General features: G+C 45.3%; 3 protein-coding genes and 1 pseudogene across 11 annotated transcripts; 3 read left to right on the plus strand and 1 right to left on the minus strand.

Annotated features, from left to right (window-relative positions):
- The first annotated feature begins 16718 nt into the window (after positions 1 to 16718).
- Positions 16719 to 31662, plus strand: LOC101013221 (annotated as a pseudogene).
- Positions 31663 to 39518: 7856 nt separating this feature from the next.
- On the plus strand, positions 39519 to 42680 carry HSD17B10 (hydroxysteroid 17-beta dehydrogenase 10). The gene is made up of 6 exons (XM_003917754.4): positions 39519 to 39616; positions 40048 to 40212; positions 41530 to 41694; positions 41825 to 41953; positions 42035 to 42143; positions 42347 to 42680. Exons 1-6 carry the CDS (start codon positions 39590 to 39592, stop codon positions 42535 to 42537), a joined length of 786 nt encoding a protein of 261 aa, XP_003917803.1. The 5' UTR covers positions 39519 to 39589; the 3' UTR covers positions 42538 to 42680.
- A 147-nt stretch (positions 42681 to 42827) lies between these two features.
- Positions 42828 to 53659, minus strand: RIBC1 (RIB43A domain with coiled-coils 1). Of its 6 annotated transcripts, XM_021932421.2 has the most exons (10): positions 53545 to 53616; positions 53198 to 53327; positions 52800 to 52888; positions 52551 to 52641; positions 47574 to 47690; positions 45871 to 45952; positions 45324 to 45668; positions 43971 to 44089; positions 43149 to 43543; positions 42828 to 43032 (listed from the first exon to the last, which is right to left on the minus strand). In XM_021932421.2, exons 5-10 carry the CDS (start codon positions 47688 to 47690, stop codon positions 42951 to 42953), a joined length of 1140 nt encoding a protein of 379 aa, XP_021788113.1. In that variant the 5' UTR covers positions 52551 to 52641; positions 52800 to 52888; positions 53198 to 53327; positions 53545 to 53616; the 3' UTR covers positions 42828 to 42950. The 6 variants fall into 6 exon arrangements, with proteins under 6 accessions (XP_021788113.1, XP_009195911.1, XP_031516706.1 ...); XM_009197647.4 differs by lacking the exon at positions 53198 to 53327; XM_031660846.1 differs by lacking the exon at positions 53545 to 53616 and having other exon boundaries at positions 52551 to 52637; positions 53198 to 53334.
- SMC1A (structural maintenance of chromosomes 1A) lies at positions 53479 to 115973 on the plus strand. Of its 4 annotated transcripts, XM_031660844.1 has the most exons (25): positions 53479 to 53710; positions 61218 to 61406; positions 61517 to 61629; positions 62928 to 63131; positions 63225 to 63463; positions 64113 to 64371; positions 64465 to 64605; positions 67137 to 67219; positions 67373 to 67580; positions 70656 to 70841; positions 70940 to 71119; positions 71221 to 71367; positions 71463 to 71600; positions 72720 to 72836; positions 72941 to 73047; positions 76844 to 76985; positions 79956 to 80101; positions 80193 to 80346; positions 81664 to 81774; positions 93582 to 93738; positions 94177 to 94331; positions 94454 to 94605; positions 95753 to 95822; positions 96113 to 96223; positions 96652 to 98882. In XM_031660844.1, the coding sequence occupies exons 1-25, from the start codon at positions 53602 to 53604 to the stop codon at positions 96733 to 96735; spliced, it is 3702 nt and encodes a 1233-aa protein (XP_031516704.1). In that variant the 5' UTR covers positions 53479 to 53601; the 3' UTR covers positions 96736 to 98882. The 4 variants fall into 4 exon arrangements, 2 of the variants coding, with proteins under 2 accessions (XP_031516704.1, XP_031516705.1); XR_004180760.1 differs by lacking the exons at positions 95753 to 95822; positions 96113 to 96223; positions 96652 to 98882 and adding exons at positions 110527 to 111115; positions 115785 to 115973; XR_004180761.1 differs by lacking the exons at positions 95753 to 95822; positions 96113 to 96223; positions 96652 to 98882 and adding exons at positions 110527 to 111110; positions 115785 to 115973.
- Positions 115974 to 139372: the final 23399 nt, after the last annotated feature.

A 139372-nucleotide genomic window follows, 5' to 3' on the forward strand; every position in this document is an offset into this window, starting at 1 on the left:
ATCGCTACTTCGTTCCAGTTGCACATATTACTCAGCTGCAGGTAGAGCCAAGTCTCTACTAAAAAATACAAAAACTAGCGAGAGGCGAGGTGGTAGGCAGCCTGTAGTCCCAGCCTACTCAGGGAGGCTAGGGGCAGGAGAATAGGCGTGAACCGGGGAAGTGAGGCTTGCACGGTAGGCTGAGATCTGGCCACTGCACTCCAGCCTGGGAAATAGGCGAGACTCTGTCTCAAAAAAAAAATATTTTGCAAGGGTATCTATCACTCTGTCACCCAGGCTGGAGTGCAGTGGCATGATCAGGCTCACAAGGTTGAATTATCAATTGATCCTTCCCTCAGCCTCCTACAGAATTATCTAGAAGTTTACAGGAGTGCACCACCACTCCTGGCAAAAAATATATTTAAAAAAGAAAAAATCCCACAATTTTGCACAAAGGCCATTTACAACCTTCAAGCAAAATGCTTTGGGGACATCTGCCCTGCTTAAACTGCCTATTCAACCTGGACTGGCATCACCCTTATTTACTGATCTTTTGTGGTAGGATAATCATTTGAAAACGAGATTATATAACTCTCCTCGTTTTCCTTCAAAATAGCATGTGCTTTACCTCATAATTATGCCACATAGTTTACTATGGCATACATGTCCCAATGCAATGCCCATCCCTGAATGAATATTTCCTCTTCTTTCTTCCCCCCTCTTTTCTTTCTTTCTTTTTTTTTTTTTTTTTTTTTTTTTGGGAGGAGTCTGCTTAAGCCCAGGCTACAGGTGCAGTGGCCGGATCTCAGCTCACTGCAAATCCGCCTCCCGGGACTGCATGCATTCCTCCTGCCTCAGCCTCCCTGGCTGGGACTGCAGGCCGCCACCTCGCCAGGCTGTTAATGATTTTGAAGGTGGGGTTTTCTGTAGGATAGTCTCGATCCTCCTGACCATTGATCCATCCATCCCCTCCATCACTAAATTCCGCCAGCCTCCCCCTTTCCTTCCTTCCTTCCTTCTTTCTTTCTTTCTTTCTTTCTTTCTTTCTTTCTTTCTTTCCTTCCTTCCTTCTTTCTTTTCCTCTTTCCTCTTTCTTTCTTTCTTCCTTCCTTCCTTCCTTCCACTCTTTCTTTCTTTCTTTCTTTCTTTCTTTCTTTCTTTCCTTCCCTTCCTTCCTTCCCTTCCTTCCCTTCCTTCCTTCCTTCCTTCCTTCCTTCCTTCCTTCCTTTTCCCTCTTTCTGCCTTTCTGTCTTTTCTTTCTTTCTTTCTTTTTGGGACAGGGGTCTCACTTTCTATCACACCAGGCTGCAGGTCTGTGGCGTGATCTCAGCTCACTGCAACCCCTCTACCTCCCCTGTAGAGTTCAAATTCCTCCTGCCTCAGCCCCCTCCCGGCAGCTGGGACTACTGGCCCACCACCATGCCTGGCTAATTTTTGTATTTTTAGTAGAGACGGGGTTTCACCACACTTGGCCAGGCTGGTCACCGAACTCCTGACCTTGTGATCCGCCTGCTTGGCCTCCAAGTGCTGGGATTACAGAGCGCCAGACCACCATGACCAGCCAAATATGCTTTTTCTTCAGAAGCCTCTACCACTTCATTTAGAGTTAACCCTGAGAGCCAGAACCCCAAATGATTTATGAATGTCCGCACCTAAGACTTCCCAGATCCCCAAAGGGAATTAAAGAGATCCTCATACCTGAGACATAGTCCCTCAAATAAGCCTTACACTTTCCCCTGTAGATTAAATGTTTGTTCTGTAAGGAGGGTGACAATTAGGTGAGTCTAGGCAGTGTAGTTGCTGTTCCTCCTCCAGCCAGCAGCTCACAGGGCAAGAAGAAATCTTCCTCCAGATTCTCTCTGTTCATCCAGTGAGAGTCTGGTGAGGTTTCTGGAGTAAAAACCTACAAAAGTTAGCCAAGCATGCTGTCTCACACCTGTAATTCCAGCACTTTGGGAGGCCGAGGCAGGTGGATTGCTTGACCCCAGGAGTTCAAGACCGTGGGAGCAACTTGTGAGACATTGTCTCTATTATAAATAAATAAATAAATAAATAATAAATAAATAAATAAAATAAAATAGAAATATAATTTTGGGCTGGGTGCAATTGGCTCATGCCTGTAATCCCAGCACTTTGGGAGGCCAAAGGCGGGAGGATCACCTGAGGTCAGGTTCAAGACCAGCCTGGCCAGCACAGTGAGAATCCCGTCTCTCTCTGATACAAAAATTAGCTGGTATTGGTGGCAAGTTCCTGTAATTACCAGCTCACTCAGGAGGCTGAGGCAGGAGATAGCTTGAACCCAGGAGGCAGAGGTTGCAATGAAGCAGAGACTGTATTACACTCCAAGCTGGGCAACAGAGATACTCTGTCTCAATAATAATCATAATAATAATAATAATAAATAGGGGGTGAAGCCAAGATGGCGAATAGGAACAGCTCAGTCTTCAGCTCCCAGTGCTCAATGTTCCCACAGAGACAAGTGATTTCTGCATTTTCCAGCACAGTGCTGGGTTCATCTCACTGGGATTGCGGACAATGCAGTTGCTGGTCAGCTGCTGCAGCCCACGACCAGGCCCAGGCTTAGGGTGAGGCATCACCTCACCTGGGAAGCACAAGGGGGAAGGAATCCCTTTTTCCTAGCGAGGGGAACTGAGACACACAGCACCTGGAAAATGTCGGGTAACTCCCACTTGGCCATGCTTCCTGCCAAGGTCTTAGCCCAGGCACACCAGGGAGGTTATATCCCACACCTGGCCAGGAGGGTTCCACACCCGAGGCCTCCCTCATTTACTTCTTACAGCGGTCTGCGTGATCTAACCTGCAAGGCAGCAGGGAGGGAGGCCAAGGCACAGGAGGCGCCCACCATTGCTGAGGCTTAAGTGATGCTCAAAGCCACTGGGAAGCTGGAACTGGGGTGGAGCTCACAGCAGCTCAAGGGAGGCACCACTTGCTCTCTATGGAGCTCACCTCTACGGGACAGGCCACAGCTAAACAACAACAACAAAGCAGCAGCAGAAACCTCTGCAGATGCAAATGACTCTGACAGCTTTAGAAAGAGCAGTGGATCTCATACGGAGGTTAGGATCAGGAAACCCAGGACAGGCTACTGCTCCAAGTGGAGTCCCTGACCCCTGGTAGCCCTAACTGGGAGACATCCCACTGAGAGCAGACCATTCCCTCTGCGGTGGGGTACACCTGAGAGGAAGCTTCCGAAAGCAAGGAATCAGACGGAATTTTTCGTATTTCAGAAATATTCTATCTTCTGCAGCCTCTGCTGCTGATACCAGAGCAAGCAAGGTCCTGGAGTGGACCTCAAGCAATCCTCAACAGACCTGGCTAGAGGTCCTGGCTGTTCAGAAGGGAAAGCTATCAAACAGGAAGGGGGCACACCACCTAAAACCCATCAGTACATCCTGTCACCCAAGACCAGAGGCAGATAAAGGCTACAAGATGGGGAAAAGCCAGGGCAGAAAGCTGGAAATTCAAAAAATACAAGAGCATCTCACAGCAAAGGAGCACGGCTGCTCGCCAACCATGTGGATCAAAGCTGGGCGGAGGAATGACTGTGAGATGAGAGAAGAGGCTTTCGATACATCAAATTTCTCAAACTAAGGGAGGAATTCGTACCTTCTGAAAGAGCAGCTTCAAAATCTTGAAAAAACAGTGGAAGATTGATAGCTAAGTGGAATAATTAAAATGCAGAGAAGGCCATAAAAGGGCAATGAGATGAAAACCATGACATAAGGAAATCACGGCAGCAAATGCACAAGCCAGTAACAGGCTGATCAACTGGAAGAAAGAGAGTATCAAAGCGTTAGAGAGGTCAAATAGATAGAAATGGAAAGAAATCTAAAAGAAAAGAAAAGAAATAGACAAAACTAAAGAAGTATGGGATTATCTGATGGTCCAGGGTGCCACAGAAGTGAGGAAAATGGAACCAAGGATTCCAGAGAGAAACACTCTTGGGACCCTCATCCAGGAGAACCCAACCCTAAGCAGGGCGAGGCCAACATTCAAGTCAGGAAATGAAAACCACAGAGACTCCTCTGAGAAGAGCAACTGCAAGACACACTGTGCCTAGATTACCCAAAGTTAGAAATGAAGAAAAATCTTAAGGGCAGCCAGAGAGGAAGGTCAGGATTACCCACAAAGGAAGCCCATCAGGCCCAACAGCAGATCTCTGCGGCAGAAGCATGCAAGCCAAGAGAGTAGGGGCCATTATTCAAAGCATTCTTAAAGAAAAGAATTTTAAACCAGAATTTCATATCCAGCAAACTAAGTTTCATAGAGTGAGGAAAATAAAATCCTTTACAGATAAGCAAATGCTTAGAGATTTGAAAATTACCCTGGGCCTGCCTTACAAAGACCCTAGGAAGGAAGCACTAAACATGGAAAGGAACAGCAAGAGTACCAGCCATTACAAAAACATGCCAAATGTAAGAGATACATCCAGGCTAGGAAGAAACTGCATCAACTAGCAGGCAAAATAGCCAAGGTAACCTGTGGCAGGATCAAGTTCACACATAACAATATTAGCAAATGTAAATGGACTAAATGCTCAATTAAAGGCCTGTGAATTTGGCAAATGGATAAAGAGTCAAGACCCATCAGTTTGCTGCTGTATTCAGAACCCATCTCACATTGAGACATACAGGCTCAAAGGAAATAAAGGGATGGAGGAGAGATCTACCAAGCAAAATGGGGGAATTAAAAGCAAGGGTTGCAATGCTAGTCTCTGATAAAACAGACTTTAAACATGTCAGAAGCTCAAAAGGAGACAAAGAAGGCCATTACATATTAGTGAGGAGATCAATTCAACAGGAAGGAGCTAACTATCTAAATATATACCCAGCCAGGGCACCCACATTCCTTAAAAGCAAGTCCTTAGAGACTTATAAAGGAACGGAGCTCCCATACAATGGCTAATATTTTGGGGCATCCCGCTTCCTATCAGCGATGGGCAGATCAGAAGGACAGAAGTTAGCAAGGATATAGGAATTCATCGAGCTCTGCACCAAGCCAGACCTAATGAACATCTACAGAACTCTCCACTTCCCAAATCAGGAATATACATACTTCCTCAGCTACCACCTCCCTTGTTCAAAATTGGCCACATAATTGGGAAGTAAGCACTCCTCAACAAATGTACAGGCAGAAATTATAATAAAACTGTCTCTAGACCACAGTGCAATCAAACTAGAACTCCAGGACCAAGATCAAAGAGCAGCTCAACTACATGACAGATAGCATATAGACTGACTGCAGGTACATAATGAAATGAGAGGCAGAAATAAAGATATTTCTTTAAACTAATGAACAAAGATACAACATACAGAATCTCTAGGACACATTTACAAAAGCAGTGTGTAAGAAATTTATGGCATAAATGCCACAAGAAGCTGGAAAGATGAAATTGACACTCAACATCACGAATTGAAAGAACTAGAAGGAAATAGAAACCAAAGAGAGCACATTCAAAAGCTGGCAGAGCCGGAAATAACTAAGATCAGAGCAGAACTGAAGGAGATAGAGACTAAAAAAAGAAAGCCTCCCACAAAATCAATGAATCCAGGAGTTGGTTTTTGAAGATCAACAAAATTGGCAGACCCTTCCCTTAGAGACTAATAAGAAGAAAGAGAGAAAGAGAATCAAATAGGCATAATAAAAAATGATAAAGAGGATATATCACCACGACCCCCACTGAAATTACAAACTACCATCAGAGAATACTACTCTGAAGCACCCTCTATTACAAGTAAAACTAGAAAACCTAGAAGAGAATAGGATAATTTCCTCAGACCTTACCTCTTCCAAGACTAAACCAGGAAGAAGTTGAATCCTAGAATAGACCAATAAGGCTCTGAAATTGGGGCAATAAATTAACAATACCTCCAACAAAAAGTCCAGGACCAGATGGATTCAGCACAAGATTCTACTAGAGAATTACAAAAGGAGGAGCTAGTACCATTCAGCTGAAACTATTCCAATCAATGAAAAGAGGGAATCCTCTAACTCATTTATAGGGCCAACATCATCCTGATGCAAAAGTGAGACCACAACAAAAAGAGATTTGGAGCCAATATCCCTGATGAACATCGGCCGCAAAAATCCTCAATAAAATACTATAGGCAGATCCTACAGCATATCAAAACATACTTCCATGATCAAGTGAAGCTCATCCCTGGGATGCAAGGCTGGTTCCAGCTTATTCACAAAATCCGTAGCATAATCCAAGCATATAAACCAGAAATAGAAGAGTCAAGAACCGTGATTATCTCAATAGATGCAGAAAAGGCTTTTTGACAAAATTCAGCAGCCCTTCATACAAAGGCAGCTCAATAAATTCCGGTATTGATGGGGCGATATCTCAAAATAATAGAGCTATTTGACTAGGCCAATACCAATATCATAAGATAGGCAAAACTGGAAAAATTCCCATACAGAAACTGGCACAGGGCAGGGATGCCCCTCTCTCACCCTCCCTATTCAACATGGCCATTGGAGGTTCTGGCTAGGGCAATCCCAGGTAGAGAAATTAGGGTATTCAGTTAGGAAAGAAAGAAGTCAATTGGCCTGTTTTGAGATGGCATGATTGTATATTTAGAAATCCCATTATCTCAACCCAAAAATCTCCTTAAGTGATAAAGAAACTTGTAAAGTCTCAGGATACAAAATTAATGTACCAAAAATTCACAAAGCATTCTTATATATAGTATAGACAGACAGAGAGCCAAATCCTTGAATGAACTTCATTCACAATTGCTTCAAGAGAATAAAATGCCACAGGGTCAACACAGGGATGTAAGGACCTCTTCAAAGGAACTAGAGCCTGCTCAGTGAAATAAAGAGACCCACAAAACAAATGGGAGAACATGCCATGCTCCTTGGATGGGAAGGAATCAATGCTTACTCTAAGTAGTGGCCCATACTGCCAAGGTTATTTATAGATTCAAACTGCCATCCCACTCTGACTCACAATGAGTTTCTTCACAGGAATTGGAAAGAAACTGCTTTAAAGTTCATATGGAACAAAAGAGGCCAGCATCACCAAGACAATCCTAAGTCAAAGAACAAAGTGGAGGCATCCATGCACTGTTAGAGCTGCCTACAAAGGCTGCAGTAGCAAAACAGCATGGTACTGAGTGCAAGAGCAGAGACCAGTGGAACAGAACAGAGTCCTCAAGAATAATACCCACCGTCTACTGGCCATCTGATCTTTGTGGAAACCTCAAAAGAAGAAACCAAGAAATGGAAAGGAGTTCCTATTTAATAATAAATGGTGCTGGGAAATTGGCTAGCCATAGAGGTAAAGCTGAAACTGGATCCTTTCCTTACTCATATGCAAAATTAATTTCAAGATGGATTAGAGACTTAAAATGTTAGACCTAATGCATAAAACCTAGAGAGAAAGAGCCTGCATTGATTACCATTCAGGACATGGGCATGCGTGACACATCCTAAAACACAAAAAGCAAGCGGCAGCAAAAGCCAAATTAATAAATGGGATCCTAATTAAACTGAGAACTACTGCACAGCAAAGAAACGCTACCATCAGAGTGAACAGGCAACCTACAGAATGGAGAAAATTTTACAATCCTCACATCAACAAAGGGCTAACATCCAGAACCATACAAAAGAACTCAAGCGATTTACAAGGAAAAACAAACAACCCCATCAAAAGTGGGCAAAGGATATGAACAGACATTTCTCAAAGAAGACATTCATAATAACGAACACATGAAAAAAGTATGCATCATCACTGTGTCATGGAAATACCGTCAAAACCACAATGGAATACCATCACGCAGTTAGAATAGCAGTCCATTAAAAGTGAAACAACAGGTGCTGGAAGGATGTGGAAAATAGGAACCTTACACTGTGGTAGGATTGTAAAACTGGACAACCATTATGGAAAACAGTATGCGATTCCTCCGGATCTACAGAACTAGATGTACCATATAGCCCAGCCATCCATTACCAGGTATATACCCAAAGGATTATAAATCAATGCTGCTACTCAAAGACACATGCACATGTGGCTTTGTTGGCACTAACTCCTAATAACAAAGAGACTTGAGAGATCAACCCAAATGTCCATCAGTAGACTGGATTAAGAAAATGTAAGCACATATACACCATGGAATACATGCAGCCATAAAAAAGGATAGGTTGTATGCCTTTGTAGGACATGGATGCAGCTGGAAACCATCATTCTCAACAAACTATATTGGGAGCAGAAAACCAAACACCGCGTATTTCGCCGCTCCTTGGGGTAGAACTGAACAATGGAATCACTTGGACTGCAGGGAAGGAGACATCATACATGAGGGGCCCTATCCTTGAGGAGGGAGGGAGGATTGCATGGGAGTTATACCTGATAGAAGTTGATGGAGTGCTGTGAGTTGATGATTGCAGCATAACTATGGCACAAGTATACATAATATAACAAACTACCACGTTCTTTGCTTCCCCTAAGATCTTAAAATTATAGTAATAATAAAAAAGAAAATAATAAATAATAATAGTAATAATAATTTTAGTATACTGCAAAGGGGTGGGAACTCCCTGGCAGCCAGTCCTAGAAAAGCTTCCTGCACTCTTTTCTGTAGCCTCTTTCGGCCTCCAGGGAATTCATTAACATTTCGGGTTAGAGCTTCCTATAATCCCTTATAGCATCTGGTGGCTGGCCTGGGGTAAACAAATGCCTGGTCCTGTAATCTCTGCCGGAATTACTGTGTCTCTGCAGATTTCCAGGATGGTCACTGTTCTAGATCTCAGTTCTCTGATGAGTTTATTCAGTTGTTTCATTTTGCTTTCTGCCCAAGAGTTTTTTTTCTTGTAGGGTTAGGAGTTCTTTCAGTTCTTTTTATCTCCATGTCTTAAAACTAGAAGCCTTTTTGCTTTCTTTTTGATCTTAAATCTTTTCTCCTTTTCCTCTCAAATGACTATCTATTTGTTTTATTTATTCTTATATTTATCGTTTGTTTGTTTTAGAGGTCAATCTGTTGCCCTAGGCTGGAATCACAGTGGCACAATCCAGCAGTTCACTCCTGACCCCTCAAACTCCTGGGCTCAGTGAGATCCATGGCCTCTAAGATAGTTAGGTTCTGGGCACTTGCTTTTTACCAGCTTCCTTCAGGACTGGTCATGTTATGAAATGGCTTTTTTGTTTTTGTTCCTAATTCTTTCTCAAATTCTATTCCCATTTCACAGTTTTTCTCTTTCTGGTTATACTTTATTCTTTTCTTATCTTTTTATAGTTTCTGTAATCTCTGGGCTCATTTGTAGTAATGGATAAATTTTCTTCTATTTTGCAGGGCATCCTGGCGTTCTCCATTGTCTTTCTTAGGTGATTCACTAATATTTTCTTTTTCTTACAATAACTTTTCCCAGTTTCACTTCATCTTTTTTATACTTGGTCAGATTTTCTGAGTATCTTTGAGAGGAAACCTCTTCTAAATTCTCATGGTTATGGCTCCCTCTTCTGTTTCATAGCGAAGGGGGCTCAAGATGATGGGCTCCTTTCCAGGAGACAATGGGTTCTGTTTTTCTCCTCTTTTTCATTTTATTTTATTTTATTTTATTTATTTTATTTATTTTATTACTTTAAGTTCTGGGTGCATGTGCATATGATGGGTTTATTACATATATATACTTGTGCCATGTTGCTGTGCTGCCGTGGCTAAGTCGCTTGTCAGAAGCTCATCATTTTACATCAGATTATAACTCGATGCAATCCCTCCCCTCCCCCCTCCACATGATAGGCCCCATGTGTAGTGTTTTCCTTGGGTCCAGAGTGATCTCATTATTTCCAGTTCCCACCTATAATTGTTAGAACTTATCACGGTGTTTCAGTTTTCACCATTTGGAAGTAGTTGCTTTTAGGGATAGTGGTTTTCCAGCTGCATCAATATCCCTACAAAGGACACAAATCATCCTTTTTTATGGCTGCATGGTGTATATGTGCCACATTTTCTAATCTGATCTGTCACTACGATGGACGTTTGAGTTGGGATTCCAAAGATGCTTTGCTGTGCAGCCAGACCAGGTATAATGGCTGTCACGTGTGCATGTGTCTTTATAACGGCATGATTTTATAATCCTTTGGAGTTATAACCAATCAATGGGATGGCTGGGTCATATGGTGCATCGGATTCTAGATCCTTGAGGAATTACTTCATACTGACTTTTCCATAATAGTTGAACTGATTTACCACAATCCCTGGCAATTGTAAAAAGTGTTTTCTCAGAAGCTGCTCCACATCCTCTCCAGCACCTGTTGTTTCTGACTTTTAATGATGTCATTCTAACTGGTGTGAATGGTATATATTTGTGGTTTAGAGTTTGCGTTTCTCTGATGGCCAGTGATGATGGGCATTTTCCATCATATCTATTGGCTGTATGAATATCTTCTGCAGTCATCTGTATCCTTTTGCCCACTTTTGATGGGATTTGTTTGTTTTTCTTATGAGTTGTTTGAGTTCTTTGCTTGGGTTCTGGATCTTCAGCCCTTTGTCAGATGAGTAGATTTAAAATTTTCTCCCATTCTTAGCAGGTTGCCTGTTCATCTGATGGTGGATTTCTTTGCGCTTATGCAGAAGCTCTTTAGTTGTTAGATCCCATTTTGTCAATTTGCAGCTTTACTTATACGTTACTTTTGGTGTTTTTAGACATGAAGTCTTTGCCCATACCTATGTCCTGAATGGTACTACCTAGGTTTTCACTGGGGTTTTTTATGAGTATTGAGTCTAACATTTTAAGTCTCTAATCCATCTTGAATTGAATTTATAGAATGGAAAGGGATCAGTTTCAGCTTTCTACCTGGCTAGCCAATTTTCCCATACCATTTATTAAATGGGAGATCACTTACATTCTTGCTTTTCTGAGGTTTGTCAAGATCAGATGGCTATAGGCGATAATAGTATTATTTCTAAGGGACTCTGTTCTGTTCCATTTGGTCTATATCTGTTTTGTTTCCAGTACCATGCTGTTTTTAGTTGCTGCAGCCTTGTAGTATAGTTGAAGTCAATTGGCATTCCTCAGCTTTGTTCTTTTGACTTAGGATTGTCTCTTGGTGATCTGGGCTCTTTTTGTTCCATATGAACTTTAAAGCAGTTTTAAATTCTGTGAAGAAACTCTCATTAGTGGCTTGATAGGGGACATTGAATCTATAAATAACCTTGGGCAGTATGGCCATTTTCACGATGAAGCTGGTTCCTTCCTATCCATGGTATGGTATCTATTTCTTTACATTGTTTGTATCCTCTTTTGTTTCCACTGAGCAGTGGTTTCTGGTTCTCCTTGAGGGAGGTCCTTTACATCCCTTATGGGGTTTGGTTCTAGTATTTTTATTCTCTTTGGAAACAATTGCTGAATGGGAAGTTCATTCTATACAGATTTTAGCTCTCTGTCTATCTGTTACTGGTATGTGCACTGTGCCATAAAGGTACTTGTGATTTTGCACATTAATTTTGTATCCTGAGACTTTGCTGGAAGTTTCTTATCAAACAAGGAGATTCAGGGGCTGGGTATTGATTTTACTGCAAATATACAATCATGTCATCTACCAGAGCAGGACAATTTGACTTCTTCTTTTAACAGATACCATGAATTTCTTTCTCTCTTGCCTGCGTTACTAAGCCAGAACTTGATATATGTTGAATAGGTGGTGAGAGGCATCCTATCTTTGTGTCTGCCAGTTTTTCAAAGAGATTTTTCCCAGTTTTACCCATTCAGTGATGTGGCTGTGGTTTATCATAAATAGGCTCTTATTATTTTGGAATCGTTCCATCAATGCAGATTTATTGGCGTTTTTAGCATGAGGCTGTTAAGTTTGTGAAAGCACTGCAAATCATTAAGGATAATCCATGGTTCTTGACTTTGTTTGTTTATGTACCTGGATTATGTTTAAATTGGTTGTAGATATTGAACCAAGCCTTGCATCCCAAGGGATGGAAGCCCTTGATCATGGTGGATAAAGCTTGCAGTGTATTATAGGATTAGGACACTTTGGTATTTTGTTAGGGATTTTTCGTCCGTGTTCATGAGATATTTGGTCTAAGATTCTCTCTTTTATTAATATCTCACTTTGGAGGCTTTGGTATCAGGATGATGTTGGCCTCATATTAAAATGAGTTAGGGAGGATTCCCTCTTTTTTCTATTAAGTTATGGAATGAACAAGGAAGGGATAGGTATAGCTCCTCCTTGTGCCTCTAGTGGGAATTCAGCTGAATCCATCTGGTCCTGGACTTTTTTTTTTTTAGTTTGGTAGGCTGTGAGTGTGCCTCAATTCCAGGGCCTACTATTGTGATCCTATTTGAGGTTCAGCTTTCTTCCTGGTTTGATCTTGGAAGAGTGTAAGTGTCAGGAAATTTATCCATTTCTTCTAGGTTTTTCTAGTTTATTTGCATAGAGTGTTTATAGTATTCTCTGATGGTAGTTTGTATTTCTGTAGAGATTAGGTGGTGACTCCTTTTATCATTTTTTATTGCGTCTGTTGATTCTTCTCTCTTTCTTCTTTATTAGTCTTGCTAAGTGTGATTTTGTTGATCTTTTCAAAACCAACTCCTGGATTCATTGATTTTTGGGGCTTTTTGTATCTCTATCCTCCTTCAGTTCTACTCTGATCTTAGTTATTTCTTTTGCCTTCTGCTGGCTTTTAAGATGCTTGTTTGCTCTTGCTTCTCTAGGTTCTCTTTTTTAATTGTGATGCTTCTAGAGTGTCAATTTTTGATCTTTCCAGCTTTCTCTCTTATGGGCATTTGAGTTATAAATTTCTCCCTCACCTGCTTTAAATGTATTACAGGATTCTGGTATGTTGTATCTTTGTTCTCATTGGTTCAAAGACATCTTTATTTCATGCCTTCATTTCATTGTAATGCCAGTAGTCATTCAGGAATGGAGTTGTTCAGTTTCCATGTAGTTGGTAGTTTGATTGGAACAGCAGTCCTGAGTTCTAGTTTGATTGCTGTGGTCAGAGACAGTTTTGTTACAATTTCTGTTCTTATGCATTTGCTGAGGAGTGCTTCTGCTTCCCAGGTATGTGGGTCAATTTTGGAATAAGTGTGAATTAATTGCTTTTAGAAGTATATATATTCTGATTTAGGATTGGAAGTTCTATAGATGTCCTATTAGGTCTGCTTGCTGCAGAGGATGGGATTTCGTTCCTGCATCATCGCTTGTGCTTTCTGTCTCATTGATCTGTCTATGTGACGTGGATTAGTAGAAATTATTATTCCTTGTGTAGGATCTAAGTCTTTGTAAGTCCTCCTAAGGACTTGCTTTACTTATGAATGTAGGTGCTCCTGTGTTGGGTGCATATATATTTAGGATAGTTAAGCTCTTCCCATGGTGAATTGATCCTTTTATTCTTATGCTGTGGCCTTCTTTGTCTCTTTGATCTTTTGATGGTTTTAAAGTCTATTTATCAGGGGCCAGTATTGCAACCCCTTGCTTTTTTTTTTGTTCTCCATTTTGCTTGGTAGATCTTCCTCATCCCTTTATTTTGGGTCTCTTATGTCCTGTGCATGAGGATAGTCTCCTGAATACCCATGACTTTAATTAGGTCTTGACTCTTTGTATCCAGTTTGCCAGTCTGTCTTTTAATTAGACATTTAGTCCATTTTACATTTAAGGTTAATATTGACTGTGAACCCAGTCCTGCATTGCAGTATTGCACGGATTTATTTTCCCTTTCGTTAGTTGATGCAGTTTCTTCCCTAGCCTCAGTGGTCTTTACATTTTTGGCATGTTTTTTATTGGCTGGTACCCACATTGTTCCTTTCCATGTTTGAGTGCTTCCTTCAGGTCTCTTGTAAGGCAGGCCTGGTGAGTGATCAAATCTCTAAGCATTTGCTTATCTGTAAAGGATTTATTTTCTATCACTTGGGAGCTTAGTTTAGAAACGGATATAGGGGTCTGGGTTTAAAAGATTCTTTCTTTAAAGAGCTCTTCTACAAGCACTTGGGAGTTTCTGCTTTAAGGGAGATCTGCTTCTGTTAGTCTGATGGGCTTCCCTGTGTGGGTAGCCGACCTTTCTCTCTGGCTGCCCTTAAGATTTTTTCCTTCGTTTCAGCTTTGGGTGAATCTGGCAGTTATGTGTCTTTGCCCAGTTGCTCTTCTCAGGAGTCTCTTTGTGGCGTTCTCTGTATTTCCTGGATTTGAATGTTAGTACCACTGCCCTACTAGGTTGGGGAAGTTCTCCTGGATGATATCCTGGAAGAGTGTTTTTCCAACTTGGTTCCATTCCCCTCATTTCAGGCACCCCAATCAGACGTAGATTTGGTCTTTACATGAAATCCCATGCTTCTTGAAGGCTTTGTTCGTTTGTTTTCTTCTTTTTCTTTTGGTTTCTAAACTTGTTCATTTGGTCTCAATCACTGAGTATCTTTCTTCCAGTTGGTCGAAGGTGGTTCACTGTAAACTTGTGCATTTGTCACGTATTTCTCATGTCATGGTTTCATCCTACTTCGTTTTCGATTTATTACCTTCTCTGCAATGAATTACTCTAGCCATCAATTCTTCCACTTTTTTCAAGTTTTTAGTTTTCTTTATTGCTGGGTCGTAATTCCTCCTTTAATCTAAGGGAAGTTTGATGGACAAGCCTTTTCTCATCTACGTCAAGTCATTCTCGTCAAACTTTGGTCAATTGCTTGATGAGCTGCAGCTCCTGCGGGGGAGGATGCAGCTCTTATTTTGGATTTCTGAAGCACTTTCTGCCCTGCTTTTCCCCATCTTTGTGGTTTTTATCTGCCTCTGGTCTTTGATGATGATGATGGCTGATACACAGTGGGGTTTGGGTCATAGAGTGTCCTTCCTGTTTGATAGTTTTCCTTCTAACAGTCAGGACCCTCAATATGGTCTGTTAAGGATTGCTTGAGGTCACTGGAACCCACCTGTTGCCCTGGGTGTCAGCAGGGGCTGCAGAAGAGATAGAATATTTCCTGAACAATGAGTGTACCCTGTCTGATTCTTGCTTTGGAGGCTTCCTCCTCAGGGGTGCTCCAGCCTGTGAGTGTGGGGTGTCAGACTGCCCCTAGTGGGGGGTGTCTCCCATTTAGGCTACTCAGGGTTCAGGGACCCACTTGAGCAGGCAGTCTGTCCCTTCTCAGATCTCAACCTCCGTGTTGGGAGATCCACTGCTCTCTTCAAAGCTGTCAGACAGAGTCGTTTGCATCTGCAGAGGTTTCTGCTGCTTCTGTTGTTGTTTACTGTGCCCTGTCCCGAGAGGTGGCGTCTACAGAGACAGGCAGGCCTCCTTGAGCTGCTCTGAGCTCCACCCAGTTCGAGCTTCCCAGAGGCTTTGTTTACCTACTTAAGCCTCAGCAATGGCGGGCGCCTCTCCCCCAGCCTCGCTGCTGCCTTGCTGCGAGATCACAGACTGCTGTGCTAGTAATGAGGGAGGCTTCGTGGGCGTGGGACTCTCCCGGCCAGGTGTGGGATATAATCTCCTGGTGTGCCCGTTAGCTTAAAGCGCAGTATTGGGGTGGGAGTTACCCAATTTTCCAGGTGTTGTGTGTCTCAGTTCCCCTCGCTAGGAAAAGGGATTCCCTTCCCCCTTGCGCTTCCCAGGTGAGGCGATGCCTCGCCCTGCTTCAGCTCTTGCTGGTCGGGCTGCAGCAGCTGACCAGCACTGATTGACCAGCACTCCCTAGTGAGATGAACCCAGTACCTCAGTTGAAAATGCAGAAATCACTGGTCTTCTGTGTCGCTCGCGCTGGGATTTGGAGACTGGAGCTGTTCCTATTCGGCCTTCTTGCTCCGCCCCCCCTCTCACTTTTATATGAACTTTGTTTTTCCTTTATTTATATGTTCCCCCTACTCACGTTGGATTCTATTTCCAGTTTTTCCAGTGTGCCTATTTTGGCAGTTCATGGGACCCAGACGTTCCAGCCCTTTCAGAAGTATTCTTTATGTTTGTTTATGTTTTAAAAGTTCTATTAATAAGTTACAAAAGTCTATATCTGACACACACGCATATACAGAGAGAGTGAAAGAATGACAACACTCGAAGATTACATAATAAATGACTAATAACGACTAACAGTGGGGTGGACACTGGATAGATGGACTGTGATGGTAGGAAGTGTTCCACTGCCCTGTTTGTTTATTTGTTTGTTTGTTTTTGAGATGGAGTCTCGCTCTGTTGCCCAGGCTGGAGTGCAGTGGTGCAATCTTGGCTCACTGCAACCTCCGCCTCCGTTCAAGTGATTCTCCTGCCTCGGCCTCCCAAGTAGCAGAGATTACAGACGCCCACCACCACCCCTGGCTAATTTTTGCATTTTTAGTACAGACAAGGTTTCACCAAGTTGGGCAGGCTGGTCTCAAACTCCTGACTTCAGGTGATCCGCCCACCTTGGCCTCCCAAAGTGCTGGGATTACAGGTGTGAGCCACTGTGCCTGGCCCACTGCACTCCTTTTCACCTTTGCTTCTGAAGCACATGCATATCACATATTCAAAAATTAAGTAATTCTTTAAAAATGTGCCCACATACTGGGTATATACCCAAAGGAAAAGAAATCATTCTACCAAAAAGACACATTGCAGCACTAGTCACGATAGCAAACACATGGAATCAGCCTAGATGCCCAACAACAGCAGATTGGATAAAGAAAATGTGTCAGATATACACCATGAAATACTACACAGTCATAAAAAAGAACACAATCATGTCCTTTGCAGCAACATAGATGCAGCTGGAGGCCATTATCCTAAGCAGATTAATACAGGAACAAAAAAAAAAAAAAAAAAAAAAAACAACTACATGTTCTCACTTATAAGTGGAAGGTAAACACTGGATACACATGAACGTAAAGATGGGAAAAATAGGAGAAGCACGCTTACTTTGCACACCGAGCTCTGCGCTGTGGCCTCTGCTGTCTGTGTGAGGCTAGATGAACCTGGAAAGAAAATCCAGAAGGAGCGTCCAGAAAGGGAGGAAAGCCAGAGGAAAAGATGCTAGAACCATAGGAGAATGGCATGATTGACCTTCTAGATTATGAGCATGTAGAAGATGAAAGTTTTCCTCCTTTCCTACCTCCAGTCTCTCCAGAGAGACAAGATGGTGAAGGAGCTGAACCTGATAAAGAATCAGGAAGTGGAGCACTTGTTCCTGTGCCTTCAAAGAGAGCAGTTAAAATAAATATATCTAAGCTGGATGCTCACAGATTAATTTCAGAGAGAGGGCTTCCAGCCTTAAGGCATGTATTTGATAGGGCAAAATTCAAAGGTAAAAGTCATGAGGCTGAAGACTTAAATATGCTAATCAGACACATGGAACACTGGGCACATAGGCAATTCCCTAAACTGCAGTTTGAGGATTTTATCGACAGAGTTGAATACCTGAGAAATAAAAAGGAAATTCAGACCTGTTTAAAATGAATTTGACTTGATCTCCCTATTTTACATGAATATGTTGTTAGCAATAATGATGAAGTTGGGGAAAATAATGGACATTGTGTAACTGCTGCTGTATTAGATCCCTTTCTGACAAACTCATCTGAAAGTGAGATGTTTGCTTCTGAGTCAAGTAGAAGCCTAACAGAAGAGCAACAACAAAGGATTGAGAGAAATAAACAACCGACCTCGGAAAGAAGGCAGGCAAAGCTGCTGAGTAATAGTCCCTAGGAAATGATAATGTTAATGAATACACCCAGGGTACAGACAATTGAACAGGTTAATACTGATGAAGATCAAAAGGAGGAGTCAAATGGATTAAACAAAGACATTCTAGACAATCTATGTAATGATGCTCCTGCCAATACTTTAAATGAAGAGAAGGATTTAAAATGAGAGGAAACACAGCTGGACCAGTCTTTTAAAAATGTGCAACAGTGGCCAGGCGTGGTGGCTCAAGCCTTTAATCCCAGCACTGTGGGAGGCTGAGGTGGACAGATCACCTGAGGTCGGGAGTTCCAGACCAGCCTGACCAACATGGAGAAACCTCGTCTCTACTAAAAATACAAAATTAGCTGGGCATGATGGCACATGCCTATAATCCCAGACACTCGGGAGGCTGAAGCAGGAGAATAGCTTGAACCTGGGAGGCAGAGGTTGCTGTGAGCCAAGATCGCACCATTGCACTCCAGCCCAGGGCAACAAGAGAGTGAACTCCATCTCAAAGTGGCTGGGCTGAGGACTCACTCTTCTGTAATCCCAGCACTTGGGAGGCCGAGGCATGGATCACTTAGGTCAAGAGATTGAGGCCATCCTGGCCAATATGGTGAAACCCCGCCTCTACTAAAAAATGGTTGTAATTAGCTACGGATGGCACGCTACTGTAGTCCCAGCTACCGGGAGGCTGAGGCAGGAGAATGGCTTGAACCCAGGAGGCAGAGGTTGCAGTGAGCTGAGATCACACCACTGCACTCCAGCCGGGCTACAGAGACTCCATCTCAAAAAAAAAAAAAAAAGTGCAACAGTAACTTGATGCTTCATCCAGAAATGTTACTGAAGCTAGATGGGTTTCCATTAAGAGAAAATGTATCTGTTAACTCCCCATTCTGCAAGCTTGGTGTTACTATGTATTTTTTCTCCTTTGAGTGAAAATCCTTAGGTACTAAAACTTTTACAGATTAATATTTAAAATCTGGTAATCTGGTATTTATTTATAATTATGCCTGTCACTTTTGTTGTCTATTCTCTTTAGTGTTTGTTTTTATATAGATATGACTTCATAAATGATTATTAGGTAATAAGCAGTTTCTGCTGCTGGTCTGCCATTGAATGCCTTGTTTTCACTAAATTGGGAGATTTTGTTGTTTTTTACTGCTCCTTACAGAGCAGGACTAACCCATGGACAGTGTGCCCAGAGTAGGCTGGGTGAATCTTTTTTGTAGTTTTGTTTTTGTTTTTGTTTTTGTTTTTTGTATGAGATGGAGTCTTGCTCTGTCGCCCAGGCTGGAGTGCAGTGGCGCGATCTCAGCTCACTGCAACCTCTGCCTCCCGGGTTCAAGTGATTCTCCTGCCTCAGCCTCCCGAGTAGCTGGGATTACAGGCATGTGCCACCACGTCCGACTAATTTTTGTAAACCTGGGTGAAGTTTTAAGGTACACATATATACTGAATATTAATGTCCATTTTTTAAAAGAAGTAAAAATAAAAATTATCTTGAAAACTAAAACAAACAAAAAAAGATGGGAAAAATAGACACTGGGAACCATTAGATGGGAGAGGGAGAGAGAAGGGCGTGGGCTGAAAAACCACTTGTTGGGTACTATGCTTACTGCCTGGGCGATATGATGATTGGGACCCCAAGCCTCAGTGTCATGCAATTTACCCATGTAACAAATCTGCGCATATATCCTTTGATCTATAATAAAAGTTGGAAAAAAATCCACACTTAAATATCAGGATTTTTTTTTTTTTTTTTTGAGACAGAGTCTCACTGTGTCTCACTGCACACCTAGGCTGGAGTGCAGTGGTGTGATCTCAGCTCACTGCAACCTTCACCTCTTGGGCTCAAGCAATCCTCCCACCTCATCCTCCTGAGTAGCTGGGACTACAGGCGCACGCCACCACGCCTGGCTAATACTTTTTGTAGAATGGGGTTTCGACTTGTTGCCAAGGCTGGTCTCAAACTCCTGAGCTCAAGCAATCCACCTGCCTTGGTCTCCCAAAGTGCTGGGATTACAAGCATGAGCCACCACACCTGACCCTAAAATATCAGGATCTAATTGGGAAAAAAGAAACAAATACTACATGTTCTCACTTATAAGTGGGAGCTAAACATTGGATACACACAGACATAAAGATGGGAACAATAGACACTGGGGTCTCCAAAAGGAGAGAGTGAGGGAAGGGGGCAAAGGTTGAAAAACTACCTATTGTGGCTAGGTGCGGTGGCTCACGCCTGAAATCCCAGAACTTTGGGATGCCAAAGCGGGTGGATCACCTGAGGTCAGGAGTTCGAGACCAGCCTGGGCAACAGGCGAAACCCCGTCTCTACTGAAAATACAAAAATGAACCAGGGGTGGTGGCACATGCCTGTAGTCCCAGCTACTTGGGAGGCTAAGGCAGGAGAATCCCTTGAACCCAGGAGGTGGAGGTAACAGAGCTGAGATCACGCCACTGCACTCCAGCCTGGGCAACAGAGCAAGGCCCTGTCAAAATAAAAAAAAAATAATAATAAAAGAAAGAAAAGAAAAAGGAAAAAAGAAAAACTACCTATTGGGTGCTATATTCATTATTCAGGTAACAGGTACAATAGAAGCCCAAACCTCAGCATCATGCAATATACATATGTAACAAACCTGTACATATACCCTCTGAATCTAAAAATTTTTTAAGTGCCAACATACTGTCATATGCTGCAGGTAGGAATGCAAAACAGTACATCTACAGAGGACAATTTGGCAACACCTATTTAAATTACAAATGCACATCTACCTACCCCTTAACCCAGCAATTTCATTTCTGGGAATATGCAAAATGGCACATAAACAAGATTATTCATTACAGCATTTTGATAGCCAGAAACTGAAACGAATCCAAGATGAAATCAAGTAGGGTACATGCACACAAAGAAATGCTAATAAGCTGTTAAAAAAATGGGGAAGCTCTCTATGTACTGATTTGTAATGATTTTCAGGATACATTGTTCATAAAAGCAAGGGACAGAAGGTGTAAAGAGTATGCTACCTTTTTAGCACATGCCTGTAATCTGAGGCAGAAGAATTGCTTGAACTCAGTGGGCAGAGGTTGCAGTGAGCCAAATCATGCCACTCCACTCCAGCCTGGGTGACAGAGTGAGACTCCATCTCAAAAAAAAAAAAAAGGAAGAAGAAGAGTATGCTACCTTTTGTGTAAGAAAGGGGGAAATGTGTATGGGTACTTGCTTTCAGATGCATAAAGAAAAATTCTGGATGAATACACATTGAACTAACAAAGGTGATTACAGAAGAAAAGCCAACATCTTGGCCTGGAATACAAGCCCTTCTAGGATATGCCTTGAAAGTCAGACTGCCACTTCGGCATATGACATTGCACAAATTATGTTTCCACAGCTCCAACACAAGGATGATGATAGTACCCATCCTCATAGAGTTGTGAGGATTAAATGGATTAATCTACACTAAGTGAATAGTACACAGTTAACATTCAATACGCCAGGCGAGGTGGCTCATGCCTATAATCCTAGCACTTTGGGAGGCTGAGGCAGGAGGATCATTTGAGCTCAGGAGTTCCAGACCAGCCTAGGCAACATAGTAAGACTCTATCTCTACAAAAAACTTTTTAAAAATTAGCTGGGCATGGTGGCACATGCCTATGGTCCCAGCTACTCAGGAGGCTGAGGTGGGAGGCTCACTTAAGCCCAGCAGGTCAAGGTTGCAGTGAGCTGTGATTGCACCAGTGCACTCTAGCCTGGGCAACAGAGACCAGATCTGAAGAAAAAAAAAATCAATAAACATTAGCTAATTTATAGTCACTGGTATCTGGCTCTAGTCAACCTTTCCATCCATGTCCTCAACAGCTCCCCTACAGCTGTGGCTCTCAAGCCCAGCTGCAGATTATGATTACCTGGGGGACTTTTAAAATATACTGATACCAGGATTCCACTACCAGACCATATAAATTAGAATCATCTTGGAGGATGGGAGGGGAGTAGAGGCCAGGGATTGATATTTAATCCTTTTTTCTTTTTAAAATGTATTTATTTATTTATTGAGACAGGGTCTCACCGTATTGCCCAGGCTGGTCTTGAACTCCTGAGCTCAGGCAATCCTCCTGCCTCGGCCTCCACAAAGTGCTGGGATTACAGGCATAAGCCACCGTGCCAGGCTTTTTTTTTTTTTCCTTAATTTAAAGTAAGTGTATTAAGAAAGTAAAGAAATTAAAAAAAGATATTTTGCCTAGGCACAGTGGCTCATGCTTGTAATCCCAGCACTCTGGGAGGTCGAGGAAGGTGGATCATTTGAGACCAGGAGTTCAAGACCAGCCTGGCCAATATGGCAAAACCTCATCTCTACTAAAAATACAAAAATTAGCCAGGTGTGGTGGCACATGCCTGTAGTCCCAGTTACTCGGGAGGCTGAGGCAGGAGAATCAATTCAACCCGGTAGGTGGAGGTTGCAGTGAGCTGAGATCACACCACTACACTTCAGCCCGGGTGACAAAGCCAGACTCTGTCTCAAAAAAAAAAAAAAAAGATTTTTTAAAAAAGTGCCCCAGATAGGCTGGGTGTGGTGGCTCACGCCTGTAATCCCAGCACTTTGGGAGGCCGAGGCGGGTGGATCAGGAGGTCAGGAGATGGAGACCGTCTTGGCTAACACGGTGAAACCTTGTCTCCACTAAAAAATACAAAAAAATTAGCCGGGCGTGGTGGTCCCAGCTACTCAGGAGGCTAAAGCAGGAGAATGGCGTGAACCCGGGAGGCTGAGCTTGCAGTGAGCCGAGATGGTGCCACTGCACTCCAGCCTGGGCGACAGAGCAAGACTCAGTCTCAAAAAAAAAAAGTGCCCCAGATGACTGTGATCACTCCTACCAGAGGATCAATTCCTTCACTGTGTCTGACACATGTGAAACTTATCCTGCCTCCACATCTTTGCTCACACTTTTCTTTCTGCTCCTGCCCCTTCTTGGGAAGCCTTCTTCTCCATCCCACATCCCTGCCTGTTGAAATTCTACTCATCCTCCAAGACTCAGCTTAGATGCCTCCTCTCCATAAGGCTCTCCCTGCTCTCCCTATATTCCTCGCTTTGATGATGCCTGGCTGCCTACAGAGTCGAGCCAGGACTTCTGGGTATGGCACACAAGGCCCCCCTCTTTCCAGCCTCATCACCAGCTTCTCCCCTGCCACATATGTGTTCCATGTGCTTCTACCACCCTAAACCTTTGCACATGTTCTTCCTAACTCCCAGCCTCAACCATGCCCTTAACCAACTCCTACTCAACCTTTGAGACTTGGTTCATTCATGCAGCCCTCCTGTGAAGCCTACCCGGAGCCCCTCTGCCAGTCTTTCCAAGGTAGAGTTAGGTGTTCTCTGCTTTCTGTTCCTTGGACTTATCTCTAGCATTTAGCCCATTGAGTTAATTGTCTGTACATATGTCCAGGTTGCCTGTTTGTCTGAGCTTCTTGAGGGCAAGGATTATGATTTTCTCATCTCTGTCTTCCTTCCCTATAGCACAGGCACAGCATAAGGAAGTACTTAGAGTGTTTGCTGAATTCCGTTACTCTGTAGGGGTTTACTGGTATTCATTGTGAAAATTGTTGGTCTCCCCTTCAAGTCAAAGCCCCAATGACTGAACACAATAGTGTAAGACTAGTATGAACAACACTAAGGAAAACGGATTATCACCTCCTTCATTTTAGCCCATTTCTTTTGATAGAATCTAGGCCTAAGATCTCAATACCTTATTTACATCGTATTATCAAGCCAGCCTTCAAGGTGTAAGATCTTATTAATGTTAACAAGCCAGCTTTTGAGTTCCGCCCCCTCAGCCAATTTACTGCCTGACAAATTGCTTTGCTTAGTCAATGACTTGCAACCCCACCTATATATTCAAACCAGCTGGGGAGCTTTTAAACATCCTCCTATTCAGTCCTCCCTCTAGGCCAATTATATTAGAATTTCTGGGGGTGGATGCCAGGCATCACGAGTTGGCAAAGCTCCCCAGGTGATCCCAATGAGTGGCCAAGGTTGAGCATGAGAATCACTGATAGATTTAAAGCTATACAGCTCCTTCAGCTGGTTCTGCCCCCTTTTCTTCCTTCCCTTGTCTACCCTTGCTTTCTACCCTCTTCTCCGTGCTCCTTTCCTCTCCCTCCCACTTGCCTGCCTTCTGGTTACTCACACTTCTTGTCTTAATGATGCAACTCATGGTATTATCCAGATGGCACCCAAGCAGAGGAAGCCACAGTGAGTGAGGAGTCAGAAGCCTGGGGCTCTGCCCCTTTGTGGTCTTCACTTCACTCTCTGGGTCTCAGATTCTTCTTAAGTCCTGAGGGGGTCATGACATTTGTTGTGAGGATCATAGAAAACAATGGACCCTGAAGTCCTTGAATGCTGGAGAGCACCATGTCAATTAAGAGATATATAGAGCTGTGTGTACAAATATAGACAACGTTGAATGATAAAAAGCAACCTGCAGGAGGGGCCCCACAGTGTCAATACGGGTCTAAGGTTTTAAGACACACAAAACAAACCATATCATGTTCTTCAAATTACTGGAAAACATTTATGAATACATTCATATGAAATTGAAGGACAAAACGTGCATGGGAATGAAAAACTCCAAATTCAGGACAAGGGAAACTGAGGGCTCACAGGGGATGCACCTTGGGGACCTGGGGAAGGGAACTGAGGGAGAGTCAACTGGATCTTTCATGCTTTATTTTTAAAAAATTAAATCTAGGCCAGGCGTGGTGGTTCACACCTATAATCCCAGCACTTTGGGAGGCCGAGGTGAGTACATCACCTGAGGTCAGGAGTTTGAGACTAACCTGGCCAACATGGTGAAACCCCGTCTCTACTAAAATTACAAAAATTAGCCAGGCGTGGTGGCAGGAACCTGTAATCCCAGCTACTTGGGAGGCTGAGGCAGGAGAATTGCTTGAACCCAGGAGGTGGAGGTTGCAGGGAGCCGAGATCATGCCATTGCACTCCCGCCTGGGCAACAAGAGTAAAACTCCGTGTCAAAAACAAAAAAAAAATTAAATCCAAAGTAAACGTGGCAAAACGTGAAGATCTGAGATAACTGGGAGTGTTTTATTTTCTATCATTCCCTTCTGCACACTTGAAAAGAAGATAAAATAGATACAAAATAAATATAATAATATAAACTTTTTTTTTTTGAGATGGGGTCTTGCTCTGTCACCCAGGCTGGAGTGCGGTGGCACGATCTCAGCTCACTGCAACCTCTGCCTCCCGGGTTCAATTGATTCTCCTGCCTCAGTCTCCCAAGTAGGTGAGATTACAGGCACGCACCATCATGCCTGGCTAATTTTTGTATTTTTCGTAGAGACGATGTTTTGCCATGTTGTCCAGGCTGGTCTCAAACTTCTGAGCTCAAGCAATCCGCCTACCTCAGCCTCCCAAAGTGCTGAGATTACGGGTGTGAGCCACCATGCCTGGCCTATAATATAAACATTTTTAAAGCAAAATAAATAAAAGGATTCTTATCATCTTGCCCTAGCTTAGTTCTGCTGTCCATCCTGGTATAGTGGCAGGAAAAGATAAATCTTGGAATTGACAGCTGCTCCAAATCCTTTTTGTAAGATAGAGATGCATAAATTGATAACTCAATGAATTTTTTCAAAAACTTGTCTGTTTCCTCTACCTGATTTTGAAGACATCACTGAGGACATTTTTGCATGTGCTGCACATATCAGTGCTTAATAAATGCTCTGTTGAAGAAATAAAAGGAGGCCAGGCATGGCGGCTCACGCTTGTAATCCTAGCACTTTGAGAGTCTGAGGTGGGCGGATCACTTGAGCTCAGGAGTTCGAGACCAGCCTGGCCAACATGGTGAAACCCCATCTCTACTAAAAATACAAAATCTAGCTGGGCATGGTGTGCATGCCTGTAATCCCAGCTATTTGGGAGGCTGAGGCATGAGAATCGCTTGGACCCAGGAGGCAGAGGTTTGCAGTGAGCCGAGATCACACCATTGCACTCCAGCCTGGGTGACAGAGCAAGACTGTCTCAAAAAAAAAGAAAAAGAAAAAGAAAAGAAAAAGGAATGTGAGAGAGACTGAGGAAGGACTTGAGTGGGGAGAGAGAAGGGAATGCAGGAGGAAGAGGGGAAATAGGGGTTCAATTATCTGGATGAAGTCACTCTCAAATATCAATGAGTACCTGAACATATCATTCTTTCCCTTGTACAGCTGTCACTGCAGTTTCTCCATGGAGGTGCTGAACATGCCCACTGAACAGCCACTATGGGCCATTGTAATAAGGTAAAATAAACTCATTTTTCATGGCTTTCTTTTCTTAAGACAGCTGCCTCAGCTTTTTCAATAACCTCATAACTGGTCTGCTACCCTGGCAACTGCTAGCTCAGCGCCTGGCCCACAAGCCACAGCTAACCCATAGAACACCTTCATGCTATTTATTATTATTATTGGGGTTTTTTTTGAGACAGAGTCTCACTCTGTCACCCAGGCTGAAGTGCAGTGGCAAGATCTTGGCTCACTGCAATTTCTGCCTCCCGAGTTCGAGCAATTCTCCTGCCTCAGCCCCCAGAGTAGCTGGGATTATAGGCGCACATACCACACCCGTCTAATTTTTGTATTTTTAGTAGAGGCAGGGTTTCACCATGTTGGCCAGGCTGGTCTTGAACCCTTGACCTCAGATGATCCTCCCTCCTTGGCCTCCCAAAGTGCTGGGATTACAGGCGTGAGCCACCGTGTCCAGCCCCTTTCATGCTATTTAGACAGAAATGCCTGTCTTAGTCTATTTGGGCTTCTATAACAACAACAGAAAAAAAACATAAGCTGGGTAGTTTATAAACAACCGAAATTCATTTCTCACAGCTCTGGAGGCTGTAAAGTCCAAGATCAAGGCACTGGCAGATTCAGTATCTGGTGAGGACCCACTTCCTAGTTCATAGATGAGACCTTCTTTCTGTGTCCTCTCCTGGTGGAAGGGGCAATTGAGCTCCTTTGGGCCTGTTTTATAAGAGCACTAATCCCACTCATGAAGGTGGAGCCCAGCTCCCAAGGGGTCCCATCTCCCAATAGCATCACCTTGGGGGTTAGGATTTCAACTTATGAATTTGGTGGGGAGGGGGCACAAACATTTAGACCACAGCAGTGCCCCTCTGGGCAGATGCAGCCCCTCTGGCTCACAGTTGGCCTAGCTTGTGGTTATTGGGAAAAGGCACCTTTTTCTGCTGACTGACATAGCCCTGTACCGGGATGCACTGTACAACTTGGTGAACATAGTACAGGTGCAATTTTAGGTCCCTGTCCTCATCCCTTCAGCACAAGCTGCCCTTATACAGTGCAAATTTGCACGAGTTTATGGGGTGGGCCTGCTGGCACATAGTCCTTGTGATCTGGCCTCTGAGTATCTCTAAGATCTCAGACTTCAATTGTCTCACCATCCCCTGCCTTCGTCTCACCCTGTTCACTGCTTTCATTGAGTGCTACCCGTGCTCCAGGAAAACGGGCCTTCCCTCCTGCCCTGGCAAACGACAGGCCTACTCCTGCCTCAGGGCTTTTCACTTGTTCTTCCCAGGCCTTTGTATTTCTGGATTCTCAGTTCACCAAAATAATCAATTCCTTCTCCCAACCTCCCTTGTCTTCAAATATCACTACCTGAAAGTCATTTACATGTTTATTGTTGGTTCCACACTCCCCCTCAAACTGCGCAAACTCTATGCAGGAACACTGCATTCAAACCCCTGCACCAAGACACTCGACTAAACTTTGTCATAGCTTCTAGTAGCCTAAGGCTACCGCTTGGGGGCAGCCCAACTCCCTTTTGAGTTCCAGTCTGAAAAAGCTCAGGGCTGTCAAAAGAGTGTTATTTGTCCTAGCCAACACCTGACAAGGATGGGTCCTGACCACCTTCTTCCTTAGCTCTAAGAAAAGTTTACCATTATGAGGCCGGGGCGGCTCACGCCTGTAATCCCAGCACTTTGGGAGGCCGAGGGGGGCGGATCACGAGGTCAGGAGATGAAGACCATCCTGGCTAATACAGTGAAATCCTGTCTCTACTAAAAATACAAAAAAAATTAGCTGGGCGTGTGGCGGGCACCTGTAATCCCAGCTACTCGGGAGGCTGAGGCAGGAGAATGGAGTGAGCCTGGAGGCGGAGTTTGCAGTGAGCCAAGATCGCGCCACGGCACTCCAGCCTGGGCGACAGAGCGAGATCTCAAAAAACAAAAATAAGAAATAAAACTCCTAGTCATGGACCGGGTGCAATGGCTCACACCTGTAATCCCAGCATTTTGGGAGGCCGAAGTGGGCAGATCACCTGAGGTCAGGAGTTCAAGACCAGCCTGGCCAACATGGTGAAACCCCATCTCTACTAAAAATACAAAAATGAGCCATGTGTGGTTGCGCATGCCTGTAATCCCAGCTACCTGGGAGGCTGATGCAGGAGAATCGCTTGAACCTGGGAGGATGCAGTGAGCCGATATCGTGTCACTGCACTGCAGCCTGGGCAACAGAGTGAGACTCCATCTCAAAAAACAAAACAAAACAAAACAAAACTCCTAGTCACCTCTGTGCAAATAAGAATGAAACTCAGCTCTTTCCTCTATTGTCAGTAGTTACTGAATAAAATCGGTTTTTACCACTAACTAATGTTGGCTGTGTTTCTTTACCTTCACTCTCCTTCCAAGAGTTGCAGAAAGGGACCACATCTGTTTTGTTCACTGCTGAGTCCTCAGTGCCTCCAAGAACACTCAGCATAATAAACATCTGAATTATCAAATAAATGTTTGTTAAAATGCATGTAGTGGGCCAGGCGCAGTGGCTCACGCCTCTAACCCCAGTACTTTGGGAGGCCGAGGCGGGTGGATCACCTGAGGTCAGGAGTTCAAGACCAGCTTGGCCAACATGGTGAAACCTCGTCTCTACTAAAAATAAAAAAAAAAAGTTAGCTGGGCGTGGTGACCCACGCCTGTAATCCCAGCTACTCGGGAGGCTGAGGCAGTAGAATTGCTGGAACCCGGGAGACAGAGGTTGCAGTGAGCTGAGATGGCGCCACTGCACTCCAATCTGGGCGACAGAGCGCAACTCCGTCTCAGAAAAAAAAAAAAAAAATGCATGTAGTGAAAGGCCCCAAGGCTGGAAGAGACCTTGGATCTTAGTCTCACCTTTTGTCTTGGTTAACTAATGTGTTGCCTGAGTCAGGCTGCTTCATCAACTTGGTCCAACTACTACTTGTGTGACCTAGGGCAAGATTAAAAAAAAAAAAAAAAAATTGTAGCCGGATGCAGTGGCTCACTCCTGTAATCCCAGCACTTTGGGAGGCCTAGGTGGGTGGATTGCTTGAGCCTAGGAGTTCAAGACTAGTCTGGAATACATGGTGAGACCCCTTCTTTACCAAAAAGAAAAAAAATTAGCCAGGCTTGGTGGCACACACCTGTGGTCCCAGCTCCTCTGGAAGCTGAGGCAGGAGGATCACTTGAACCTAGGAGGTCAAGGCTGCAAGTGAGGCAAAATTGTGCTACAGTACTCCAGCCTGGGCAACAGATCAAGACCCTGTCTCAAAAAAACCCAAAACATTTTTTGGGGTAGAGATGGGGTCTCGCTATGTCACCCAGACTGGTCTTGAACTCCTGGTTTCAAGCGATCCTCCCACCTTGGCCTCCCTAAGTGTTGGGATTACAGGCATGTGCCACCTTGCCCGGCTGGGCAAGATATTTGACAAAGACTGTCTCCTTTGACCAAAACCTTAGTCAGGCTCCTTCATGTACTCTGCTTGACTAGGCCTGACCTGTCCCTGTAAGGGTCCTTACAAGGACTCTCTCTATCCTTATTGAATCTAGTTTGAGCAAGATTGCTAGGTCAATTTAGGGGAAATTTCCCACCCTTGGTGTCTGACTACCCTGGATTCTTATCATCCTGGCCTGCCTTCAACAATAATCCTATCAAGTCAGTTTAGCCAGAAACCCCTTGTCCTAGATGTTTCCTCTTAGTAATTTCCCATCCACTGACCCTACCCTGCTCCTTGGTTAGAAATTTCCACTTGTCATTGTTGGACTTACAGTTGAGTCCAATCTTTCTCCCACTGCAAGACCCCATTGCAGTGGTCTGCATACCTGTCACCATGGCCTTGAATAAAGCCTGGCTCTACCATCTTTAACAAGTGTCATGAATAACATATTTCTTTAAAAATATGTAACCTTTCTTTGCCTCAGATTCCTCCCTCACAGGGTCATTTGGAAGACTGAAATAGTGTGAGAGCAGGTGCTTAGGAAATGAGTTTCAATCTTGACCTCTACTGGGTCTCTCTTATCTATACTCTTCCTCAGAGCAGTTTCACTTGTGTTCAAAACAGTGCAGACTCTGGAGCCAGACTGCCTGAGTTTGAAGTCCTGCTTTGCTTCTGACTAGTTGTGAGACCTCGGGAAGTGGCTTAACTTTTCAGTACTCACTTTCTTCATCTGTAAAACGAGGAAGATGGTAAAGCCTACCTCATAGGGTTGTTGTGAGGATTAAGAGTAAATATGGCCGGGCGCGGCAGCTCAGCCCTCTAATCCCAGCACTTTCGGAGGCCAAGGTGGGAGGATCAGAAGGTCAGGAGATCGACTGGCCAACATGGTGAAACCCCGTCTCTACTAAAAATATAAAAACTAGCCGGGTGTAGTGGCACATGCCTGTAATCCCAGCTACTCGGGAGGCTGAGGCAGGAGAATCGCTTGAACCCGGGAGGCGGAGGTTGCAGTGAGCTGAGATCCTGCCACTACACTCCAGCCTGGCAACAGAGTGGGACTCCGTCTCAAAAAACAAAACAAAACAAAAAAGAGTTAATATGGGCCGGGTGCAGTGCCTCATGCCTGTAATCCCAGCACTTTGGGAGGCCGAGGCAGGTGAATCACCTGAGGTCAGGAGTTTGAGACCAGCCTGGCCAACATGATAAAACCCTGCCTCTACTAAAAATACAAAAATTGACTGGGCACAGTGGCTCACACCTGTAATCCCAGCACTTTGGGAGGCCGAGAGGGGTGGATCACCTGAGGTCAGGAGTCCGAGACCAGCTTGGTCAACATGGCGAAACCCCATCTCTACTAAAAAAAATACAAAAAAAAAAAAAAAAATTAGCCAGGTTTGGTGGCACGCACCTGCAACTCCAGCTACTTGGGAAGCTGAGGCAGGAGAATTGCTTGAACCCAGGAAGCAGAGGTTGCAGTGAACTGAGATCATGCCACTGCGCTCCAGCCTGGGTGACAGAGTGAGACTCTGTCTCAAAAAAATAAAATAAAATAAAAGAATAAATAAATAAATAAGTAAATAAGAGTTAATATGCTCACAACAGATCCTGAGACATGGTATGTGAGTTAAACAGTACCACTGGGTATGAATGTTTCTCATTCATAAGAACCATTAGGTTTTAAGGTCCTTGAAGCCTCTTCAACTTCACATCTGCAGAAGGAGCAGCCAGAGGCTCCCTTTCCTTTCCTTACATGGGTCTGGGGTCAAGGTCATTAACTCAATCTCCCACTGTCTTAACTTCCTGAATGGTGATCTGGAGTTATTCTTCTGGGTGCTTGCCAAGGCCCATCTGCGGGTCTTCCTCAGTCTCAGTGGTAGATGAGGAAGCAGTGGTTTCCCCAGGCCAGAGACATCTCCACAGCAGGTCCCTCAACCCCACCCTGCCCAATGGGCCCTCCTTTTCGACTCAGAGGCCCCCAGAATGTGGGGTGGGCCTTTGGAGCTGACTGAAGGACTCCAAGGGGATGGGGTAGGGCGTGGTTACCGTCCAAATTTAGCCTTTAGTCAGGGAAGGGGGTGGTGGGGGAGTGCATGGTTTGGGGACGACTGGACCTCAGACTGGGTCCCTTGTAAGGATGTGAGGGCAGGCTCAAGAGGGGTTTCCTCCCAGCCAAACACATTCACTCCCCTCCGTCTTCTGGTTTTTAGTCCCCGCCAGGGGACCACACAGGTGAGTCCAGGCGAAAGGAGCAACCACAACTGCCAGGACACCTCTACTCCGCGCCAAACGAAACCGCCCCAGGGGCGCCGCACGTTACCGCCCTCTGTGACCTGTCGCTGTCACACACCGAGTGAGTGTGAGAAGACGAGACCTCGGGAGAAGGAGGGCGACAGCGGGCACCAACATACACAAGTCCTTCATCCATAGCTCCTAACAGCCACCCGCTATGGGCCGGGCCTCCGGCCTCCCAACTGCCAGCTCCACTGGAGACACTCCAGTCGCACTGGGAGCGCCGTGTGAGCAAGACACGCATGCGCGGGCAGTACCTCCACTGGCGAGCCGTCTGACCCCGCTGGGGACCTGGCAGGGGTGGGGAGCGCATGCGCAGATGCCGCGCACCGCTCCCAAAACACTGGGTATGGGTGGCAGCTAGACTCTGGACCTGTGGATCTCGGTGCCCGCTGTCGCCCTCCTTCTTCTCCCGGGTCTCATCTTCTTAGGCTCACTCGGTCAGGTCTATAGTATAGCCTGGTACTGGAGTCTTAGTGTTAAGTCCTTCCGTTTAATCAGCAGTCCCTCTAATATAGAAAATGAATGAGTGAATAGCAAACATGGTAAATCTAAGGTGACTTTGCTTAAAGTGGGTGAGGCCAGTACATCGCCACCCTACCCTTGGTTCCGGAGCAGGCGTCTTCTCTTCCTCACCTGGAAGTGGCGGAAAAAAAAGAACTTGTCTTCTGCCCGTGCCCGATCAGGGGCTCCCCACTGCACCCCACACCCACGCCTTTGGGACAGTCTCACATGGCGAAAGTGGCCTAGGGTGGAGGGCACGGCACTAAGCACGACCGTGACTACTGACTGACCGCTTTTTATAGCCCAGGCACCTTGGAGACATGATTCGTTTCGGATAAGTCAAGTATTCATATTCCCACTTCACAGTGGAGGAAATTGAGGCTGACCCCAAAGCTGCCCCTTTAGTGGGTGCGCGATCAAGACTTATCACATAAACTGCCTTTAAGGGATGGCACCACCACCCCGCGGGTCCCCTACTTCTGGTTGTTGCCCAGGGGTTTCACTGGCAGCTGCAGCCCCGCCCGGCTGACTCATCTTCCCCAATGCCATTTAATTCTGTTCCAAGTCTTTCCTAACTCGACCTTGGCAGGCGCGGAGCGGAAGGGATTATTGTCCTCCCGATTTGGGGCTCGGGAGTTGGAAAACTAGTCTAACTCCTGGGCTGGAGACCTAGGAAGCCCAAGAGGGCCAAGCCCTGGGTGTCTGCCTCTGACGACAAGCAGGGTGGAGGCCCTCGGTTAGCAGGATGGATGGTGAGGAGTCTGGGAAGGAGAAGAATGGCTCAGCGCGGCTTGCCTGAGCCTCCCTCCTCCCAGTACCCAGCCCCTGCTGGCGGCGGCTGTCACTCCTCGCTGTGGTGCCAGCTGGCTCCCGCTTCCTCGCCTTCATTCCTACCTGCTTGCTCTCCTGCCTTCCTTCGGGCTTTTCACATCCTCTTCTTTTCCTCTCTTGCTCCCCTCCTGTTTGCCTTTCTCGACTTTCATATCGCCAGAAGATGGTCGTCTCCCTCCCGTTTCTCCCCACTCCGAATAAAAAACAGAAAACCCAACTGGTCCTATACTGGCTTCCCTAAGTCTACAGACGACTCCTGGCTTTCTAGCTCACCTGCCTGGGGGGATGTGTAAACCATGAGGTGATTTTTCCAAGACTGTGAAGGGAAGGTGGATACAAGCGGAACTGACACTGTATACTGATCACAACACTTACTGATTCCACCGGAAGATACAGGTTTATTGCTGTGTCACACATATGCATTCATTCACTCAGCAAACACTGCCATCTGTTCTATGCCAGCCTCTCTGTGTTGCATAGCAAGGATACAAAGATCAGAATAGATCCCCAGTCTCTCAGGTGGGTAAGTGTTGGTTCAGAGCTGTGGGACCCTCAGAAGGGGCATCTCACCATCCTGGGGGTTATCTGTGGGGTAGGATTGCCACATTTAGCAAATAAAAATACAGGGTGCCCACAAGTCTGAATTTCAGATAAATAACAAATAGTTTTACAATATAAGCATGTCCCAAAGATTGCATGGGATTACTTACACGAAAAAATTATTCGGCCGGGTGCAGTGGCTCATACCTGTAATCCCAGTACTTTGGGAGGCCGAGGTGGGTGGATCATCTGAGGTCAACAGTTCGAGACCAGCCTGACCAACATGATGAAACTCTGTTTCTACTAAAAATACAAAAATTAGCCGAGTGTGGTGGTGGGCACCTGTAGTCCCAGCTACTAGGAAGGCTGAGGCAGGAGAATTGCTTGAATCCAGGAGGAGAAGGTTGCAGTGAGCTGAGATCATGCCACTGCACTCCAGCCTGAGTGACAGAGCGGGATTCTGTCTCAAAAAAAAAAAAAAAAAAATTCATCGTTTATCTGAAATTCAAATTTAATTACTGAGCATCCTATACCTCATCTGGCAACACTACTGTGGGGGTATCAAGTAGTGTGTTGTTACTGGAAAGTATCATGTTATAGAGGCCAAAGTTAGCCAGCAGCCATTGGATTATGGAAAGCCTTAAAAGTGAGGAGGTGGGGGCCGGGCGTGGTGGCTCACGCCTGTAATTTCAGCACTTTGGGAGGCCGAGGTGGGCAGATCACTTGAGGTCAGGAGTTCGAAACCAGCCTGGCCAACATGGTGAAACCCTGTCTCTACTAAATTTACAAAAATTAGCCGGGTGTGGTCGTGGGCCCCTGTAGTCCCAGCTACTCCAGAGCCTGAGGTATGAGAATCGCTTGAACCCTGGAGGTGGAGGCTGCAGTGAGTGGAGATTTTGCCACTGCACTCCAGCCTGGACGACAGGGGAAGACTCCCCCCCCGCAAAAAAAAAAAAAAAAAAGTGAAGAGGGGGCACTAAAGGAGTTTGAAAGCAAGCGATAACAATAAAAATTGGGTTTTAGGAAGAGGCTTCTGCTGGTTTCTTGGATGATCCTTTTAAGAGCAACAACAGTGGAGTCTGACCAGTTGCAATTGTACAGGCAAGAGATTTTGGATGGTGATAATAGGAAAGTAGGAGGGAGGAGGTGCCAGATTCAAAAAGTATGTAGGAGTTAAATCAGCAGGACTTGGCAGTTGCTTAGATGGGGTGAAGAGGGTGTGAGTCCCAGGATCTGGCTTGGGTATCTAGGAAGTTAGTACGGCAACCAATTGAGATACAGCAGTTTTAGGGGGCAATGATTGAGTTTAATTTAGGACATCTGGTGTAGAAGGCCAGCAAATTATTTGCTATATGATTCTGAAGTTCAGTGGAGAAGATGAGCTCAAAGTAGAGACTGGGAAGTCCTCAGCAGAGAGGGAGTATTGAAACCAGGAGATGGATAAGCTCCCCAGAGAGGGGGCAGAAGAAAAAGAACCCAGGAAGGAGACAAAAGACTTTGACACTAAGAGAGATCAGATTTTCATTATTATGGTTGTTGCATATCTCTCAAAATAACACCACTATTTCAAAAATCATGGTCATCACTAGACCTGTTGATAGAGCTTGCTATTTAATGTGTCAATAAAGAAGCACATATATTAACTACATTACAAATGCGTTTCTTATTATTTTGAAAATTGTACCCCAATATAATTGGTTTCTTTTGTAATCCTACTTATAAGACTCATGCATCAGGGGAGTATGAGAAACCAGGAGAGTCAGGCTTCCTGGAAGCCAAGTGGGAGTTTCTAGGAAGAGCGAGTGATGAATATGTCAAATGCAGCTAGAAAGGTCTGATTACACAAGGCCTGAAAAGTGGCAGTTGATTTAGGCAACAGTAAAGTCATCATAACCTGAGGCTGTCATCCTTCAGGCTCATTCAGACATCAGCCCCATTTATTCAAGTAGCAAACACTCAGCCAACATGCGTCCTCAGCATCCTCTCAAACGCTCGCCACAGTAATTTTCATGTCCCCTGCAGTCCTTCAGCGTTTAAACCAATCATTCAGATTGTGCCCCTGTTCACTCAGAAATGACAGGCTCTGTATAATCATCACTTGGGGTTCTTTTTTCCCCCTCACATAAATGACGATGTAATTGAGATTCTTTATATTTGTCAATGTCACCTCAGAGCCAGCTGGAACCAGTGCAGCTCTGTCTTTGCAGAGGTAACAGCAGGTGTCCACAAGAGTTAAATGGGTTATCTTGTGGTTTTTATCTCCCAGGAGTGAAGACCACCCAGGAGTAAAGACCACCTTTGTTTTTCTCTGTTCCCTGGAAGGGCTAATTTGACACAATGCTGCGTGTTGCTTGTTCTGGTGTCCTTGTTGGGCCCCTTTGCGCACCTCTGGCCCTCAGGTTCGCATGAGATATGCATCCAAACTGTTGAGTATGTGCATGTAAAGGTTGACATCACTTTATTCCCTATTTGTGTGTGTGTGTGTGTGTGTGTGTGTGTGGAGACAGGGTCTTGCTATGTTGCCCAGGCTGGTCTCAAACTCCTGGGCTCAAGACATCCTCCTGCTTCAGCCTCCCAAAATGTTAGGATTACAGGTGTAAACCACTGCACTCAGCCCCTATTCCCTATTTTCTAATGGTTTTGAGACAGAGGTGCATGCAATCAAGAGAGAGGATGCTCAATGGCAGAAATCCCCAAGAAAGTGGGAGGGGCTGGGACACAAAACCCAGTGGAAGGGTGAGCCCTAAACAGGACTTCTCTGAGACCCGAGGAAAGGATGGTGTGGGTGGGAGACAATTTTGGAGGTGGCAAGAGAGAAGTATTCACTAATGGCTTCCATTTGCTCTAAAAACAGTTATTTTAATTGTGCAGCCCTCAGAACCAAAAGAAGTTCAGAGAGCTCTCTCTAAATACAGTTCTTAACCCACAATCCAAAGACCCCTGAGGAGTCAGTGAATAGAATTCAAAGAGCCCATGGACTTGGATAGAGGGGAAATTGCATCATTATTTTCACTATTGCTAACAGAAATATAGCATATCTTTCTAGGGGATGTGGGTAACAAACTGCAGTAATACTAGCATCTGTGACTTTGACACTAAGAGAGATCAGATTTTCATTATTATGGTTGTTGCATATCTCTCAAAATAACATCACTATTTCAAAAATCATGGTCGTCACTAGACCTGTTGATAGAGCTTGCTATTTAATGTGTTAATAAAGAAGCACGTATATTAACTACATTACAGATGTGTTTCTCATTATTTTGAAAATTGTACCCCAATATGATTGGTTTCTTTTGTAATCCTACTTATAAGACTCATGCATTATTCTGGGAAGGGATTCCTCAGACTTCGCCAAACTGCCACAGGTGTCCATAGCATAGAAAAGGATGAGAAACACTGCTCTGAAGAGTAACCATAGCTAACATTTATATAGCTCTTGCTAAAGACCAAGCACTGTTCCAATACCTTTTTAAATATATAGTTGTTAACTCATTTATTCCTAACAACTCTACGAATAGTCATTTGATTATACTCAGTTTACAGAAGAGGAAACTGAGGCACATCTGTTAAGTAACTTATCCAGGGTCGTTCGGCTAGTAAATAATAGAGCTGAGGCTGGGTGCGATGGCTCATGCCTGTAATCCCAGCACTTTGGGAGGCCGAGGCAGGGCGGATCACCTGAGGTCAGGAGATCGAGACCAGACTGGCCAACATGGTAAAATACCGTCTCTATTAAAAATACAAAAATTAGCCGGGGGTGGTGGTCCATGCCTGTAATCTCAGCTACTCTGGAGGCTGAGGCAGGAGAATCGCTTGAACCTGGGAGGTGGAGGTTGCAGTGAGCCAAGATGCGCCACTGTACTCCAGCCTGGGCAGCAGAGTGAGACTACATCTCAAATAAATAAATAAATAAATAAATAAATAAATAAATAAAAGTGGTAGAGGGGAAGAGATCCAAGACAACTTGAGAACATGGTCAGAGAGAGAAAAGATGGTGTGTAGATGCTGGGGAGGGCAGGAGGTTATTCCAGGGAATGACAAGTGCAATAATGTGGCCTGGACGTGTGGTTAGAGAGGAGGTGAAGGCTTCCGGAGTTGGGCAGGTGAAAGAATCATGAAACTGGGCCTGGAAATTCTTCCAAGGTTAATTCATTAATTCATTTATTTAACACATTTGTTTTAAGTGTCTTCTACACGCCAAGCAGTGTTCTTGGCATTGGGTGAACCAGCTGAACAAGCCCCTGGTGCCATGGGGCTTACCTTCCAGCAGGGGGAGAACTACACAAACAAGGCCAGGTTAGAGGAGCGTGCAGGCTCACAAGCCTGTAGGCACAATCCTGCAATGCCAAAAGTTCTGAAAGCATAAGGTTGTTTTTTCATACTTTGGAGCCCAAACTCAATAGGTGACAAAACCTGACCTGCAGTAGTGTGAGGCTATTTATAGTCTTTATTCACACTTGGTGTGAATTTTCATATCTTTCACTTCAGAAATAGTAATGTTTCATTACCATGCTCCAGGCCTTTCTCAATAAATATATAATATAGACTATATAAAGAGTTATGTTTGACTAGTTTTTTTAAAGAGTTATGTAATATCAGTTACATGTCTTCCTTTCTCAAACTGAAAAAAACTCTGAATTCCACAGCACATCTGGCCCTAAGGCTGGAAAATGGGTTATGGATATGCAAGTGCTATGAAGAGAATTCAAATATGCAATGGGATAGTGTCTAGGTGGCTACAGTTTGAATATTTAGGGAGGACCCCTCTGGGAAGGTGATATTTAAGCTTAGTTCTGAATGAAAAAAAAAATAAAGGCAGTCATACAAAGATCAGGGGAGAGCATTCCAAGCAGAGGGAGCAGCTAATGCAAAGATGAACACAAAGGAGGCCACTGTGGCTACAGCATATTAGGCTGGATGAAGAGTGCTATAAATTGATGGAAGTACTTCATGTAGATAGGAAAATTGTGAGTCCGGTGTGCTAAACCCTTTGGTAAATACTGCATAGTGATTATGAGTGTGGTGGCTGTCAACAACTAGAAGGCCTGGAGGGGAATCTTCCTGGGTGAGAAAGCAGGTGGGGGGAGATATTTCAGATAGAGAAAACATAAAGCAGTTATGAGGCTGAAATGGTAGGCTAAGATTTATGGCCTCAAGACCTTGGTTTGAGGAAAAGTATAGAAGGAAGACAGATTAGATATCTGGGGCTCAAGACTCTAATGACATAGCTTCTGGTAGCTGGCTGAAAGATGTTCTAGGATGACCAAGACCTGGGTCTTAAATAATAGTTTCCGGTTGAAGTCCAATCTGCAGTGTGTGATCTGGGCTTTTGGACTTAAAATAAATTAGACAAAGATAGAGGACAGTAGCAACGCCTGAACTGATGAAAGATGTTTCTGCCTCTTTAGGTTTGTGCTTCTCAGCAGCTGTCCTAGAATGTCTGTCTCCAAGCGTCTCTCTTAGCGGCTCTCCACATTCATCTCTCTGTGATCCTATCTGGCATCTCTCTTCCTATCTATCTCGGCCTCAACATATTTCTCTTTACATGGCTCTCTCTCTGTAACTCAGATTCCTCATCTTTGGATCTCCTTGTCTGAATGTCCCAGAATCTGGTTCCGTCCATTCGTCTGTGTCTGTACTGTAATTCTCTTTCTCCAACTGGACTGTGCCCTCCTGGAAGGCATGAATCTTTTATTATTCCTCTGGGTATCTCAGGTGCCCCGCACACAGTCTAGCATATAGAAGTCTCAAATACATTCATACTCGAAGGCAGGCTTTTTCAGAGGAGAAAGGCACCCGTTCTCAATATCCACCCCTCTTCCCCCACGCGGAGCGGGCCACTTGCCAAAAGGTCACCTAGAGAGTAGGGCGAGGGGTGTTGTGGTATTGTACTGCTGCTATTGGTCTCTTTCCCCAGCTGAAATAACTCTCTGGGGATACCTTAGCAGGAGGAATTCGCCCTCTGACCAAGGTACTAAGGTACCAGGCCACGCCCCCACGTCTCACGCGGCAGCGGCAGACGCTCCGCTCCATCGCAACCGCCCCTTCCGCCGCTTCGCCTCGGCCAATCAGCGAGCGCCTGCGCCCCCATCCGGTGGAGTGGCCGGCGACAAGATGGCAGCAGCGTGTCGGAGCGTGAAGGTAGGTTCTTTGCCTCTGTTGCTTGCCCTCCTTTACGGGCCGGGTCAGCGCGGCCGTGAAACTAGGAGAAAGAGATCGGTTTCGGGGGAAAGGGTCATGCTTATGTAGGCCTGGTATTGTGGCCGTTGGGCTCAGGAGGTGAAAGTAAACACTCCGCGGCTCATCCTGTCTGTCTGTCTATCTATCTATCTATCTATCTATCTATCTATCTATCTATTTAGGGTCACGGGACGGGCTGTCTGGGGATGAGATTCCCCCTGCCCCCGAGGTCCCAACGGTGAGGAGAAGCGGCACACCTGGTTTACCCGCAGGGGTGACCACTACCGCTCCCCTCCCCCCTTCTCCTCAGAAGGCTGGAGAACAGGCAGGTGACAGCGTGGGGATGGTCTGGTCAATGTAACAGCTGACCCTGACCGTGTCGCTTTTGACAGGGCCTGGTGGCGGTAATAACCGGAGGAGCCTCGGGCCTGGGCCTGGTCACGGCGGAGCGACTGGTGGGGCAGGGAGCCTCCGCTGTGCTTCTGGACCTGCCCAACTCGGGTGGGGAGGCCCAGGCCAAGAAGTTAGGAAACAACTGCGTTTTCGCCCCAGCCGACGTAAGTGGGGTCACCTCTCCTCTCCCAGGGTGTGCATGAGGTCACCAATACCGGCCTGGGAACCTGTGGGGGTCCCTCCCATAAGGGTCTCCTCTGTGGGGCCGGTGGACCCATCTCCTTGTCTCTTTTGGCCTGAGCCTTCAAGCACTGTGAGACCACCTGTGATAAGGATTCTCTAAAGCTGGGATTCACAACAATGGGGATGGGGATTGGACATAACAATCTCCTGGAGGAGTTATGTATGATTTGAAAATGCATATTGTGCCTTGTAATTTTATATTTACAAAGTCAAAAAACTTGTTTTCATGAAACAAACTACAGAAAGTAAAACTTGATGAATCATCTTAGCAGGTAAGGATACAAAAAAGCTAGTTTATCTTCCTATCAATAATTCTCACAACAGGGTTATTTTTTATTTTTATTTTTGAGATGGAGTCTCGCTGTGTCGCCCAGGCTAGAATGCAGTGGCACAATCTCAGCTCTTTGCAACCTCCACCTTCTGAGTTCAAGCGATTTTCCTGCCTCAACCTCCCAAGTAGCTGGGATTACAGGCACCCGCCACCACGCCCAGCTAAGTTTTTTTTGTATTTTTAGAAGAGATGGGGTTTCACCATGTTGGCCAGGCTGGTCTTGAACTGCTGATCTCAGGTGATCTGCCTGCCTTGGCATCCCAAAGTACTGGGATTACAGGTGTGAGCCACTGCACACGGCCTCACAACAGGGTTGTATTAGTGCTCTGATCCACAGCAATTAAGAATCTTCAGGAGCATGTGAATTTATCAAGAGGGTATTGATTTGAAAAATGTTTTGCAACATTGCTCTACATTACCTAACATTTTCACCTTTGACCTACTCTCTCAATTTTTTTTTTTTTTTTTTTTTTTGAGACAGAGTCTCACTGTTGCCCAGGCTGGAGTGCAATGGCACGATCTCGGCTCACTGCAACCTCTGCCTCCTGGGTTCAAGCAATTCTTCTGCCTCAGCCTTCCAAGTAGCTGGGATTACAGGCATGTGTCACTATGCCGGCTAATTTTGTATTTTTAGTAGAGATGGGGTTTCACCACATTGGCCAGGCTGGTCTCAAACTCCTGATCTCAAGTGATCCACCCGCCTTGGCCTCCCAGTGCTGAGATTACAGGCATGAGCCACTGCACCCAGCCTATCTCTCAAGTTTTACAACCTTTTCTCTTGGCCTATCCCTTCTCACAAATCTCTTCTCACCCAAGTACTGGGCATGCCCTGCCCTGCCCTCCCTCAAGTTTAGTGGTGAGAGTGTGTGCTGGGAGATGAATACCTTCTCCACTTCTCCCTTTGAAGGTGACCTCTGAGAAGGATGTGCAAACAGCTCTGGCTCTAGCAAAAGAAAAGTTTGGCCGTGTGGATGTAGCTGTCAACTGTGCAGGCATCGCGGTGGCTATCAAGACATACAACTTAAAGAAGAACCAGGCCCATACCTTGGAAGACTTCCAGCGAGTTCTTAATGTAAGGCCTTGGAAGTTCTCCAGGGATAGTGGGAGTAAGAGGTGTCTGGCTGTGGAGGACCCCAAAGTTTTTAGGGGACAAAGGCTTCTTCTGCCTCAGGTCCTATACTATGTCTCTACCTGTCCTACAGGTGAATCTCATGGGCACCTTCAATGTGATCCGCCTGGTGGCTGGTGAGATGGGCCAGAATGAACCAGACCAGGGAGGCCAACGTGGGGTCATCATCAACACCGCCAGTGTGGCTGCCTTCGAGGGTCAGGTGTGTGGGCAGGGGCAAGACTTATGCCTCCTAAGTGACTTGTTGGGGCCCTCCCACCTATGACCTCTACTCTTTCTCCAGGTTGGACAAGCTGCGTACTCTGCTTCCAAGGGGGGAATAGTGGGCATGACACTGCCCATTGCTCGGGATCTGGCTCCCATAGGCATCCGGGTGATGACCATTGCTCCAGGTAGACATATCCCCTCTCTCCGTCACACCTGGGATTGGGTGGGATCCATGGACAGTTGAGAGGAGAAGGTATTCACCACCTAAGCAACAGCAGCCTTTTATCTTTGGGCCCCAGGGAAGCACCAAGAAGTAGGGCTAAAGTGAGGAAGAACGAGGTAAATATGAAAGCAAGGGTGAGTCTCTGAATTTGGCTATGTTGTTTAGGTCTGTTTGGGACCCCACTGCTGACCAGCCTCCCAGAGAAAGTGCGCAACTTCTTGGCCAGCCAAGTGCCCTTCCCTAGCCGACTGGGTGACCCTGCTGAGTATGCTCACCTGGTACAGGCCATCATCGAGAACCCATTCCTCAATGGAGAGGTCATCCGGCTGGATGGGGCCATTCGTATGCAACCTTGAAGGGAGAAGGCAGAGAAAACACACGCTCCTCTGCCCTTCCTTCCCCTGGGGTACTACTCTCCAGCTTGGGAGGAAGCCCAGTAGCCATTTTGTAACTGCCTACCAGTTGTCCTCTGTGCCTAATAAAGTCTCTTTTTCTTACAGAGTGTAGGCAGTGTTGTGTGCTAAGGGGCCTGGCATGGGGAAGAAATGTGAAGGCTGTGACAGGGTTGGATGCTCAGAGCTCCAGGGTGGGGTGGGAAAGGCAATACCTTCACAATACTTTTTGTGTCCTGTTACAACACGTGGACTTGATTTTGAGTGAAGAACTTTATTACCTAGGTTAGAAGGTGGGAGTATGCAGCATTTTTCTCTTTGACTCCTAACCGCCTGTGAGCTTGATGGAGGAGAAGGAAGAGATAAACATCTTGAACTTAGCGGCTGCTGGTGTTAAACTGCCGGTGATACTGGGCTGTAGGTTGATTGGTATAGATTACTGAATTCAGGTAATCCTGCCTGTGAAAGAAGTCCAGAGATCTCAGCTGACATGCTTTCCCTCTCTCCCTGGTTCCTCACCATCCCTCTTCTCCCTCCCTTGGCATTTATCTCCACCACCACCACCTAGAACTCACTGGGCTTTTTGCTCATTAGCCAGCTGCTGGTTGAAGGAGCCTAGACCCCTTTGAAATACAGCACACAATTCCCTCTCCTGCTCTTCTAGCTCCAGCAATGCCTGGGCTGAACTCATGGTCTGGCGTTTCCATTCAGTATCCAGTGTTTTCTCAGCCTGACGGTGAGCTTCCTTCTTAGAGCGTTGTACTTCCTGCTCTTTCCTGATGGCAGCTCGCTGCTCTGGAGTCATGCCCTTCCAACAATAGGGCAGGACCCGGTGGGGAGCCGTACGGTGTTGGGCGACCTGGGGGTTTTCAGTCAGTAGGTCACTTGTGCTCTGGTGCCGGATCTCCGCAAGGTTGGCCTTCTGTTCACGCTGACGCTCACAGCGCTGACGCCCAGCCTGCACAGCTGCCTGGTGGAGCCCCCAAATGCAAACATTTGGGTGCCCAACCTCAGGGAACTCTGTCACAGGGGAGGGGGGAACATGGCCCTACTCCTCCATCTCAAGGAAAGAAAGAACACATACTACATGGCCTTTCAATGCCCCTAACGTATGTGTTGGGGATAATGGGCAGGGAACTTCTCTGCCTTCAGGAAACCTTTAGACTGAGAAGCGGAGGATGAGAGGGCAATGTTCTGTTCTCAAGTCATCCTGCTTCTGGAGGTGGGGAGAGGTGACTTGTACCCTAAGAGGGGCCTTTGGTGAAAGGGGAGTACTCAGATGAGAGGGCTGATGCTGATTCAAGAGGGGATGTAAGAGGAAGAATGTGGCTAAGGTTCCCCAGGACTTTGTTCAGCAGTTGGGGAGAGCCCAGGGTACTGGATGGCTCAGGCCATACCTGCGCTTTGTTGGCGTTGGCCATGGCACACATCATGGCCGCACGACAGGACTCCTCCAGCCTGGCCAGATGGGTGGCCTGCGCGTCCATGGCGAGGCGCAGCTGGTTACTGAGCGCATCTACACAGAGAAATATGGCTGGGGTACTGTACTGGCTTGCTCCATTCCTGTTTCACTCATCCAGCCATTTGTTCAGCAAGTTTTGTGTTTGTGTGTGTACGAATGTTTAGGAGGGGGGTAGTGTCTGAGTTGTAGGGATGTGGAAGGAACTACTTCCACATCCCTTGGCTAGGAACAGCCAAGGTGCAGCAACAAGGATTTCTCCAGTACATAACTAAAAGATGCCTCCAATGGACCTGGGTCCCAATGTCAGCTCTGTTGCTTCTGAGCTGTGTGATTTTGGGTAAATCATTTCATATCTCTGAATCTCAGTCTAAGGGCCATGTGTTGGGTTCTAATGATACCATTGAATTAAATCCTATCCTCAGATAACTCCCTGATCAAACTAGATAGACCACAATCTGGCAAGAGCAATGGCAGGGATGTACACAGGGTATTAAGAGGATTTTGGGTGGTGGAAAAGAGGAAGGTTTCCAGGAAGAGGTGATCCTTGAAATACATTTTGTATACAGGCTAAAAGAGCAAAGGGCATTCCAGGCTGAGGGCATGGCATAAGCAAAGGTACTGACAATTTGTTTCTGCTGCAGCCACACTGAGCTCCTTGCTGTTCCTAAGACCTGTCAGACACTGTATGGGAGATGGGTAGACATGAAAGAGATGGTTCATCTTCAGTAGTCTGACATTTTAGGGAGAAGACAGATATTAAACAAATACTTTAACAATTAGCTACAACTAAAATAAGTAGTCCAACAGAACAGAGTGCTGTAACAGGGTTGATGTGAAGGGTGAACAGTGCAAGCAGATTAAGACATGGTCCTTGCCCTTGAAGGGCTTCTTCTAATGGAAGAAAAGGATGTGGCCACAGATAATATCATAATAGTAGCTACTCTAGGTGTTATAGATTATTATTCTCATTTTAAAGATGAAGAAACTGAAGCACAGAAGGGAAAATTCATTTGCCCAAACCAGCTAGTAAGCGGCAGAGCCATTAGATCTGTCTGCACTGTGCTGCCTCCAGGTAATAGAGTGCCAAACTAATCAAGAACAATGCTACACTGTCAGTTACTGAAGGAAGTCAGGGAGGTTGGGGTCTGCACAACCTAACATTTCAGCACCAACCCTATGGATAATTGGACCTCCCCACACAGTTCTGGTCCCCTGGGTGCTGTACTCAGCTTAGGACAGATCCCCACTAGGCCTCAGGTCTCGGAGTCTGGAGGGTCGGGCTGCTTACCTGCACAATTCTCATCAACCTTGGCTTGCTGTTGCTCCTGCTGCTGCCTTTCCAAGTTGTACCTGAACTGCCCCTGCTGCATTCTCAGCCGTGTGGCCCTGTCTAGGTCTTCCCCAGAGAAGTACTGCAGGCTGGCTGGACCAGGATAGGTATTACTGTAACTAAGATAGGTTGGAAGCCCCTTCCAGACTTGGTCTGGATCCCAAAGACTAAATTCACGCCCGTTCTTGAGCTGCTGCTTCTGCTCCCGAAACTCCTGGACTTTCTTGGCCAGCCGACGTGTTCGATCTGCCTCTTCCTTCTCTAACATCTGGACTACCACATCATACTGCACCTGGCTGGTACCTGGGGGTGGTGAGCAAGGATATGGAGAAGATACCCCAGGAGGGACAGAGTCCACTTAGCATGGCCTCTACTCTCAAGGTCCATCCGGTTTGTCCCACCACCCCAGGGCCTCAGGCCACACTCAGAGGCAGAACTACCCTACCTCAGCCCAGTCGAGCTCTTTCTTTACACCCTCGTCTGGCCCCTGGCTTTGGGCTTTTACCATAAGCTGCCTCCTTGCTTCTTTCTGCTGCTTCCCGACGCTTTCGGTCTCCCACCTGGTTGTTCAGGGCCTGGACATCCACCTGATCCCAAAGAAAGGAGCACAGAGTAGGGGCCCAGCAGGGGGCCTTCAATGTCCTACCACAAACTTCTTAGAACTTACCTGTTTCAGAATCCTCCTGTAGCTCCCCAGTACCTACTGGATAAAGTTCTAGCTCCTGAGCATGGTTTGCAAGCCTCTCCATGGTCTAGCCTCTGCTTCCTTCTCTGGCCTCATCTCTTAGTACCCTCTTCCCCTGTCCCACCTTACCCTTCTGAGCTGTGCTTACAGTTCCCTGAATATCTTAGGCTGTTTTGAACCAATAGCCTTTGCTCAAGCTGCTCCCTCCACTTGAAACATTTTCCTCCCCTCTTTACACAAATCCCAATTTGTCCTTCGAGACCAGCTCACCCTTCACCTTCCTGACCCCTCAGGCAGGTTCTACTCCCATAGAATCTAGAACCCACTGTCAACATTATATTGAAGTTCGCCTCTCTGTATTCTCTCCTCCACCAGACTGCGAGCCCTTTCAGGGCCTTAGCCATTTCTGTATCCCCACTGCCCAACACAGTGCTAGGCACAGAACAGGCCCCGAGGAAATGCTTGTCAGCTTGTCAGCTGGATCTCAATCAGACCGCTAATACTGTAGCCAACTTCTTAAGGCAGGCACTATGAACTGGTTTTCAAAGCTGCCACTGTGTGTTAATACCCACCTGACTTCCTTCAGCCTCATTTTACAGAAAAGGAGCCTGGGGCTCAGAGAAGATAGGTGATTTATCCAAAGCTACACACACAACAGTCAGCAGACCTGGCCTTAAATAGTTACGGGGTCTTTTCCAGAATACTATGCTGCATCCCCCCTCTATCCACTCACCTAACAATCTTTTGTTTCTTAAACTATCAATATTTTCTCTTTATTTTGATTATAATTCATTTATCACATTTCAAAATCATACAAAAAGGAATACAGTTTAGTGAGGAGTAAGTGTCCCTTCCATCTCTGTCTCTCAGCCTGGTTAACAGTTTCTTAACATAGCCTTGCAGAGGTAGTTTAGGTATATGCAGTAATTTTGAGACAGGGTCTCACTCTGCTGCTCAGGCTGGAGTGCAACGTTGTGATCTCGGCTCACTGCAACCTCCTCCTCCTGGATTCAAGTGATTCTTGTGCCTCAGCCTCCCAAGTAGCTGGGATTACAGGCATGCACCACCACGCCCAGCTAATTTTTGTATTTTCAGTAGATACAGGGTTTCACCATGTTGGCCAGGCTGGTCTCAAACTCCTGACCTCATGTGATCTGCTCGCCTCAGCCTCCCAAAGTGCTGGGATTACAGGTGTGAGCCACTGCACCCGGACTCCAAATATTCTTTAGGCCTCTTTTAGCTCCATGTTGCCTGTCCCAAGAACCAGGTCACATGGCCCAGAGCTGACTGGAGAAGGGTCAGCCGTCTCCCCTAGTCTCTTCCCCTGCACTGACCCATCCTTCTTCCCAAGCTCTTTCCAGGCCTGTAGGGGTGGGTGCCTTCTCTCCCTTTCCTTCCTTTCCCACCCTAGGGGCCTGCTTGAATCAGGGGAAGGGCTATCATGGGCACTGCCACACATTCCTCTCCAGGTGTAAGAGTGAGGTGGCCCTGATCCCGAGCAACAGTCCCTACTACCCACTCACCCCTATGACTCGGTTCCGCACATTGAAGAATCGGTTTTGTCGCTCTTTTTCTCGATTTCTTCTGGCCTCGATGGCTGCTGCTTCCTTGGTATCTGTTGACTGCTTTATGTTATACATCTGGAGCAAAAGGGAGGTGGAATGGCCCATCAGTGCCAACCACCATCTTTGACTACACGCCACCCCCATTCCTTTCTCCCTATAATATTTCAGCAGTTATTGATTCCTACTGATTTTACTTCCTGATATATTTCATATCTGTGCCCCCCATCTCTGCTGTCACCAGCTTAATTCAGGCCTCACAATCTGGTGTCAGGAAATATCTCAGGAGCCTCACTGGGCTCTCTTGCTCCAACGTTACCCTCTCTGCACTGGATTTCTCTACACTGGCTACCAGAGTGATCTTTGGGAAGCAAATCTGACCATGGCACTCCTCAGCATAACGCTTTTGAAAGCACCTTTAAAGCAAATGGCTCCCCAGTGCTTATAAGGCCCAACCCCTTTGCCAGATTTATAAGGTTCTTCATGATCTGACCCCTGCTCACCTTTCTAAGCCTCAAACACAACTACAACACTCCTTTTTCATTATACTGTACTCAGTTTTCCTTATTTCAGTTAAGAGGCACCACCATTCACCAAGTTGCTCAGGCCAAATCTAGGAGAGATCCTTTAATCCTTCATTTCCCTCACTTCCTCTTCTTTCAAAATAACCCTGGTCCAAGCCACCATCGCCACCTTCCTGAATAACCACAACTGTCTCCATGTTGGTATTCCAGCTTCCTCTACTGACTCCTATAGCCCAATCACAGAAACCAGAAGCAGCTTTCTTTTCTGAAATATATGTCCCCCTCTTTTTTTTTTTATTTATTACTTTTATTACTTATTTTCTGGTTAAATGAACGGCTAGAAAGCTTAAATTTGCCTGTGTTCTTTCATATTTTGGGAAGCTCACTTTTGGCATGTAACCCAGCCAAAGCTGCAGTCAAAAAAACTTTAGCAAACATGAATCTGATCATGTCTCTCACCTGCTTAAATCCTCCACTAGCTTCCCACTGTACTTAGAATCAGATCCAAACTCCTTACGGTGGGCTTTCAAGATCTAGTTCCTGCACACCTCTCCAATTTGTCTCAAACCACCGTCTCCCTTGCTTACAGTGCTCCAGGCACACTGATCAAGTCCTCCAACACAGTAACTGTTCCCACCCCAGGGCCTTTGTATGTGCTGTTCCTTTGTTTGGAGCATGATTCTTTAATTCCTCCTATAGCTATTTGGATCTTTTTGGGGTGTGTGTGTGTGTGTGTGTGTGTGTGTTCCATTTTGTAACTGAAGTAGTTGATACATACAGGAGAACATATATAACCCATATATGTAAGTTAGGATGCATGATAACATAGAAATCCATGAACTAACTCCTCAGCTAAGAAACAGAACATTATTGATACCACTGAAGTGTCCTGAGTCTCTTCCCCCTCATCCTTACTCCAAGAGCATTCCACATACTATCCAAAATGTGTTTCCATTCCCTCTCTCTCTCACTGTGTTGCCCAGGCTGGTCTTGAACTCCTGGGCTCAAGTGTTCCTCCTGCTTCAGCATCCTAAAGGGCTGAGATTACAGGTGTGAGCCACCTGTAATGCCCGGCCTGACAAGAACATTTTTGATGGAGTTCTGGGGATGAAACTCTGATTGAGGTGGGCTCAAGAGAGACTAGGACTGCAGGACAAACAACTCAGCTAATTTTTTTTTTCCAAGAGAAAAAGACAGAAGGACCTATAAATTTTAAGATTTATATATACAGGGTGGAAGTTTCTCTAGTATATACCTAGGAGTGGAAGTGCTGGATCATAGGGTATATGCATATTTAACTTTACAAGATACTGCTAAAGTTGTTTTTCAAGGAGATTGTAATTTACACTTTCACAATAGTGTATAAAAATTCTAGTCATTACACATTGTCACCAACACTTGGTATACCAGACTTTTACATTTTTGCCAATTTGTGGGTACAAAATTATAATTACTTGTTTTAATTGGAATTTTCCTTAATAAAGTTCTTTTCATGTGTTTTTTTTTTTTTTTTTTTTTGACCATTTTTATTTACTTCTCTTTGGAGTGCCCATTCATATCTGTTCATTTAAAAAAAAATCAGGTTGTCCTTTTTTTTTTTTTGAGAGTGTCTCACTCTGTTGCCCAGGCTGGAATGCAGTGGCATGATCTTAGCTCGCTGCAATCTCCGCCTCCTGGGCTCAAGTGATCCTCCCACCTCACCCTCCCGAGTAGCTGGGACTACAGGTGTGACTAATTTTTGTATTTTTTGTAGAGACAGGGTTTCTCTATATTACCCAGGCTGGTCTTGAACTCCTGGGCTCAAACAATCCTCCCATCTCAGCCTCCCCAGTTGTTGAGATTACAGGTGTGACCACCATGCCCAGCCAGGTTTTCCTTTTAAAATTAATTGTAGGAGTTCCTTTAATATTCTACACATTAATAATTTCTTTGTTTAAAAGTGGGAAATATCTTCTCCAAATTTGTGACTTGTTTTTTCAATTGATTTTTTTTTTTTTTTTTTGAGACAGAGTCTTGCTCTGTTGTCCAGGTCGCAGTGGTGCAATTTCGGCTCACTGCAGCCTCTGCCTCTTGGGTTCAAGGGATTCTCCTGCCTCAGCCTCCTGAGTAGCTGGGACTACAGGCGCACACCACCACACCCAGCTAATTTTTGTATTTTTAGTAGAGATGGAGTTTCACCATGTTGGTCAGGCTGGTTTCGAACTCCTGACCTCAAGTGATCTGCCTGCCTCAGCCTCCCAAAGTGTGGGATTATAGGTGTGAGCCACCGCCCTGGCTTTCACTTGATTTTTAAGGTAATAATTGATACATACAAAGCAATGTGGTTAATATACATGTAGGTTCTGAAGCACATTAACAAAATGAACACCTGTGGATTCTACACAAATCTTGGAAAATAGAACATTATCAATATTTTAGAAGCTTTCTGTATGCACTTACCACATCTTTTCACTTTCTTTATGGTGAATTCGAATGTAGTCATACTTACCCATCTTTCCTTTGAGCTTAGTAGTATTAAGAAATCCCTCCATATCCGGAGGTCATAAAGATATTCTCCTATATTTCTAAAGTTTTGCCTTTCTCATTTAATTTTTTTTTTTTTTTTTTGAGATGGAGTCTCACTCTGTCGCCCAGGCTGGAGTGCAGTGGCGCAATTTCAGCTCACTGCAACCTCCGCCTCCCAGGTTCAAGTGATTCTCCTGCCTCAGCCTCCCAAGTAGCTGGGACTACAGGCACCCACCACCACGCCCGGCTAATTTTTGTACTTTTAGTAGAGACAGGGTTTCACCATGTTGGCCAGGCTGGTCTCAAACTCCTGACCCGCCCGCCTTGGCCTCCCAAAGTGCTGGGATTATAGGCATGAGCCACCACGCCCAGCCTTATTTAATTTTTTATTTTTTAGGCAGAGTCTCGCTCTGTCACCCAGGCTGGAGTGCAATGGTGTGATCTCCGCTCACTGCAAGCTCCACCTCCCAGGTTCACACCATTCTCCTGCCTCAGCCTCCCGAGTAGCTGGGACTACAGGCGCCCGCCACTACGCCCAGCTAATTTTTTGTATTTTTAGTAGAGACGGGGTTTCACCATGTTAGCCAGGATAATCTCGGTCTCCTGATATAGTGATCCACCCGCCTCGGCCTCCCAAAGTGCTGGGATTACAGGCGTGAGCCACCGTGCCAGGTCCCATTTAATTTTAATATAGATGGGGTCTCACTATATTGCCCAAGCTATTCTTGAACTCAAGAAATTCTCCTGCCTCGACCTCCCAAAGTGCTGGTATTACAGGCATGAGCCACTGTGCCCGGCCTCATTTAGGTTTTTAATCCACTTGGAATAGCATTTTGTGTATGGTGTGAGATAAGAATCCAATTTAATTTTCCCAAGTGCCATCTCATCTTTTTTAATTTAAAAATGTATTTTATTTTTGGCCGGGCACGGTGGCTCACGCCTCAGCACTTTGGGAGGCCAAGGCAGGTGGATCATGAGGTCAGGAGTTCAAGACCAGCCTGGCCAACATGGTGAAACCCTGTCTATACTAAAAATACAAAAAAATTAGCCGGCGTGGTGGCAGGCGCCTGTAATCTTAGCTACCTGGGAGGTTGAGGCAGAGAATAAAATGTTATTTTGGTTTTAGATGGGGTCTCTCTCTGTTGCCCAGGATGGAGTGTAGTGGTGCAATCATGGCTCACTGCAGCCTCGAACTCCTGGGCTCAAAGGATCTTCCTGCCCCAGCCTCCTGAGTAGCTGGACTACAGGTGTGTGCCACCATGCCTGGCTAATTTTTAAAATTTTTTTGTAGAGATGGGGTTTTGCTATGTTACCCAGGGCTCACCATCTCATCTTTTAAAAGGGAACAGTATTTCCCCATGGATTACATGAGATTGCTTTCCTTTAGCCATTTTATCCCCTCAGCCTGATTGTTTCTCCCAACTGAACTTCATTTATGGCTCCCCTACTAGATTCCATCTACCAAGCTTCCTCCCTTTATTTATTTTTGAGACAGGGTATTGCTCTGTCACCTAGGCTGGAGTGAAGTGGTGCAGACACCACTCACTACAGCCTCAGCCTTCCAGGCTCAAGTGATCCTCCTGCTTCGGCCTCCTGGGTAACCACAGGTGAGAGCTGCCACACCCAGCTAATTTTTAAATTTTTAGTAGAGATAGGGTCTCACTATGTTGCCCAGGCTGGTCTTGAACTGCTGGTCTCAAGTGATCCTCCTGCCTTGGCCTGCCTCCCTCACGATGGGATTACAGGTGTCAGCCACCATACCCAGCCACTTCCTCACTTTCCTGGACTTGTCCTAAGTCTTTAGGACTCTTTCTAGCCTTCGGACATAATTTAATAAATAGTTAAAGGAATAATTATGGCAACCACCAGATCCTTTCCGTGTTTAAGTCTGAGAATGGCATCAACTTACCTACTGTTTCCACCTGCCACCACAGTATAAGGTCACTGAAGGGGAAGATTCAGCAGACATTTTAAGCTTCTTGGATTGCTAAGGCCCCTGCCTTATTAATGATAGAGAGCAGAGAGGGAAGAGAGGTAAGGTGGCATCGTGGTATAGAGCTGTGGCAATGGGATGGGGGAGAGGCACGGAGGGAGAGGTAGGTGGAGGTGGAGAGCACCGGCTTAGGGACCCTGACTCCTGGGGGTTCACACAAAATACCTTTCTTAGTAAGGAATCCCGATTTTGAAGCTCTTATGTTGGCTCTGCATGCAACTTTGTTCTTGGGTTACGGCGGCAGTTTCTGAACTCTGCTTGGTAGAACAGGAGGGAGGTAGCGGATAGGGGTAGTATCTCAGGCCGTAGCCTTCCCCAGCCTGTATCCCTGTTGCCTGGGAATAGCCCCAGCCCCATTCACACCCCATCCGCCTTGGCATCCCGTCCCGCCTCCAATCCCACCCCACCATTAGCAAAGTCTGAGCTCACCTAACACTGAATCCTCCCGTTGGCCCCTCCTTCTCGTCCAGCCCTCCGCTCCCCCCGGGTCCTTCCAATTCCCGCCCCTGTCCTTGTCCTAGCCGTGAAGGCTGGCCAGGCTAAACCCACAGCCGAGCTCCCACCTTCCTCTTGCCCTGAGGGGCATAATCCTGCTGTGACTTCTGTCTCAGCAAGCGTGAGCTCAGGTCTCCCCCGCCTCCTTGAACCTCAAGGGCTGCTCTGACTCCGCCCAGCACCAACTCCTCCGAGGACCTGGTCCACAGGAGCAAGTGTTTGTTGTTGCCATGCAACAAGAAAGGGGGGCGGAGGCACCACGCCAGTCGTCAGCTCGCTCCTCGTATACGCAACATCAATCCCCGCCCCTGGTCCCACTCCTGCCGGAAGCCGAAAATCCCGTTAGGCCTGGAGGTATTCTCGCGACATTTGCCGGCCGCCCGGCTTGCACTGCGGTGTTTCCCGCGCGGGTTACCTCGGTTCCCGGGCGTACGGCGCGGCCTGTCCTACCGCCGCCGGCGCCGCGGCCGTCATGGGGTTCCTGAAACTGATTGAGATCGAGAACTTTAAGTCGTACAAGGGTCGACAGATTATCGGACCATTTCAGAGGTTCACCGCCATCATTGGACCCAATGGCTCTGGTGAGATAAACCTGGCTGCGGCCCTGCGCACGTCCCGGCCTGGACCCCTTATCCGGTTCCGGAGTAGTACAACCCAGCCCATGTAACCTGAAACGTCGCGGACCCTTACGGGTTCCTTGCCCCTCCAGAGGGGGTTCTGCTCGAACCCACTCTCCCCACGCGGCTGCTCTAACTGGAACCCCTTCCAGGTGTCACTTGCCTCTTCCTGCGCGGCCCCCGCCCCGGCCGAGTGGTACGGGCCGAGCTGCCAGTTACCCCGCCTACTTCCCCCTCCCGCCAAAGTAGGCGCGTCTGGAGCCAGCTTCCCGCCAGCTGCCAGTCCCCCGCCTCGCGGCTCCCCGCCGCGCCGCCCGGAGCCGGCTTCCCAGACTTATTTGACCCCCTCCGGAAAATGTGGGGACGCTGGTAGCTCTCCCGTAGCCTTCGGTCCCAAACGGTGCACTTCTGTTTCAGCCCAGCGTCTCCTCTCGCCTCGCATTGGTACACTCCAACTCTTTCCTTTCTACTCTTCTCCGGAGGCGGCAGTTTTGTATTTCAGACCCAGCCCTCCAGACTTTAGAGTGCTTGAGGTCTCGATCCCCACCCCCAACCGCTATGTCAGAGGTAGTTGCCTCGAACTCGCCCCTTTCCTACCACCGAAACCGTCAAAAGCCGAAATTGATTTACCAAATTTGTTGAATGCTTTTTGTTTATCAGGAGTTATTCCATTGCAAGTTGTGGAAACAGCGGAAGATAGAATAAACCAACTCCATGCTCACAGGGAACTTATATTCCAGAGGGGAAAGAAGATAAGGAGAAAATAAGATGGTTTTAGGCTGTCATAAGTGCTATACAGGAAATGAGACCGGTGGATGTGATAAAGTGACTTGGGTGGTGTCTTTAGAAAGGGTGGTCAGGTAAAGCCTCTATTTTATATCTTAACTTCCCAACTCTAAACGATATACCGTGGATTCCTCTCACCTCAGATGTGGTTCTTTTGGAATCCTGCTGTATTCTTCCACCCCAGAGATGTTCTAACTGAATCATATCCTAGCCTAAGAGGCTGCCCTTGCTGAAGTAGCACATACGGAGTGCCTTTCCTGGAGACCGAGTGTCTCAACAATGGCACTATTGACGTTTCCAGCGAGATAATCCTTTGCTGTGGGATGTGCCCTGTGCATTCATTGTAGGATGTTTAATATCATCCTTGGCGTCTACCTGCTAGATGACAGTAGCACCCCTACTCCCCAGGCATGACAATCAAAACTGACTCCAGACATTGCCAGACGTCACAGCGGGTGGGTGTGACTCCCCCAAACACCCAACTTGTTGTGAGAACCACTGGCCTGGAGGGCTAATGCTTGGTGTCCACCCGGTTTCCTAGGGTTTTAGTGTAGTGGCCCCTGTTGAAAGAGCTAGGATGTACCTCTTGGCATTCAGTCCCCTCAGCATTAGTAGATTTGTATTCCCAGCTGTTCTGAAAAGGGCCATGGCACTCCCCCACTTGCCCTCGTTCTTCAAGGCCCACCTCTACAAGCCATTCTTTTAGTCCCTTTGGTGAATTACTCTTCCTCTGTGGCATACTGTAGACACTTGGTACACATTAATGTTTATTAAATCTTATATTGATGGTGCATGTTTTTGTATCTTCATTGGCCTGTGAGTACCCTAAAGCAGACATTCCTTGAAACGTACTGGTGTTCAGTCCATAATATATATTACAAAAATGTTTACCATATTGATTGTGATTAGAGAGGCCTGTGGTTGTGAGATGTTGTTGTCATCCCTGGAAATGATGGGAGAAGCCCAAAGGTTGGATATTGGTTCTTCCTAAAAGGCTGACTCCTGGTCTGCATGATGTGCTAGTCCTGCTGTGATGAGGGAGACAAGAGTTGAGTCCAGACTTAAGATAGGACTAATTAATTGAGTACCTACTCTGTATGTCAAGTACTTTATTTATTGGGACCCTATTTTTTCTTTTTCTTTTTTCTTTTTTTTTGAGACAGTCTTGCTCTGTTGTCCAGGCTGGAGTGCAGTGGCGTGATCTTGGCTCACTGCAACCTCTGCCTCTTGGGTTCAAGTGATTCTTGTGCCTCAGCCTCCCAAGTAGCTGAGACTACAGGCATGCGCCACCCCATCTGGCTAGTTTTTGTATTTTTAGTAGAGATGGTGTTTTGCCCTGTTGGCCAGGCTGGTCTCAAACTCCTGGACTCAAGTGATCTGCCTGCCTCAGCCTCCCAAAGTGCTGGGATTACAGGCATGAGCCACTGCACCCAGCCAAGGGACCCTTTACATTTAAATTCTCAAAATGACCCTAGGAAGGAAATGCCAATAGCTTCTTTTTTTTTTTTTTTTTTTGAGACGGAGTCTGGCTCTGTCACCCAGGCTGGAGTGCAGTGGCCGGATCTCAGCTCACTGCAAGCTCCGCCTCCCGGGTTTACACCATTCTCCTGCCTCAGCCTCCCGAGTAGCTGGGACTACAGGCGCCCACCACCTTGCCCGGCTAGTTTTTTTGTGTTTTTCAGTAGAAACAGGATTTCATCGTGTTAGCCAGGATGGTCTCGACCTCCTGACCTCATGATCCGCCTGTCTTGGCCTCCCAAAGTGCTGAGATTACAGGCTTGAGCCACCGCGCCTGGCCAATAGCTTCTTTTTATACATGAGACTAAGGCACAGAGGTGTGATGACTTGTCCGTGGTTCTCAGAACCCATGCCTGTGCTCCTGCCACTCCAATAGAGAAGTATGTGCCACACATATTTTTAGACCTGTGAGTTGTGATTTTTTCATCTTTTTCCAGGTGAGGAAATGGAAGGTCACCTAAGAAGTAGTGAAAGAGTAGTGAAAGTAAGATTAGATCCTGGTCTGTTGGTTCTAAGCCGAAGCTTTCAAGCTTTTTTTTTTGAGACTGAGTCTCACTCTGTCACCCACGCTAGAGTGCGGTGGCGTGACCTCGGCTCACTGTAACCTCTGCCTGCTGGGTTCAAGTGATTTTTTTTTTTCCCGCGGAGTCAAGGTCTTGCTCTGTCACTAAGGCTGGCATACAGTGGCACAGTCATGGCTCACTGCAGCCTCAACTTTCTGGGCTCAAGCAACCCTCCCATCTCAGCCTCCCCAGTAGCCAGGACACCTGGAGTGTGCCACCATGCCCAGCTAATTTTTGTATTTTTTGTAGAGATGGGATTTTGCCATGTTGTCCAGGCTGGTCTCAGACTTCTGAGGTCAAGTGATCCACCCACGTCTGCTTCCCAAAGTGCTGGGATTACAGGCGTGAGACGCCATGCCCAACCTAATCATAGTCTTATACCGTCTCCATGGAAGGACTTGGGCTGCTATTTTTATGGCTGAGTAGAAAGGTGTTGGAAATCAGATCTTCAGTTCAAAGTCATATATAAGTTGTTTAGGGACAGTCTTGAGATAGAAATTATAGAGACTAAACTGTTCCTCCTTATGCACCAGCCCGACTAAACTTTTCTTTTCTTTTTTTTTTTTTTGAGACAGAGTCTCTCTCTGTCGCCCAGGTTGGAGTGCAGTGGTGCCATCTCGGCTCACTGTAACCTCCATCTCCTGGGTTTAAGCAATTCTCGTGCCTCAGCCTCCTGAGTAGCTGGGATTACAGGCACACAACCATGCCTGGCTAATTTTTGTATTTTTAGTAGAGACGAGGTTTCACCATGTTGGCCAGGCTGGTCTCAAACTCCTGACCTCAGGTGATCCACCTACCTCGGCCTTTCAAAGTGCTGGGATTACAGGCATGAGCCACTGTACCCGGCCTCAACTTTTAAAACAATATCTATTGTTTTGGCCTGGAATGGTGGCTCATGCCTGTAACCCCAGCATTTTGGGAGTCCAAGGTGGAGGATCTCTGGAGCTCAGGAGTTTGAGACCAGCCTAGGCAACATAGGGAGACCCTGCTTCTACAAAAATCCAAAAACTAGCTGGGCATGGTGGCTCATGCCCATGGTTCCAGCTACTTGGGAGGCTGAGACAGGAGGATCACTTGAGCCAAGGAGGTCCAGACTGCAGTGAGCTGTGATACTGCTACTGCACTCCAGCCTGGGCGACAGTCAGACCCTGTCTCAATAAATAAATAAATAAGGTCTGGGCGTGGTAGCTTACGTCTGTAATCCCAGCACTTTAAGAGACCGAGGTGGGTGGATCACTTGAGGTCAGGAATTCGAGACCAGCCTGGCTAACATGATGAAACCCCATCTCTACTAAAAATACAAAAATTAACTAGGTGTGGTGGCACACGCTTGTAGTCCCAGCTATTCAGGAGGTTGAGGCAGGAGAATCACTTGAACTTGGTAGATGCGATCTCGGCTCACTGCAAGTGAGCCCAGATTGCACCACTGCACTCTAGCATGGGCAATAGAGCAAGACTCCATCTCAAAAAATAAATAAAATAAATAAAACTTTTTTTGTTTTCAGATTCAAAATAAATAAAATCTTTTTTGTTTTCAGATTCTAAAATGAAGAAAATAAAAGCTGTAACTCCACTACTGAAAAGATAGCCACTGTTAATGTTGAAAACCTTATTTATTTGAATAGCTGATACATGCACATGGTATACAATTTTAAAAATCCTTAAGGATATACAGTAGTAAAAAGAAGACTCCCTTGACCCTAGCTGCTTCGTTTCCTTTTCAGAGGCAATCACTACTGTACTGTTTACATTTTCATATATTTGTTTCCTATGCCTTCTCTTCTCCCAAGTTTTATTAAGAAAATTTGCAAGCATATATGTGCATTACTTAGTCATTTGGAAGTAAATTACAGACTCAATTACATTTCACCCCTAAGTGCTTCAGCATTCACCTCTTAAAATCATCATTCTCGGCCGGGCGCGGTGGCTCAAGCCTGTAATCCCAGCACTTTGGGAGGCCGAGGCGGGTGGATCACGAGGTCAGGAGATCGAGACCATCCTGGCTAACATGGTGAAACCCCGTCTCTACTAAAAATACAAAAAACTAGCCGGGCGTGGTGGCGGGCGCCTGTAGTCCCAGCTACTCGGAGGCTGAGGCAGGAGAATGGCGTGAACCTGGGAGGCGGAGCTTGCAGTGAGCCGAGATCGCGCCACTGCACTCCAGCCTGGGTGACACAGCGCGAGACTCCGTCTCAAAAAAAAAAAAAAAAAATCATCATTCTCCTGTACTACCACTATTCAGTGATCACAACTAAGAAAATTTCCTCACGTCATCAATTATCCAGTTTATATTTAAGCTTCCTTGACTTGCTCCCCAAATGTCTTTTTGTTATTTTGGAACCAGAGTCCAGTCAAAGTTTGTGCACTGTTTGCCTATGTCTCAGAAATCTCTCATGTTTTGGAATGGTTTTCTCAACCTTTTTTTGGGGGGCAGGGGTGGGACAGAGTTTTGCTCTTGTTGCCCAGGCTGGAGTGCAATGGCACGATCTTGGCTCACTGCAGCCTCCGGGGTTCAAGTGAGCCTCCTGCCTCAGCCTCCTGAGTAGCTGGGATTACAGGCATGTGCCACCATGCCCAGCTAATTTTGTATTTTTAGTAGAGACGGGGTTTCTCCATGTTAGACTGGTCTGGAACTCCCAACCTCAGGTGATCCGCCTGCCTCAGCCAAGCCACTGTGCCCAGCTCAACCTTTCTTTTTAGACACTGATTTTTTGAAAAGACCAGGCCATTTGTCTTTGAGAACATCCCACATTCTGTGTTTGTATTAAGATTTCCTCATGGAAACCTTACTATGTTCCTCTATATTGTATTGCTGTATTTCCTAGAAACTGGAAGATAAGTCTAAAGGCTTGTTTAGATTCAAATTAGGCTGGTTATGGTGGCTCATGCCTGTAATCCCAGCTCTTTGGGAGGCCACAGCAGGAGGATCACTTGAGGCCAGGAGTTAGAGACTAACCTGGGTAACACAGCAAGACCATGTCCTTATTATAACAAAAAATTAAAAAAGAAAAAATAGATTCAGGTTAAATATTTTTGGCAAGATACATCATAAATGATGCTGTGTGCTTCATATTGTATCAAAACAGGAATATGCTCTTTTTTTAGATGGTGGTAAAATACACATAAAATTTCCTAAATTAACCATTTTTAAGTGTACAGTTCAGTAGTGTTAAATATATTCACGTTTTTGTGCAATACAATCTCTAGAACTTTTTCATCTTGCAAAACTGAAAATCTATACCCATTAAAAACCCCCAGGCCAGGCGTGATGGCTCATGCCTGTAATCCCAGCACTTTGGGAGGCCAAGGTGGGCGAATCGCAAGGTCAGAAGATTGAGACCCTCCTGGCCAACATGGTGAAACCCCGTCTCTACTAAAAACACAAAAAATTAGCTGGGCATGGTGGCGTGTGCCTGTAATCCCAGCTATTTGGGAGGCTGAGGCGGGAGAATCCCTTGAACCGGGGAGTTGGAGGTTGCAGTGAGCTGAGATCATGCCCCTGCACTCCAGCCTGGCGACAGAGCAAGACTCTATCTCAAAAGAAAAAAAAAGACTCCCATTTTCCCCTCCTCCCAGCCTATTTTTAAATTTTACTTTATATTACTATTATTATTATTTTGAGATTGAGTCTCACTCTGTTGCCCTGGCTGGAATGCAATGGCACGATCTTGGCTCACTGCAACCTCCACCTCCCAGGTTCAAGCGATTCTCCTGCCTCAGCCTTCCAAAGTAGCTGGGATTACAGGCGCCCACCACCACGCCCAGCTAAGTTTTGTATTTTTTTAGTAGAGACAGGGTTTCACCATATTGGTCAGGCTGGTCTCCAACTCCTGACCTCAGGTGATCCACCCACCTCAGCCTCCCAAAGTGCTGGGATTACAGGCATGAGCCACTGTGCCTGGCCCACTTTATATTATTTTAACATCATTGAGTTTTGTGTCTTGTTTGTTTCACCTATTGTAGGCTTTTGTCCATGTCATTAAAGGTTGTAGAACTGTCCATTCTGTGAATATGCCATTTCTTTAGATTGGGTTGTAGCTTCTTTTTTTAAATTATTCTTTCCTCTTTTTTTTTTTTCACTTTTTTTTTTTAAAGAGAGTCTTGCTATGTCACCCAGGCTGGAGTGCAGTGGTATCATCATAGCTCACTGCAGCCCTGAACTCCTGAGCTCAAGCGATCTTCCCTCCTCAGCCGAGTAGCTGGGACTACAGGCGCATGCCACCATGCCCAGCTAATTTTTAAAGTTTTTGTAGAGACTGGGTTTTGCCTTGTTGTCCAAGCTGGTTTCAAACTCCTGGCCTCAAGCGATCTTCCTGCCTCAGCCTCCCAAAGTGCTGGGATTACAGGTGTGAGTCACTACGCTTGTCCTGGGTTCTAGCTTCTGGCTGCTATATAGTAACTGCAAGAGGACTGTTTTTCCTAAGCCTTTGACCCAGAGCTTTGGTTGTGCTCAGTGTTTGTGGGGACAGAGGAGTAGTCTCTCTTCCCATTAGTCTGAGTACTGAGTGATTAGGGGACATTCTTGTTTGTCTCAATATCTTTATTCCTTTTCCTCTCCTCTTCATCCTGACTTTCCCTCTACTGCCTTGTCCCTCTTCCCTTAGGTAAGTCAAATCTCATGGATGCCATCAGCTTTGTGCTAGGTGAAAAAACCAGCAACCTGCGGGTAAAGACCCTGCGGGACCTGATCCATGGAGCTCCTGTGGGCAAGCCAGCTGCCAACCGGGCCTTTGTCAGCATGGTTTACTCTGAGGAGGGTGCTGAGGACCGTACCTTTGCCCGTGTCATTGTAGGTGGGTGAGGCCAGCCAGAAGGCTCTCCTTGGGTCCTGGGAGGTGGCTAGACTAGTGGACTGGAACAGGAAGGGGGCCTGACCCTTGCCAACTCATGCATTGTCTTGTAGGGGGTTCCTCTGAGTACAAGATCAACAACAAAGTGGTCCAACTACATGAGTACAGTGAGGAATTAGAGAAGTTGGGCATTCTCATCAAAGCTCGTAACTTCCTCGTTTTCCAGGTGGGCGTTTTTAACAGTTATTGGCTATCCCGTTTTTGCCAGACCATGTCCCATCCCCACTGTGCCTGCTCCATCTCAGGCTTTATCATCTCTCCCTTGAACTAATGTAGCACCTTGTTCACTGAGCTTCCCGACTTAAGTCTGGCCCCTAAGCCAGGTTCATCTTATGAGGACACACATTTGTTTTGTTTCCCCTCCCTTTTTTCCTTAAAGCATTTCAGTGATTCCTTATTGCCTTAAAATGGTGGTTCTTAAACTGTAGTCTCCAGACCAGCAGTATCAACGTTACCTGGTAACATGTTAGAAAATGCACGTTCTCAGGCCCTATCCTAGACTTCCCGACTTGGAAGAAACTGTGGGGTGGGGCACAGCAATTTGTGTTTTATCAAGCTATCCAGGTTATTATGATGCTGGCTGAAATTTGAGAACTATTGCCTTAGGATGAGATCCAAACGCCTAAGCCTGTCATTTGGGAAACACCATCATCAAAATCCAAATACCATCTGCATGTTCTTCTCCTCCAGCCTGGCACTCCAGCCTACTTAAACCATTTATGGTTCTGCAAATTCACCTGCTTGCTTTGGCCTACAGGTCTTTGCATATTAATTTTCCTCTACATAGAATAACTTTTTCTCTTTATTTTTTTTTTTTCTTTTTGAGACGGAGTTTGGCTTGTCGCCCAGGCTGGAATGCAGTGGCACGATCTCGGCTCACTGCAACCTCCACCTCCAGGGTTCAAGCGATTCTCCTGCCTCAGCCTCCCAAATAGCTGGGACTACAGGCGCCCGCCACCACGCCTGGCTGATTTTTATATTTTTGGTAGAGATGGGGGTTTTACCCTTTTGGCTAGGCTGGTCTTGAACTCCTGATCTCAGGTGATCTGCCTGCCTCAACCTCCCAAAGTGCTGGGATTACAGGTGTGAGCCACTGCACCCGGCCACCTTTTCTCTTTTATTTTCTTGGTTAGTTTCCCTCCATCTTCCAAACTCAGCACAGATGTCATCTTTGGGAAGCCTTCTGAGATAGATATCCCTATCAGTCTCCTACCCCCAAGCGTCATTTTATCCTTTTCCTGTGCTGCTTCTGTTACTGCACGTAACACTTTCTTGTCTTTGTCCCTTTGGCTCCCTGTGCTCCTCAGAGGGCAAGGAATTTGTCCTTAAAGCCCAGTGTGAAATGTGGCACCAGGGGCGTGGGAGAGAAAGTTGGTAACTTTTTCTGGATGAAGGAGTGGAAATGGGTAAGGTGAACTGGGCTGGCTGGGGTCTGAAGTGGAAGAGTGTTTCAACCTTTACTAGGGTGCTGTGGAATCTATTGCCATGAAGAACCCCAAAGAGAGGACAGCTCTGTTTGAAGAGATTAGTCGTTCTGGGGAGCTGGCACAGGAGTATGACAAGCGAAAGAAGGAAATGGTGAAGGCTGAAGAGGACACACAGTTTAATTACCATCGCAAGAAAAATATTGCGGCTGAACGCAAGGAAGCAAAGCAGGAGAAAGAAGAGGTAGGTGGCCAAGCTACCTCTTGGCTCTGAGGGACCAGGATGGAGCCAGTGCCTTATCGATGCACCCCTGCCACCATTCCCCTGTTTGCACAGGCTGACCGCTACCAGCGCCTGAAGGATGAGGTAGTACGAGCTCAGGTACAGCTGCAGCTCTTTAAGCTTTACCATAATGAAGTGGAAATTGAGAAGCTCAACAAGGAACTGGCCTCTAAGAACAAGGAGATCGAGAAGGACAAGAAGCGTATGGACAAGGTGGAGGATGAGCTGAAGGAGAAGAAGAAGGAGCTGGGCAAAATGATGCGGGAGCAGCAGCAGATTGAGAAGGAGATCAAGTAAGAGGCAGACCTGGGCCTGCGACTTACGGGAAACCAAGAGGCCGTGCTGTTTATTAGGGTTCCTCCGAGCCCAGAGTTCAGTACCCATACTCATTTCTCTGTTATTCTCCTGACTTGCTTTTGTAAGAACCAGACACATTTCTTGACTTGCAGTTTAGACAAATAGAATATTTAAGCACTCAGGCCCTGGGTAGACAGGTGCTTAGATGAGGGAGAACTCAAAAGGGGTGGTGGCCTTGCCAAGAAGGAGGAACCAGTGTGAGGTCTAGCCAGTGGAGTGGCTGAGAAGGCCTTCCTAGAAGAGGAAAACTGAAGCTGGAAGTTTAAAGGATAGGAATTTGAGGGGCCAACTAAGTAAATACAGGATGTTCTTGGGAGTTGTTAATGAGCGTCCTGGCCAGGGTTGAGGCAGAGTTGGTAGCTTTGCCTGATGGAGTGGCTGGCTCATAGATCCTGAAAGTCATACCTTTCAGGGAGTAGTCAGACTGCCCCTTTTTTTCGGGATCTGTGGGGCATCACGCCCTTGTTCTTTTAGGTAATTCCCTGAGGTTGGCTCAGGGGCTCAAGCTCCCCTTTGGGTGAAAAGCTTGGGAACCCTCCCTTCTTCCATAGTGCTCACTGGTTTCCCCCACCCCTCTGGCAAAAGGGAGAAGGACTCAGAATTGAACCAGAAGCGGCCTCAGTACATCAAAGCCAAGGAGAACACCTCCCACAAAATCAAGAAGCTGGAAGCAGCCAAGAAGTCTCTGCAGAATGCTCAGAAGCACTATAAGAAGCGTAAAGGTGACATGGATGAGCTGGAGAAGGAGATGCTGTCAGTGGAGAAGGCCCGGCAGGAGTTTGAAGAACGGATGGAAGAAGAGAGTCAGAGTCAGGGCAGAGATCTGACCTTGGAGGAGAATCAGGTAAGCTCTGGAAGGGGTTGGCAGGGAGGAGATCCCTGGGCTGACATCTGCTGACTTGGTCATCCCTGTTCTCCTTCTCTGTCCCTAATACAGGTGAAGAAATACCACCGGTTGAAAGAAGAAGCCAGCAAGAGAGCAGCTACCCTGGCCCAGGAGCTAGAGAAATTCAATCGAGACCAGAAAGCTGACCAGGACCGTCTGGATCTGGAAGAACGGAAGAAAGTAGAGACAGAGGTGGGCTATAGTTATAAGATTAGGGATGATACACAGAAAAGGATACAGGTTGACCATCCCCAATCCAAAATAATCCAAAATCTGAAACGTTTCTGGTCTCAAGCATGTTGGATTAGAGTTACCCAAGCTGTAATGATAGTCTTTTTTTTTTTTTTTTTTTGAGACAGAGTCTCGCTCCTGCCCAGGCTGGAATGCAGTGGTGCGATCTTGGCTCACCACAACTTTCGCCTCTCGGGTTTAAGCAATTCTCCTGCCTCAGCCTCCCGAGTAGCTGGGACTACAGGCGCGTGCCACCGTATCCGGCTAATTTTTGTATTTTTAGTAGAGATGGGGTTTCACTATGTTGGCCAGGCTGGTCTTGAAATCCTGACCTTGTGATCCGCCCACCTTGGCCTCCCAAAGTGTTGAGATTACAGGCGTGAGCCACTGCACCTAGCCATGATAATCTTAATGATAATGACAATAGCTCACATCTGTTGAGCACTTACTGTATGATAGGCAGTGTTCTTTGCATGTATTCAGTCATTTAATTCTTCATTTATGATTACCTTTATGGAATGGCTACTGTTACCCTATTTTACAAATGAGGAAATTACAACACAGAGTAATTTGCCTCAGGTCACAAGATTATTGTTATTTTTGAGACAGGGTCTGTCTCCGTCACACAGGCTGAGGTGCAATAGTGCAACCATGGCTCACTGCAGCCTTGACTTCCCAGGCTTAAGCAATCTTCCAACCAGAGCCTCCCGAGTATCCAGCACTACTGGTGCTTGCCACCATGCCTGGCTGCTTTTTTTTTTCTTTTTTTTTTTTTTTTTGAGAGACAAAGTCTCATTCTGTTGCCAGGCTGAACCCAGTGGCATGAATCCTCAGCTCATGCGGCCTCTGCCTGTATCGAGTTCAAGTGATTCTTTTTTTTATTTTTATTGTTTTGAGATGCAGTTTCTCTCTTGTTGCCCAGGCTGGAGTGCGGTGGCACCATCTCGGCTCACTGCAACCTCTGCCTCCTGGGTTCAAGCAATTCTCCTGCCTCAGCCTCCCGAGTAGCTGAAATTACAGGCACCAGCCACCATGCCCAGCTAATTGTTTTTTTTTTGAGGCAGTCTGGCTCTTATCCTTAGGCTGGAGTGCAGTGAAGTGATCTCAGCTCACTGCAAGCTCTGCCTCCCGGGTTTACGCCATTCTCCTGCCTCAGCCTCCCGAGTAGCTGGGACTACAGGCGCCCGCCACCTTGCCCGGCTAATTTTTTGTATTTTTTAGTAGAGACGGGGTTTCACCTTGTTAGCCAGGATGGTCTCGATCTCCTGACCTAGTGATCCGCCCGTCTCGGCCTCCCAAAGTGCTGGGATTACAGGCTTGAGCCACCGCGCCTGGCCAATTTTTATATTTTTAGTAGAGACGGGGTTTCACCTTGTTGGTCAGGCTGGTCTCGAACTCCTGACCTCAGGTGATCCACCCGCCTTGGCCTCCCAAAGTGCTGGGATTACAGGTGTGAGCCAACGCACCTGGCCCGGTTCAAGTGATTCTTGTGTCTCAGCCACCCGAGTAGATGGGATGACAGGTGGGTGCCACCACACCTAGCTAAATTTTTTGTATGTTTAGTATAGATGGGATTTCGCCATGTTGACCAGGCTCATCTTGAACTCCTGAACTCAAGTGATCCGCCCGCCTCGGCCTCCTAATTTTTTTATTTTTGTAGAGTCAGGGTTTCTGCTGGTTGCCCAGGCTGGTCTTAAGCTCCTGCCTGCCTCTGTGATCAGCCTGCCTCGGCCTCCCAAAGTGTTGGGATTACAGGCGTGAGCCACTGTGCCCGGCCACTCACATAACTGTTAAGTGTCAGAACCAGACCCTGGGCAGAGTAGCTCTAAAGCCCACACTCTTACCAAATATACTTCACTTACTGCCTACCTGGTATCAATATTGTAATAACAACAATGATAGACAGTTGTCATAGTGTCCTAGGAGTGTACAGTGTTCCAGGCATTCTGCTAAGCACTTTTAAATATTTAAAAGAATGTTGGCCAGGCCTGGTGGATCACTTGAGGCCAGGAGTTTGAGATCAGCCTGAGTAACACAGTGAGACCCTGTCTCAAACTTTAAAAAATAATAAACTTTTTAAAAAGAGGAATGTGATAGTCATTAATATTAGTAGCAACCCTATTATTAAGCACTTAATGTGTATTCTATGCAGTGGAGATTACCCACATTTTACAGATGAGGAAACAGGTACAGAAAGGCCTGTGAAGCTTTTATCTTGATTTGAGCCTCCATGGTTGGTGAAGAAGATGCCTTGGCTGAGTAGAACACCTGTGAGAGGTTCTGGAGATCTGGAAGGCCCCCATCATCAGTTAGTAGATCCAACCGAACACCATCTATGTCTGCTTTTTAGTAGGCCTCCTATATTAGTGACAGATTATCCTGGACTGTTGGGCTCTTGGATGAGTGGGCACATAAGGGGTGTTATCTAGGGCTCCCGTGGTCTTTGCGTAAACTTGTGCAGGCCCTGGTGATAGAATACGTTTGTTTCCCAGGCCAAGATCAAGCAAAAGCTGCGGGAAATTGAAGAGAATCAGAAGCGGATTGAGAAACTGGAGGAATACATCACCACTAGCAAGTATGTAGCTCTGCAACTGTCCCCCTTACTTCCAGGCCTGTTCTTGTGACCCTACCTACCTGCCCATCTTCATGCAGGACCCCCAGAGCCTCTCTGAGCCAGGAGTATTTTTCTCACCAGCAGGAGTAACTCCTGTGTGCCCTCACTTTGTAGGCAGTCCCTAGAAGAGCAGAAGAAGCTAGAGGGGGAGCTGACAGAGGAGGTGGAGATGGCCAAGCGGCGTATTGATGAAATCAATAAGGAGCTGAATCAGGTGATGGAGCAGCTAGGGGATGCCCGCATTGACCGTCAGGAGAGCAGCCGCCAGCAGCGAAAGGCAGAGATAATGGAAAGCATCAAGCGCCTTTACCCTGGCTCTGTGGTAAGAGCAGAGGGGGAACTCATTTCCTGAGTACTTACACTCACTGTCACACGATTTTCCCAGTGCCCTGTGAGGACCGGGTTGCCAATCCCATTTTTATTGTCAGGGGAAATGAGGCTCCGAGAGGTTTAAAAAAGCACCGCTTCTAAGTGGAAGAACTGCAGTTTAAACCCAACTTGTTCTCCTAAGCTCATGTTCTTTTTTTTTTTTTTTTTTTTTTTTTTTTTAAATTTTTCAACCTGTCATACTAGGCAATCATGTTCTTTTCATCATAACAATTACGTTTTTCTGAAGGGTTTGTCTTGCTGTGTCCATGCCTCTGGGAGGGGAATTGGAAAACCAGGAAAGATTTTGGAGGCAGGTGGGACCATGGGGCTGGAATTACTCTCCCAGGAAGTAGCTCTGTGCGGTCTTCTATATGGGCTCTCTTGGCATGTATTAACTGGCCCAGTAGCTTTTAGGGACACCCTGAGCTTTATCAGACCTCTTGATCTTTTGACCTCTTTCACCCAATCCTGAGTTCCCAGGTTCCTTGAATATTATCCCATACCTGGGTTCAACTTAGTTTGGTTCCACTAATATTTCCCTGTCACTTCTCTAGAGGCTCTGCTGGGGAGGTAGGTATGATTAGAGTCAGTCCCTGCTCTCTTAATCTGATAGTTCTTAGGGAACCAGGCTTGGTTTTGGAGACTGCGGGAAGGGAACTGGTAAAAGAGATTGATTGATTGATTGATTGATTGATTGATTGATTGATTTTGAGATAGAGTCTTGCTCTTTCGCCCAGGCTGGAGTGCAGTGGCACAACCTTGGCTCACTGCAATCTCCGCCTCCTAGGCTCAAGCGATTCTCCTGCCTTAGCCTCCCAAGTAGCTGGGATTACAGGTGCCCACCACCATGCCCAGCTAATTTTTTTGTATTTTTAGTAGAGACAGGGTTTCACCATGTTGGCCAGGCTGGTTTTAAACTCCTGACCTCAAGTGATCTGCCCGCCTCAGCCTCCCAAAGTGGTAGGATTACAGGCGTGAGCCACCATGCCCAGCCAGATTTATTTCACTAAGTACTTGTGAAAATTTGAAATAATATATGTAAGATATTTGGCATAGTGCCTGGGTGGCGGTGGTCTGTAAAATGGTAAATGAGGTTTAGAAAGGTGATCCTGGATTCAGACACGACTGCTTGAAGTCATTGCTTGGGAGCCATAATAGTCTTTTTCTTTATAGCATGGGGTCTGTGTTCTTCTGTGAGATAGGAAAAAACCGAAGTGTTTTTTCTACTGTCACACAACCAGCACAACACTTCACTTCTGACACCAGAAGTGTGGGGGTTTTTCCTCACACACCAAGCAATTCTCCAGCAGACATCAGCTGGGTGACCTATAATTCACTTCAACTCTGACACTATTTATCTGGAGATAGCATCAGATCCCATGGGTTAGGGGCTCAGTCCAAGACTTCAGATGCCAATTGCAAGTCTCAGGTTGTGACTTGTGGTTCTGACTGACCTGCTGTAAATTACAGTTCCTGAGAATCCCTCCCTGGGTTCGATTAATTTACTAGTGCAGCTCACAGAACTCAGGAAAATGTTTTACTTATGTTTACCCATTTATTATGAAGGATATTACAAAGGATGCAGAGAAGAGCCAGATGGATGCATAAGGCAGGGTATGGGGGAAGAGGTGTGAAGCTTCCATGCCCAATCTGGGCAAGCCACCCTCCAGGTACCCCCACACAGGGGCTTCATTATGTAGGCCTGATTGATCAAATCATCAGCCATCGGTGATCAGTTCAAACTTCAGCCCCTCTCCCCTTCTGAAGGTTGTGGGGGTGGAGCTAGGAGTCACAAATCTCATCCTGCCTTGGTCTTTCTGATAACCAGCCCCTATCCAGAAGCTATCTATGGGCCTCTAGCCATAATCATCTCATTAACATACAAAATGCTCATTCCTGAGATTCTAAGGGTTTTAGGGGTTGTGTGTCGGGAACTCCCGCGTAGAAGACTAAATATATATTTCATAAAACACCACAGTCCACTTTGATCTTCAAACACAGATCCCTTACATCAGAACAATCATGTAATAGAAAGAGGCTGGGGGCCAGCGGATCACTGGAGGTCAGGAGTTCGGGACCAGCCTGGCCAACATGGTGAAACCCCATCTACTAAAAGTACAAAAATTAGGTGGGCATGATGGCGGGCACCTGTAATCCCAGCTACTCAGGAGGCTAAGGCAGGAGAATCACTTGAACCTGGGAGGTGGAGGTTGCAGTGAGCCGGTATTACGCCCCTGCACTCCAGCGTGGGCTGCAGAGTGAGACTTCGTCTCCAAAAAAAAGTAGAAAAATAACTGGTACATTACTAGAATCCCATTTAGTCATTAATTAATAATTAGTCTAGTCCATGATCATGTCATGAAAATGTTTCCTAGGGTGAGACCATTCAGGTTTGCAGGCTTTTATTCAATCTTGTTAGGTTCCAAAATGAGGAGTGTTCTCAGCAAACATAGCTTCACACTTTCAGGCATCTGGGATAATTGTGCTAAGAGACAATATCTCATGCTCTGAACCTGTTTTGAGGTGTTAATATAATACTGAGTTTCCCTCATTACATAACTCATTTATTCATTTCTTTACCTCCCTTCTGTTGCCCAAACTTTTCCACCTTTGGAAGGGACATTAGGATTGGCCACTGTGCTGATCTAGAGTGCACACAGCAAGCTAGTCTACAATTGCCTCCTCCTCAGTCCATACAGTTCCATTCAGTTAAGGTAGGGTTACTTGGGTACAGAACTAGTGGGCTGTCTTTTTTGTTTGTTTTGAGACAGGGTCTTATTATGTTACCCAGGCTGGTCTTGAACTCCTGGACTTAAGCGATCCTCCCACTGCAACCTCCCAAGTAGCTAGGATTACAAGCACACACCACCATGCTTGGTATTGGGTTATCTTAACCACTAGGCAATACAGTTGCGTTCACTTCCTGATATAGATTCTAGTCTGTCCCCCTTTCCACACTGGGAATTAGGATTCCTGAGCCAGCTCCCAAAAGCTTCATACTTCAGTTTTCCCTTCCTACTTTACTCAGTATGGCCGCCTCATTGACCTGTGCCAGCCCACACAAAAGAAGTATCAGATTGCTGTAACCAAGGTTTTGGGCAAGAACATGGATGCCATTATTGTGGACTCGGAGAAGACAGGCCGGGACTGTATTCAGTATATCAAGGAACAGCGTGGGGAGCCTGAGACCTTCTTGCCTCTTGACTACCTGGAGGTGAGGCTTCTTGGGGATTGGGTCAGGCCAGTGTTCAAGGGCCCCTCTTCTAGTACTCCCTGTTTGTGTTCTGCCACTGACTGAGCTTCTCCCCACAGGTGAAGCCTACAGATGAAAAACTCCGGGAGCTGAAGGGGGCCAAGCTAGTGATTGATGTGATTCGCTATGAGCCACCTCACATCAAAAAGGCCCTGCAGTATGCTTGTGGCAATGCCCTTGTCTGTGACAACGTGGAGGATGCCCGCCGCATTGCCTTTGGAGGCCACCAGCGCCACAAGGTGTGGATTCTCTTGCCCAGGTTGAAGCTGGACAGGCTCAGTACTGGAGATTCATTTGTTCAGCTTCTCCCCCTCTTCTCTTTTCCCCCTGCTGTGTGTAGACAGTGGCACTGGATGGAACCCTATTCCAGAAGTCAGGAGTGATCTCTGGTGGGGCCAGTGACCTGAAGGCCAAGGCGCGGCGCTGGGATGAGAAAGCAGTAGACAAGTTGAAAGAGAAGAAGGAGCGCTTGACAGAGGAGCTGAAAGTAAGCCACAGGCAGTGCTGTTTTTAGCAGTGGGAGTCCTAAGCCTAGGTCAACCACCACCTTACCACCTAGCCCTTCTTTCTTGTTCCCTTCAGGAGCAGATGAAGGCAAAACGGAAAGAGGCAGAGCTGCGTCAGGTGCAGTCTCAGGCCCATGGACTGCAGATGCGGCTCAAGTACTCCCAGAGTGACCTAGAACAGACCAAGACACGACATCTAGCCCTGAATCTGCAGGTGGGGCCTGGCCTTCAGCCCTGTTCTCCAAAGGCCATCCACACATTCCTGGCCTAGGTTTCTCTGAGGATGGGGAACTTGTTTCACTTACTGTCTCCTCCCAGCCTGCCGCAGGAAGCCAAGTATAGCATAGAGTCAGACAGCCAGGGATTCAGAGCTTGGCTCTGCGTTGAGTATGACATTAGGCAAGTAATTTCACCTCTCAGTGTCAACCTTCACATCTTAATCTGTGAAATGCAAGTTAAGATAATACCTACTCGGCCGGACACGGTGGATCACCTGAGATCAGGAGTTGGAGACCAGCCTGGCCAACATGATGAAACCCTGTCTCTACTACAAATATAAAAAATTAGCCGGGCATGGTGGCAGGCGCCTGTAATCCCAGCTACTTGGGATGCTGAGGGCAGGAGAATTGCTTTAACCTGGGAGGTGGAGGTTGCAGTGAGCCAAGATCGCGCCATTTTACTCCAGCCTGGGTGACAGAGAGAGACTCTGTCTCAAAATAAATAAATAAATGATACCTACTTTATGGGGTCATTATTGAATGAGTTAACATGTAAAGTGCCTAAGACTGCTATGTGTTCAGTTTATGTTAGGTGCTATTGTTAGCATAATTTGTTCATTCAGCAATTTGAATTTTTGAAAGTGAGCTGTGGGCATTTCAGTCCCTGCTTGTGGTAGTAGTGGGGTGGGGGGCAGTACTGTTCTAGGTATATTAATTTTTTTTAATTATTATTATCGAGTACTTCCCCAGACCACCCTGGAGGTCTTATGTGTAGTGTGTGTATTTATATATCTTTTTCTAAACTCAAAAACCCTAAACTGAATTCTGAAACAACTCTGCCCCCAGGGGTTATAGATCAAAGATTGAGACTTATACCTAATGTTTACTGTATGCCCAGCCCTATGGATTGAAGCTGGCTGAACTGGATGCCAGGGAAGAAGCCATGTGATGGCTTCTGTGCAACATCATGGAGACTTGACTAGGGCAGTAGTGCTAAGCCAGGTTCTCTCAGATGTGGAGAGCTAGCCCTTCCTGACTGTGGGACCAATGCAGTCAAGGTAGCTTTTCCTCCAAGGACTCTGGTCTGTTTTGTCCTCTCAACCCATTGCCTGTAGGAAAAATCCAAACTGGAGAGTGAGCTAGCCAACTTTGGGCCTCGCATTAATGATATCAAGAGGATCATTCAGAGCCGAGAGAGGGAGATGAAAGACTTGAAGGAGAAGATGAACCAGGTTGGTAGGGTGTGGGCCATGCCAGCGTGTGCATCAGGGCAGGACTGGGACTGGAAGCAGGACAGACTAAAAGGGCCGATGCCCTCCCTGGCTTCTCTTCTCAGGTAGAGGATGAGGTGTTTGAAGAGTTTTGTCGGGAGATCGGTGTGCGCAACATCCGGGAGTTTGAGGAAGAGAAGGTGAAACGGCAGAATGAAATCGCCAAGAAGCGGTAGGTGGGAGGATTGGTAGAAGATACTGGGATGCCCTTGAGGCTCTAACCTGACATCCTTGGAAAACCAGATGCTGTCATAGGCAAGGGTCAGCTCTTAGAACTGTGTGAGTTTATGTAGGTAGGCCTTAAAGAACAGAAATCAGGAGGGCAGTATGGCATAGTTATAGTGGTTAAGAGTGCTAACTCTAAACTTGATTTCCTGGATTCCTGGATTACAGCCCCAGCTCCACAACTCGTTATCTTTGGCAGTGACTTGACTTCTGTAAGCTGCAGTATCTGCAGAATGGTATAATGATACCTATCTCATGGCATTGTTGGGAGGATCAGGTGAAATAATTTCTTTTTTTAAGATTACCTGTTTTCCTTTTTTTTTGTTTTCCTGAGATAGGGTCTCACCCTGTTGCTGAGACTGGAGTGCAGTGGCAACCTTGACCTTCCCAGGCTCAGGTGGTCCTCCCACCTCAGCCTCCTGAGTAGCTGGGACTACAGATGTTTGCCACCACACCTGGCTAATTTTTGTTTTTCTGGGTTTTTTGTTGTTGTTGTTGTTGTAGAGATGGGGTTTTGCCATGTTGCCCAGACTGGTCTGGAACTCGGGCTCAAGTGATCCTCCTGCCTCAGCCTCCCAAAGTGCTTGGATTACAGGTGTGAGCCATAGTGCCAGCCTTTTTTTTTTTCCTCAAGATGGAGTCTTGCTCTGTTGCCCAGGTTGGAGTGTAGTGGCATGATCTCGGCTCACTGCAATCTCCGCCTCCCAGATTCACGCAATTCTCCTGCCTCAGCCTCCCGAGTAGCTGGGACTACAGGTGTACTCCACCATGCCCGGCTAATTTTTTGTATTTTTAGTAGAGATGGGGTTTCACCATGCTGGCCAGACTGGTCTCGAACTCCTGACGTTGTGATCCGCCCACCTTGGCCTCCCAAAGTGCTGGGATTACAGGCATGAGCCACCACACCTGGCCCCAACCCCCACCTGGCCTTTTTTTTTTTTTTTTTTTTTTTTAACCTTTTTAAAAGGTATTTAGCAGCTCACATAGCATCTACTAAGAGCAAGAAATACTAGCTTCTGTTGTTATTATCATAATGGGCAATGTGAGGTGGAGGGAGGCGGGAGATTAAATTCTTGGTTGAAACAATAGCCAGAAGAAAATAATCTTCTCGTTTTTCCTCACTTTAGTTGATTCATTCATTCAACAAACCTTTGTTGAGTACCTGCCTTGTGCCAGGTTGTCTTGTGCTAGGTATTGGAAGGGAGACGAGGGAGATGGAGGTAAGACAGATGAACACAACACAGTCTTTGCTGAAGGACGTCATCCCTTGTAACCTGGGCTTCAGTTAGCAGTTTAGCGCTTTGCCCATACAGTAAATATTCATTGCTGTCCTACCTTAAGCCAGTCTCAGGGGATACAGAATTGAATCAGACTCTTGTTTCTTTCCTCAGGAAACTATAGAGTACTGGGGGAAACATCAATTTGAGGACAGTGTGATCAATGGTGTAATTATGGTAGATACAAAATACTGAAGGAATTTTCAAGGAACTGCAAATCAACAACAGGAAAAATAAAATCAATGACAAGAAACCCAGTAGAAATGTGGCAAAGTACTTATGATATCTAATGCAATGAAAAAAGTTAAAAAAACAAAAGTGGCAAAGAATATAGATAGGCTTTCATGGAAAGAGAAGTTCAAGTGGCTAATGACCATAGGAATTGAGGTCTAACTTCTTAATCAGAAATGCAAATTAAAAAGTCTAACAGTATTTGGTGGAAATCTATAGATGTCCTGTGTAGTATGTGGAAAAAAAAAAAAATATATATATATATATATATATAAACCTATGGGTATATATCCCAGAGAGAGTCTTGCCATAGGGTCCCAAAGAGACACACATTCAGTGTTATTCATCTTGGCATAACTTGTAGTAGTGGGACATTGGTGGCAATGTAGACGGCCATTACTGGGGGAAGCATAAGTCAAATGAATATATAGACTGGAGTACCATGTAGGAGTTCACAGCAAGAACTAGATTTGTGGGCAGTAGTGGATAACTTATAAACCGGATATTGACCAGAAAAAAGAATAAAGTTTGTAACACAGTAGATTTGTGTAAATTTTAGGTCTAAGATATTTTACAAGGATATGCATTTTTAAGGAATGCATGTGTGTATGTCACTTGTGGTGTATGTTCACAGTAGGGAAGGTAATGGGAATGGAAATTGGGGATTGAAACAAAGAGGACAAGGGAAGAGTCTTGCCCAGGCAGTGATGATAAGTGTGTTATGAACTGTGGGATATGATTAACTCGCTTCTGCACCTGAAGTCTAAAAACGGAGGAACCCAACAAAGTGTAATAGAAACTAGGAACCTGCTCAGAACCGTCAGGAAAGGTTTTACAAAACAAGGAGTGATGACTGGAGACTGAAGAGTCAGTAGGATTTAGCCAGCCAGGCAGCAACAGAAAAAGGGAATTCCAGGCAGAACAGCATGCTTGGAGGTATGAGAGAGCATGCCTTGTTCTGGATACTAAGTAGTTTTTAATGTCTGGAGCATAAAAGCAGGGTCAGGAAGAAGGCGGGGAGTGGTGGAGAGGTCAGCAGGGGCCGGAACATAGAGGCCTTTATGAGTCATACTTAGGAGATTGGACATAAAATTGCATAGCTCAAAATTATAGTTAGTTACATTTCATTTGGATTATAGTGGTTAATAGGTTTAAGCTGCTAGCATGACATCTGGCAGCATCTGTCACACCATATTGGGAGCTGGAGAGGGCAATTGGAAGTTAGTCCTGCCTGGCCTGCCAGTGCCTGTGTATGCTGGTTGCATACTCTGAGTTTCTGAAGAGATGGAGGGGAGGACAATAGCAGGAATCCAGTATTTTCTCCATGTTTTTGTACTACCCAAGTTCTGCCCTTTAAGAGGTTTTGGGGGCAGAAGTTGGGATGCTGTAATTGAAGCCCTTGGACAAAAGTAAGCTGAGTACAGTCAATATACCTGGTGATAATAGCAACTAAAATTAATTGAGTAGTTATCGTGGACCCGGTGTGGTTCTAAGGACTTTATACGTATTAACTCATTTAAAAATCTCCCAATAACCCTAAGGTAAGTACTATTATTATGTCCATTTTGCAGATGGGGAAACAGGCCTGGAGAGTATAACCAACTTGCCTGAATCACACTACTAGTAAGTGGCAGAGTTGAGATGCCAATCTTATTAATCCACTACATTATATTGCAGTGGTGGTATACTAGAAAGAGCCCGAGTTTTGGTGTTAAATCTGGGTTTCAGTCTTACATGTGCCATTTACTAGCTGTGTGGCCTTAGGCAAGGTCTTTTACCTCTTGGCCTAAGTTTTCCTCATTTGTAAAATTAGGATAATAATGCCTACTTGCAGAGCTGTTGATTAGAGGATTAGAGATAATATATGTAAAGTACATAGAAGCTTAATAAATAGGAATTACCATAGCTGGTGGATTCAGATGGACTCTTATGCCTCCTTGTAGGAACTTGGAGGGCGCTAAGGTCTCCAATGTTTAAAGGGGAATAAATAAGGTTTGGCCGAATCTTCCCTACCTTATACCATGTCTACAGGGCTAGGCTGAGGAACTTATTTCTTCAGCTTCAGGGGACCGTTTTATGTGCATATGGATGGATGAAGCAGGTTGTGACTGAAAATCAGTAACTCTTGGTCCCTGAGCCCTGGGTCTAGTTTCCCTTTCTTCCCATAGCCGGATTTTGTGCATTGGTTATCTCTGATGAGATTATGAGTGATTCTCCCCCCACTTTTATACACAGTTTGGAGTTTGAGAATCAGAAGACTCGCTTGGGCATTCAGTTGGATTTTGAAAAGAACCAACTGAAGGAGGACCAGGATAAAGTACACATGTGGGAGCAGACAGTGAAAAAAGATGAAAATGAGATAGAAAAGCTCAAAAAGGTAAGGAAGGAAAGAATTAAAAGACTAACAACTGGGAGGAAAAATGGGAAGAAATATGACAGAAAGATAATGTCCACAACTTAGAAATTTCTCATCTAAACCAATAAGAAAAATATCAAGACCTAAACAGGAAAAATGGATAAGTGTCACAGACAGTTCAAGAAGACTTTCAAATAGTCCCTAAACCCATACAAATAATTTAGTCTTACTAAAGAAATGCAAATTAAAGCAACAGTCAGATGCAATGTATTTTCTAGTACATCATGGAAAATGTAAAAACAAAGGACACAATGCTTAAATACCAGCCATAGTATAGGAGACCAGTATTCTTTTTTTTTTTTTTTTTTTGAGATGGGGTCTTGCTATGTTGCCCAGGCTGGAGTGCAGTGGCACCATCTCAGCTACTGCAACCTCCGCCTCCCGGGTTCAACCGATTCTCCTGCCTCAGCCTCCCGAGCATTTGGGACTACAGGTGCGTGCCACCAAGCCCAGTTAATTTTTGTATTTTTAGTAGAGACGGGGTTTCACCATATTGGCCAGGCTGGTCTCGAACTCCTGACCTCGTGATCCACCCGCCTCGGCCTCTCAAAGTGCTGGGATTACAAGCATGAGCCACCGTGCCTGGCCAGGAGACCAGTATTCTTAATGTAATGTGGCACCATCCTTCAAGAAGCTTCACAATGCATTTATACCCTGTAACTCAGTAATACCTGAGGAGATCATCCAAAATGCTGGCAAGGCTTTATGCGAACACTTTGATGTTTTTAACAAGCATTATTTATAGTTCCAAATTGGAAACTACTCAGTGCCCCTTGGAAAGTGGGAATTTAGCAAATCATGCAACATTTGTAAAATTATTTATGTAGTGTCTTCAAACTTTAGTAATACACAGACCCTTTTTAAAGGAAAAGTAGTCCCTAAGATTGCCATTGTTGCCTTAAATCCGTGATGTTACTTACGTATATACAAATATATATACTTGGAACACTTAACCAAATGCTAAGACTAAGTTAAAAATTAAATACTAGCAAAATGAGCAAAATTTAGATTGACCATGTAAATTCAGTGCAACAAATGATGGTGTTTTGCTGAAACCTAGTCACTTCACAGTGTGACTGTGCTACTGACTGGTACAGCTCAGTTCTTTTGAGCTTAGCATGCCTGTGCCACCATGTATTGTGTGATGACTCAATTTTCTCACACTCTTTCTCTTTATACTACTATGAAGCCTTTGTTCCTTACATCATTCCCTCCTGAGGTGATTTGGCCTTCACTTGGTTTGAACTTACTGTTTGACTTTCGTCTGCCTATGTTTGTTGCTTGTTTGTGTGTTTTCTTCATTAACCCCTGATGATTAAAGTAGTACTCTTTGGTGTCTGAAATTTTTTTTTTTTTTGAGACGCAGTTTCGATCTTGTTGCCTAGGCTGGAGTGCAATAGCATTTGGCTCACTGCAACCTCTGCTTTCCGGGTTCAAGCAAGACTCCTGCCTCTGCCTCCCGAGTAGCTGGGATTACAGGCGCCCGCCACCACGCCCGGCTAATTTTTTGTAATTTTAATAGAGATGGGGTTTCACGATGTTTGCCAGGCTGGTCCCGAACTCCTGGCCTCAAGTGATCCACTCGCCTCGGCCTCCCAAAGTGCTGAGATTACAGGTGTGAGCCACCGCGCCCAACCTGGTGTCTGAAATCTTAAATGCAGTTGTAGCTTGGGCAGTAAAATCCTGAGGCAAGACAAGTTAGATACCTAGATGATTTGGGATATTACATATACGCAATTTTTTTACTTTTTATTTTGAAATAATTTTCAACTTTGCAAAAAATTGCAAGGAATAGTACAAAGAACTCCTATCTACCCATCACCAAGATTCATCGATCATCAACATGTTGCCACATTATCTTTTGCATTCTCTTGCTCTATATATATGCTTATTATTTTTTATGAGCCATTTGGGAGTAAGTTGCAGATATATCTCCTTTATGTGATTATTATTATTATTTTTTTTTTTTGAGACAGGGTCTTACCCTGTCGTCCAGTTTGGAATGCAGTGGCACAATCTCAGCCCACTGCAACCTCCGCCTCCCGGGCTCAAGTGATCCTCCCACCTCAGCCTCTCAAGTAGCTGGGACCACAGGCGTGCACCACCACACCCAGCTAATTTTTTTTTTTTTTGTAGAGACGGGGTTTTGCCTTGTTGTCCAGGCTGGTCTCGAACTCCTGGGCTCAAGCAGTCTGCCTACCTTGGCTTCCCAAAGTGCTGGAATCACAAGTGTAAGCCACTCCACCAGGCCCCCTTTATGTGACTTAAAATCAAAATGAAAACAAAAATTTTCCTTTTTAAAAATCAGAACATTATACATAAGGCTACGATCCCCTTTGGCTGATCCTAGTCCCCTTCCTCTTACCAGAGGTGATTCTTCCAGACCCTTTAAGGATTTACTTAAATACTTGTACATTTACATATGTGTATTCATAGAAAATGCACAGTATTGTTTGTGTGGGTTTTTTTTTTTTTTAAAAAAAAAACAAATGTTACTATACTGCAAATGACAGAAAGTTTTGATGTAGAAAAAAATGCTCAAATATAACATTTAGTCAGAATACAGAGTTTTAATTACAATCTAGTCCCAACTATGTAAAGCTGTCTGTAAATAATGCTGAGAGAAAATGTGCTAGAATGTTAATTGATTATCTAACTGATGAGATTGTGAGTGATTCCCCCCTTAATACTTTCTCTATACTTTTAACTTTCGTACATACACTAGATCACTTGTAAAATTGGGGTGTGTGGGAGAGGACAACCAAATTTTAAAAAGATAGGAGGCTGAGGGGTGATGGGGGTGTGAAAGCAAAGCTCATTGATGAGTGACTCCAATAAACTGCCTAGTAGGAAGGGTGGGAGCAGGAGAATATCCCAGGGTAAGATGGGGAAAGTCTTCACCTATTGTCCTGTTCCCACTGCTGGGACCAGGAGGAACAAAGACACATGAAGATCATAGATGAGACCATGGCTCAGCTACAAGACCTGAAGAATCAGCATCTGGCCAAGAAGTCGGAAGTGAATGACAAGAATCACGAGATGGAGGAGATTCGTAAGAAACTGGGGGGCGCCAACAAGTGAGTGTGTTCAGGCCTGGGGTGGGAGGACATAGATAGAGCAGGCAGCCTGCCAGATTTGGGTCTCACCTAGCCCCTGGACCTTTTTTAGGGAAATGACCCATTTACAGAAGGAGGTGACAGCCATTGAGACTAAGCTTGAACAGAAGCGCAGTGACCGTCACAACTTGCTGCAGGCCTGTAAGATGCAGGACATTAAGTTGCCACTGTCAAAAGGCACCATGGATGATATTAGTCAGGAAGAGGTGAGTATTGTGGCTGGTGGTGGGAGTGGGCTATGAACATCATTAACCAGGGATGGGGAGTGAAAGTGATCAGGAAGGGCAATGAGAGAGAAACGTGGGCAGATGGTGAAGGGACATGAAAAGGGATGCAGGAGAGATGAGGCAAGGTGCAGTGGTGAACGCAGGTGAGGCGGAAGGTAATAATAGCTTTGGTGTGAGAGAGAAGTTGAATTGGGAGTAGAGCTGCAAGCCAGTGAGTGGGTGGTGAAAGAGTTGAGCCAGGAAAGAATGAAGTAATTCATTAACCTTAGGGACCTGAGCTATATTAGCTCCAGCAGGTGACATAAATTGGTAGGAGTGGGAATTGAGGGACATTAGCCAAGAGCAAAGGAAGACAGAAAGCTGGGGGACCTGAGGATGATAGCTTAGCTGCAGTGAGGGAGATTGGCCAGGAGAGGGTTGGGTAAGGGACATCAGCAATGCAGAGGTAAGGAAGTTTAGTTACAGGAAAACCAGAGATACTAGTCAAAGAGGAGCAGTGGAAGCAAACATTTGTAGCAAGGGGATGGGAAATGTTAACTGAGAGGGGATTTGCATATATTAATATCTTGTCTTAGACCTAGTCATATATCTCAGTCCCATGTGTCTTTCTCCCTCCTCACTTTCCAAATGGCATTTCAGTTTAATTCAGTAAAATATTCTGAATACCAGAAATGTTCTGGGCATCATGGTAGCATGTGACATAATTACCCCAATCCTAACCACAGGCCTGCCAGACAGGCATTATCCCCACATTACAGGTGAAGAAACTGAGGATCTGAGAATGTGACTTGCCCAAAATCACAATGTTAGTAAGTGGTAGACCTCAATTTTTTTTTCTTTTTGAGATAGAGTCTTGCTTTGTCACCCAGCCTGAAGTGCAGTGCCGTGATCTTGGCTCACTGCAGCCTCCGCCTCCCAGGTTCAGGTGATTCTTGTGCCTCAGTCTCCCACGTAGCTGGGATTACAGGCATGCACCACCACTCCTGGCTAATTTTTGTATTTTTAGTACAGACAGGGTTTCACCATGTTGGCCAGGCTGGTCTCAAACTCCTGACCTCAAGTGATTCACCTGCCTTGGCCTCCCAAAGTGCTGGGATTATAGGTGCAACCCACTGCGCCTGGCCATAGAGCTCAATTTTGAACTTGAGTCATTCTGCCTGCAAAGCCTCTGTTCCTTCTGCCATGGTGCTTTCTAGCAAGGTGCTTTCTCAAAGATTGAAGGCTGCAAAGGAGCTCCCTATAGAGGTGCACTCTCATGGCCAGTCTGCTCCACTTGACTCTCTGTTGCCATTGCAGGGTAGCTCCCAGGGGGAGGACTCAGTGAGTGGTTCACAGAGAATTTCCAGTATCTATGCACGAGAGGCCCTCATTGAGATTGACTACGGTGATCTGTGTGAGGATCTGAAGGTGAGGATCAGCCACAGGCGTATGTGGAGGTGGGAGTTGGGTGGGAGTGGGACCATCTTCCTAGCTGTCCAGAGAGGGGGTTAGCCCATCGGGGAAAGCTGGCAAGGGAGGGAGTATTGAGTTGTGAGGCAGGATCTCCCCCTCATATACACACAGACATATGCACATTCCCTACCCCACACCCCGAGTTACTCCTGCCCTTTCCTGCTATCAGTCTTCCCCTTACCTGTGTGTATATAACTAAGCTAAGCCTAGGTACACACAGAGAAGAGACTTCAGTACAGTGAACAGATTGACCTCAGGTGTTCCTTAGGGCTCTTTCCTCCTCACTTGGCATTCTTTCATCCTGGGTATCACTTCACTTCCATGGCTTCCACTGCAATCTCTATGCTAGGTCTCACAGGTACCTCAAACCCTAGCCTTCCTCCCCATATTTACCCATCTCAGTCCCATTCACATGCTCAGCCAGAAATCTGAGCCTCATCCTTGACTTCTCCCTCTTTCACTTTACATAATCAATTAATTACCAAGCCCTGTGGATTCTGCTTCTTAAATAGATTTCTTTCTTTTTCTTTTTTTTTTTTTTTGAGACGGAGTTTCGCTCTTGTCGCCCAGGCTGGAGTGCAGTGGCGTGATCTCGGCTTACTGCTACAACCTCTGCCTCCCAGGTTCAAGCGATTCTCCTGCCTCAGCCTCCCGAGTAGCCGAGATTACAGGCACCCACCACCATGCCCTGCTAATTGTTAGTAGAGACGGGGTTTCACCATGTTGGTCAGGCTGGTCTTGGACTCCTGACCTCAGGTGATCCGCCCACCTTGGCCTCCCAAAGTGCTGAGATTACAGGCGTGAGCCAGTGTGCCCGGCCCTAAACATCTATTGAATTCTGGTTTTTGTTTCCACTGTCTCTAATGCAGGCCACTTTCATCTCACATAGCCACCTACAGGAGCCTCCTAAATAGTTTATGATGTGTTTCAATCATTATATTCAGGAGAATTTGATTTTTTTAACTTACGGAAAATTTCAAGCATATGGAAGTAAAGAGAATGGTGATAATGAACCTCAGGCACTCAGCTTCAACAGTTAAGCAATCTTGTTTTTTATACCCCCCATTGGACTATTTTAAAGAAAACTCTAAACATTACTCCATTCATAATTATCCCAGCATGTATCTCTAGAATATGAGAACTTTTAAGAAAAACAACCACAATGTTATACCTGAAAATATTTAACAATAACTCCACAATATCGTCTAATCAGTAAATGTTTAGATTTCCATGAAAGTCCCGTAACTTTTTTTTTTTTTTTTTTTTTTTTTGCAGTTTATGTGTTTAGATCAATATTCCAGTAAGGTCCCTATGTTAAAATTGGTCTCTGCTAGTCTATAACATTTTCTTCTTTGTTTTTATTTTATTTTTTCCTTCCTGTTTATCTGTGGAAGGAACTGGGTCATTGGTAGTATAGAATTGTCTGCATTCTGGATTTGGCTGATTATGTCCTCGTGATGTTACTGAACATGTTTTTCCATTCCTTGTATTTCCTATAAACTGGTAGGTAAATCTAGGGTTTGATTGGATTCAAGTTCTTTTTTTGGCAAGAATATATCATAGGTAGTACTATGTACTTGTGAACTTCCTTCTGCATCACATCAGTAGACACCTGATGTCGGTTCTCACTTTCTTTGTAATGTTAAAATTGACCAGTGTTCAACATTAGCTATGGTATTCTTGCCAAAAAACAAACGTGAATCTGATCAAGCTTCCGTATCCATGAACTATCAGAAACACTGGTGCCAGGGGAATGTTAAAAAAGCACATGAGGGATGGGCGTGGTGGCTCACGCCTGTAATCCCAGCACTTTGAGAGGCCAAGGCACGTGGATCACCTGAGGTCAGGAGTTCGAGACTAGCCTGGCCAACATGGTGAAATCCCATCTCTACTAAAAATACAAAAATTAGCCAGGCATGGTGGTGCACACCTGTAATCCCAGCTACTTGGGAGGCTGAGGCAGAATTGCCTGAACCCTGGAGGTGGAGGTTGCAGTGAGCTGAGATTGTGCCATTGCACTCCAACCTGGGTGACAAGAGCGAAACTCCGTCTCAAAGAAATGCACAGGGATGTGGTTAGCCAAATCCAGATTGGGAAAATCTTTTTTTTTTTTTTTTTTTTTTGAGACAGTCTTGCCCTGTCACTCACGCTGGAGTGCAGTGGCGTGGTCTCGGCTCACTGCAAGCTCCACCTCCCGGGTTCACGTGTTTCTCCTGCCTCAGCCTCCCCAAGTAGCTGGGACTACAGGCGCCCACCACCACACCCCGCTAATTTTTTTTGTATTTTTAGTAGAGATGGGGTTTCACTGTGTTAGTCAGGATGGTCTCGATCTTCTGACCTCATGATCCGCCCGCCTTGGCCTCCCAAAGTGCTGGGATTACAGGCGGGAGCCACCGCGTCTGGGTGGCCTGAGACTGGGAAATTCTAAAGGACAGAAGACCTGATGTCTTTTGTAAATAAATGGGGAGAGTAAAATAGAGAGGGGGGAGCTGTTGCAGACTAAAAGAGACAAATCAACCAAATGAAATGCGTGGGACCTCACTTGAATACATTACATAGAAAAGAAAGGGAGAGGGACCTTATAAAAGTAAATGAGACTTAAGAGACATATCAGCTCATTGCAATGTGTGCACCTTATTTGGAACCTACTTTGAAAAACCCGTAAGAAAAAAAAGGTATAAAACAGAGGAATTTGAACACTAACCAGGTATTTGAATTTTTATTTTTATTTATTTTTTTATTTTTTGAGACGGAGTCTTGCTCTGTCACCCAGGCTGGAGTGCAGTGGCATGATCTCGACTCACTGCAACCTCCCTCTAACTCCTGGGTTCAAGCGATTCTTCTGCCTCAGCCTCCTGAGTAGCTGGGACCACAGGCACGTGCCACCATGCCTGGCTAGTTTTTTGTATTTTTAGTAGAGACGGGGTTTCAATGCATTAGCCAAGATGGTCTCGATCTCCTAACTTCGTGATCCTCCCACCTTGGCCTCCCAAAGTGCTGGGATTACAGGCGTGAGCCACTGTGCCCGGCCGCGGGAATTGTTAAAATTTTTAAGTGTAATAGTGGTATTACTATATTTTTTAAGTCCTTATCTTTTATAGGAGTGATTCTCATTGAAAGGGTAGATATTTTGTTCCCCCAGGGAACATATGACAATGTCTGGAGATACTCTTGTCATGCCTACTTGTCATAACTGGAGTAGAGGGGTTACTACTGGCATCTAATGGGTAGACACCAGGGATGCTGCTAAACATCCTACTGTGCACAGGACAATCCCTACAGCAACAAACTACCTGACCCAAAATGTCAATAGTTCAAGACCCTCTCTCAAAAAATAAAAAATAAATAAATGTCGGCCAGGTGTGGTGACTCATGCCTGTAATCCCAGCACTTTGGGAGTCCGAGGCAGGAGGATTGCTTGAGCCCAAGAGCTAATTTTTAAAAATTAGCTGGGCATGATGGCATGTACCTGTAGTCTCAGCTACTCAGGAGGCTGAGGCAGGAAGATCACTTGATCCTGGGAGGTTGAGGCTGCACTGAACCTAGATCACACCAGTGTGCTATAGCCTGGGTGACAGGGAGACGCTGTCTCAAAAAAGAAACTTCAATGTTTAGATGTCTTTTATGTTTCAATTTGTTGGAGTCATTTTTCTTCTTCTTCTTCTTCTCTCTCTCTCTCTCTTTTTTTTTTTAATGTAGAGACAGGGTCTCACTATGTTGCCTAGGCTGGTCTCAAACTTCTGGCCTCAAGTGATCCTCCTGTTTCAGCCTCTTGAAGTGTTGAGATTACAGGTGTGAGCCTCTGCACCTGGCCCATTTTTCTTTGTTTTTATTTGAGACAGAGTCTCACTCTGTCACCCAGGCTGGAGTGTAGTGGCACGATCTCAGCTCACTGCAGCCTCTGCCTCCTGGGTTCAAGTGATTCTCCTATCTCAGCATCCTGAGTAGCTGGGATTACAGGCATGCACCACCATGCCCAGAACATTTTTTAAATTTTTAGTAGAGATGGGGTTCTGCCACATTGGGCAGGCTGGTCTTGAACTCCTGACCTCAGGTGATCCCCCTGCCTTGGCCTCCTAAAATGCTAGGCTTACAGGCATGAGACGCCACACCCAGCCCCATTTTTCTTCTTCTTTTTTTTTTTTTTTTTTTTTTTTTTTTGAGACAAAGTCTGCTCTGTTGCCCAGGCTGGAGTGCAGTGACGTGATCTTGGCTCACTGCAAGCTCCGCCTCCCGGGTTTCCGCCATTCTCCCGCCTCAGCCTTCCGAGTAGCTGGGAGTACAGGCGCCCACCATCTCTCCTGGCTAATTTTTTTGTGTTTTTAGTAGAGACAGTATTTCACTGTGTTGGCCAAGCTGGTCTCGAACTCCTGACCTCGTGATCTGCCCGCCTTGGCCTCCCAAAGTGCTGGGATTACAGGTGTAAGCCCCTGGGCTCGGCCCCCCACACACTTTATTATCCCTCCCTACCCCTAGGTTATTTTAAAATTAAATGCTGGGCCGGGCACGGTGGCTCAAGCCTGTAATCCCAGCACTTTGGGAGGCCGAGGCAGGCGGATCATGAGGTCAGGAGATTGATCCTGGCTAACACAGTGAAACCCTGTCTCTACTAAAAATACAAAAAATTAGCCGAGCGTGGTGGCACCTGCCTGTAGTCCCAGCTCCTCGAGAGACTGAGGCAGGAGAATCACTTGAACTCGGGAGTCAGAGGTTGCAGCGAGCAAAGATCATGCCATTGTACTCCAGCCTGGGCGACAGAGCAAGACTCCGTCTCAAAAAAAAAAAAAAAAGAAATTGTGGACATCATTTCATTTGCAAATATTACAGGATACATCTCTGAAAGAGATAGGAATTCTTAAAAATAATTAGAACCATTACATACCTAAAAATAATTTTTCTTTTTTTTAGCCAGAGTCTTGAACTATCACAGGGGCTGGTGTACAGTAGCACAATCTCGGCTTTCTGCAACCTCCGCCTCCCGGGTTCAAGAGATTCTCCTGCCTCAGCCTCCTGAGTGGCTAGGATTACAGGCGCCTGCCACCACGCCCAGCTAATTTTTTGTACTTTTAGTAGAGATGGGGTTTCACTATGTTGGCCAGGCTGGTCTTGAACTCCTGACTTCGTGATCCGCCCGCCTTGGCCTCCCAAAGTGTTGGGATTACAGGCGTGAGCCACTGCACCTGGCAGTAATTTCTTAATACAATAATTAGTGTTACACATCCATGATGGTCACACGCAAACACACACTCTACCTGCTTGAATTGGAAGTCAAATAAGATGATTGATCGTTATTGGATGATTGATAAAGCCATTAGTTGATATGTCACTTGAATCTCATTTAATTTATAGGATCTCCCTCCACCTGTTTTTATTTTTCTTTGCACAATTTTTTTGTTGTTGTAGAAATTGACTCATTTCTTCTGAAGGATTGTTCACATTCTATACTTTGCTATTATGTCCTGTGGTGTTTAAAATATTCCCTTCACCCCACCCCCCCTCCAAAAAAAAACCCAAAAATGGTTCTGCTATCCTCTGTAGTTCTTGTAAGTGAGTAGTTAGATGTAGATCAGTGCTGTTCAATAGAGATAAAATGTGATCTACATGTGTAATTTTCGATTTTCTTTCTTTTTTTTTTTTGGGGGACGGAGTCTGGCTCTGTCGCCCCGGCTGGAGTGCAGTGGCCGGATCTCAGCTCACTGCAAGCTCCGCCTCCCGGGTTTACGCCATTCTCCTGCCTCAGCCTCCCGAGTAGCTGGGACTAGTGACGGAATCTGGCTTTGTTGCCCAGGCTGGAGTGCAGTGGCATGATCTCGGCTCACTGCAACCTCCGCCTCCCGGGTTCACGCCATTCTCTTGCCTCAGCCTCCCGAGTAGCTGGGACTACAGGCTCCCACCACCACACCCGTCCAATTTTTTTTTTTTGTATTTTTAGTAGAGACAGGGGTTTCATCTTGTTAGCCAGGATGGTCTCGACCTCTTGAACTTGTGATCCACCCACCTTGGTCTCCCAAAGTGCTGGGATTACAGGCATGAGTCACTGCGCCCAACCAATTATCGATTTTCTAGTAGCCACATTTTAAAAATAAAAAGACAAAGGTGAAATTAATTTTAATACTATATTATGTTTAGCCTGGTATCCTCAGGAGTATCATTTCAATGTGTGAACTATATAAAAATTATTGATGAGATATTTGATGATCCTTTTTTGTACTGTCTGCAAAATCTACTATGTATTTTACACTTACAGCACGTCTCAATTCAGATGCTAAAATTTCCTCAGAAATACTTGATCTGTATTTAGATTTCCTAAAATTTACAATTGAAAAAGGAGACCCACATACTCAAGTTGTTCCAAATATACATCAAAGTTTTCCAGTAACTGAATTGAATATCAGGTTTTCAGTTTAAATGAACTAAAGTTTCATAACATTAAGATTTTATCTCCTCAGTTGCACTAGCCAAATATCACATGCTAAGTAGCCACATGTGACTACTGGCAACCAGATTGGACAGCACAGAGGCTTGGTTAGATTCAAATTTTGGGGTTCGCTTGTTTGTTGTAGCTACAACTCCACAGGTGGTGGTGGTACTTCCATCAGAAGGTACATAATGTCCATTAGTGGCTCTTTTAGTATGGTTTGCAGCCATGCTTCTTATTGCATAGATCTATTAATTACTCAGGGGTTGCAAAATGGTGACCTTACTCAATCATTTCTGTGTTTACTAGCTGTAGTATTATAGATATTTCCTCTCATCATTTATTTGGTTATTCTGAGATACAGTTTGTATAGGAAAGGCAGGATATATATGCTTGATTTCCCCCCCCCCCCCATCAGTTTATAAAATAAGGAATTGCTTCCTTGGCTTTCTCAAGATTTGTCCACTGAGTTCTCATATCATTATGAATTTAAATATATTTCGTGTCTTTCAGTCTGTTTTGGTTATTATCCTTCTTGGTGCTCAGGTTGTCCCATCTTTGGCCAATGGTAACTCATTCAGTTTGGCTTCTGAATTATTTCAACACAACCCTGGTAGTCTTTGATATCTCCCTTGCTTTCCAATATGTCCAGGCTCATCCTCCCTATTTTCCACCCAGACCTGGAATCAGCTATTTCTCCAGGAAGCTCTGACTTCCTTTAGTGGGAAATACTATTATTTAGCAACTACCATCTGGATATTGGAGTATTCATGATTGCTGGGTTTGTTAGTGCTTCCAGAACTTCTCAATAGATTGGGCTATTAAATGTGTTGTTTTTTTATTATTATTTTGAAGGAAAAATGCATCATGAATTCATATTGATACTTTGAATTGAAATTGTAATTTTTAGTTTAACATCATTGATTTTATTTTTGAGTCTCCCAGTTGTTGTTGCTGAAAATCTCAGTTCCTAGCAACACTAACATAATAACACATTTACTTTATCCTACTATGTATATAATAGTTTGAAAAATCACAATAAGATATTATTAGTAAAAGGGCCGGGTGCAGTGGCTCACGCCTGTAATCCCAGCACTTTGGGAGGCCAAGGCGGGCGGATCACGAGGTCAGGAGATCGAGACCATCCTGGCTAATATGGTGAAACGCCATCTCTACTAAAAATACAAAAAATTAGCTGGGCGTGGTGGCGGGCGCCTGTAGTCCTAGCTACTCAGGAGGCTGAGGCAGGAGAATGGTGTGAACCTGGGAGGTGGAGGTTGCAGTGAGCTGAGATCATGCCGCTGCACTCCAACCTTGGCCACAGAACAAGACTCCGTCTCAAAAAAACAAACAAAAAAGATTTTATTAGTAACAATTTGATTATTGAATGTAATTTTAAATAGTTTAAGATTTTCCGAGATTCTTTTTATTATTAAGCTAAGGAAAGCCTCATTGGGCATGTATAGTCATGTTCCTATGTTTTAAAGTAATTTGAAAGGATTATCTGAGTGTTTAACCAGCTTAATATATAGTTAAGTTTCTTTGCTTTAGTTTGTTTTTCATTTTTAGGGGTTACTCTTTTTAGCATTTTGATTTTTTTTTTCCAGCTTTAATTTCGAAATGTTTCAAACCTATGAAAAACTTGAAAGACTAGAACAGTGAACACTCATATGCCTTTCACCTTAGATTCACCAGTGAATATTTTACCACATTTGCTTTTTCTCTCATCTTTCCCCTCCTTCCCTTTTGCCTCCCATTACATGCAGTTGTTTTGTTTTTGCTGAACCTTTTGAAGGAAGTGTGGCCATGATACTTCAGCCCTAAATACTTCAGCATGCTAAGAGCAAGGAATTGTCCTACCTAACCATAATTTCATATTATACCTAAGAAAATGAATAATTAGGTTTCTTAATATTTAATCTTCAACCCATATTTGAATTTCCCTAGATGTTCTAAAAGTGTCTTTTGTAGTTGTTTTTTTTTTCTTTTTGGAACTAGTATCCAATCAAAATTTGTGAATTTCTTTTATTTATTATGTCTTTTCAGTTTCTTTTAATATGACCTTTTATTCATGACATTGATCTTTTTTTTTAATTTTTTTTATTTTTATTTTTATTTTTTTTTGAGATGGAGTCTCGCTCTGTCGCCCAGGCTGGAGTGCAGTGGCATGATCGCGGCTCGCTGCATGCTCCGCCTCCCGGGTTCACGCCATTCTCCTGCCTCAGCCTCCCAAGTAGCTGGGACCAGGCGCCCGCCACCACGCCTGGCTAATTTTTTTGTATTTTTAGTAGAGACGGGGTTTCACAGTGTTAGCCAGGATGGTCTCGATCTCCAGACCTTGTGATCTGCCCGCCTCAGCCTCCCAAAGTGCTGGGATTACAGGCGTGAGCCACCACGCCCAGCCGGCATTGATCTTTTAAAGAGTCTATGAGAGTTTTTGTGGAAAATGTCCCACATTATGAATATGTTCTTTTTTTTTTACAATATTATTTAACCTGTTCTTCCAACCCTTGTATCTCCTGTAAATTGGAAATTTCATCCAGTCTGGAGGCTCAATGGATTCATGTTAAGTACTTTTTGGCAAGAACATTTCATTAGTGAACTTTATGTGGCATCCCTCCAGGAGGTACATCATGTCAGGATGTGCCCACTATTAGTGATACTGAGTTTGATCCCTCAGTTAAAGTGTCAGTTGCTAGGTTTTTCAACGCTAAATGTACACTTTTGCCTTTGTCATTAATTAGTAATCTTTAGAGTGATGCTTTGGCATTTTGTGAATATCTTGTTCCCCAAAAATTTTTTACCCAGTGGTTTTCATATTTTGATTAAATTTGTTTTAATAGTTATATATAACATCTTTATGTGTTTCTAAAACCAAAAGTATAAAACAAGGTACATGAAGAGAATTCTTGCTTCCATTCCTGTCCCTTTCACCTCTCTTTCTCGATAGATAGCCCTTTAATTAGTTTTTGGATTATTCTTTTTGTTGTTGTTATATGTTTAAAATACAAACATATTTGTATTCCCTCTACCTTCACTTAAATAAAAGATAGCGTACACTATTGTGTAGCTTTCATATTTGACTTAAAAACCTATCCTGGGGCGGGGCACGGTGGCCCGTGCCGGTAATCCCAAGCACTTTGGGAGGCCGAGGCGGGCAGATCACGAGGTCAGGAGGTTGAGACCATCCTGGCTAACATGGTGAAACCCTGTCTCTACTAAAAATACAAAAAAAAATTAGCCAGGCTAATTTTTTAAAAATAATTTTTAAAAAAAAATTAGCCTCCCAAAAAAATTGGGAGGCTGAGGCAGGAGAGTGGCGTGAACCTGGGAGGCGGAGCTTGCAATGAGCCGAGATCACGCCACTGCACTCCAGCCTGGGCGACAGAGTGAGACTCTGTCTCAAAAAAAAAAAAAAAAACCTATCCTGGAGACCACTCCAAAGTAGTGTATAGAGTTCTTCATAAGGACTTTTTAAAATGTACCTATGTTTATGTCCTTTTTATTCTTGAAATCATTCACTGGTACCTCACCTTTCTCAGGATAAAGTCTAAACCTTATAAGGCCCTTCGTAATCTGGCTTTTACTTGTCTATCTAGCATCTTTTCTTTCTGTGCCCTCCCCCAACACACTTGTACACATGCATCAATGCACACGCATGTACATACACACACAATTGCTACTACTGCCATATTGTTTTTTGTTTTTGTTTTTGTTTTTAAGACAAGGTCTCACACTGTTATCCAGGTTGGAGTGCAGTGGCACCATCATGGTTCACTGTAGTCTCGATCTCCTGGGTCCAAGCAGTCCTCTCACCTTAGCCTCCCAAGGAGCTGGGACCACAGGCATGTGCCACCATGTCTGGCTAATTTTTTTTATTTTTGTAGAGACAGAGTCTCCCTGTTTTGCCCAGGCTGGTCTCAAATTCCTATTCTCAAGTGATTTTCCTGACAGCTTCCCAAAATGCTGGGATTAAAGATGTGAGCCACCATTCCTGGCTTGATTTCTCTTTTGAATTCTTTTCAATTCGATGAATGGACCATGAGCAACCTCCCCTGGCTACTTTTTGTGATGCTCCCAACTGCATAGAAGTCTGTTCCTGGCCGGGCATGGTGGCTCACACCTGTAATCCCAGCACTTAGGGAGGCTGAGATGGGTGGATCAGTTGAGCCCAGGAATTTGAGACCAACCTGGGCAACATGGCGAAACTCTGTCTCTACAAAAAATACAAAAGTTAGCCAGGCATGGTGGTGTGTGTCCGTAGTCCCAGCTACTTGGGAGGATCACTTGAGCCTGGGAGGTAGAACTTGCAATGACCAGAGATCATGCCATTGCACTCCAGCCTGGGTAATAGAGCGAGACTCTGTCTCCAAAAAAAAAAAAAAAGTGTATTCCTTTTCTCTGTCTTCACTTGTTCATCCTGTAGTCCTTAGCTTAAACATATTCCTGGAAGCCTACCTTAATTTTTATCACCCGATGAGGTAACCAACCAGAACGCCTCAATGCAGGTCACATATTTCTTATTCTATATACTAGTGGGATCCTTCCCTCTACTTATTATACTTATTTATACCTAAAATACCCTAGGCTCACTAAACATAATAGTACTAACATTCACCACTCAAGAACTATCAATCTCCTGATCTCTGAGTTAGGTGTCTTTCTTGTGAGCTGATTCAACATTGCCTGCTTATCATTGTTTTCACATTCATCCTACAGTATTCTGGTTGTTTACTTATCTGCATTCCTCTGTTAGACCCCTGAGCTCTGTGAGCACAGAAACCAGGACTCACAGGACAGGATGGCCCCAGTGCCTGGCACTTGGTAGGCAATCAGTAAATATTTATTGACTGAAAGTGGCAGAAAGGCACAAGCCCAGACATGCATTGCAATATCCATAAGAACTAAAACTAAACTCAAATGGAATTTGCTCAAATGTAGTGATCTAAGCAGAAAACGTGAATTGCCTTACTTATTGTGGAGCTGTAAGTGGAGTCCAGAGCAGCCAGCGTGGGAGCCTCCAGGTCACCCTGGGGTGGTACTGGCTCATGACTTGGGCTGAGAGCCAGAGAGGGGCACCACCAACTGCTCCTCCTGAGAGACAAAGAGGTCGGCAGGGCCTGGGGGAAGGGCTAGAGATTAGAAAGCAGCCTCAGCCTATAATTTCCAGAGATGGTGGGAATGGTTACTATGGGTAGGATCTGATGGAAGGAACCAAGCTGGAGAAGAAGAACCTGCCCTCCATATAGGAGCAGGCACCCAGGCCACACTCAGTCATCTCTCGGTGGGGGCCTGGGCACAGGGGCCAGGCCCTTCTTGATGTTGCTGGGCCTGGGGCTTACAGGATGCCCAGGCTGAGGAAGAGATCAAGCAAGAGATGAACACACTGCAGCAGAAGCTGAATGAGCAGCAGAGTGTGCTTCAGCGTATTGCCGCCCCCAACATGAAGGCCATGGAAAAGCTGGAAAGTGTCCGAGACAAGTTCCAGGAGACCTCAGATGGTAAGATTTACCCTTCTACTTGGGCCTATGATAAGGACAAGAGGCTAAAGGTATGCCACGGGCCTGCTGTACATCACAGCAGTTCCTGTTCTGACATGCTTTCTTACTTAAAACTCCCAGGAGCCCTAAACAGTAGGGGTTATTACACCTGCTTTATAGAACAGAAAATTGCTGAGGTTCCCAGAGGGTAAATGACCTGTTCAAGGTCACGTAGCTGGTTGCTGGTAGAACACAGGGAGGAATCCATATTTGTGTGGCTGCAGGCCCCTGTTTCTTCCTCTGCATTGTATCCAGTGGCCAGTCCACTGGATACAGTTCCTTCTGGGACCCTCCTCAGGCATTCCTCTCTCTCTCGGTGGGATGTCCCTGCTCTGGATTGTCATTTGCAGGTCCTTCTTGCCAGGGCACTGAGGGGTCACCTGTCTTTCTTTCTGGCAGAGTTTGAAGCAGCCCGAAAGCGAGCAAAGAAGGCCAAGCAGGCATTCGAACAGATCAAGAAGGAGCGCTTTGACCGCTTCAATGCTTGTTTTGAATCTGTGGCCACCAACATTGATGAGATCTATAAAGCCCTGTCCCGCAATAGCAGTGCCCAGGTAGGCTGGAGCCCCTTACCCAACCAGCTGCTACCATCCTCAGTTATCTTTCCCTCTAGGCTTCCTGTCCCTATCTCCATCCAGACTCAGATACAGATCCTGACCCATCTGCCTTCCCCTAGGCATTCCTGGGCCCTGAGAACCCTGAAGAGCCCTACTTGGATGGCATCAACTACAACTGTGTGGCTCCTGGGAAACGCTTCCGGCCTATGGACAACTTATCAGGCGGGGAAAAGACAGTGGCAGCTCTGGCCCTGCTCTTTGCCATCCACAGGTAAGGCTGATCCCCTAGGTCAGTTGACGAAGACTGAACTGAGGCCACCAGAGGCTCTGGGGCCCAAGGATACACAGAGATCTGCAAAGGTGAAGATAGTTTGGTGGAATCTGGATTGCATCCCTGTTTCACTATCTACTGCAGCGTATCTGGCTTTGGTTTTTCTGGACCTGTCTTCCCCATCCACCCTCATCCGCTCAGCATGCCCTCACCGGCCTCTGCATGTATTCAGTCCCACCTCCAGGCTTTTGCTCACAAGGTTGCTGGCTAATAATCCCTTTCCATGTAAATCTAGGTCGATCATCACCTTTCACCCCTTCACCCTTTCTCATTCTCCTCCCCTTCCTTTAGGAAGCCCTCCTTGATCACTGTGTCATACCCTGACCTTCCCCTCCTGAATGCCAGTACTTGAGTCTGACTCCTGCAGCTTATATTGCTTGATTGTACAGCATCAATTTCTTGAGTGCTGCTCTGTACCAGACCCTGCGGAGGGATTAGGGACACAGATGTATCAGACAGGGTCTCCGGCCTCGAGGAGCTCACAGTCTAGCAGAAGCCAGACGCATAAACAGACATGTGCTAAGTGTTGTAACTGGGTGAGCATGGGTGCGATGGATACACAGAGGAGGTACACTTAACCCAGTCTGTGGGGAGGGTGTGGGTAAGCCAGGGAAGACTTTTAAGGACAGGTGCCACTTGAGCAGGAGATGTATAGGATGAGTAGAAGTTTGCCAGGGAGACCAGCAGGCATTCTAGGCTGAGAATGCAGCATGTGCAGAGGCAAGGAGGCATGACAGAGCATGCTGTGATGGCGTGTGTTTGGAATGGGGTGGACCTCTAGGTAGCTCGATCATTACGACTGAAACCTTGGACAGCTTTAGCTCCCCAGCCAGCCTGGAAGCTCCTGAGGGAACCATGTCTTCTTGTGATTCTGTAGGAACCTGGAACACAGGGCTGAGTGCAGAGGGGAGGGCTTTGTTGATGTGTTGGCTTGTAGGGGCTCAGGCAGCTTTGAGACCTGGGTTTTTTAGTCTCTGAAGAAGTGGAGTGGGAAGCTGGCCTGTTTGATGGGTCCTGGGGCTGTCCCACCCCGCCTTGCCACCCCCTCCCCACCTCAGTGTCAGCTCACCTACTGGTTCCCTCCCAGCTACAAGCCAGCCCCCTTCTTCGTCCTGGATGAGATCGATGCTGCCTTGGATAACACCAACATTGGCAAGGTGGGTGCAAAGAAAGTGGGGCCTGGGAGGGATGCCCCCAGGTCGGGGCTGGGTTTCAGGGAACAACTCCTGAGTGTGCCCTAGCCGTTCCTGCTGCCTGCTCTCTGTGCCTGGGAGGCTGGGCTTAGAGTCATCCATGCTGTCGTAGTCAGTAGTCTCCTTCTCTCAACCTCTCTTTTCCCCACCTTCCTCTCCCTACCCTACCTCTTCTGCCTTCTGGTTGTGGCTGGAAAATACAGGGGACTGTTAAGGTTTGAGCCTTGCTAAGTGCCTGGCGGCCTTTCCCACAGGTGGCAAATTACATCAAGGAGCAGTCGACTTGCAACTTCCAGGCCATCGTCATCTCTCTCAAGGAGGAGTTCTACACCAAGGCCGAGAGCCTTATTGGAGTCTATCCTGAGGTAGGGTGGGCCTGGCTCAGGAGCCAGCCCTACTCCCTGCCTGATTTCCCAGGGCAGGAAAGGAAGGCTGCAGAGGAGGGGAAAGGAGGTGGGGGAGCATAGGGAATCAGGTCCTGAATGGCCAGTTGGGCTTGTTGGAGCCCTGCCTCTGGAGGCTTACCCAGCCCAGCCAGGCAGGGCCATTGCGTCTGGGGACAGGTGGAAAGGTAGGCAGAGGCAGCCAGACTGGAGAAAGGAGAGTACAGAAGTAGGCAGGGAGAGAAGGCACATGGGACTGAGCATATCCTCTCACACCCAGAGAGAACCATTGACTGGGTTTTGGGCAGGTATGTAGGGAGGAGGGTTTGAGGCCCCTGATCCTGGGGCACTAGACCCCTCTTAATTCTCTCCTTACAATTTTATTTTTCTTTTTCTCCCTCCTCCTTCAGCAAGGGGACTGTGTGATCAGCAAAGTCCTGACCTTCGACCTCACCAAGTACCCAGATGCCAACCCCAACCCCAATGAGCAGTAGCAGTAGTTCTGCCCTCCCACCCTGTCTGGATCCCTAAGCTGTCCCTCTCCCAATCTCTGGATATTTGACTCCCAACCTTCCCCCTACATCCTGGCCCTTTTTGGTGTAGTCATGGGATTTAGGCACAGCTAATCAAGCATGAAGAGGAACAGAGGTGATGTTAGGTCTGGAGCAAAAATTCCTGAACGACAGGGAGTATTCTGGCCTCTGGAAGGAGGTGCTGAGCTGAACAGGGCCATCTGTTCATCACACACACCCCCTTCCTCCCCCTCATCACCCATAATCGTGGGCCCCTTGGGCCTCTTGCCCACTGTGTGTGTGGGTATGTATGTGTGTATGTATGTATCCGCATGTGTGCATGTGAGTATGTTTGCAAAATAATAAAGGATATTGGAGACTTGTTTTAGAAGGAGCCTAGGCTGAATTTGATTCCAAGAGAGCTTAGGATGACAGCACCCCTGAGCTGGGCAAAGGTACTCAGGACCTCATAGGAGTCTTAGGCAGTTACCTGAAACTGCCTTCATTCACTCATTTGTGTATTCATTCATTTATGTATTCATCAGACACATACCGAACACCCTCTATTTGCCAGGCTCTGTGCTTATAATACAGAGTTGAATCAGACATGATCTCTACCCTCCTAGTTAAGGAGATACAATGGGTTCATGAATGACTATGGTTAGCTGAATGTCATATGTACTTTGAATTTGAGAAGAGGGTGATCGATCCCCTCTAGGCTTCCTGGAGGTCACATTTAAGCTAGACCTTGACAAATTGGTAGGATTTGGTCAGGCACTAGGAGCAGAGCATGAGTTCTGGGGACAGACAGTTATGGGTTCTGGTCCCACTTTTTATTGCTTACTAGTTGTTTGACCTTGGGCAAGTCATTTGACCTTCTGTGCCTCAGTTTCCTCAACTGTAAAATGGGGCTAACAATATTACCTACCTCATAGGATTTAATGATGTCAAGCTCCTCACTGGAGGCCTTATCCCTTCGTGGAGCCCACTAGGTGCCGACCCCTCAGAATATAACCCTCATGCCTGGACCCCTGAGAGCTTCTGATCCCAGCTATTAGGGACAGAAGAAGCCTTCAAATCTGGAAGGTGCTGAATGCCCTGCTGACTGGGAAAGTTTCAGGGCACTGATGGGGTCTACCTGGTAAGTGGAGGGCCTGAGGAAACCTGTAGCTTCAATCATGTATGGTAACCGGGTGCCTGAGCCCCAATCTGGGTTGTGAGGAAATAGGGGAGAGGTAGCCTGGGCCACATCCCAGCCTAACATGTGTGAGGTTCATTTTAGGAACTAACTTCATTAGCTATAAGGATCATGCAGAGGCAGCAAAGCCGGGTGCGATGAGCTCAGCCTTTACTCATTCACGTACACCATCACACTTCACTTCTAATCTGTGTATTGCTTTTTTGCTTTTTAAAAGTTAAGTCCATTTTAATTACCCAAATAATGCATGAATTCATTCTCCTTTTGAGAAATTAGATTGTTAAAGATAGTCTCATTCAGCTATCAACCACTCCCCCTCTTGATCTTTTCCCTCTTAGTGGCTGTTGTTTGTTGTACTTCCATTTAGACTTTGTTTTAATGCTTGTACGTACATAATATGAACTCATTGGAAATATTGTGTGTTTAATACAAGTGGTATATTGAATTGTTTAGCAATTTGTTTTCTTTGCTTAACGATGTTTTTGAGATCTGTGCATGTTACTTAATGTAGCTCAATACATCTTCTGTAATTGCTGTATAGATTGCCATCATATGATTACCACATTTTACTTACGCATTTCTCTTGTTATGGACATTAAGACTGTTTTCAGGTTTTGCTATTACAAAATACTACACAGGAGCATCCCTATGCCTGTGTGAAAGTGTATGTGTGAAAGTTTACCTAGGGTTGATTCCTAGAAGTGGAATTGCAAAGTCATAGGATATTTATATATTGGTTTTTAATAATACTTCCAAATTGCCCTCCTGTACTATTTACTTAGTATTTTTCTTGAGGTTGATCTGAGGTCTAACATTGTTATCCTATATCATTTTCATCCCAAGTAGTGATATCTGTGAAATCACAGGTTTGATGTGTGCTAATTATGTATTTTTCTAATACATATTAAAAGACATAACTATCAAAACAAAATAAATCTGTCTGTTTTCAACCAAAGAAGTCACGTACCACTGGTGGTACTGTGTGCCATAATTTGGCAAATGATGGCCTTTATGGAAGAGCCACAATTCGGGGGTCAGACCTGGTTCAAATTCTAGCTGTAGAAACTTGGGCAAGTTACTTCACCTCTGAGCCTAAGTTTCCACATCTGTAAAAGGAGATAATAAACACCTACCTTGCAGTAGTGAAGCAAAGAGAAAATTAAATATATATGAAGCAATTTGACTGGTATCTAGATCATTCACAGCCCTTTAAACGTCACCTTTGCTATTCTCCCCACTTTACAGATAAGGAAACTGAGGCCCAAAAAGATTTGAACCCAGGTCTTCCGAGTCATTCAAGTGCTTTCTCCACTGTACAGGTGGTTATCAACCTTGGCTGCACATCAGAATCGTTTGTAAAGCTTTTTCTTTTTCCTTTTTAAAAAGTAAAGCAATATATACACAGGTAAAAAATAAAATAGTACAGAAGGGCTTATAATGAGAAGCAGCAGTTCCCTGCTTGCACCCCCACATCCAAAGGATGTGGAACTTTTTAAAAATAAATGCTCTGGGCTGGGCGTGGTGGCTCAAGCCTGTAATCCCAGCACTTTGGGAGGCCGAGACGGGCGGATCACGAGGTCAGCAGATCGAGACCATCCTGGCTAACACGGTGAAACCCCGTCTCTACTAAAAAATACAAAAAATTAGCCGGGTGAGGTGGCGGGCGCCTGTAGTCCCAGCTACTTGGGAGGCTGAGCCAGGAGAATGGCGTGAACCCGGGAGGCGGAGCTTGCAGTGAGCTGAGATCTGGCCACTGCACTCCAGCCTGGGCGACAGAGCGAGACTCCACCTCAAAAAATAAATAAATAAATAAAAATAAATGCTCTGGTCCCGCCTCTGGACATCTGATTCAGTAGGCGTGGATAATAACCCAGATAACCCCTACCTCACAGGATAAAAAGTATTACATGAGCTGCCTTAGGCTAAGGCCCTGGCACACACGTGCTACAAAGGAGCTTTGGGGACTTAAGTCCTGAGGATCCAGGAGGTGAGGTGACTTGTCCGAGATTCCACTGGTTTAGTGGCAGAGCCTAGACTTCCACTTGGATCTATTTAGTGCTTGCCCCCTGCTCTCTCCTGTCGTGCCCCACCACCTCCTGGCATCACAGTGCAACCCTTGTCAGTGAAGGCTGTGCTCGCGGGAGGCCAGGCACCACAGTGTTTCCAAGAGCAGGCTGGATCCGAGTAGATTCCCTAGGGCTTGTTGGAGGAACTAGTTTGACTCCCTTATACTGTGGACGCAGTAGCCTTGCTATAGGGAGTTGAGTACTCCACAACAGTGTCTAAGTTTAATTGGGCACTTCCCTCTGGAAATCACAGTGTTGTGTACCAGGAACACAAAGATGAGTCAAATCTTGATCCTGCCTTTGAGGAGCTCACTGTCTAGTTGGGGAAACAATTTGTAAAACAGCCATTAACCATACAGTGTGATCAACACTGTGACAGGAGCACAGGAGAAACATCTAGCTTATGTGACGATTCAGAGAAGGCATCCTCTAGTCTAGGTGGTGACACCTGAACTGAGTCTTAGGGGCTGGTAGGAATTAGCCAGTTGAGGAAGTATAAAGAATTTCCAGATATCGGAAACGGTATGCATGAAGACATGAAGGCAAGAAACAGCAAAACAAATACTGAAGCATGAAGATTCCTGGGGTGGGGGAAAAGGTAGAGAGGAACCAGATTGGAAGAGGGTCGTAAATGCATGGCTACAGAATTCAGATTTGTCTTGTAGGACTGTGTGGTTCCCAAACTGGCTATATACCACAAACAGGTGGGGCATTCTGAGCCCCAACCTCTAAAAGTTCAGTAAGTCTGGGGTGAGGATTTGGAATCCTGAATGCTTATAAAGGTTACCACATGACTAGGGTACAGCCAGATTTGGAAAGCATAGCTTGAAGGCAGTGAGGGAGCCATGAAATGGTTTTTAATAGGGGGACTCCAGATCAGATGTGAACTTAACCTGTTTCTGGCTGGCTAGCCAAGCAGCATGGAAAACAGATTAGGTTAGATGTTCATGCTATATGTGCCCGTGCTGTAGTTTCCCTGTTAATAAGCTTCTTACACTACTATATTTGCTCATTTTGTCTCTGAATAAGCTTTAGGCACCACAAGGGTGGGCCTGGAGATATTTTGCTTACCAGTATAGCCCCTGCAAAAAGCACAGTGCCTGACACAAAACAGGCACCCAGTAAAGTTTTTGAATGAATGAATGCATGAGTGAATCCATTTGTGAGAGAGCGAATGGAGACAGGGCGATTAGTTAGGAACCTGGAAAAAGACCAGGAGGCCTGCACTAGGGCAAAGGCCAGTGGGAATAGATTGGAGGTGTTAAGGTGTGAACTATTAAGGGAAGATGATAAACTGAACTTAATGACTGATTATTGGATGTGGAGGGTGACTGAGAGGATAGAATGAGTACCCATGAATAGCCAGGATTCCTACCCTATCCCAGTCATCTCTTTCCTTATCCATCTCTGAAACAGAATCTCCTTACATCCTCCTCAGCAATTGGAATTCCTCAAGTTAGACAGACATTCTGTGTGCTGTGTGGTCTCTCACTGCTCTCCCCACCCCCCCGCACCCCTCCACAAACCATTGATTCATTCATCCAGTTCAATAAATCTTGGCTAAGCACCTCCAGTGTGCAGTAAGGCTCTTCCAAGCCAGGACTCTGACTCCCTCTTTCCTACCTCAAGAGATGTTTTTGAGGGCTTTCCCAGGTAAGAGTCACATCCCTTATACAGTAACTTACAGTAAAATACCCAGAATGTCAGACCTGTAAGGGAAGACTGCCCAAACCCCTTCTGAGGTCCTCAGAGGGGAATTAACCTCCTAAGGTCCCACTGCTAGGAAGTGTCAGAGCCAGAAATGGAACCTAGGTTTCCTTTCTATGTCATCTCTAGAGTCTTGATCTCGATATACCCCATTGTAGATCAGGACAGGCAGAGGTGGTCAGGGAGAAGGTGGGACTTAGGTTGAACCTTGAAGGTCGATATATTGGACAGGTCAAACAAGATGCTTGCCAATTACACTGCCCCCTTGTGGAAACGCTTAGCAAACCTGCCATGCTTGCAGTCCCTTCTAAGGGGTTTCTTTAGCATAAGTTGCCATGCTCTGTACCATGTGACCTCACAATCCTGGCCACAGATAGCTAGATGTGGATAGTGTCTGATTCAAGGGCAACCAATCTCTATGTTGGCCAGCGGCCTATTAGCTGGGCTGGCATAAGGACTCCACCTTACAGGGATGGCATGTATCAAATGGCAAACGCATGAAACAACCAGATCTTTCAGGGAGGCAGAATGTGAGATAGTCAGAAGAAGTGAACAGTTAATTAGAATTTAATGAGGCATTAGTGGTGGATGAGGGGTGGCCAGAAACTAAACAGCAAAAGCAAAGAGAAAGCTGCAGAAACCATAAGTAAGCAGAGGTCATGAGACATCTGTATAATGAGATCACGGGGCCACAGGGTGGCAGAAGCCATGAAACAGCAAGGCAACAATGGGCTAAAAGGACGCAGAAGCCATGAAGCAATAGGAGCCACGAGGAACAGAAACCATGAGACAAAACTGACTATGAGATCCACAAAGCAGCAGAAGGCTTGAAGAGATAAGATCATGAGACAGTAGAAGCAATGAGACTGCAAGAACCATAAGGTAGCCAGAACCATGTGGCAACATGACAATAGGAATGGAAGAGGCAGCAGGAGCTACAATGCAGAAAAGCCATGGATTAATAGGAACCGAAGCCCCGGGAGCCGTGAAGCTTCAGGACCCATGAGGCAGGAAAAGCCATGGGCTAGCATCGAGGGGGGCAGAAAGAAGTTAGTCAGTAGCAGTAGGAGGAGTATAAATACAGCCAGAAAGGAGTTGAGTCACCAATTTGGGAAGCACTAGAGAAGGGAGCAACAGATGCCTGCAGCTGAGGGGGTGACAAGATAAGCCAGGCTCTAGAGCTGCTTTGGATCATGAACCATTTTCAAGTTTCTGTTCTTCCATGAGGCTGCCTGTGTAGCTGTCGTCTTCCTTATTTCCCTGTGAATGCTTTAATAAATCCCCATCACTAACCTGAATGTGTCTTTGTTCCTTGGAATCTAAAAGAGGTTAACACTGTGGTGTGCAGTTTAGATGGGTGGAAAGCAGGGCAGGAGGTCTTCCTGGTGGGTTTGAAGCAAGACACAGAGGTGGGAATTCACTCATCCTTTCCTGCCTCACTGGCACGGGCACGGGCACCTTTCATTCACTTACTTGGCTTATTTTTATCATTCATTCATCCACTCATTTATTCATTCACTTATATATGCACTAGCTCACAACTTGACTCACTTATTCATTCATGCATTAATGTAAGCGTTTACCAGTTCATTTGCTTTTTCCTGTATTCACTCATGCATCATTTTTCCATCCATTTGTTCAGCAGGATATGTCGAATTCCTGTCATGTGTCAGGCCCTGTGCTAGGTTCTGGGAATAAGATATACATGCCCTCCAGGAATTCTTGGATTAACTGGGAACTCAGATAAGTAAGCAGTTAAGTGCACTAAGTGTGGAAGATGATATAATGGAAGTCTAGGTGAGGCAAAGTGAGCATATAGGAAGTATTAGATGGTTCTCCCCAGAGTGGGAAAGCCTTTATAGAGGGTGGGACACTTGAACTGAGTCTTGAAAGAGGAATTAGTGCTTACCACATGGAAAGGGAGTAAAAAACATTCCAAGCAGAGGAGCTGCCTAAGCACAGTTAAAGAGTGTGAAAGTGCATGGATTTCAGGGGGGAACGGGGCATCACCCCATGCAGTGGGAGAAGTGGTGGAATCCAAGCAGTCAAGCTTAGCTTTGAGCAATGGGAAGCTGTAGAAGGGTTTGAAGCAAGGGAGTAACTGGGCCATATTGGTATTTAGGAGGACCACTCTAGTAGCTGGAGTGAAAGAAGGTTGGGGGCATGAAACACTGACCTAAAGAATGTACTTCAGGCTGGGCGCGGTGGCTCACGCCTGTAATCCCAACACTTTGGAAGGCCACGGTGGGAGGATCACCTGAGGTCAGGAGTTTGAGACCAGTCTGGCCAACATACCGAAACCCCATCTCTACTAAAAATACAAAAATTAGGCCAGGCGCGGTGGCTCATGCCTGTAATACCAGCACTTTGGGAGGCTGGGAGGCGCTGGATCACTCCAACGCCTGAGTCTGCAGGACCAGCCTGGCCAACATGCAAACCCCCATCTCTACTAAAAATACAAAAAATTAGCTGGGCATGTGGCAGGTGCCTGTAATCCCAGCTACTTGGGAGGCTGGGAGGTGCAGAGAATCGCTGGAACCCGAGAGGCAGAGCTTGCAGTGAGCCGAGATTGCCGCATTGCACTCCAGCCTGAGACAAGAGAGAGACTGCCTCAAAAAAAAAAAAAAAAAAAAAATGTCGGGTGGTGGTATGCTACTCAGAGGCTGAGCAGGAGAATTGCTTTGAACCCAGCACTCCAGCCCGTAAGCAACAGAGTAAGTCTAAAAAAAGGTACTTGCAAAGTACCTTTGTTAGAGTGGTTTCACTTTGAGATTCAGCATTTTGGGAGGTTAGGGCGGTGGATCACTTCCTGAGGCCTGGAGTCTCGGTGACCAGCCCGGCCAACATGGTGAAACTCTGTCTCTACTAAAATATTAAAATTGGGGCCAGGCTGGTACCACATGCCTGTAATTCCAGCTACTAGGGAGCTGAGGCAGGGAGACTGGGCTGGAGCTCAGGGTGCAGAGGTTGCCGTGAGCCAAGATCAGCCACTGCACTCCAGTTTCAGGGCGACAGGAGCAAGGTCTGCCTCAGAAAAAAAAAAAAAGAAAAAGTACATTTGGCGTCAAGCAATCAGAGGCATAAATGAAGACTATGAATCCCCCTAAGGAGAGAGAGAGTTCTACCAGGGGACAAGGAAGACTTTTGGAGGAGGTGGAATTTGAGCTGAGCCTTAAAAGGGAGGATTCCAACTGGTGGAGATAAGGAAGAAAGGCTTTCCAGGCCTGGGAGACATAAAAATAAGAAGGTGGGAATAAATATTCCCTGTTTGGGCTAACAAATACTCCATTTTGACTAAAGCAAAGAGGCTTCACCTAAGGGAGAAGCAGGAAGAGAGACTGCAAGGTTTCCCAAACTTTATTATATTCTGCTACAGTAGGTCTGGAGGGATAAGGGAATTTGGGGGGAGGAGGGTTGTGGGCAGGAGTATCCTTTTTAAAATTTTTTTCTCGTTTTAAAATAGAAGTAATCCATGTACCTTATTTAGAAAACTCAAATCAGTAAAGTCAAATCACTACAGACGGACTCGTGAAAAGCAAAAGTCTACTGCCCCACACATCCCCACCCCCACTCTCACTTTTCGCAACCACTTTTAGTTATTTATTCTGATTTTTATCTCCATACCTCCATAATATGTGGGCACTTAAAAAATCATTACTTTCAGACATTACCCGTTGATGTCCTGCTATGAGAGATGAGGATTTCTTTCTTTCTTTTTTTTTTTTTTTTTAATTTGTGTGTGTGTGTGTGTGTGTGTTTTTGAGACAAGAGTTCCACTCTTGTTGCCCAGGCTGGAGTGCAATGGCTCGATCTCGGCTCACTGCAATCTCTGCCTCCTGGGTTCAAGCGATTCTCCTGCCTCAGCCTCCCCAGTAGCTGGGACTAATGGTGTGCGATACCAAGCCTGGCTAATTTTTGAATCTTTAGTAGAGACGGGGTTTGATGATGTTGGCCAGGCTGGTCTCAAACTCCTGACCTCGTGATCCACCTGCCTCGGCCTCCCAAAGTGCTGGGATTACAAGCGTGAGCCACTGCGCTCGGGCTGAGAGATGAGGATTTAGATAATTTATATCAAGTTCAACTCCTTCCTGCTTCTAGTATAGTTTAGTTTTTCTGTGGGTTATTGAATAATGCCTTTATTTCCTGTTCCATGAACTACAGACAATACTTCTAAACTAGAACTTTGTTAGATGAGAGAATATCCTTTCCTATAGCCCCCTTTCTCACCATTAACCTCCCAGCTTCTGTCATCTGGTCTTTTATATTGTCAAAACATAACGTTAAATTCTGTTCCATAATAATAATTGAGTTTTTTTATGTTTGTCTATAGTTGGGTTCTAAAAGTTGACAAGCAATAAACAGCTGTTAATATGACTATGTATTCTTCATTGCAGAGCAAAGCAATGTACTTTTTTATACTTTTTTCTTGTAGCAGCTTTCTATTTTTTCTGAAGTTTCTAATTCTGTTTTTCCTCTTTATCATATATTCCTTTTTTTTTTCCCCTCAAAATCTCCATTAGGAATTCAATCAAGTCTACTTTTTGCCCCTCAGGAGACCTTCCCAGAGCCCTCAATCTCCTTTTCAAATCTTAACTAGTTGCTTTCTAAGGTCTGATGCATAGCTGTCATCTTGTGGCTTCTCTTCACTGCTTTCTGTGGTTATATCCACTGTTTGCTCATTCCCAAGGTTTTTGTTTTGTTTGTTTGCTTGTTCCATTGTTTCGATGGAGCACATCATCAAGTAAGTTTCTCAGAAAGGTTGTATAGGAAGTAGACTTCCTCAGTCTTTGCATGTCTGAAAATATTTTTTGTTTGTTTGTTTGAGACAAAGACTCGCTCTGTCACCCAGGCTGGAGTGCAGTGGCGCGATCTCTGCTCACTGCAATCTCTGACTCCCGGGTTCAAGCGATTCTCCTGCCTCAGCCTCCTGAGTAGCTGGGACTACAGGCGTGTACCACCACGCCTGGCTAATTTTTTGTATTTTTAGTAGAGACAGGGTTTCACTGTGTTAGCCAGGATGGTGAAAATATTTTTATTCCATCCTCACACTTGGCTATAAAGTTTGAAGAGCAATGTCATTTTCCCTCAGAACTTTGAAGGTATTGTTTCACTTTCTTCTAGCATTCAGTTTTGATGATAAGATGCGTGATAGCAGTCTGAGTCTCATTGCTTTATAATTAACTTTCCCCATCACTTTTTCTCTTCTTTTTGGGACCTCAGTGACACAAATGTTAGATCTTTTATAGTAGCCTCACAGGTCCCTGAGGCTCTGTTCATTCCCACCCCCCAACCCCCGGTTTGTTTTCTAGATTGAGTAATTCGTATTGTTCTATCTTCAAGATCGTTGATTTTTTTCCTCTGTCCTCTCCATTTTGCTGTTAGCCTATCTGTTGAGGTTTTTGATTTTTTTGTATTTGTCAGTTCTAAAATTCCCTTTTGGTTCTTCTTCATGTCGTCTATTTTTTTGCTGACAGTTCCTACTTGTTTTAAGCATGTTTAAGCAAATTGTTGAGGCATTTTTATGATAGTTCCTTAAAAGCTCTTGTCAGATAATTTTAACATTTCTGTCATCTCAATGTTGGTGTTTATTGAGCATCTTTTCTCATTCAAGTTGAGATTTTCCTGGTTCTTGGTTTGATGAGTGATTTTTGATTGAAACTGGGCATTTTTGGTATTGCGTTGTGAGACGTTGGAGCTATTTAAATACTCGATTTTAGCTTGCTTCCTCAGATACCACTCTGGCAATGGAGAGGGCACATTGCCTCATTACTGCCAGGTGGGAGTAGAAGTCCAGATTCCCCACTCACTCTCTATTGATACCTCACGGGGAGGGTTTCCTAGTTACTGCTAGGTGGGAGTGGGAGTTCCAGCTGCCTGTGCAACCTTCTCTGACACCACCCCAGCAGAAAGGGAGGGGACAACCAGTTACAGCTAGCAAGGGTGGAAGTCTAAGCTTCCCTCTTGGCCTTTGCTGGTGGATAGGAGTGGGACTACAGCTTTCTTCTGTGGTGTTAGAGCAGTTATTATCTAATTGTTGGCTTCTCTAGCCCTAAGTCTGGGATATATGAGACAAAAAACAAACTCAGGGAACTCACCAGTATGTCACTTCTCTGCTACCAAGTTCCCTACCCGGTTTGTTGCCTTCTGTCCACCTTTCAGATTTTTGTGTTTATACATAATGTCCAAGTTCAATTTTAGCTGTATTTGGTGGGAAGCATAGGGAAAAGTACTTCTACTCCATCCATCCCTTCTCCTGTTTTATTGTTTTTGTTTTTGTTTGTTTGTTTGTTTGTTTTCAGACGAAGTCTCGCTCTTGTTCCCCAGGCTGGAGTGTAATGGTGTGATCTCGGCTCACTGCAACCTCCACCTCCCGGGTTCAAGCGATTCTCCTGCCTCAGCCTCCCGAGTAGCTGGGATTACAGGCGCCTGCCACCACATCCAGCTAATTTTTGTATTTTTAGTAGAGATGAGGTTTCACCATGTAGGCCAGGCTGGTCTTGCACTCCTGACCTGAGGTGATCCACCCGCCTCGGCCTCCCAAAGTGCTGGGATTACAGGCGTGAGCCACCGCGACTGGCCTCCTGTTATTTTTTCAGAATTGTATTCTTGGTATTCTGAAACTTAATAATTAGGTGTTTAGGTTTCAGATCTTTTGTCATTCATTGTGCTGGTCATTTGTTACATCCCTTCATTTAGAAGTCTTTTAACTCTGGGAAATTCTCACATAGTATGTCTTTGTAATTAAAGACATATTCCTTTTCTCCATTTCCTTTATTCTGTCTTTCTGGAAATCCTTAATGTTCGATGTTAGATCTCCTGAATTTATCTTTTGTAATTTTTTATCCACTCTCCTATTTTCCATCTCTCGCTCCCTTCCTCTTTCCCTCCCTCCCTCCCTAGCTTTGTCCCTCTCTTCCTTTCGTTTTTGTTTACTTTTTGAGAGAAGACTTAACTGTATCTTTCAACCCTTCTATTGCATGTCTTTTCATGTGGCAATCACATTTTAAATTTCTTAGTATTCACTCTTGTTCTCTTTTCCTTTCTTATTGCATGCTGTTCTTGTTTTATGTTCTTGTTTATGTTTTATCATCTTGAATCTGAAAATGATAGAGAGGGTATTTTTATATTTCTTTCTGTTCTTTGAGATATCTATTTCATTTGGATTATTTTTTCCTTTGTTTACTTATTTTGGTCTCTTTCAAGTTGCAGTCTTTTCTCAAATGCCTAGTGATCCATAGTTGTTTGCTGATATTTAAGAATGTAGCAATAAAAATCTGATCAGAAGCTCTGTGTATGGGGGCAGGATTAGGCAACTGGTGGCCTTCCTTTAGGATGACTAGAGAGCTAACTTGCTATGCTGCAGAGTCCCTGAATGCCAGGGTTTTCTCTGAGGTTGTTCAATTGCCTTAGCGAAGAACCCTTTGGTTTTTGCCTAATGGGTAGATACCTGGCTGCTGTGAATTGTGCACAAGGGAGGGGAAGGAGGATTCATGGTTTGATATGCAGCCTTCCCATTAAACTCCCTATTTTCAGCCCCACATTTGACTCCCATCCTTCATCATACCTGGCATTGTCAAGACGAAGACACTCCAGGCTTCTGCAGAGAAAGAGCAACTTCTTCCTCTGAAGCATCACCTCCGTGCATACTCCAGGCTGTGGCTTCCTCCACCATGCTCCATCAGTCACCATTCCTCCATTTACTTCCTATCTTCCAGAAATTTGTTGAAATCTCTCTTTTGCTGATGGACCTGTTCCCACTCTCTTCATCATTGTGTATTTATACCCTTTTTAATCCTTTACAATGATTTTAGCAGGGTCTCAGGAGGAAGTGGAGAAAAACACATGGTAAGTCTATCATCTTGACCTGGAAATCTACTAGTCTACTTTTAACTGTTTGGGGTTTTTTTGGTTTTGTTTTGTTTTGTTTTGTTTTTTCCAGTAATTATCTTTTTATCTCTGAATAATATACAGATTTTTCTTCTTTTTTATTTTTGAAACGGAGTGTTGCTCTGTCACCCAGGCTGGAGTTCAGTGGCATGATCTTGGCTTACTACAACCTCTGCCTCCTGGATTCAAGTGATTCTCCTGCCTCAGCCTCCCGAGTAGCTGGGATTACAGGCATGCACCACCACACTCAGCTAATTTTTGTATTTTTAGTAGAGATGGGGTTTCGCCATGTTGGCCAGGCTGGTCTTGAACTCTTGACCTCTGGTGATCCGCCCGTCTTGGCCTCCCAAAGTGCTGGGATTACAGGCGTGAGCTACCGTGCTCAGCCAATGTACAGATTTTTCTATTTATCAACTTTTATTGTTCAATTTTAGTCATTCTCTATTAACTTCCTGCTATTTATACCACCCAAATGCCTTTCCCATGCCTCCAATATAGCCATGTCACTAATTATATATCCTCTATTCCTTATCTTTCTACCTTTAACTAATAGACTTACTCTCCCTTTTCTCTCTTGTAACTTGTCATCTGCACTTTTACTTTTATATTAACAAGGTTAATAATATTTACACTCTGTTCTATAACCATAATTAAGTCATCCATACTTTGCCAGTAGGTCATTCTAAAAGTTTAAGGGCAATAAAGTGTTTACATTATGATGATGATGTAAATATTGTTCCAGAAAGATCCAATTAGTATATTAGGATTACATTGCTTTTCTTATACAGCTTTTTTTCCTTAGAGTTTCTAATTGTCTTTCTTTTTTTCCTTGCATTGTCTGACTTTATCACCTTCTTAAGTTATTCCAAATTCTCAAGGAAAGTATAAAATCATTTGAATCCCCTTTTTTCCCAGATACCTTCTTCCTGGAGTCCTCCGTCTTCCTGTTCCAATTTGGACTGATTGCTCTGTAGGCCTGCGGTGCAGCTGTCATCCTGGGACGTCCCTTCATTATTCTGGGTTGGACCCAATCTTTCTTGGACCCCATATCTTCCTCTTTCTTAGTTTACTCCCTTGTAGTGGACATTGTAGTTGTTCTGCAGCATCCGTTCCACTCCTCTCCCGCTGTGTAACAACTATGGGATGTGAGTGGGATTCACCCCACCACCAGCTCTAGGTGTAGGCCTTTATTGGTATAAACTGATCTGAGTAATTTCACCCTCCTAGCCACAGTGATGACTGGTTCAGGGATGACCCAATCACAATGAGGCTTAGGACTTTTATTCAGCTTTTGAGGGAGGAGATGACCTATCTTCCCTTGGATAAGAACAAAGAAGCATGTAGCCTGGTTGCTGCTGTTAGCCATCTTGTGAACATGTGGAAGGCCTACCTGAGGATGGAGCTGAAAAATGGAGGAGGCGGAGCCAAGAGAATCACAGAAATGGAACCATATTCCGGATCATGCCATGCCTGAAGTCTCCCTGCCCGTGGACTCTTCAGTTAAGTGAGCCAATGAATTGCATTTCCTATTCAAGACGGCTTGAGTTGGGTTTTCTATTGCTTGCCCCTGAAAGCATTCTAATTTATGTTTTCGGTTTTTTCACTCTGGAAAGGGGATGGGTGCATGTTTGGTTTATATGAGGTATATTTGCACTGTATTAGGTGGAAGCTTTTTTTAAAAGCATAAGTACGGGAGGAAGGCTATGTGTGGATGTTGGATGACCAAAGGAGTGAACTTTACTGTTCTCTAGCATCTAATTTCCCATTCTGTTTTTTGGGGGAATCCCTCCCAAATTGGGAGGCATGGCCCTATTTCCCACTATGGAAACTGATGGTGGTTAGGTATTTTCTTTCCCAGCCCGCCAGGCAACAAGGGCTGAATACTCTGTTCATGGCCTTGAATCTGCAACCAGCAACAAAAAGAAGGCAGGAATATACAAAATTAACAAAAGGATGATAGATTAGGAGAATATATAAGGAAGATAGTAAACCCAATAGGAAAATGGGCATAGGATATGAAGAGTAATTTATAGAAGGGGAAACTTGAGTTTATACAAGGGGAAACTTGAATATATTAAGAGCTTTTTCAACTCTGCCAATAATTAGAGAAATGAAATTAAAATAATAATGAGAAGTCACTACAGCAATGGTAACATGTAGAAAGCCAGATATTATCAAGGGCTGATGAGGATGTGAGGAAAAGGGCAACCGTGAGTTGGAATGTAAACTGGTACGGGAATTCCAGAGAGAGTTTGGCAGCACCCATGAAATTAAGTATGTGAATACCCTACAACCCAGCAGTCCTGCTTCTGGGCATATATTCCAGAGAAATTCTCACACAGGTCTTAAGAAAATATAGTTGAGGTTGTTCATGGCAGCACTGTTTGTGGTAGTGAGGAATCAGAAGCAATCAGGTGTTCACCACCATAGGACAGGATAAACAAACTGAATATTCATAGGATGGAAAACTATAAAACAAAAGTAATAAACTAGATTTACATATAGCCACATGGATAGATCTCTAAAATCCCCAGCATTGAGAGAAAAAAGTAAGAAACAGAATAGTATTTATAGCACAATTCCATTTACAGAAATGTAAAACAACACTGTGTATTTTCATGGATATGCATATAAATAAACATATGGAAGATGGATTGAAAGTATACATACATTAATTACACTGGAGAGGCTCACTAAGTTGGGCAGGAGAATGAGAGTGAGGATAGGGACTGATGGGGAAGAAGAAGAATAGAACAAATAAAGTAAAAGAGCAGCCTTCAGTGAACTGGTGATAATGTGCCATGAATTGCAGATTATGATTAACTAAACTCTGAAGTCCACAACAAATAAACCAAAACAACACATGTGAGGATGGTTGGAGCACCTTTGCAGGGGCATGTGCCAGTAGGATAAGGTCCACTGGTAGGAGCGGTGTGGGGAGCAGTGCCAACAGCAGCTTTCTAACCAGGCTGCTTCTACAGTGGACCCTTAGCTGTGGTTCCTGCTGCCTGCCTTCCTTGCTCCCACTCCATGTTCTCAGCCTGATTCTCCAGACTTCTATGAGCTACCTGATAACTTCACAATAAATCTCTTTTCTAGGCTGGGCGCAGTGGCTCACACCTGTAATCCCAGCACTTTGGGAGGCCCAGGCGGGCAGATCACCTGAGGTCGGGAGTTCGAGACCAGCCTGACCAACATTGAGAAACCCTGTCTGTACTAAAAATACAAAAAATTAGCCAGGCGTGGTGGCACATGCCTATAATCCCAGGTACTCGGGAGGCTCAGGCAGGAGAATCGTTTGAACCCAGGAGGCAGAGGTTGCAGTGAGCTGAGATCACACCATTTTGAGATGGAGTCTCACTCTGTCGCCCAGGCTGGAGTACAGTGATGTGATCTCGGCTCACTGCAACCTCCGCCTCCAGGGTTCAAGCGATTCTCCTGCTTCAGCCTCCTGAGTAGCTGGGACTACAGGTGCCCACCACCACGCCTGGCTAATTTTTGTATTTTTAGTAGAGATGGGGTTTCACCATGTTGTCCAGGATGGTCTCCATCTCTTGACCTCCTGATCCGCCTGCCTCAGCCTCCCAAAGTGCTGGGATTACAGGCGTGAGCCACTGCACCTGGCCACATCGTACATTTTGTTGGAGAACATCCTCGAGTAACTTCTTAAGAAAGGTAAATTTTGGGGTCTTTACATATCTGAATATGTAGTCATTATTTTACCTTCATATTTCAATGATAGTTTGGCTTTAGAATTCTATGTTAGAAACAGTTTTTCCTCTGAATTTTGAAGATACTGCTTTAGACTGTAGTGTCGCTGATTAAAAGTCACATGCTAATATTATTGTCATTCCTTTGCTGGCAACCTGTTTTCTCTACATCTGGAAGCTTAATTTTTTTTCTTCATACTTAGTGTTTTGAAATGTCACAATGATGTGCCCAGCAGTGGGGTTTTCCCTCATCTACTTTGCTGGGCACCTGGTGGGTGGGCCCTTTCAATCTGAAGACTCGTGTCCCCCTGCTCTGAGAAGTTGCTGTTTTATTTCTTTGCTTACTTTCTCCGTTCTTTTTAGAACTCCTGTCAGTTGGATATTGGATCTCCTGGATGATTATCTTCTCACATATGTATTTTCCATGTCTTTTGTTTTTTTAAATTCTATATTATGGGACCTTGTTTTGACTTTATCTTCTGCTGGACACCTTTATTTTGGTAGTCATTTTTCATTTCTCAGCATTCTTATTCTCCAAAGATGCCTTTTCATAGCATCCTTTTCTTCTTATTTTTAATGGATGAAGTATCGTCTATGTATGTGTACTTAATAGAACTTTGCTGGCATCTTACAGATAACAGAAGATAATTATCAGGCCAGACAGGAAACATTTCAAAGGATACCAGATATAACCTCTCCAGGAGAAGGTCACTTATGCCTTTCTGAGGAACACTGCCTACTGGCTGTCCCTCTCCATAACCTCCCAGTTTCATACCATGTGTGGGCAAGATTGTCTTCCACCACCATATGGCTCTCGCCATGTGCTCCCTGCCTGCAATCCAGGTCTCCAGCTCTCACCGTGGCATCAAAGAGAGGAGGCCATTTTCGCATTCTCTACTCCCAGGCCAACTGCATTTCCTGCTCCCATGTAACACTCGCCATATCAATTTTCTTTCTGGGATTCTAACACACCTGCCTCACAGTGGTGATCTGGGCTCCGTAGCCCATAAGAGGCCATCACAGTACTCAGCAGCACATGTCACAGAGTAGGTTGTTTTAAAGTTAAATAACCATGTATGTAGTAGGGCCAACAATCCAGCCTCATTCCTTTTTACAGTGCTTCCTCCAACAGGAGTCAATAGCAATTCAAATCTGCATGTCTCCTGATGTGGTCCCAATGGGGTATCTTCTGTGAGCAAAGGCCTGAGAAAAAATATGCACACATATCTCTCAAAAACAAACAATTTTCAGTTGGGCATTTTAGTCCCAACATGAATTGGGACTAAACATGAATCTAGTCCCAATTCATGTTTAGGATAAAAAATTAACTCAGTGGAAGCATAGTACTATAAAGGACACCCAGATAATATCAGTACACAGAACATTTAACATTCTAATCATAGTGGATATCTGCTGAGTGCTTACTCTGTGGCAGGCACTTGAGTTACTTTCATTTCATAAACAAGGAAAATGAAGCTCCCGGGTGTCATTTGCCCAGGGTCACAGAGCTAATAAATGGCAGACAGGAAATTGCACCAGGACTGTCTAACCACAGTCAACCAGTGTTAACTGCTACACAGAGCTGTCCTGGTTTCCATCGGCCACATTCAAGTTAATAGTGATAGCACAATTTTCTCTAAGATCAGTAGGTGTATACCTGAGATACCTCAGTCTAAGTAAAGAGCATATTCTGGTAAGTTTGCTTCCAAGGTGAATTGCTATCCTTTGCTCTGGAAATAGAAAACTATTACCAGCATTTATTTTTAAGATTTCTTTTTTCATAGAAACCATAACACTTTATTTTTTAATTTTAATTTAATTTTATTTATTATTTTTGAGACAAGTCTTGTTCTGTCGCCCAGCTAGAGTGCAGTGGCACAATCTTGGCTCACTGCAACCTTGGCCTCCTGGGTTCAAGCGATTCTCCTGCCTCAGTCTTTGGAGTAGCTGGGATTACAGGCGTGTGTCACCATGCCTGGCTAATTTTTGTATTTTTAATACAGACAGGGTTTCACCATGTTAGCCAGGCTGGTCTCAAACTCCTGACCTCAGGTGATCCGCTCGCCTCGGCCTCCCAAAGTGCTGGGATTACAGGTGTGAGCCACCATACCCGGCCTAATTTTTAATTTTTATCAAAGGAATACATATACATACTTAAAAAAATAAAACAGTGCTAAGATATACCTAATAAAACCCAGCAATATCCTGTCCTACTCCTTCCCACTGCCGGTCCTGCTCCCTAGAGGCAACTACTTCCAAATCCCTTGTTCCTTGCCACCTCCCACTCAGAGGCTGAAGAGCCAGATACTTTCTTAGCCTCCCTTGCAGCTAAGGATGACTACGTGACCTGGCTTTGGCCAGTGAGATGTTTGGCTGAGGGCCTTCTGAAAAAGTATTTGCTTTCCTGAGCAGAGGCACACATAGCTGATGTTGTCTGCTTCTTTCTTTCTGCTTTGAATATAGTCATGCCGTCTGGAGCTGTGATAGCCATCTTGTGACCACGTGGGGATGAGCACGAGGAAGAAGACAACATGTGAAGGGAGCAAGTCAGAAAGAGCCCAATTTCTTGATGGTATCATTGAGCAGCTGAACCCGTGCCACAGTTCCTGTTAACTGAAAAAATAAATAAAGCCATATGTGTTTAAGCCACTATCAGTTGAGTTTTTTGTTACTTGTAGCTGAAAGGATTTTTAACTGATGGACCACCATGGTTCCTCATCATATCCTCCCTCACTCCCTCCCTCCCTTTCTTCCTTCCTTCCTTCCTTCCTTGTCTCACTGCGACACCCAGGCTGGAGTGCAATGGCGCGATCTCGGCTCACTGCAACCTCCGCCTCCCAGGTTCAAGCATTTCTCCCGCCTCAGCCTCCCGAGCAGCTGGGATTACAGGTGCCTGCCACCACACCCAACTAATTTTTATATTTTTAGTAGACACAGGGTTTCACCATGTTGGCCAAGCTAGTCTCAAACTCCTGACCTCAAGTGATCCACCCACCTCAGCCTCCCAAAGTTCTGGGATTACAGGCATGAGCCACTGAGCCTGGCCACCATTATTTCCTAATTTAGCAATTTGAGACATTATCTCTTGACATCTTATGGTAGAACAGGATTTACCTCTTTTCTATCTCTTCCACACATACACCTACTTTCCCTCCCTTCATTCTTCCAATATGTTTATATCCCAACTTCTAGTAAATCAGTAGTCACTACAGAGCCAAGAAGTATACTATAATTACCTTTTTTTTCATTTTTTTATATTCCTGATTTTAATAATTGCTTGGTCTTTTCCCACACTTGAAATGTGCCTAGTCTTAGTTTTTCCCATTTGTTTCATCAGTTTGTTCATAAATCTTTTTTCTTCACAAATGTTCAAACCTATCAATCCATTGATTTTTCTTTTTTTTTAAGACAGAGTCTTGCTCTATCCCCCAGACTGGAGTGTAGTGGCGCACTCTTGGCTCACTGCAACCTCCACCTCCTGGGTTCAAGCGATTCTCATGCCCTAGCCTCCCCCAAGTAGCTGGGATTACAGGTGCCTGCCACCATGCCCAGCTAATTTTTGTATTTTTGGTAGAGACATGGTTTCACAATGTTGGCCAGGCTGCTCTCAAACTCCTGACCTCAGGTGATTCACCTGTCTCGCCCTCCCAAAGTGCTGGTATTATAGGCATGAGCCACCGCGCCCAGCCTGGCCCATTGATTTAAGAAGAACACAATAAAAAGTTGAGCCGGACATGGTGGCTCACACCTGTAATCATTGCACTTTTGGAGGCCAAGGTGGGAGAATCGCTTGAGCCCAGGAGTCTGAGACCAGCCTGGGCAATACGGAGAAACCTGGTCTCTATTTTAAAAATAAAAAGTTGATTAATTTGGAGCCCTGTGTAAGGGCAGGTGTTTGTCAAGTCCCTTTAAAGTGACTGAGTAAGGACCTGTACAATCTGCTGGAGGACCCCTAAGTATGGAAAATAGAGGCCTTTGCTTTGGGACTGTTTGGTTTCTTTGGAGAACCCGCTGATATTTTGCTGGAGTGTAGATACTTGTTGGCTGGTGTGATTTCTACCCACGAGCATGGAGGAGATAAGGGGGAAATTAACTGTTCCAACATGAGTTGGGGGAGATTAACTGTTCCAACAGACACTTTCGCACACTTTCAATTATGTTTGAGGCTTTATGTCTTGCTCCCACCATCAGGATACCTTTACTGCACCTCTCCAGGATTTGGCAGGGTAGATGAGCTCTCTCCCAGTGGATCTCTTCCCACATGTGAACTCTGCTCATGCCTTTCCCTGCCCTGCTTTCTCAGTTACCATCCCTCCCACCCCCTTTCTGCTTGCCAGAAAGTTGTTGAGATCTCTCTCCCATTGATAGGAGCTCCTCCAGTTTTCTTTGGAGTTGTGAGTTTATACCCTTGATCCTTTTATTTTGTGGAGTCTTAGGAATTAGAGGAGACAAATGCATTCCACCTTCTTGAATGGCAGTACTATCTGAATTTCAACTGCTCCAGATTTTCTGGAAACACCAAGTCTGTAGACCAACATTTGCGAACCACTGGCAATAGAAAAAGCCTGGGTTTGGAAATCTGACGGGTTTGGGTTTGAATTCTGACTCCTTTTTTTTTTTTTTTTTGAGATGGAGTTTTGCTCTTGTCGCCCAGGCTAGAGTGCAATGGCGTGATCTCGGCTCACTGCAACCTCCGCCTCCCAGGTTCAAGCGATTCTCCTGCCTCAGCCTCCCAAGTAACTGGGATTACAGGCAACCACCACTGCGCCCAACTAATATTTTTTGTATCTTTAGTAGAGATGGGGTTTCACCATGTTGGCCAGGCTGGTCTCAAACTCCTGACCTCAGGTGATCCACCTGCCTCGGCCTCCCAAAGTGCTGGGATTACAGGTGTGAACCACTGCACCCGTTCGAATTCTGACTCTTTGGACCTCCTTGCTCAATTCATATCCATGGGCCTCAATTTTCTTCTCTATAAAATAATGTTCCAGGTAAAATATAGTCCCAGGTAGAATAGTCAGGTCTACCTGATAGGGTTCTGGGAAGATTTCCTTAGATACTGTATGTAAAGCATCCAACACAGGGCTTGGTATACAGTAGGTGTCAAAAAAAATAGGAGTGATCATTTTTTTTTTTGAGATGGAGTCTCACTCTGTTACCCAGGCTGTAGTGCAGTGGCACGATCTCAGCTCCCTGTACCTCTGCCTCCCGGGTTCAAGCGATTCTCCTGCCTCAGCCTCCTGAGTAGCTGGGACTACAGGCGCGTGCCACCATGCCCGGCTAATTTTTTTGGAGTGATCGCTTTTTAATGGAAGCAAGCGGCAAATGTGATTGGAAAGATTTGAATCAGGGTTTTGGAGGGCCTGGAATGCCAGGACTTCTTCTTGTGACACTGAGAAACCTTGACCATCTTGTGAGAATCTAAGATTGTTCCCTCAGTCTGGTCTGAGGAGGGAGCAAGAAGCCCTTGGCCCAGCAGCTCTTGGGTTAAAATCTTCGTCTGCATCTGAGTTATTTGTAACCCGTTGTCATGGCAACAAGTTTGGCAAGCAAGCCAGTGCTGCAAGCTCCTGACAGTGCGGAGGGGAGGGCGGTGGGAGAAGACAGAAGATTTGGAAGGGGGGTGGTCTGTGACCAGCGCCTCACTTTCCTCTGATTTGTCTGAAGCTTTCAGCTGGAGATGAGAGTGACCGTCCTCTAGGGAGAATCATTGGACGTTGGAGACTCTCCTCCCCAATCTCCTGATATTTCAGATATGAAAAGAGGGCCAGAGAGGTCCAGCAGCTGGCTCAACACCACACAGCAAGTCAGAGACAGGACTAGACTTTTCTAAAAAGGACTTAGGGCCATGGAACTGAAGCATAACAAACCAGGAGGGGACCTTTGGAAATGTTTCGTCCACCTCCCCACCAACACACACATGCCTTTTTGTGTTGTTCATATGACGAACCTGGACCCAGAGTAGTTCAGAACAGACTCAGCTTCACACAGCAATTCTGGTGGTGACTTGGGATCAAAACCCAGAGGACTCGGGCCTCACAGACCTGGGTATTTCCTGAGGAAGTGGCAGTCTAGGAGTCACGGTCCAGAGAAGCCCCTCTCTGCTGACTGCCAAGACAGGGCCTCCCAGGGTAACATTGATTTGACTGCCTTGGCCTTTGAGTTCCTCAAATCCAACACGCATGTGTCCAGGTCACATTTCCCCTCCCCTGCGCCCTCTTTTTTCTGCATGTATGTGTGTCCTCCTGCCTGTGGCATTGCTGTTGCCCAAATGGCAACCCAGCGCCACCCCACCCTGGACCAAACACACCTGTCACATGCTTCCCATCCATATTGCCTACAGGGCTAGGCATTTCTTGAACATTCTCTTATGTAATTCATTCCTCCCAATTATCATTCTCCATCTCCCAGTTTAGCAGGTGGAAACCTAAAGGACCAGAGAAAAATAGTGACTGGCCCAAAGTCACACAGTGAGTCTTAGCCCGAATCCCTCCTCCTCATAATGATCCTCCTCATTTTACATGTTTCTGCCCATTCTATCCCACACTGATTTCTCAGCGCTCAGAGTTCCTCTGGCACTTATCTTTGTCTTAATCACCCCCTTAAACTTGTGCAATTTCCTCTGTGTTCTCTGCCTTATGTGCAGCCTAAAATTCTCCTGTCTCCTCATAGCTGATTCCTCACCAAGTCCAGTTGAGTCTCTCCTTTTTGTACGTCAAATCTACCTTCTTTCCTCATCTTCTGCCACTATCCTGTTCCAGTCTCAACATCCCTCACATGAATGACCCCAAATCTACTCCCTAGCTTCCAGACTGGCCATTTTCAACCTAATATTCGGCACACCACCAGTGAGAGGGCATTGATGCGAGTCAACACAACCTTTCCTTCTATGACACTCCATACCCCACAGGGTAAAGTCTAGCTGCTTGATTGATAATTAAGGTCACATAAGTTCTGGCCCCTGCCAGACCTCTTGAGTCTCATCACCTGCCACTCTCGGCCTCACACCCTGTGCTCTGACCACTGAGCACATAACTATAAGTGCAACTAACTACAAGTGTTTCCTAGACTGCACGAGTTTTGCTTTGTTTTGTTTTGTTTTTCCCTAGGTGTCTTTGCAATGTCTTCTGCACGGAAGGCCTTTCACACTGATACCCAAACCCCATTAACTCAGCTGTTCAAGTGTCACTTTATTCATGCAGCCTATGTTTGTTCCCAAGTTGGATGGCATCCCGTCATCTGGGCTCCCACAGCGCCCCTCTGCTCCTGTACCGTGCAGAATTGTTGTCTGGGGCTCTCTCCTTTCAGACAGGAAGCTCCCTGAGGGCAGGAATTCTGTCTCCAGCAAAGCCCAGCACCTGGATGGTCCCAAAAGGAAGGGTCGGCGAATATTCATTGAAGGAATCCAGGAGCATGAATGGCTGGACGACGAATGAAATTTCTTTTCTGCTCTGTGATTGCGCACTCTAGCCCGAGGGCCTGCGTGACGTCACTTCTTGCCTAGCAACAGTTTTCCCTGCGCGCCGGGTCTTGGCTTATGGGGGCGTGGCTTGTGTCAGCTGACGCAGGGTAAGGTGGCCGAGCAGCCCAAACCAGATAGGTCTTCAGCAGGGAGGCATGGTAGAAGTGCGGATAGAAAGTGAGAGCCTTATGAAGTATGTGATATTATTTCCCCTCCCCCTGATAGGTAAGAAAACTCAGGCACAGGGAGACTTAGGTGACTCGCCAAAGCTACACAGCTAAGTACCGATGTGGTGGGCGCCCAACTCTGATCAACTCCGTCACTTTTCACATTATCCCGTCCTCTCAGCATTCCCTTTGGACAACAGGGTAGTTAATGGCGAAGTCGTGCCTGGAACCTGGGTCTTACAGAAATAACTGTCAAGGTAGAAGAGAGAGAAGAAATTATATTTTGAACACCTACTGTGACATTGTGCAGTGGATGGCCCAGAGCTAGAATGCCAGGCCAGACAGGGCACTTTTTACATATTTAAAAAAAAAAAAAAAAAAAAAGAGCCTGGGCCCGGTGGCTCACACCTGTAATCCCAGTGCTTTGGGAGGCCTAGGCGGGTGGATTACTTGAAGACAAGAGCTTGAGACCAGCCTGGACAATATATTGTGACCCCGTCTGTATAGTAACAACAAAAATTATCCAGGTGTGGTGGCACACGCCTGTAGTCCCAACTACTTGGGAGGCCAAGGTGGGAGGACCACTTGAGCCTGGGAGGTGGAGGCTGCAGTGAGCCGAGATCACACTATTGCACTCCAGCCTGGGTGACAGAGCAAGACCCTGTCTCAAAAAATTCTTAGGAACTCCTTAAAATATATACACATGTGCAAATGTTTCTGATGTTAGAAGTAAAATTCATTAAATACATTGAAATGTTTGTCTTTGGGTGTAAAGGGAGTAGAAATACAGGAGAAAAAATAGAATTAACAAGCGAAAGGAATCAAGAGAGGAGCCTTGAACAAACTAATGATGACTTCTGTCCCACCGGAAGTAATGTGTTCATTGATGAAAATTTAGGGAAAGAAAAACTTCCTACCGTCTAAATACAACCAGTGTTAGCATCTTGGTGTATTTAGGCTTTTATCTAGGCCTAGAAAAACCATATTTGGGATCATGCTGTATGTTCAATTACATACTGCCATTTTCACATAAACATTTCCCATTAAAATTTTTATAAACATCATTTAAATGGCCACAAAATATTCCATTGAGTGGATATACTTACGGAATTCCTTTCTGTGTGGGTTTTGGCATTTATTTTATTTTTTTCTTGCTTTCTTTAGATTTGTTTGGCCAGGTTTTAGGTTTGATTTTCTCTGTGTCTTATTTTGGGAGATAGCATAGAGAGATTGTTGTTTGAGAGAAGTAAGGGACAGCAGGGTAGGCTTTTGGGAAGTGATAGTATTTGAGCAGAATTTTGAAGTATGTAATGCATGCATAGGATAAAACCTTCAAGTGACACAAGAGGTTATACAGTGAAAACTGTCTCTTTCTCACTGCTTATCCTCAGTTCCCCAGATCTCCACTGGGGCTCTCCACTGTTACGTTTTTTGTAGGACCTTTGTGTGAACATTCTAAGGCTACACAAGTGTGTGTATGGGGGAGGTGTCTATTTTTTTTTGTCATTTTAAACAGCTTTATTGAGATATAATTCATTTACCATACAATTCACCCCTTTAGAGTATAGAATTCAATGGCTTTTAGTATACCCATAGTGTTCAATCATCACCACAATCAATTTTAGAATATTTTTCATTGCTCCTGTCCGTTTTCACACTGCTATAAAGAACTGCCAGAATCTGGGTAATTTATAAAGAAAATAAGTTTAATTGACTCACAGTTTTGCATAGCTGTAGGGGCCTCAGGAAACTTACATGGTGGCAGGGGAAGCCGGCACGTCTTACATGATGGCAGGAGAGAGAGAGTGCGTGTGAAGAAGAAACTGTCAAACACTTATAAAACCATCAGACCTCGTGAGGATTCTCTCACTATCATGAAAACAGCATGGGATAAACTGCCCCCATGATCCAATCACCTTCCACTAGGTCCCTCCCTCGACATGTGGGGATTACAATTCAAGATGAGATTTGGGTGGGGACACAGAGCCAAATCATATCAACTCCAAAAAGAAACCCTATACCCCTTAGCCATAACCCCCCAGTGTCCCCATTCCCCATCACCAAACAACCACTAATCTACTTTCTGTCTCTGTAGATTTTCCTGTTCTGAACATTTCATATAAAAGGAATCATACAAAATGTGGCCTTCTGTGATTGACTTCTCACTAGCATGATGTTTTCAAGGTTCATACATGATGTAGCATATATCGGTATTTCCATTTCTTTAATAAAAACATAGAGACTTTATTTTTATTTTTTGTCTGTTTATTTTATGAGACAGGATCTCTCCCTGTTGCCCACGTTGGAGTGCAGTGGTGTGATCATGGCTCACTACAGCCTTGACCTCCCACCTCAGCTCCCTGAGTAGCTGGGACCACAGCCATGCACCACCACACGCAGCTAATTTTTAAATTCTCTGTAGAGACGGGATCTCCCTATGTTGCCTAGACTGGTCTCAAACTCCTAGGCTCAAGTGATCCTCCCATCTTGGCCTCCCAAAGTGATGGGATTACAGGCATGAGCCACCATGTCCAACCCTAGACTTTATTTTTTTGAACTGTTTTAGGTTTACACAAAAATTGGGTGGAAAGTGCACAGAGTTTCCATAAACACCCTCACCCTACTACAGTTTCCTCTATTATTAACATGTGATACATTTGCTAAAACTGATGAGCTAATATTGGTACGTTATTATTATTATTATTATTTGAGACAGAGTCTCACTCTGTCGCCCAGGCTGGAGTGCAGTGGTGCGATCTTGGCTCACTGCAACCTCCGCCTCCTGGGTTCAAGTGATTCTCCTGCCTCAGCCGCCTGACTAGCTGGGATTACAGGTGCGCACCACCACACCAGGCTAATTTTTGTATATTTAGCAGAGATGGGGTTTCACCATGTTGGCCAGACTGGTTTTGAACTCCTGACCTTGTGATCCACCTGCCTTGGCCTCCCAAAGTGCTGGGATTACAGGCGTGAGCCACCGTGCCCAGCCTTGTACATTATTATTAACAAAAGTTCATAGTTTGCTTTAGGGTTCACTCTTAGGGTTGTACATTCTGTGGGTTTTGACAAATGTCTAATGTCATGTATCCACCATTACAATATCATACAGAGTAGTTCCATTGCCCTAAAAAATCCTCTGTGCTTGACTGAGCGTGGTGGCTCCTGCCTATAATCCCAGTACTTTGGGAGGCCAAGGCTGGTGGATCACAAGGTCAAGAGATTGAGACCATCCTGGCCAATATGGTGAAACCCTGTCTCTACTAAAAATACAAAAAATAGCTGGGTGTGGGAGGCTGAGGCAGGAGAATTGCTTGAACTGGGAGGTGGAGGTTGCAGTAAGCCGAGATCGCGCCACTGCACTTCAACATGGCGACAGAGCAAGACTCTGTCTCAAAAAAAAAAAAAATCCTCTGTGCTGTCTACCTATTCACCTTTCTCCTTCCCTCAAACCCCTGGCAACTATTGACTGACCTTTTACTTTTCCATAGTTGGCTTTTCCCGAATGTCATATAGTTGGAATCATATAGTATGTAGCCTACAGTATGAAGGAAGGATTGGTGTCCTCCACTTAGCAATATGCATTTAAGTTTCCTCCATGTCTTTTCATGGCTTGATAGCTCATTTTTTATTGCCAAATAGTATTCCATTGAATGGATGTACCACAGTGTGTTTTCTCAGTCATCTTGGTTGCTTCCAAGTTTTAGCCCAAGTTTTAGTAACTTTGAAAACAACTACTATAAACATTCATGTGCAGATTTTTATGTGGACATAAATTTTCAGGTCATTTTGGGTTAATATCAAGAAGCACGATTGCTGGATTATATGGTAAGAGTATGTTTATCTTTGTAAGGAACTATTCCAACGTGGCTGTACTATTTTACATTCCCACTTTGCAATGAGGATTCCTATTGCTCTATATTCCTTGTCAGCATTTGATGCTGCCAGTGTTTTGGATTTTAACCATTCTAATAGGGGTGTGGTGATATCTTATTGTTATTTTAATTCTCAATTCCCTAGTGATACATGATGTTGAGCATCTTTTCATATGCTTCTTTGCCATCTGTATATCTTCTTTGCTGAGGTGTCTGTTCAGATCTTTTGCCCACTTTTAAATTGGATTGTTTACATTCTTATCGTTGAGGGTTTTTTTCTTTTTAAAAAAGAAGTACTGGCCGGGCGTGGTGGCTCACGTGTATAATCCCAGCACTTTGGGGGGCTGAGGTGGGTGAATCACGAGGTCAGGAGTTCAAGACCAGCCTGGCCAACATGGTGAAACCTTGTCTCTACTAAAAATACAAAAAATTAGCTGGGCGTAGTGGTGGGCGCCTGTAACCCCAGCTACTTGGGAGGCTGAGGCAGTAGAATCACTTGAACCTGGGAGGCGGAGGTTGCAGTGAGCCAAGATCACGCCACTACACTCCAGCCCAGGAGAGAGTGCAAGACTTCATCTCAAAAAAAAAAAAAAAAAAATTATTATTGTTTTTTCTTATAGGGATGGCATTTTGCCATGTTGCCCAGGCTGGTCTTGCACTCCTGGACTCAAGCAATCTACTCACCTTGGCCTCCCAACGTGCTGGGATTACAGGCATTAGCCACCGTGTCTAGCCTTATTGTTGAGTTTTAAGAGGTAATTGTATCTTTTAGATACCAGTTCTTTATTAGATATGTGTTTTGCAGATATTTTCCCCATTCTGTGGCTTGTCTTTTCATTCTCTTAAATGTATCTTCAGTAGAGCACAGGTTTTTAATTTTAATGAAACCAAATTTATCAGTTTTTTCTTTTATGCATTGTGCATTTGGTGTTTTTTTCTTTTATGCATTAGGCATTTGGTGTTGTATCTAAAAAGTTATTGCCAGCCTGGGCAACATGGCGAGACCCCATCTCTACTAAAAATACAGAAAATTATTTGGGCATGGTGGTGTGCACCTGTGATCCCAGATACTTGGGAGGCTGAGGTGGGAGGCTCACTTGAGCCTGGGGGGCAGAGGTTGCAGTGAGCCTGGATTGTGCCATGCACTCCAGCCTGGGTGACGGAGTGAGACCCTGTGTCAAAAAAAAAAAAAAAAAAATTAAAAGTCATTGCTAAAGCCAAAGTCACCTGGATTTTCTCTTATGTCACCTTCTAGGAATTTTGTATTTTTGCATATTATACTTAGGCCTATGATCCATTTTGAGTTAATATTTGCGAAAGGTGTATGGTCTGTGTCTAGATGAATGTTTTTGCGTGTAGATGTCCAGTTGTTCCAGCACCATTTTGTCGAAAAGGTTATCCTTCTTCCATTGAATTGCCTTCGCTCCTTTGTCAAAAGTCGGTTATATTTGTGTGTGTCTGTTTCTGGGCTGTCTATTCTGTTCCATTGATCTATTTGTCTATTCTTTTATCAATACCACACTATCTTGATAACTGTAGCTTTATATAGTAAGTCTTGAAGTCAGGTAGTGTCAGTCTTCTGACTTTGTTTTTCTCCTTCAATATTGTGTTGGTTATTCTGGCTCCTTTGCCTTTCCAGATAAAATTTAGAATTAGTGGCCGGGCGTGGTGGCTTATGCCTGTAATCCCAGCACTTTGGGGGGATGAGGCGGGTGGATTGCTAGGTCAGGAGTTCGAGAGCAGCCTGGCCAACATGGTGAAACCCCATCTCTACTAAAAATACAAAAATTAGCTGGGCTCAGTGGCGGGAGCCTGTAATCCCAGCTACTGGGGAGGCTGAGGCAGGAAAATTGCTTGAACCCGGGAAGTGGAGGTTGCAGTGAGCCGAGATCGCATTACTGCACTCCCAGCCTGGGTGACAGAGCAAGACTCCATCTCGGAAAAAAAAAAAATAGAATTAATTTGTTGATACCCAACAAATAACTTAGTGGGATTTTGTTTGGAATTGTGCTGAATCTATAGATCAAGTTGGCAAGAGCTAATGTCTTGATAATATTGAGTCCTCCTATCTATATACAATAAATAGCTCTCCATTTATTTATATTTTCTTTGATTTCTTTCAGAGTTTTATAGTTTTCCTCATGTAGATCTTGTATATATTTTGTTAGATTTATTCCTAAATATTTCGTTTTCTTGGTGCTAATGTGATACTGTGTTTTTTATTTTAAATTCCAACTATTCATTGCTGGTATATAAGAAAGCACTTGAGGCTGGATACACCTGTAATCTTAGCACTTTGGGAGGCCAAGGCAGGAGGATCACTTGAGCCCAGGAGTTCAAGACCAGACTGGGTAACATAGTGAGACCCTGTCTCTATTTAAAAAAAAAAAAAAGAAGAAGAAGAAGGCACTTGACTTTTATATATTAACCTTGTATCCTGCAACCTTGCTATAATTGCTTATTAGTTCCAGGAGGTTTTTTTTGGTTGTTGATTCCTTGGGATTTTAAACATAACAGTCATGTCATCTGCAAAGAGAGATTATTTTATTTATTCCATCCTAATCTGTGTACTTTTTCTTGTCATATTGCATTAGCTAGGACTTCTAGTATGATATTAAATAGGAGGAGTGAGAGCAGGCATCCATGGCTTGTTCCTGACCTTGGGGAGAAAGCTTCTAGTTTCTCACCAGTAAATATGGCACTAGCTATAGGTTTTTTGTAGATTTTTTTTTTTTTTTTTTTGAGACAGAGTTGCACTCTTGTTGCGTAGGCTGGAGTGCAATGGCACAATCTCAGCTCACTGCAGCCTCTGCTTCCTGGGTTCAAGAGATTCTCCTGCCTCAGCCTCCCAAGCAACTGGGATTACAGGCATGTGCCACCACACCCAGCTAATTTTGTGTTTTTAGTAGAGACAGGGTTTCACCATATTGGTCAGGCTGGTCTTGAACTCCTGACCTCAGGTGATCCACCCAACTTGGCCTCCCAAAGTGCTGGGATTACAGGCATGAGCCATCACACCTGGCCTTTTTTTGTTTGTTTGTTTATTTTGAGGTAGAGTCTCGCTCTGTTGCCCAAGCTAGAGTGCAGTGGTGCAATTATGGCTTACTGCAGCCTCAACCTGCCAGGCTCAAGCACTGCTCCCACTTCAGCCTCCTGAGTAGCTGGGACCACAGGTGCATGCCAACACCCTGGCTAATTTTTGTAGAGACTAGGTTTTGCCACATTGCCCAGGCTGGTCTCAAACTCCTGGGCTCAAGCAATTAGTCCACCTTGGCCTTCTAAAGTGCTGGGATTTTTGTTTTTTTGAGATGGATTCTTGCTCTGTCGCCAAGGCTGGAGTGCAGTGGTGTATTGTGGCTCACTGCAATCTCCGCCTCCCTGGTTCAAGTGATTCTCCTGTCTCAACCTCCTGAGTAGCTGGAATTACAGGTGCCCACCACCACGCCTGGCTAATTTTTGTATTTTTAGTAGAGACAGGGTTTCACCATGTTGGCCAGGCTGGTCTCAAACTCCTGACCTCAAGAGGTCCACCCGCCTTGGTCTCCCAAAGTGTTGGGATTACAGGCATGAGCCACCGTGCCCAGCTGTAGATGTTTTTTAGCTATGTTTTTTTCCATTAGGATTTTTTTGAATTTTTATTTTGACAATTTCAGACTTACAGAAAAGTTTCAAGAATAGTACAAAGAATTGCTGTATACTCTTCACCTAGATTTGTTAAATGTTCACATTTTACCACATTTGTTTAGCCTACTCTGTTTCTTCCTCTGTCTCACAGATGTATTCTGTTCCATTGATCTATTGATCTGTTTATGTATCTATCTATATATTTATATGTGTATTCTTTATGTATATTCTTTATATATATTTGTATTTTCCCCTGAACCAATTGATAGTCAGTTGCAGACATGATGCCTTTTTATTCCTAAATACTTCAATGAGTATTTCCTAAAATAAGGAATTGTGTTATATAAACACTGAATAATTATTAAAAATCAGGAAATTCACATCGATAACAATACTATTATATATAGAATCTACAGACCTTATTTAGAACTCACAAATTTCCTCAACAATAGTCTTTGTAGCAAAAAAAAAAAAAAAAAAAAATCCTCTGAATAATGTGCATTTGGTTGTTATAGCTCTGTAGTCTCCTTCCATATGGAAGAGTCCCTCAGTCTTTCTCTGTGTTTCATGACACTGACATTTTTGGAGAGTGCAGGCTAGTTATTTTTGGACAGTCCCTCAATTCGAGTTTGTCTGATGCTTCCTCATAATAAGACTCAGGTTATGCATTTTGGTAGGAATCTCACAGAAGTGATGCTGTATCTCTTTCAGTGCATCATATCAGGATGCACATGGTGTCTGATTGTCCCATTAATGGCAATGCAAACTTGCATCACTTGGTTAAGGTAGTGTCCATTGGGTTTCTCTGCTGTAAAGTTACTGTAGTATCTTGTGGGGAGATGCACTGGGCTTACGTAAATATACTGTTACTCAAACTTTCACCCACTAGTTTTACCGTTCACTGACGATTCTCACCTGGAACAATTATTATGGCCGAGGTCAACAAATGTTGATTTTCAAATGCCATCTTTCTTTTGACGTGTCTTGGTTGGCTTTCCAGTATAAGGGAGCACTTTTCTTTCTCCTACGTTTATTTATTTATATCCTCATGGACTATGGTCGTCTCCTTTACTCAGTGGGTTATAACACATTAAACTATTCTTTATTTTGATGTTTAAATGTCCCATATTTGACCAGTAGGACATCTCTAATCTCCTGTGTCCTTGGACACATCTTCATCTCTCTTTGAACAATTCCTTGTTTTCTGGCACCACAAGATGCTGCAGGCCCATCTTATACTTTCCCTGCCGCAGCCCTGGAACCAGCCATTTTCCCAAGGAGCCCTGTCTCTTTTTACTAGAGAATGGCATTTAGTAACCTAGATTTGGGCACTAGGTGTTATAACTATATTTTAAGAGTTTTCTTTCTTGTTTGGAAAAAAAAAAAAAGCTGAAGCCACGTTACTGACAATCAAATGCTCTTTGTTGGAAGTGTTGGGAAATAGGCCTGTAAAAGTTGTTGGGTGTTGGTGTCTTCTGAAAGCAAGTTGTACCTTGGGATGTGGTACCACAGAGATTCGGGGGAAGGAGCAGAAGTAGAGGTGACTAGCAATGAGGGTGGGCTGGAACAGTTGAAAGGATAATAATAGCTTATAATTTGCATTTAGTGAGCACTTACTGTGTGCCAGGCAGTGTGCTGGGAGTTTCACAAATATTTTATCTGATCCCTACAATTAATTCTAGGAGATGAAGTAAGGTTGACTTACTGGCTAGTAATAACTGAGCCAGGATAAGAACCCAGAGAGGGGCCAGGCACGGTGGCTCACGCCTGTAATCCCAGCACTTTGGGAGGCCGAGGCGTGCGGATCACGAGGTCAGGAGTTCGAGACCAGCCTGACCAACATGGTGAAACCCCATCTCTACTAAAAATACAAAAATTAGCCAGGTGTGGTGGCTCGCGCCTGTAATCCCAGCTACTCAGGAGGCTGAGGCAGGAGAATCACTTGAACCCAGGAGTTGGAGGTTGCAGTGAGCCAAGATTGCGCTACTGTACTCCAGCCTGGGTGACAGAGCAACACTCCATCTCAAAAACAAACAAACAAACAAAAAGAACCCAGAGGGGGAAGAAAATGGTGGGAGAAGCCATTGAAGGGGGAAAATGGCATATCTCTGGATTTTGGATAAATCACTCCAGTGTAATAGGTTAGGAATTTGAAGACTGAGGCTCTAGTCCCAGCTCTGCTACCCACTGATTGTGAGATCAGGGGTAGCCACATAGCCTCTTTGAACTTTTGTTCTCTTGCCTGGCTACCTCACAGAGTTGTTAAGAGAATCAAATTAAATAATGACTCCAAAAGCAGATTTGTAAACCATAAAGTGCTACACAAATGGAGGTGGTTACTATTTATTTATTTATTTATTTATTTATTTATTTATTTATTTTGTTTTTTAGAGACAGGGTCTCACTCTGTCCCTCAGGCTGGAGTGCAGTAGTGTGATCACAGCTCACTGCAGCCTTGAATTCCTGGGCTCAAGCAACCCTCCACTTTCACCTCCCAAGTAGCTGGGGCTACAGGTGCATGCCACCATGCCGAGATAATTTTTTTTTTTTTTTTTTTTGTAGGGACAGGATCTTGCTTTGTTGCCCAGGCTGGTCTCAAACTCCTGGGCTCAAGCCATCCTCCTGCCTCAGCCTCCCAAAGTACTAGGATTATAAGCATGAGCCACCTCACCCAGCTGGAAATGGTTATGATCTACTTAGCCTTATGAGCCTAGGGGTTTCCTCTTCCATCAGAGACCATAATTCTCTTGAAAATATAATTGATCACCGGGCATGGTGGCTCACGCCTGTAATCCCAGCACTTTGGGAGGCTGAGGCGGGCAGATCATTTGAGGTCAGAAGTTCGAGACCAGCCTGGCCAACATGGTGAAACCCTGTCTCTACTAAAAATACAAAAATTAGCTGGGCATAGTGGCGGGTGCTTGTAGTCCCAGCTACTTGGGAGGCTGAGGCAGGAGAATCGCTTGAACCTGGGAGGTGGAGGATGCAGTGAGCCGAGATCGTACCACTACACTCCACCTTGGGTGACAGAGTGAGACTCCGTCTCAAAAAAAAAAAAAAAAAGGCCGGGCGCGGTGGCTCAAGCCTGTAATCCCAGCACTTGGGGAGGCCAAGACGGGCGGATCACGAGGTCAGGAGATCGAGACTATCCTGGCTAACACGGTGAAACCCCGTCTCTACTAAAAAAATGCAAAAAACTAGGTGGCGGGCACCTGTAGTCCCAGCTACTCAGGAGGCTGAGGCAGGAGAGTGGCATAAACCCAGAAGGCGGAGCTTGCAGTGAGCTGAGATCCAGCCACTGCACTCCAGCCTGGGTGACAGAGCGAGACTCCGTCTAAAAAAAAAAAAAAAAAAAAAAGAAGAAACAGAAAGAAAAGAAAATATAATTGATCTAGGTTACAGGAGAACCCCAGTGATCTGTGTCCCTTCTTTACCTCATGTGCCAGTGAATTTCAGGGACACTCCTTCAGCAAATTTTGAGTTAGTTAATGCTACCAAACCTACCATCACTTATACTTCTTAGTAACTGTGGCAGGTAACCTCTAAGATGACCCCCAATGATCCAGACTCTTGGTATTCACCCCTTTGTTATTTTTTGTTTGTTTGTTTTGTTTTGTTTTGTTTTTTGAGACAAAGTTTCGCTGTTGTTGCTCAGGCTGGAGCACAATGGCGCGATCTCGGCTCACAGCAACCTCTGCCTCCTGGGTGAATGGTGTGAACCAAGTGAGCCAAGATCGTGTCATTTCTCTCCAGCCTGGGTGACAGAGCAAGACTCTGTCTCAAAAAAAAAAAAAAAAAAAAAAAAGACTGTGACTTCTGACCGGGTGTGGTGGCTCACACCTGTAATCCCAGCACTTTGGGAGGCTGAGGCAGGATGATCGCTTGAGCACAGAAGTTTGAAACCAGGCTGGGCAACTTAGTGAGATCCTATCTCTACAACAACAACCAAAAAAAAAAAAAAAGAAGAAGAAGAGAAGAAAAGAAAAGAAAATTAGCCATGTGTGGTGGCATACACCTGTAGTCCCAGCTACCCAAGAGGTTGAGGTGGGAGAATCACTTGAGCCCAGAAGGTTGAGGCTGCAGTGAGCTGTGATCACATCACTGCACTATAGCCTAGGCGACAGAACAAGGTCCTGTCTCAAAAAACAAAAACAATAACAACAAAAAACTATAAAACTATGCTTTGTAGCTTGCTAGACTATGATTATCTCTTTTGTTGGCTTTGATGAAGCAAGCTGCCATGTTGGGGAGGTCCATGTGGCAAGGAACTGAAGAGCAGCATCCAGCCAGAAACTGAGGCTGTCAGTCTAACAGTCTTTGACGAATTGAAAATCTGCCAATAACCAGGTGATCTTGGAGGTGGCTCCTTCCTCTGTCAAGCCTTCAGATGAGACTCCAGCCCTGGATGACACCCTGATTACAGTCTTGTGAGGGACCCTGAAGCAGAGGACCTAGTTAAGCTATGTGTAGATTCCTAATCTGCAGAAACTATTAGATGAATAAATGTTGTGGCTTTCTTTTTTTCTTTTTTCTATTTTCTTTTCTTTTTTTGAGACGGGCTTTCACTCTTGTCGCCCAAACTGGTGTGCAGTGGTGTGATCTTGGCTCACTGCAACCTCCGCCTCCAGAGTTCAAGTGACTCTTCTGCCTCAGCCTCCCAAATAGCTGGGATTACAGGCATGCACCATCACACTGGCTAATTCTTTTTTGTATTTAGTAGAGATGGGGTTTCATCATGTTAGTCAGACTGGTCTCGAGCTCCTGACCTCAGATGATTCACCTGCCTCAGCCTCCCAAAGTGCTGGGATTACAGGCATGTGCCACTGTGCCCGGCCGAAATGTTGTTTTAAGCCACAAAATTTGTGACCATTTGTTACTCAGCCATAGATAACTAATACAGTAACCATCTTTTATATAAACTCCTTTTATCATCTGCTCGCTCCTGTATTTCTTTTTATGTTTTGAGGCAGGGTCTTGCCATGTCACCCAGTTTGGAATGCAGTGGCACTATCATAGCTCACTGCAGCCTCAAACTCCAGGGCTCAAGAGATCTTCCCACTTCAGACTCCTGGGTAGCTGGGACTACAAGCATGCACTGACACAACTGGCTAATTTTTATTTTTATTTTTATTTTATTTATTTATTTATTTTTGTAGTGACAAGGTCTTGTTATGTTGCTCAGGCTGGTCTGGAACTCCTGGACTCAAGCAGTCCTCCCATCCCAGCCTCCCAGAGTGCTGGGATTGCAGGTGTGAGCCCCTGCACCTGGCCTCGCCTGTATTTCTTACACTCTGCATTTTCCCTCCCTTGAGCCAATCTTGAACTGCTTTGCTTCCTTCAAAACCTTTCTACTGTACCTTCTGGAAATCTCACTCTATAGTTAAGAAGCTCCCCTTGGCCGGGCGTGGTGGTTCACGCCTGTAATCCCAGCACTTTGGGAGGCCGAGGTGGGTGGATCACAAGGTCAGGAGTTCGAGACCAGCCTGACCAACATGGTGAAACCCCGTCTTTACTAAAAATACAAAGATTAGCCAGGTGTGGTGGTGGGCGCTACTCAGAAGGCTGAGGCAGGAGAATCGCTTGAACCTGGGAGGCGGAGGTTGCAGTGAGCCGAGATTGAGCCACTGCACTCCCGCCTGGGTGACAGAGCTAGACTCCATCTCAAAAAAAAAAAAAAAAAAAAGCTCCCCTATAGGATATATTTGGGGTTTTTGTGTTTTGTGGGGGGTTTTTGTTTTGTTTCGTTTTGTTTTGTTTTTTGAGATGGAATCTCCCTCTGTCGCCCAGGCTGGAGTGCAGTGGTACGATCTCGGCTCACTGCAACCTCTGCCTCCCAGTTTAAGCGATTATCTTGCCTCCGCTTCCCAAGTAGCTGGGATTACGGGCGGCCTCCACCATGCCTGGCGAATTTTTGTATTTTCAGTAGAGACAGGGTTTCGCCATGTTGGCCAGGCTGGTCTCAAACTCCTGACCTCAGGTGATCCACCCTCCTCGGCCTCCCAAAGTGCTGGGATTACAGGCATGAGCCACTGCCCCCGGCCAGGTTTTGTGTTTTTTAGAATGGGGTCTCAGTCTGTCACCCAGGCTGGAGTGCAGCAGTGCGATCATTTCTCACTGCAGTCTCCAACTTTGGGGCTCAAGCAATCCTTCCGCCTCAGCCTCTGGAGTAGCTGGGACTGCAGGTGTGATCTACCGCACCTGGCTGGATATAACATATTTGAATAAACAGGGAGACATACCTGGTTCCTGGATGGGCAAACTCATTTATTAAAATGTTAATACTCTCCAAATTAATTTATAAATTTAATGCAACCCAAATAATTTTTAGTTGATATTACATTTCTAAACTGTATCCCTTTAGAAGAGTAAACATCTAGAAATAATCAAGAAAATTCTGAAAATGATTAATGCGTACCAACTATTCTTAGCACTTATTGAAAGACATTGTGAGGCTATAGGAATTAAACAGTGATGCCAGTACAAAACTGACTAGATCAGTGGAACACAATAGAAAGTTCAGGAAAAAAACTGTGCCTATGGACAGTTTAGTAATTGACAGATATTTTAATTCATTGGTGAAAATATAGATTGTATAATAAATGGTGTTGGGATAACTGGCTTGTGATTTTGGTGAAAATGAAATTGGATCTCTATCTAATTCCTTACACCAAAATAAATTCCAGGTGTATGAAATAAATAAATAAATAAGGCCGGGCGCCCAGCCTAATTTTTGTATTTTCTGTAGAGACAGGGTTTTGCCATGTTGCCCAGGCTAGTCTCAAACTTCTGGCCTCCCAAAGTGCTGGGATTACATGCATGACCCACCACGCTCAACCCTGTTCCCCTTCTGGGAGTCAGTCTTGCATCTTGCCCCTGGGGAGTGGGGGGCAGCTTAGTCTGCTCAGGTGCCCAGGCCATATAGCCTGGGCTGTCAGAGGAACGGGTACTTCAGGTAGGACAGATATGTGTCCCAGCCCAATGTCAGGCCATTGATGTAGGTGACTCGGAACTGGGAGTGGGGTGTACACAAAGGGAAAGTTCACCAGCGTGCAGCCGGCCACATGCACCAGTCAGCCTTGTAGAATTCCCAGAACTTGTCCTGCAGCTCCTGGCAGCTCTCTCCCAGCGTCTGGCCTTCTAGGCAGCCAAGGCCCAAGAAGTATCATATGCTCGGCATGGGAGAGGCTACCAGCTGATCCATGAGGACCTTCCTGAGGGCACTTGGGAGGCCACAGAGGCCAGACACAGGGAGTAGGCAGTCCAGACAGAGGTACCAGTAGTGCGGGAAAGGATCCACGTTGCCATCCACTGCAAACATGCTCACTGAGTGCCACCTGTGGAACATCTGGTCAGCTGGGTGTAGACCTCCCAGGACTGTCACGCACTGTCCCGGGCCACCATAAGCATACCACAGCCCAGTGTATTGATGACCAGCAGCACACAGCCATGGAACAGGGACTGCCCCATAGTCCACAGGCCATGCAGCCAGTGCCAGTAACATTTGGCACTGTTGTTACTCAGTTGTTGTCTGAGTAACATTTGGCACTGTTGAGCTCTCCCCTCCATTTGGAAGATTGGCCCTTGGTTTCTGTGACACCGCACTCTCCTGGCTTTACTCTTTACTGTTTGGCCACTACTTCTCAGTCCTTTTTGTGGGCCCCTCTTCCTCTGCCCTTTCCTTGGAATCTGGTGTTCCATAAGGCTATGTCCCAGCCTTTTTCTCATTTTTGTGGAAATAAATGAAGACTCACCAAATAAGAAAAGCAAAGCCTATTTTTTCAGAGCTTGCTATAGCAAGGGAGTCGGCCACCATCACTTTCCTATTGGCAAAGACTCAAAGGCAGGCAGAGCAGTGGGAAAGCTTTAGCATGGAGAAAAGGGAAGGCTTCAGGTGTGCCCTGACTGGAGGCTATTGGTGGGGGAAGCTGGAGGCGGCTAGCTAGAAGCGGGGTGGCCTTTGTGGTTGGTTGGGGATACATATTTGTCTTTCTCTGGTTAGTACTAAGTTGGAAGCAGGGACAAAAATTAGGGAAGCTGTTAGTTATTCATCAAGTCCTGGCCATTTGGGCCATTTTTTTTTTTTTTTCAGACACAGTTTCACTCTGTCATCCAGGCTGGAGTGCAGTGGTATGATCTTGGCTCCCTGCAGTCTTCGCCTCCCAGGTTCAAGTGATTCTCCTGCCTCAGCCTCTGGAGTATCTGGGATTACAGGCACATGCCACCACGCCCAGCTAATTGTTGTATTATTAGTAGAGATGAGGTTTCACCATGTTGACCAGGCTGGTCTCGAACTCCTGACCTCAGGTGATCTGCCCACCTTGGCCTCCCAAAGTTCTGAGATTACAGGCGTGAGCCACCACGCCCGGCCAGGGCCAATTATTGAAGGAAATATTTGCCTTTCGTTTGCTCACTAGGCGGCCTTTGGTTTTGCAGAAGTCTGGCTTAAGGCAGGCTGGCTCTCAGGCTGTTTTATTATACCATAAGAGTGTTGGTAGACTGAGCATCAGTGGCTCAAGCCTGTAATCCCAGCACTTTGGGAGGCCAGAAGTGGGGATCACGAGATCAGGAGGATGAGACCATCACAAGCCCCTTGCCGTGAAACCCCGTCTCTACTAAAATACAAAAACCAGCGAGAGCGTGAGTGGCCAGAGCGCCTGTAGTCAGCTACTGGAGGTTGAGGCAGGAGAATGCGAACCTGGGAGAAGTGAGGCTTTAGGTAGCAGGCAGGATCAGCGCCACTGCACTCCAGCCTGAGTGACTGGCCAGCAGGACTCAAATCTCAAAAAAAAAAAAAAAAAGAAATTAGGCTTCCTAGATGGGTTGCAGGTTGCTGGAGTCAGGTTCTGTTTTATATGCAGTCTAGCCATTGTCCTGTGCAGCACGTTCAGGGGCTCCTGGCTATTGTGTACAGTTCTTGGTGGATGAACCTGTAGCTTTGGGGCCGGTCTGGCTCTATCGCCAGGCTGGGTCTGATCGCGCAATCGGCTCGCAAAGCCCGCCCAGGTTCGCACGCCGTTCTCCTCAACCTCCCGGTAACTGGTTCGGCAGCACCAGCAACCGGCTATTGTGTTGCCAGTAAGGGCGGGGTTTCACCGATGATCTCCACGATCTGGCGCGGTCATGCGGCCTCCCGGCTCTTTCAGGATCCCGAAGCGTCGATCCACCAGCATGCAAACTCTTCAGTAACCATCGTGCGGTTTCACGGCCTTTCGGCTCGGCCTATGTTTTAACGCAAAAGCCCATTTCATATCCCGGCTGCCTCCTGAAATCACATGGACATTCCAGACACTAAAATTTGGCCAGGTCCAAAGCCCCAGATTCAATTATTTTTCCCCACGAGCCTGTTCCCTTTTTAGGTGTTCTCGCTCTCCAGTGAATGGTTCCATCATCCACTCGGCTACCTCAATACATTAGGCTGAAGGCCTTTCCGACCCACTCTATCAGCCATCACACTTTGTCCATCACTAATCATGTTGTTTTATCTCCTAATATTCTATAAGTCAGATTTGGCCTTAGGCTCATGGATCCTGGAGGGGTTAGGCATCCATAGACATGCTGGATTGTAAGACAGGGAATTTGAGTATGATGATATACAGGTAAAAGCATTTTCTGGGGGAGTGTGCAGGCCATCACTTTCATCCCACATTCTCAGACAGGTCTGTGACCTGAGACAAAGGTTGGGCTGCTCTAGGCGGTGAAACCTCAAGCCTGAAATCCCAGCACTTTGGGAGGCCGAGATGGGCAGATCTGAGGTCAGGAGATGAGACCATGCTGGCCTAACACGGTGAAACCCGTCTCTACTAAAAGTACAAAATTAGCCAAGGTGGGAGCCTGTAGTCTAGCTACTTGGGAGGCTGAGGGTGGGAGAATGGGCCCAAAGAGTGGAGCCTGATGAGCTGGGATAAAGCCTGCATCAGCCTGGGACAGGCTGAGACTCCGTCTCCGAGACCACGTCCTTCCATTGAGTCCCTTGTCTCTGGCCCTCTTTGTCCTCCACATTTCCAGGGAATCTTCCATTGTGGCAGTTTCAGATCCATTCCATTCCTTCCTCCCTTCAGATCCTTTTCTTTCATCTTTCATTCCACTCCATTCTCTTCCATTCCATGCCTGATTTACATGGATCTTTGTGACACATAGCTTAGAGCCTCTCTGAGCCAAAGTTCACAGAGGCAGCATTCACCTGCTCATTGGCTCCACTGGCTGAGTTATAGCACCCTCCCAGAGAGGAAAGGGGAAGTGGGAGGAAATTTAGGCTGAGTGGGAATGCAGTAATTTGAGGGGCCTCAGCTAAGAATAGCTGTATTAGGAGGAATGTATGGGGGGCAGCTCAGAAAGAATCCCATAGACCAGAAATTCTTGATTAAAACTTAAAGTTAGGAAGACATTTTACATTCTCCTAACTAGATCTTACATCTCACACAGATGGTCTATAGAGTTCTTCCTTGCTTTTTTTCATAATTCATGGCTACAAGAAGATCTGGCCGGCTTTACCTCCAAAAGATATATTCCCACTCTATTCTAAACCCAATTATAGTGCTTTTCCTTTTTAACACATCGGTAGATTTATTATAAAGTGTATATTTGGGTCCCCCTCTTTCCTGATATACAGCTCCTAGAATCCTTTACAAGTCTCAAAGTGATGAGCTTTTATATGTTAATGGAGTTGGCTGATGGCCAACAGCCCCTAGGTAGCTTCAGGACAGGGGATTGGAAGTCCCCAAAGAGACCAAGGCAGGATTAGAGAGTTGGGACTTTTCCTTTGCTTCCCACCTCCCAGGGCAGGAGGCCCAGAAGGGATTCAGCCCCTGATCTGTGTGTGATTTAATCAATCATACTTGCCATAATGAAGCCTCCCATAACAACCCAAAGGCCCAAGAGCTTAGGGAGATTCAGGACCTTGTGCATGGAGGCTCCTGGAGATTAGCT

This window comes from Papio anubis, chromosome X (assembly GCF_008728515.1).
Source record: "Papio anubis isolate 15944 chromosome X, Panubis1.0, whole genome shotgun sequence".
In the NCBI taxonomy this organism is placed as follows: Eukaryota; Metazoa; Chordata; class Mammalia; order Primates; family Cercopithecidae; genus Papio; species Papio anubis.

Bases quoted from the DNA above. Each gene is read 5' to 3' on its own strand.
- SMC1A (XM_031660844.1), top strand. From the start codon at position 53,602: ATGGGGTTCCTGAAACTGATTGAGATCGAGAACTTTAAGTCGTACAAG. The intron at 72,837-72,940 runs GTTGGTAGGGTG...TTCTCTTCTCAG, and splicing joins TGAAGGAGAAGATGAACCAG to GTAGAGGATGAGGTGTTTGA. The intron at 96,224-96,651 runs GTAGGGTGGGCC...CTCCTCCTTCAG, and splicing joins TTATTGGAGTCTATCCTGAG to CAAGGGGACTGTGTGATCAG.
- RIBC1 (XM_021932422.1), bottom strand. From the start codon at position 47,690: ATGTATAACATAAAGCAGTCAACAGATACCAAGGAAGCAGCAGCCATC. The intron at 44,090-45,323 runs GTAAGCAGCCCG...TTCTCTGTGTAG, and splicing joins GGTTGATGAGAATTGTGCAG to ATGCGCTCAGTAACCAGCTG. The intron at 43,033-43,148 runs GTGAGTTCTAGG...CTTCTTTCACAG, and splicing joins GCTAATGAGCAAAAAGCCCA to GCAGGATTACCTGAATTCAG.
- HSD17B10 (XM_003917754.4), top strand. From the start codon at position 39,590: ATGGCAGCAGCGTGTCGGAGCGTGAAG. The intron at 40,213-41,529 runs GTAAGTGGGGTC...CTCCCTTTGAAG, and splicing joins GCGTTTTCGCCCCAGCCGAC to GTGACCTCTGAGAAGGATGT. The intron at 41,695-41,824 runs GTAAGGCCTTGG...CCTGTCCTACAG, and splicing joins ACTTCCAGCGAGTTCTTAAT to GTGAATCTCATGGGCACCTT.